This window comes from Lupinus angustifolius, chromosome LG06, assembly GCF_001865875.1.
Source record: "Lupinus angustifolius cultivar Tanjil chromosome LG06, LupAngTanjil_v1.0, whole genome shotgun sequence".
Taxonomy (NCBI): Eukaryota; Viridiplantae; Streptophyta; class Magnoliopsida; order Fabales; family Fabaceae; genus Lupinus; species Lupinus angustifolius.
Window position 1 is genome coordinate 6,247,225 of NC_032014.1, and position 116,851 is coordinate 6,364,075.

Genomic DNA, 116,851 nt, shown 5'->3' on the forward strand with positions numbered 1-116,851 from the left:
TACTATAAAGCAGCAATAATGCTCAACGCTAGTTAATCAGGATGGGGATCTTCTGTCCCCAACCATGTCTCCAACCACATACCTGACCAATCACAATGAAGCAAAACTGATAAAATTATGAATATTTAATTTTTTTTTAACTGACGTGGCATAATATGATTGGTTTGTGACAGAATTTGAAACAGAGTTGGGACAGCAGATCCTTGTCCAGTTAATCGGGGCACATCCATTTGTGTTTGAATTTTAATAAAGTCGTATAGATATTTTGTTGAAAAGAAAACCGGTCATACACAATAGTCAAGTATCAGATCCTTCTGCTCAACAACGAGTAAACATTTTCATACCTGTAATTTTAATAAAAAGAAGAAAAAAAAGAAATTGTATGCTTTAAATACAATAAATACGACAAAGTGGTGATCTAAGGTATGCTAGATATCCATGATGATGATTAAAAGGTTAATCATTTGATTCTTGTGAGTGGTATTTGTTAAGAGCAATAATTACAAACTTTGAAATTAAATAGTTTCTTATCTAAAAGGGTGAGCGAAATGCTTGGTAATACCAAAAAAATTACAAATGTACAATTTTAGTAGTTTTATTCTTAATTTTAAAGTAACTTTTATAGTATTTTTTTAATCTATGGGTGAAAGATTAATTATTTTGTGGGAAAAATTAATTTTTAATAATATGATTAAGTTAAGTGCCTTAGTCTTATATATAAGTAATAGTTTAAAATGAGCAGAAAAAAGATTAAAAATTTGTGTGGTCTTCTCCTACGTACTTAGTGAGGTCATAGAATTTGAGCAACAAATCACGGGTTGGAACTTGGAAAAATAAATATTATTGCTGATAGTTATTTGTCCTTGGATGAAGATAATAAAATGGCCACATAATAAAATTAAGGGACAAAGATCAAAAAAATAATTAAAAAATAAGAATATCATAATGATTTCAATTTCAGTAGATGCTGATGCTGGTCCTGGGTGCCGGCTATATTTAATGTAATCTTTTTAAATAGTACTATTTTTTTGGTTATTAAATAGTACAATTTGAAGAGATCAAGATAAGTTTGAGTCTTGCAAGTTGTAATATTAATTTAATTTTCGTTAACGACTGTTATTAACTTATTATAAAACCACCCTTGAAGAAGTTAAAATATTACTTATCATTTGAACACATTCACAAAAGCCATGATTTATATAATATATCAATCACCTTTCTTACATCAAAATCACGTGCACGATGAGTTCTAATGATGGAGAATCCCAACCCTTTTCTGTGTGGCTTTAAGGCCCTCTCAAGTCTCAACCACTACCATATTTACGTATAGATTTATCAATTTGTGTATTTAAAGAAGAATTGCAGTGCACTGAATCTCGTAATGGGATACAATGTATACTACAAACGTAATATTCAGACATTGGTTTAGTATTATTATAAGAAATAAAAGATATTTTGTTTTAATCATGTCGGAATGTCGGATTCTGTTGAGGGGAGAATAGATTAGGATAATAATATTAATAATGTTTTAATAAGAAGAGTGAGAGTTGTTAAACACTTAAACCTATTGTTAATCCTAATTATTGTCTTTTATTTTAAGACAACTTGTCGCATTCTTGCTTTTCAATCAGCCTAGTCAGGCACTAAATTTGAATGACCACATTTTGACACCTTCACATGACCATTCTCCTACCTTTAGAAAATGAGAAATTAGTCACAATTCTTGTTGCAATAAGTTAATGCATGTTGTTATTCATTCTCTCCATTTCAAGTTAATTAAAATAATCTAACTATTAATTACCCTCACATGAATACTGATGGAGTTCCCCCAGTTTTTATTGTTTATGGCTACCCATTTCTGAACAGTAATTGATGAAGATATATACACACATTGTTATTATAATATTAAAGATATTCTCTCACATTTTTTAGTAAAGAATTAATCTCTTTCAGGGTTCGTTGTTACCCCTCCTAACAAATACCGTTTCAGGAATTGAACTCTCAACCTTAAGAATCCATTAAAACTTTATACCACTAAATCAATGTCTTATTGATAGCTTTAATTGTTTGGTACATAAAATCATCAATTGATAAGAAGAAAATTGTATTATTTATAAATTGAGGATATAAATATTTATATATAATTAATATATAATTTACCATATATTTGTATTATGACTTTTTCTACTAGTTATAGGTAATAATAGTAACATGCAGATAAAACGATTATTCAATAATTGAAGGCAGGTGGGGATGAATTATATGACATGTCAGATTACACTGAAAATGTAAACCAAATAAATATAACACTCTTATTTTTGCTAGTCTTTTTTCGGTCCCATTTTTTTGCTACTTTTAAATAACGCTGAGAATTATACTGCTCATAATAAAAGACAAACTGTGGTTGTGGGGTTCTGGAATATTGCTGACTGTATGGTTCATTTTAAAATAAATCTCAAGTGTCTAAAAGTAGAAGGCAAAATTGGGGTTTTATTACCACCGTCCAAATTCCTAAAGCTAAAATGGAAAAACTTTACAAAGAAAAAAAATCTTTTACTATATCAGAAAATATAAAAATGCAACAAACACATTCAAAAATTTGCAACTTTCATAACACTATGCTTAAGGAAACCCTTAAAATCATTCTATTCTCATGATAACAAAACAAGTTTCCTTTAATTATAAATCTAATTAGCTAGTCTGTGGAACCTTAAGGCGACTATATATTCATCCAATGTTGCAGATCCAACTAAAAATATGAACTGAGTAGAAAGTAAATACAAATAGTAATTCATAGCAAAAGATTAGATTCAACTCATTACCAATGAAACAAGATCATTTACATAAGCACAGAAAAAGAAGGGGATTAATAAAAAATCCTATTTTGTACAAACTCAAAGTGATCAAAAACAAAAATCTTGGCCTCTATCTAGTTCTACTACGAGTGAAGATTGAAGCGACAGAGTTAGCCAGACCCAGCACTATTCCAACCTTGACTTGTCCCCTCTTTGGAATTGGACGCCCTAAACACCTCCTTCCCAAGCTTCTTCTTCCACCATTCATCATACCACTACTTCTTCCACCTCCCATCTCTTTCTTTCTATATATCTATTCACTCAAGAGATTGAACAAGTGATTATATCCTATGTATGTTGTGTTGCTTTGGTGAGTGTGGTTCAGCTTTGATCTTTGTTTATATAGGATTTCGGGTGACACAATGGCCCTTGTTTTTTGATAATGTTACAAAGGTTGCCACTAGTTTTAGACTATTTTGACGGTTTTGACCTTGTCTTTATCTGGTTTTTTCTTGTTGCCACGTTTATAAGACAAACAGTGTGTACTGTGTACGGAGCATATTCTCTTATTCTATACTCCAAAGTCTGCTTCATCTGTTATGGTTTGGATTCATGAACTTAATAATGAAGAAATTTTTAAATAAAAAAAAGAAGATAATTGCATGGCATCAAATCAATCGAAGCTTCATGTGGGTACAATTCCTTAAATCCTTCAAAATCCTGCTCTCCTTTTTTAAGTACTCACGAAAATGGCCACCCTTATATTCTATTTAAATTAGTTTTTTTGTGAGCTAGTGACATTAATTAATTTGCTACTTAATACTAATATATATCAATGAAGTGAGCTAGTTCTCCATCTTCCTGCTAAATTTAATTAACAGCTTCTTCTTTGGTTGATAAAAGAATTAAAAATTTCTTCTTTGACCCTTTCAATCAATCTCTCTACCTTTTTCTCTTATACATACTTCAAAATATGATTTAAATTAGAAAATACCCTAAATTAGAGTTATCAAAATCAATATATTTCAGTAGAATATAATTTTTTTTAGTATTGGACTTTTCAGTACTAGAATATGAAAAAGAAGATATTATTAATTTTTTTATTAAATTAAAAACTTAAAGTCATGGTTATTAACATGTTTTTTCGTCACGTATCACAATACTGGAGAGGATCCTCATCCATTTCAATAATGGAGGAACATAAGGCAGTGTTTGCGTGGTGATTTTCCAGTGACAAAAATAACACGGCTATGTGGGCTTGTGGTAGGGGGGTTGGTGTTAATGAAGCTGGTGCAGTGCTTAGCAACACCATAGTGAGAGGATGGGGAAAAAAATGTCAATGGGGAAAAGAAAAAGAGAAGTGAAAAAATTATCTTATAATGATTATTTAGATATTCTTATTTCTCACTATAATATATTGCAACAATTTATATGTTTGATTGATCCACTGAAGTTCGGCCTATATAAAGTTTATTCATTTCAAGTAGTGATATTTATCACTAACTAACTTTAAATTACATAGTAACTAGTTAGTCATATAATTAACTAATTCAAGTAGGGTCATGATTGGAGAGAAGGAGAATATGGAGAGAAAAAGACAAGAGTGTGAACTACAAGATTCAAAACACACCTTATGGTGGGAAGTGCATAGCCTACTCAATTAAACCAAATGTATAGCTTATTCCCATTGTTACATGCAATTCAACCAAGGATGGATCCATAGGGTGTGTGCAAGGATGTTTCCCCCTCTCATATATGTTTTGTACAATTCTTTTATATAGAGAGTATTATTTTAACAAAATTATATTTAAAGAAATATTTACTACTTAGTTTTTTTATACCTACCCTCTTGTAGTTTTTTGGATGGATCTTGAATTCAGCCATCACTTAACTCCTGTTTAAAAAATAAAAAAAGTTTATATATATTTACGGTTTGTGTTGATTGTAATTTATGTATGTGTTGTTTTTAAAGTATTTAGTCAATCTATTTTAAATGGGAGCTCATTTTGGTCATCCTTGTTAACATAGATGAAAAATGATAATGTAGAGGGAATACTTTTTTTGTACTATAAAGAATTAAAGAGTATTTGTTTATCATTTGGGTAAGAAATTAATTTATTTTGAAATGTATAACTGTAATTCTCAATAAGTGTCACTCATAGAAATTAAAAATCGAATCATTAACTTTTTGTTCATGAATCTAGAATATGAAATATAACTCTATTTGTATTTAATATCCATCTCTCTTCCAATTATCTAGTTTTACTTTTGAGGCTGGTCCATTTTTACCTTGACAAAAAAACCTATTACAAAATATTATGCAACATTAAATTAATCCAAACTATCCAACTCTAAATCAGCACAAATTTCAGATATGGTGTCACATTGCATGTCATAATTCACACATATCCTGCCCAATAAGGTATTACTTTAGGCCCCACATTTTCTTGCAATTTAAAACCATTGGTCCCATTGGCATTAAAGTGAATTCATTTCAAGGTATTGACTTAAAATGGTACATTGTCTATAGACATTTGCCATCGCCATCAGAGGAAATGATGAAATGAGTTGGTCCCATTTAAGGTGTTCTGCATAAAAAAGTTGAAACGTGAAGTTAAATATAGAAGCCATTAAAACAAGCATGGTTTTGACAAAAGGAACAATGACTCAGACCCTCACTTGTAACAGAGAAATCATTATAATTGAAACAAAAAATTCATTGCATCATGCGCAAAGTTTCTTAAAATTGCTTTGCTTCATGGGTTGGCTGTGTCTCTGTCTCTATTGGTTCGGTGAGCAGCAGCCCCATGACATGTCCTATACTAGGATCATGATTTTTCTATAGTTAATTAATGAAAAAATGTTGAATATACGAGTTTGATACAATATCATTATATCAACCACCATTCATATTTAATGATTATTGACTCTTACAAAAATAATTCAATTGAATAGTAGATAATATAATGAATGTGTATAAATATTTACACTTACAATACAAAATATTACATTCTTAATTAATTATTTTTATCATAATCAAAACTTTGACAAGCTAGTTAATTGGTAACCTCAATCCTTAAGATGGTTAGAAGAACTAACCGGAAGATATGCACATCACAATTAAATAGAACACACGAATTAGTCAAAATAAACTAAATTTGACAAGTATCATGGGGAAATATTTGCTTACTTTTAACAGAAATCACCATATTGTTTATCATGGTTATTATGATCTACATAAATAAATCAAGAGATTATTAAATAAGGATAAATTAAAAAGATAATTAACTCTCTCTTCAACTTTTAAATGGGACAAATTAATAGGGACAAATATTTAGCCCTAATAGATGTATCTTTATTTCTTTCACTCTAATCTCCACAAAAGTTGGCATAGCCATATCCAGTAGGTTATTATTAATTGTCATGATTATATACAACTATTGTGGCTGTAGTAATATCCAATTAATATGCGATGTAATCTATGAGATCACACTTCCATATGCTTCACGTCATGAAGAAATAAAAACACTTATCCTAAGAAGTAAGAAGTGTTTTCGATAAGCACTCCATTATCTTCAAGGTACCCCAAGTGTGTTTTTAGAATAGAGTAATATAGTTGTAATATCTGAGTAAAGATTTGTACACAATTATTATATTATCCACCACTCATTTTGATTACTTTTTTTTAAAGAGTTAAAAATGATTAAATATGAATGATAAATAATACATTAACAATATATAAAGTTATAAATTCATATATCAGTGAATACATGTCTTTTTCTTTTATTTCCATGGCAACATCAAATGAGTTTTCTTAGCTTTTGGTGACAAATGTGCTTTGTATTTTCTTAGATGATAATATTTCACCTCTCATAGTAAAAAAGTCAATGATGATTAAATATGAATAGTGAATAATATATTAATAATGTATAAAATCTATAAATTATTAATGTATACATATATTTCTCTTTTGAGTTTTCTTAGCTTTTGGTGACAAATGTGCTTTGTATTTTCTTCCTTAATGATATTTCTACATCTTTTTTTGATTTATTCTCCTCACATATCATTCCATTCACATAATTCTTATACCATTTTTTGGGTTTATGAAATTAAAACACACACGCATCCTAACACATTCTATCTATATCTTTCTCAAAGAAGAAATATGTTAAAATGATGTATGTAATGTGATGATATATTAAGGTTTGATCTCAAAACTAATTGGTAATGAAATGAGTGCCCCAAGCAGGCGAAGGCCTTTGACTCATAACTAATGGCATCTTTAGGCTCTATCTCTAATACCATCTTAAGGTTTCATCTCAAAATTAATGAGCAATAATAAGAATAATGCAACATGTATTTAAATCATTCCTGAGAAAATAAGGTAGACGGTGTGTAGTTCCAATATGATACACGATTAAAACAAGTTTATTTTCTTTCTTGGACTCACACACACGCAATAGCAGTGTGTTAAATCAAGTTATAGTGTTGATCAACAAATTGTGATGATAGATAGAGATTCAAATCATAAAAGATGAAAATATATCACAACTAAGCACCAATCAGGTATCTTCATTCGTCAATTATGAACAAAACAAAACTTGTACACATGGTTATGTCACTCATAATAGTGACACATAAGATAAAAATCTTGCTTTTACTTAATGTCTTCATAAATATTCTATCTGCCACCCTGCTTCACTATAGTTGTGGTTATTTTCAATTTGTCATCAGCCATAGATTGTTGACCCAAATGGCTAATTGATTAGCTACATTTCCAATTGCGGCTAAGATAGAGTGATCATTAAGATGAAGTTATGATTAATTTTATGAGTGAAAAAAAATAGTTTGAGGATATATCTCTTGCTGAGATCATTATGACTCAAATCTTACACAAGATATATAATGTTATACATAGTAAGACACCCTTTTCCCCCTAATCCAAATAGTAGGACAAGAATAGTTTGGTACTGAATTAACATGAACAATCTGCTTACTCCATTATTGGAATGTACATGGGTCAAAACCAAACTTAAATTGCAATATATCACTTATACTATAAGAGGAGGGATCCATCTACTTCAAGAGTAAGTTTTTTAAACTTACTCATCATCCTAGCTATCAATTCTAAGGAAATTCAATGATTTGAATTAATAATTAGATCTAAACCATTAAATATACATATAATTGATGGCTATGATGATGAACTCTTGGAGTAAGTGGATTTCACTCATAGGACAATACAACATACATTAAAGTTGTTGTCTCATAATTTTTAATGAATGTCTTTTAACAAGTATTAGTTTTAGCAGTTTTCAACTAAATATTAGACAATAAAATTAGAATTTTATAATAAAATGTCCTTTTTAATTATAATGTGTAATATTCAGACAAATGTTTATAATACTTGTACTTGATAATGGGAGTAGATTTAAAAATATTGATCACATTATAACTTTCTCTATTTCACACCTATATCTATGTAGATAACTAGATATGAGTAAGACAAATGTTGTTCTTATCTAAATGTCATGTTCCAAATAATAGAACTGAATGAAAAGGATTTAAAGTGAAAATGCTTTCTGGTAGTAAACTTCAGTCCTATAAATAATGCTACTCAGAACTCAGAAAATGTATTAACATTTCCATAGGCTGATCAATGTTACACTTACACCCCACTTGCTATTCTCTCATTCCCACGTCACAAAATCAATATCTCCACACAAATATTAGCCACTAACTAGTAACCACGTAAGGGAAAACTTGTGTGCTTCACATGACTTTATATTGTTACACCTTGGGTACTAACATTAACATAATGAAACATGGGAGTATAAGTGACAGCTTCAAACTCAAGCATGTAGAAGCAGCAGGTTCATGCTTCTTGCCACTAAATAAATCCCAACAAAACCTCACAAGCCATATTAGTTTTGTGTCAAATTTCAACAAAAAATATTCTTCTCCTATGATGGAGGAGGACAAGAAAATGTTATCAGAATCAGAGGACTATTCCAAAGAGTTGGATGTTGCTGTCAGAGCAATGCAGATGGCATGCTTACTCTATCAGAAAGTGCAAGACACGTTGGTTTCGAAGTCTCGGTGCAATGATAAGGTTCTATTCAAGGATGAGAATTCTCTACTTACAATTGCAGGTGAATGTTCCTAAGCACTAAAATTTGTTGAACCTTTTGTTCATGATATTATTTTTTCTTTAAAATCAATTGAGAAGTGGCCAATTAAATAAATCTACAAGGCTATGATACATATTATGAACATTATATATTGTCTCACTATATGGATTTCTGAGTTGGAATTAGATCTTATAACAACTTTGGAGTAGAGGTGTCTGTAGCATAAAATTGCAGGGACTTAAGAAAACATATCCTACTTGTGCATAATTTGCAAAGTATCCAATCAAATTATAACAATTGGCCTCTTCTTTGGTGCTTAGAAGTGAGTCAATTGACAAGAAAGTAATCCTAAACTTTTCTGAAAACTAGGACATACTGATAAAAAAAATTATAAAGTGCTTTTGAGTTTAGAGTCAATGAAAAATTACTTGCAAGAAAAGTAAGTTCTAATTTTGGGGGCTTCACTGGTTTTAAAAAATATGTGTTTCTAAAAATGGAAATAATAGGTTGGTAAAAGTAATATGGCTTTCAAATTCTTTTTTTCTCCGGACTCTATATTCTACAGTAGTAACTTTACTTGTATGCTACCAGACTCTACTAGAGAAAACCTTAGTATATTCTTTATTTGATGAACTGTTTCTCACAAGAAAACAAGTGCATGAAATAAGTGTAAGAAGTATTATAAGGTTTTCATGGATAAGTGTCTTTAGAATTTCAGAAGCAACCCTTTAAGCTCTATAAACTAGAAAAGATAAAAAATTATACATAATAATTGACATCATTATTCTCTGCTAAAACGGTTTAGATAATTTTAATTCATTGCTTATTCTCTACTTACCCAACTTTAGGTGCTGCTATGAGCATTGAATTGAAATTGGTTGCAGTCCAAATTGGAAATACATTAATTATTCATGATCTTCATAACAGATGCACATATCAAGCCATATCTTCTTTGTAAACTATATATGTATGCATAAACGTAGATTTACTCTGACTTAAGTAAAGATCTATGATCAAATTTATGCTGTCACAGTCACTATATTTCCTTACAACTTTGTTCATATGATGCTTAAGATATATTAGTCTTGAATTTATGAAGAAACCATTTTCGGGCACGATTTATCAATCTATTCCTGGATGTTAATGAATTTATATTCATGCTTCCAATAATCACTGATTTGTGCATTTCATTATGCTATTTAAATAGAGTGGAGTGTCCAAGCAATTGTCATCTGGATACTGTCCCAAAGTTTAGGGAGTGAAAATATCTCAATTCTAGCTAAAGGAGATGTTCAAACACTCTCAAAGACTAATGCATCTGAACTGTTAGAAGCTGTGGTTAAAACTGTGAATGAATGTATAGCTGAAGCACCTAGATTTGGAGTTCAAGAGTATAAATCAGCTCTTGGAACTTTAGAGGTTCTTGAACTCCTTAGTCACTGCAACTCAGTTGAAGCTCCTTCTGCAAGATTTTGGGTACTTGGTCCTATTGATGAAACTTCGGGATTTGTAAATGGAGATCAATATGCTGTATCTCTATCACTCATAGAGGCTGGAGAAGTTGTTCTTGGAGTTCTTGGTTGTCCTAACTACCCAATGAGAAAGGAATGGTTAAGTTATCATCACAGTTATCATAGGATTATATCAATGTTGACTCCAACAACCTCTGAGACTTGGAACAAAGGTTGTGTAATTTATGCTAAGAAGGGTAGTGGCAAGGCTTGGATGCAACCAGTGCTCCATGTTAATAAAAAGTTTGTGTGGCCTAACCATGCAAAACAAGTTTCTATTTCTTCCATTGATAATCCAGCATTGGCTACTTTCTGTGAAACAGTTGAGAAAGCAAATTCAAGCCACTCTTTTACTGAAGGACTGGCTCTCAGTGTTGGTCTCAGGTGCAATTTCATTTCATTCTATTCAATATTAGTCACCCTCTCTCTTTTTATTGGCTTTTCACCTTTGTTATTGTTAGTGTCTAAACATTCTAACACTGGATTTATCCCTATGCTTTTATTTTTCCTTTTAACATCTACTTGCAATTAGTATCTTACACTTATATATATATATATATATATATATATATATATATATGTATGTATATATATATATATATATATATATATATATATATATATATATATATATATATATATATATATATATATATATATATATATATATATATATATATATATATATATATATATATATATATATATATATATATATATATGTATGTATATTGGTTGAGAAAGGTCCAATCATTGTTGGAATACTATAGATATTAAAAGGTTTTCCGCATATGAAGGGAAGCTAAAAATTTGTGATGTGTAGCTTCACATTCCTTGCTTAATCATCAGTTTCCTTCCTATAAAACCCAATGAAAAAGATGAAATATTTAAAATATCACTTTGAAAAAAGCCAGCACAGACAGCATAAACCTACTAGTATATTTCTTGCTTTGTATGATAGCTCTTATTCACCATTTGTGTGCAGTAAACAGCCATTAAGAGCACGCAGCGCGATGAAATATGTAGCACTAGCTTGTGGGAATGCTGAGGTTTTCATGAAGTTTGGAAGAGCTAGTTACAAGGAGAAAATATGGGATCATGCTGCTGGTGTTATCATCATACAAGAAGCTGGTGGCATTGTAACTGATGTTAGGGGTGATCCCCTAGACTTCTCAAAAGGTTTATATTTGGAAGGCCTTGATCGTGGTATAGTTGCTTGTGCTGGAGCCACATTACATGAAAAGATCATTGATGCTGTTGATGCTAGTTGGAGCTCTTCTTGCCTTTAAGACTATTATTCTGTTTATCTGAATGTTTATACATATATTGTGTTTGAGTGTGACTTGCTTCTATTTTGTACAATATCTTTGAAATCCCTCTTCTGTTATTGGTGATGTGTAGTAGGAACCAGCTTGTTTGCCTGAAATTACTATGATTTGGCATTATATGGATGAAAAGCTGTGATTATCACTTAGTGTTCTGAATCAATGGCTCTTCAAGATTGACATAACTAGTTTTTGAAAAAGATAGAATTAACCAAAACTGTGTAGAGGATCAACTCAAATAAATTATATAGCATGTCTCTACCAGCCACTCTTATGTCTAAAGCACTATGCTTACAATATACATTAACAGGTAGCATAATAAACATGAGGAGAAAAAACACAGCTGCAAACAAGAATCATGTTCAGTAGAATATTTCTGTAAATCATTTCTGTGGCTAGTAATTTACAACATCGATCCACACGCAAAGCACCCACAGTATCACCCTTCTACACCAGGTGATTTATCATACTGCAGCTCTCAGTGCACCCCGCGCAACTTCCCGTTTCATCTCAGCAGCCTTACCGCTGCCACGGAAGTACATGTATACTTGCTGTATGGCAACCCAAAAAAAAGTGAGCAATGCGAAGTGGCAGGGAAAATCATGTTACAATGTTTTTAAAACCTCAAACTGTAATCAAACCTGAATAACCCAAAGGCTGATCAATGTTTCAAGGCAGAATAATCCAAAACCAATGAAGTAGAAGATCTACAATAAAAACAAAGAAAGCAAAATATATGACCAAGCATTCAGAAGCAGACACTATTTTCATTAAGATCATGCATGCATCAAGGGTTGAGCAACAAATTCTTATATTAGCCTAGAATGTCTAAAATTGCTTAAACAAATTAAAATTTTACGATGTTCGACAGTTAAATAGCGTGTGTGAATAAGAACTAATGCAAGACAGGAATTCTTACTCCAATCAAAGCATGGTCGCCCACAACATCTATGGCAGATAGAATGCCTCTGTATCAAAGAGTAAACAGTGCCAACCATTAGATTAAAAAAGAAGTAAGAATAACTCAAGCCTCTAAAGGATATGGACCAGACATTAAATCCCTCTTTTATCACTCTCACAAACATGCCGATACGCTTGATATTCTTAGTCATTCTAGGTCATCGTAGATTTCAAACAAGGTAATTCATGCGGAGAGTGATGATGTAGTAGATGCCCTAAGTTCAATATTATTTTTGTACTTTACATCATTCACTTCTATTTTAGAAAAGGGTTAAAAAGAAGAAAAAGAAACCTATCTTCTGCAAGAAAAATAGAGTTACATGCTCAGTCTCCTTGTTACACAAAATAAAGCCAGAAAAGCAACATTGGCATATTAAATAGTGTATATATGGGAAGTCGACATACGTCAGGGATTTTCCTTTGAAAACTATAGGAGGAGCAACTGCAGCTAAGATGCAGAATCCTATATGAAGCTGTAAGCAGAAGAAAAAATTATCATTAGACTTCTTCCAATTTTTTAAGCATAGTTTATGTGCGTAAAGAAAATTATAACTAATTTACCAGGTAAAACATGAAAAACCATCCAAATTTCAAAGCACTTTCATTCCTGCAAAAATAATAATGGAGCAAATTCAAAATCAAGAGCATAACCAAAAAATAAAATAAAAGTAGGAAACAAAAGCAGAAATATCTATCAGTACTGGAAACCTCATTAAAATCCCTTGACACCAACAAGTTCAAATATGCAATGGCTTAGAGCGCTAGAGTTTGTTGAATGACCCATTATGCAATTCAAGAGAGGAGAAAAAGAAAAAAGTGATACTAATAAAGCCTTGACCCTTGAGATTGCATCATGATAAAAATTGACCTCTGTCATAAAGCCTTGAGGTTGTATCATTAAAGTCGCCCCCAATTTCTCAAGAACAACTTTCAGTCCCACACAAGTGAAGTTATATTAAAGAAATGCTTGGAATGCATAATGCTTTACAAAATCAAACAGCGGAAAACATGTAAGGAATGAAAATAAGATTACCTAAACGCACGATATAAGGGACGATACCACAGAAAATATCCTCCAGGAACCCCTGCTATGAAGTAGATAATAGCAAGAAACCATATTTTTACACCTAAAACAAACAAGGCCAAGTTCCACATGCATGGAAGTTAGAATGTCAGATTTGTAATTCAAGCTATTCAATAACCAAGAAAGATTCTTGTTCTTCATATCCAAACTAACCTTCACCCTTAATCCAAGCGGCAGTGACAGCTATAACATTCCAGAAAAGGCACAATGTTAATCCTGCATAATATCACTCTCATCAATGACCATGTACCACACTCTATGCTGGCATAAATTTTGGGCATAAAATAACATGACTTACAGAATAAATATGAGACATACATTCTATTCTGGCCATACTTAAATACAAAATCATTGTCATGCTAAGAACAAATAGATAGAGAATGCATTTATTAACTTTCATTAGAAATTTTGAGGGGTGAAAGGAATAATCATTTATTGTCTTTTCATATAAAAAGTACAAATCAAAAGCCACTGAAGTCATCATCCTTGGAGACATAACTTTTTACTGAAATAGAGAATGTTGTCAATAAATTTTTTAACATAAATGTGCTTCGACCAGCCTCAAGAACTGTTGGCTAATAAAATGTCATAATTGTAGCAGAACGCCCACCTCCACCATCCAAAAAAAGAAGAGGATAGCGTACCTAAAAATGTAGTAAATGCAACATATTGCAGTCTTTGAAGATGAACTGGAATTTCATTAGCAATATCATGATGAATAATTGGGAAAAATGGAGGCCAGTTCTTCTCCTCGATAACAATTCCAGCTGCAAAAGAAAATGTAATTACCAACTAGAAAATTTAAGCAACACTAAATCAGTTCAAGGAGACTTGTTAGGATTCGCAAATGGCTGGACAGTTCTGAAATTCTCAGTAACTACTGTGGACTGACACATGCAACAGAATAGAAAAGGTATAAAATTCACGGTAGTATTGTTCTTACACTAATCAATTGAATGCCAACACAAACAAAAAAAGCCAAACTTAACAACTCTTAACAACTTCAACAGATTAGAAGGGTTTCAAAAGCTATTTGAATAAGCTCATACATATAGGACTAGGGAGCTTTTGAAAGAGCTTAAAGAGAGCTTTCTTGGGCTAATGAGATTTTTAGCATATTTCAAAAAAAAACTTATTGAATAGGCGCTTATTACAGTAGATAAGCTCATAAGCCGTTGACCACTTTACCCAAACACACAAATGCTTGATAAGCACACTTATTGCATTAGATAAGTCCAAACAAGCTAAAAATAAGCCCTTCCAAATTGAGCCAAACATGAAACGTAAAACTACCTCTTGCAGCAGCTTCTTCTTTCCGTCTCACATCCTACATTTTGATAAATCAAAAGAAGTTAAATTCCGGCCATTATTAGTTCATAGGGAAATCAGTAGAAATTTTAACTGAATAAATATCAGTATGCACAATCTAGGTCTGAGCATACAATGATGATACATGATTTGATGCAGAGATCTTATTTAAGAAGATACATATTTTCAGAGATCAGCCAATTTGCTGATCATAACAGATACTCTCTTTGTCCAAAGTTCAGAGAATATTACAGTAACGTACAGATTCTTTTCAAATTCTTGGTGAGAAAAAAGAAATAACTAACCAAGTGGGTGGTTAATTTAGACAATATATTGCTTATCCACTAACCACTCTAGTATATTATTCACAAACTAGAAATGCTTTTTCAAGGTATTTCTTGATTAACTCTCCCAGAATATCTACATACATGTATACACACACACGCATTCTGTTGTCGATACTTTTGTTTTCAAAGGGGATGCAAGATAATCAAGAATATATCATGGAAGTTGGAATTTGAAGAACAAGAGCGGAGAAATGAGAAAGGAAAACAGAAGACCGTCAACTTCAAATGGGAATGTGTTCTAATCTTCGTACATATCAGCTAAGGGAACTCTCACCCTAAAGTGAAAAGAAAGACACCAATAAATCCCATTGCGTACCTGTTCTCGTTTTTTCAATTCAGCCTCCTTGGATTGGAGTTCTTTCTCCTTCTTTTTCAAATCCTAATGTTGAAATATATCATAATTAGATAAATCACAATCAATTCTTGCAACAAAACATGAAACACTTTTACAAATGAAATAAAAAGGACAGAGAATTTCAGCAACCATAATTTCATACATACCGATGAAGTATCAAGAGGTATATCAACAGTTTCCCCAAAGCCATAATTATAATCAGCACGTTCTGGCCTAAGAGGTGAAAGCCTTGAATTTTTGGCAGGGGCAACACTTCCAAGATTCTGAACAGATACAAATAGAAATAAAAAACAATACACAATATACAAATAGAAGTAAAAATAAAAAACACTAAATCAAACATGATGAAGCAAAGACAGCAAAAATTAGAACTTCCTTAAAACAATATACAAATAGAAACCCCCCAAAACTGGTTTCCTCAATCAATCAATTATAGTATCAAACAAGTCAACCAACAATCAATAAAAAAATAAAAAATCACAAACAACAGTTTATCAAACATTTAAGGTTCATACACCACTAAAATGGATCCAATTCAGTTCAACAAAAAATTGCATACCCAAGTTGAAAAATCTCAACTTTAAGAAAGAAGGACTTACAGAGAAGGGGTTAACTTCTTCTTCCTCAAAGGGGTTATCGTATCGACTAGCCATGACAGAGATCTGGAAAAGACTTTGCAAAGAGTAAAGTCAAATGGGTTGCAAAAAAGAAATGGTTTTTGGAATCTTGTTTGAAAATTGTGTTTTGCAAATTGAAGAGAAGGGAAAATGGAAAGAATGATTGAAAATAAAAGAAGGGAAATTCTAGCTATAGAGAAAAAGGAATTGTCTTTGGTCAGCTTAGTACAACAAAGAACGAGAAAAACAAAGAGATAAGAAGTACAAGAAAGTTTTCATTATTAATAACTAAATATGTTGTAGTATAATTTACTCATAATGCAAATAAAAGTTTTTCCGTTTTAGCTTAAAAACATGATTTCTTTTAAAGATTCTTTTCACCTGCATTCTTCATGTGTAAGAGGTTAAAATAAGTAGAGCTTTATAGTAAAACTAAATATTTACTATTTTAAGAGATGATGGATTTATTTGAGTTAGTCAACTATATATTTTATATTTTAGAGTAAATTATATTAATAACTTTGAGTTTTAGTAAAATTACACAAATTATTCTTCACTTTTTTATATCTAATCACTTCTGCATAAAAAATAAGTGCATTCTTTTAAACAAAAAAATAAATATTATAAATATAATTAAGTTAAACAAAATATGATATATTATGAATATAAGTTTAAATAATATACAATTCAGTATCTTTATCATTTTTTATTATAAAATGTATCTGAAAATATTATTTAAATCACTTTTATATTATATCGTTAATGAACTAAAAATAATAATGATGTATTGAATTATATACTATTTGGATTTGTCCCTACAATATGTCATGTTTTGTTTAACTAAATTACATTCATCATAATTTTTATTTAAAATATTATACCTATTTTTTCGTGCAGTTGGGCTAACTCTCCCAACGAACATTTTTTCCATCCACAAGACTCAAACCCGAGTTCTTGCTTAAAGGGAATCAAACATGTACCACTTAAACCAATTTCCATTGGTAATATATGAAGACTTGAGATCACTTCATTCAATTAATAAACTTATATCAAAATTTGATATAAATTTATATACAAAAGAAATTTTGAGAGTTCCAGAGAAAATCGCGTTCAGATGAATCCATTAAGAAAATGACATATTTTATGGTTAACTCTCACAAAAATAGACATAGATTACTGATCATAAAATTCTCACATCCTCTTGGAGCTATTATTATTAGCAATTTAGCATATTTGTGTATTAGTTATTGATAAACCTAAACATTGAACTGCCTTTAATGAAAAATAGAAAAGCATAGTCAATTTTTTTTCTGTAAAAAGGATGTCATATTTAATTTTCAATTTGCCATATTTTTCAAAGTCTAACTTCTTTTAGTAATAAGGGTTGCTTTGGCTTAAGGTAAAAATATTATTAACTTTTTGTAATATGTTCATTTCTTTTGCTACAGCAACATGTTCATTCACATTTGAAAACTAGTTAGTTGTTTTTTTGGTTTACTCATACCCTCGTACTGGAGATAATCTTGTCTGAATTGAGAATATTAATTAGCATGTGGTGGACTATCTCTTTCATCAGATATTTTTTCAATCCACGATACTCGAACTCAAAACTTTACTTAAGGCAATTAAACATGTACCACTTGAATTAACCTCATTATTAAACAACAACTTAGAAACGTGAGAATATTAATAAATCATCATGTTTAACGTCAGTAATATGAAGGACCATCTATATGTCGTTAAAAGAAAAGGTAATTCTTTTTAAAAAATAAGTCAATATCTGCATTTATGATAATAAATTTTTGAGTGCCATCAATTCTATCTTAAAAATAAAAATTCAAACCGCTAATCAAATATTGTTAATGCAAATTAAAATAGTCTATATTTCATAAAGTACTATAAGAAGTAATTTAGTACATCTATGATATTTTTATACCATTTTTAGTTTCCCATAACCGAATTTGGTACAAGAAATTTTTCTGAGGAGGTCTTTACTCAAAATAAAAAGGTAATTAATTTGTTTTGCACAACTGTATAATTCTCCAGTTGCTGCTGTTAGAGACACGTTTCAAATTTGGATTCCTTAAGATCTTCCAGAATTTTTTTTAAGGTGACTTCATATGCGTGGGACCATAATGTTGCTTGCTGTAACTTGCAACCCTGATAAATAATATAAAGTGCTTATACATTTAAATGTAAGTTTTTAATTTTTTTGCAAATCCTCGCTTGTCAAATTACTACTTTTACATTCTTAAAACTAATTCATTTTCTCCTTAAACCGACATCTTATTTGTGTTACATATACTACTGTATGTTTTATCTTAAAGGATGTTTTTTATCCTCCAAAAAATTCACGGTTTTCTTATGTTTTTCTCGTCTATTTCAATAACAATATTAAGGATAATATATTCCAAAAGCAATATGGTAACAATAATGATGTGGGTGATGTTGAGAGTAAACACAATACATAGTAGAGTTAATGATCATGGTAGTGTCAATGGTATAAACCATCACAATGAGAATCATGATAATAGTGGTGAGGGAATAAAGAGAAAAGGTCACTTTTTTATTTCATTTTAGTATGATAAACAAAACATTGTTCCAAAATTAGTCGGGGGAGTGAGACTTTTGTGTTGTGAATCCATAGTTTTTATCCTTTACTATTATATGGCATCCATTGTCTTAATCAAATAAAAGGTATTGTTACATTGTGATCCCACTTTAGTTAATGATTATAAGTTTTTTAACAGCAACAACCACTCAGAGTAGTCATATATATGTATTCATATGGTATGGATGCAATATAGTTTTTATATTAAATTGTGTGATTAGGTAACTAAATCTGTGACAAGTATTTCAGCTAATCCACCCTTTTAATTTGGTTAGGCACAACAATTCATATTGTGGCCAATAGAGTATGATAATACTTGTAACATGGTCATTGGTATTTTATTTTCCAAATTCTTATTTGCCTTCACTTGCCCATCTTATTATCACAACAATTTCTATGAAACATAGTACCTGTAGCTAGATTTTGTTCCTGTGCATTTCACAGATTAATGCACTTTGTTGTAAGCAAATGCAAACAATTCAAAAATATGAGGTCAAATAATACCCCATGTGATAAACAAGTTAATCACCGGAGTTAATATGCTAATATACCCATTGGTGTCAATTTAACTTAGTATACTTCCTACTAAGTTAATAATTACATTGTACAATTTATTTAGATACTGATAAAAGGAGAAGTACCTACTACTATATTTTTTGGAAACTTATCTAGTTTAGCTACTATAATTTATAAATATTTCATGTTTGAACTTTGATGCCCTAGTTCCCTTCTAGTTGCATGAAGGCTCATCAAACAAAAAAAGACTAATAAAGATGGGTAATCTTTGTACAAAGATACCCTTAAAGACCTAATGGATAAGCTTGAGTTGGAACCAAATCCTCAGCATTATCATCTTTTGTTTTCACTGTTCTCCTTCTCTTCATTGGTGTTGCGGGTCTCTGACTTCCTGTAGTTTCACGTCCGACCTTTTTCGATCGACCGAAAGATTTCTTGATGGGCAAGGATTCCTCTGAAAGGGGGAGATTCACTTTGCTGGGTACCTTAGCTCCCTGTGAGATCTCAGAAGCAGACTTGCTGCCACCACCGGCTTCCTTTGCGACAACCTTCCGGTTACCAGGGCATACACTTCTGAGTTTCAGGGGAGGCTCGTCGACAGGTAATGTGATAGAGACATCAGCATTGGTGACATTGCTTCTAAAATCTTTGATGCATTCTTTTAATGTTTCATTGACGATGTCTTTAAGCAATTGAGCATTTTTATACTGGCGAGTGCTCTTGGAGTAGAAGACTAGAGCATTGTTGATGAGTAGATATAAGTCTCTGAAAAGTTCCATGACCGACTTAATCGTTCGGTTGCTAATTCTTAACCTTATAGTGTCAAGGTCCATGTGCTGCCGAATCATGCTCCTGTACCTGCCTCTTTTCTGTTACCAAAAAGGTAGTGCATAAGGGATCATATTACTTCATAATCCTTGGCTTAAATCTCTACTTGTCACTAAACAATTTCAAAAGGAATAACATGAAAAGGGATGAACTCAAAACTCAAGCATTAACTAACTAGAGACTGATAGGACGGAATTTCTTGTTCACGCATACCTGGCTATCATGTTTGCGATGGAAAGAAGAAGCACCCTTAGATTGCAAAATATAATCCAGAATCTCCATGATATCCTTCATTCCATCCTTTCTCAAGTTATAATTCTTTTTATCTTTGCTACAAAATTTTGCAATCTCATCACTGTTGCTAGTTGAACTTTCTTTATATCCGGACACATCTACTGAATGTAACACATCACTTTCTCGAACACTTCTTTTATTAATATTACTGTCAGAATCCTTCCTCCTCCTCTTCCCTCTTAGCTTTTTTAAGCCCCCGACCTGTCCTTCACCTATAGGATCTTCCAACTTAATAACATTCAAAACTTTCTCGTGTTCAGCAGACCGGGTACCTTCAGGAGACCAGTTTGTCCCGGTTTCATGCGTGAAACTCCCAGCAGATAGCCCATCCTTTGAAGTCTCTTTATTGGATGATTCCACTCTCTCCAAATTCTGTGAAGGAACGTGTAATTCTGGTCCAGCCGGGACATTGTCAACATGACAATCACTTTTTGTCTCATTCTTCTCGGTCTTAAGGAATTCAAGCTTCAATTTAAGAGACCTGAAACAAATAGATTGAGTAAACTACATCTAAAATGTGAACTTGATTTCATGATTTCTAGACTAGCACTTGTGATTTCAAGAGGCAACAAGATGTAATGTTTGCAAGTTGCAACCTATAAGATTTGGTGGAGATTTCATTAATAGCATTGTTGAGTGATTTTTAGGGTCTATCTTTTATGTAATTGTAGGGTTTTAGTTTGGGCTTTGCTCTCCTTGTAACCAAAACAAAAGGGAAAAAAACCTAGAAGAAAGTGAGACTTCATTTCAGAATATTACTTTGTTATCACACAAAACCTCAGCTTAAAGAGAAAGATAGCCATGTGCAACTAACCCAATTGATTTTTCAGATTGCTCCAAAGCTCTCTTAAGCTCTGCCATCCCTTCCTTTTTCAGCTCCTCAAACCAAGCCCTACCATGTTAACATAACACAATGAGATATCGCATACAACTTCAATACAGTCTTCGGAGGGCATATCATTAAATCTAAAACAATAAGATATACTAACAAATTAGGAAATTTTAAATAAACAAAACTACAGAAAAGAATAATCTCTGTTTACTTGCTCCCGGAATATCGCTTTAGCAACTCTTGATATTTGGCTTTACAGACCTGCAAAATTACTATCTCTGTTAAAATGAAAGTTCGTCACATTAATTTCTTTTACTTCATGCATCAAAGCATGATGAATGGTAGGAATATTGCAAGCCTCATTTAACAAAGCAGACATGCCTAATATGCATTAGTTGAAAAGGCATATTTGTCCCTAAACCAATAAATATATACACCCAACAAGAAGGCTTTGGCCTAAGTCCCATCAACCAACTAAAGCTTAGGTTGAAGTAAAGAAGGTTTTAAGAGTTGGGGGTACAAGATTTGCAGAAAAGGCTCCTTTAAAATGAGTTTCATTCTTCAGTGACTAAGAAAGGATGTAGGAGCTCTTAATTTGATAAAGTACATGTTCTCTTTATTATGGCTCATCCATTTTATCTTCCCATTATACACTAATTATTGAGGATGTTTTGTAACAAAATCAATTACTGTATATAGGAATTAGAAAATGATCCTATAAAAAGGATATAAATCAATCTCGCAAAAAAGGTCATGTAAAAAGGACAGGAGGTAGTATATATTTATAGCAAGTTTTGCAAGACGCGTAAAAGCGGTGCTAAAACACAGATGCTAGTCGAATAGATCAATAGAAAGTCTTTCGACTTCCCATCTGAAAATTAATGAAAAATTATAATCACTTGCCTAAATGACAGGTTCTCAGATCAGTAATAGTGTAATACTCAAGTTCATTGAGTCAATGCAAGACAAGAAAACACAAATCAATGGCTCAATTCATTATTATTGAACTATTATCATTCAACCATAATTTTTGAACCCTCTATTACATTCTACACAACATGGGCTTGCCTTCCATAATGTCTCTGAGCCATGTGCTGAAGCTGGTTAGCAAAGTCACAAAGGACAGGTTTGGAGATTATGAATTACATGACAGAACATATTGAACAAAAGAGTTTATGCCACCTCAATGACCATGTGCAAGTGATGATGTAAAGAGCATAACAACAAATTGGAATAATGGTGCACATTAGGGAACAATAAGACACAAGAATCATGAATGCCACTAGAGAAAGACTTGCATAGGCACATGTCTATTAGGCACGTGTCTTCATTAATCACATCATAGAATGGGATCCAATACTATAAATTCACTGTATTGGAAAGGTATCAACCATTGGCTATACTTTAGTGACCCAAAATTTATGTAAATTCGCTTTAAATGAATGATGAATATTTGGAATGCATTTATTGTGTAAATAAATTTTACTTAATGAATGTTTTAGAAATGACAAATTTTTAAGTTAATTATCTCATGTTATTCCAAATATTTAGATGTTTTAGAAATCAAATACATGCTTATATTTTACTTTCAAATTATATTCTTATGTATTATTCCTCCTTTTCGCCATCTTTTCTCCATTTCTTTTTAATTCAGTTTTTAATGAGATTAAATAACATTATGTTAGTCGAATTGTATCCAACATTTACATTATTTATTGATTTCTTAAAATGTATGCATAACCTTAAACATCAAAAGTTTTGGAACGGAGAGAGTATTCATTCTAGAAGAAGTATACAATTACACAAACCTTTTATGTACAATTTATTTTTTACACCACCACTATGTTATTTATCGTTAAATATTTATTTAATCATCATTAATCTTAAATATAAGTCCTACAAATGAATTATGAATAATATATGTATTGATTATATAAAAATCTTAACATTGATATATATATTACACTCTTTAATTCTTTTGATTGTATTAACTCTTTTTTGTTTATTAAGTATTCATTATTAAGTTTACTTATTGCAAAAGCTTTTATTTGATTATTATTAAATTAATTTAAATATTTTGCTAATGTGGAAAAAAACTGTTTTAAAATATAAAAAGCAGCTTCTTTTTACTAAATATTTTCCTTTTCCTATTTTTTTAAGATCAACTAGTGCCCCTAGTAAAACTTCAATTTGATCCCTAACTTTATGCATATTTAATCATGTGGGGCCCTAGAATCCCAAAAGCCAAATTAACCAATCGGAACCATCTAATCTAATTGGATTAACCTCAAACTAAGCAATGGAATTTCGTTAGCAGAACGAGTCAAATGAGAAATGACGACTCATGAAAAGTGACTCAAAATAAAATTAACATCTTAATTTGATATAATAGAATATTAAAACAGAAAAAGATTTATGCAGATGTACACTTTCATTACATCATCTATCATTCATACTTGTTTATTTTTTTTAAAAAGTAATTCAAATGAATGTACATGTATAAAACTTTACAATGTTAGTGCATATTTTATATTCATATTAAAAAGTTATCGAAGTTTTTTTTAAATGTACCTCGGGAGTGAAAGTGTCCGGAGAAACGGTTCGGGTTCGGAGCTCCGCCGCGATGATGGGCCAGTCTTGGGTCCCGTGCCTCACTACAGCTCCACCTAGGAGTAGCTCCGACCAGCTGCTCCATCTCACCATTACCATACACGTGTACGATCAAGATTGAAACGTACAACACTATCCCTTTTTCCACTTCCTAAGCCTACGCACCCGGCTCACGTTAGCAACGTCCGCCCTCGTCAAAAAAATTACCACTACCAAAATAATCGAAAGGAAGAAATATACAAAAGAGAGCTACGGGAATTGACTAAATAGCTTTTTGGGTATCGGAAAAATCAAATTTTAGGATGTGGGTATGGCTGGAAAAGGTGATACGAGGTGGCTCAGGTGGTTTTCCGACAAGAATTTAGGAGACGTGACAATTTTTTCGATTATGGGTGTTTTCAGGTTTTGGGTTTTTTTGTTGAGTAAAAATGTAAATTTTTTAAGATTATGCATGTAAGAGAGAGGAGGGAAGGAATTCCATTTTATCAAATGATAAACACAGATACTTGAAGTTTCAAGTAAGAGAGAGAGAGAGAGAAAGAAATTGGGAACAGAGGAAAATATCAGGGAACAACGAAATTCATGGACGAAGAACGGAATATACAGTGTTTCCCATTTGATTATAGGGTGATGAGTGCATACTTTATTTTTTTTCATTATATATATAAGTATAAATGAGAAAATATATATATAACTCCATATGTACTAATTCTATATAAATATATAATATTATTGTATCATTTATCAACTATATTTAATAATTATTATTTTAAAATAAAAAATATTTAAATGAATGATAGATAATATAATAATTATATATTTATATTGATAGTGTATAAATACTATATACATTATATATTTGTTGCAATTTAATGTGAAATGAATGTTCTTCAATGTTTCTTTTATTTTTCTCATTTTTAATAATTGGTTTGCTGTTGCCTTTGGACATTGCGCGGGTTTTGCTTAGTGGGAAGGGTGACAGCTTAAAATTTGAATCTCAATCATATTTTCAGTGAAGATTTGTCTCTACAAATTTTGTTGGTAGCAATTTGGTCTCAAATGAAAAATCTTACATTGGCTGTAATTTTTTTAAGAACAGTGTTAATTCCTCTAAAGTTTAAGCTTAAACATCATAATACTAGTAGAAAGCAAGTATTTAGTAAACAACATTTTTCAAATTTTAAATGTTGGTCAAAATAATTTTGAAGACATTTTACCTACATCAACATTTATTTTGAGTTACATTTAAAAAAACTTGAATAGCAATTTGATATTTTTCATTTTCAAGTAACGAATTGATTAAGCATATTTTTTATAGTAAATTATATGTAAATTAAAATATAAGTAACACTGGTTTTAAATGGCAAGAATCTATATGTAGTTTACAATGATGAAATTTCTGAAGTGATCATTAGTTATGTAATGTATAACTTGAAGAGAATTTAAAACCATCTCTAGTAATTGTTTGGCAACCATAATCTGCACCTGATTCAAACTGAAGCTTTATGTACAGTGAACATGATAATACATGAAACCTGTTAGCATTGAGCAACATATTAATCAGTTCCTATAACAAATGAAGATTGATAAAAAAATGAAGCTCCATTTAATTGCCATCAGACATATACAAAGAAATATGCACACCTACTAAGTTAATTTAGCTACAGACAAATACAATTGCTAAAAGGCATTAAGTTGTTGCGAAGGTGCACGGCATGGAAAAGGATTTGATGTTCCAAATTATGTTCTAAACTAATGTAAACATGTCATATCAATTAAAAAAATTTAAATATTCATTATTTTTTCTGTTTTTGCTTCAATATCATTAGTCTGTAACATGGTTTAAGATATAGTTTAGGACAACGGATCTTTGACCATACCACATAGAAACAATAGCCAACATTGGCAAATTGATGTTAGGAAACAAGGCTTGAAACTGTTGAATACTAAGATCATTGGAGTAAGATGAATGCTTCCACCTCCAAGCATCCAAATACAGTGTAAAACAAAAGAAAGGTGATGGTGATGATGATAGCCAACAATTCAAGTCATAAAGTCAAAATAAAATAACCCAACATGAAGGCTTCTTGTTTTGTCTTGGATTAAATTTAGTTATTGGGCATACTTGGCCAATAAGCCACCCCTCCTGCAACAAAAATCATCAAAGAATATATAGAAGGAGTGACATGATTGATGTATCTAGATGTCAATTATAATTAGATGGTATTAAAAGAATTATTGAGCATCATTTTCCTCAATTCAGTCTGAGGCCATAAAAGAGGTTTTTGAAAAAATGGCATTCATCATTTTGTAGCATTAAATGCAAAATACTACTGCCCCACATGCCCTTTAAAAGAAACAAGAAAATCAGAAGAAAAGAGGCTACAAAAATAACAGACAACTTTTGTTGACTGTAAAAAATAGAGGTTAGGAGTTAAAAATATCAACTGACTTCAAATAACAAAACAGTAAGGGATTTACCATTCTATAATAAATAGGAACAAGAACAATCTGCTAAAAAGGAATGCAAATTGTTTACCATTAGAATATATACACTACTTGCCTTCTCTCAAAATGAGACTAATAATTTTCGAAGTCATTCAATTCTTGCCACAATGGGCATGTACAAAATTCTGAAATAGAAACTGCCAAGAACTTTGTTTTCTATTTAAAAATCACCATATCTGCAACATTTATTTCAATGTACATATATGTTTGCAACACGAAAGACTACATTATTACCATATTAGTATTGGAAGAATCATTTGGATCTTTTGCAGCTACATAAAGCACTGATTGCAGCCTTGTTGCCTCTTCTCAATATTTCATATAAGCTAGGTTTAATTAACATATAAACGTCATGACACAATGAAAGCCAAATCAGGTGAAGATGTAGACCACCTTTGCTCATCAAGTAAATCAACCCCAACAGAGGGAGGTGCTGAAACAATTAAACATGCTGGTGGACCAAACACTGCAAAGGCCACCATCATTAGAAACATGCATAAGACAAGCACCTGTTATGAGATCACAATCCACAAACCAAAAACCACATACCACTCTAGATGAGGCCAAATATGAGTTCCACATGCTTCAATTCTTAGCATGAATTTTACTGTCACAATAAGAATAAAGAGTTACCTTTCTATCTAGCTATACAACAAATATCTGAGAACAGGAAGTATGCAAGAAAATAAATCTAAGTCAAGAACCTCCATCTTCGGCAATGTGGTAGTTTCTGTTCTAGATTTGTCCTTTCCATCAGGATTGTCCCGAGGTACAATGTTTACAACAACCAAAGCTTTATCTCACTGGGTGGGGCAGCTACGTGGATTGAACGAAGCTATAATGCTATCTCGCGTGTAAAAAACTTGTGTGCCATAGTCCGCCTCAGCATTTCCTTAGATTCCTCTGGATGACCTACTTTTGGAAAATTATGAGACCTTTATCTCTGTAAAGCAATAGGACTCCCTCTGGTAGCTATACATGCAAGGGGAAAAGTTTTCTAGATCATAATTGGGAAAGTAGTCAGAATGATAAGTAAACAGACATAGGAAGAGATACATAATCTTAATCTGCATTCATCATGCCAAGAGCTTCAGTACATGTTTGCTTGTAAAATTAAACCTTCCAGGTTGAGTCACTTGAACTAAATTTTCAGTAGACTATCCTTTACCAAAACAATTCACTGGTGCAATTTCGTAATCCTATCTATTAATCAGCTTTTACTACATATGCAGCACAAACTTTACTTCAGAAGCTGGATTCTTTCAGAATTTTAATAAAACCAAATGTAATAATAAGGGAAGATAAAGGACCCACAACCTATAGTTGCTTATATATTCTTTATCTCTTTTGATTCATTTTCAGGAGATATGGTAGCGCAATCCAGAAGTTGGTCAAGTTTCTACTCAGTAATTTCATGTTTCTTGATTTCACCTAAAAGAATGACCAACCCCTCTCTCACTTCTAACAGATGGCTACTAGTATTTCTATTTTATAATTTCTAATTTGTCATTATTTATCCTTTATACTATCACAATTTCATTCATAGGAGTTACTCTAACTTATCTAGAGGTGTTGAGTTTGAGTCCCTATAAATCTTGCTGCATTAAATACTTGGTAAGAAGAACTTTGCTGCACATATTGGTCATACCCAGTTCGAACAAAATTATCATCATAGAAGATAGGCATGGTTCAAACAAACAAAAAATTGATCGAAAGATCCTACATGTAACTGAGATTTTGTTTTAATGCCCGACTTAATGCACTCAGTTGTAAACAAATGCAAACAAGCAATTGCGAAGATGAAATGAAATAATGCCCCCTATGTGATAAACAAGTTAATCGCCTGAGTTAATATGCTAATCTACCTCTAGCTGTCAATTTAAACAATAGACTTCCCTTGGGCTACAAACCAAATTCATAATAACAATGTATACAAGATTTAGATTCTGATAAAAGTAGAAGTACCTACTATATTTAGAAACATATCTAGTTTAGCTAATATAATTTAAAACTATTTCATGTTTGAACTGTGATGTCCTAATTGCTTCTGGCTGCATGAAGGTTCATCAAACAAAAAAAAAGACTATTAAAAATGGGAAATCTTTGTACAAAGATACCCTTTAAGACCTATTGGCTGAAGTTTAGTTGGAACCAAATCCTCAGCATTATCACTTTTTGTTCTCACTCTTCTCTTTCTCTTCATTGGCGTTAAAGGTCTCTGACCTCCTGTAGTTTCACGGCCGACCTTTTTAGATCGACCAATACATTTCTTGATGGGTAGGGATTCCTCTGAAAGTGGAGAATTACCTTTGAGGGGTTTCTTAGCTTCATGTGAGACCTCAAAAGCAGAGGTGCTTCCACCATCAGCTGCTTTTTCAACAATCTTGCTGTTACCGGGGCGTACATGTTTCAGAGGATGATCATTGACAGGTAATGTGACAGAGACATTATTAGCATTGGTGACACTGCTACTGAAACCTTGGGTGAATTCCTTAAATATTTCTTCCAAATTGTCTCTAAGCAGTTAAGCAGTTTTATACTGGTGAGTGCTGTTGGAGTAGAAGAGTAGAGCATTGTTGATAAGTAGACGCAAGTCTCTGAAAAGTTCGATTGAAAACTCAATTTTTCGGTTTCTGATTCTTGACATTATGGTGTCAAAGTCCATGTGCATTCGGATCTCGGTCTCGTAACTGCCTGTCTTCTGTTACATGAAAAAGCAGTGCATAAGGAATCATATGACTTCTATTCCTTGACTTAAATCTCTACCGGTCACAAAACAATTTCAAAACGAGTAACTTGGAAAGAGACAAACTCTGCAGAGGTCGGATTAATGTGTGCTCATTGCTCTGTATAAGAGGTGAAAATGGAATGATGAAAATTTTCATTTAGGTTCTTAGGTAAAAATTTGAAAAATAAATAATAATTGAAATTTATATTTGTCCCTCTTGCCTACCATTTGTGAAACTAGAGAATGAACTGTATTATCCTCATTGTTATATTAATCTTATTTTGTGAAACGTGTATGCAAAATTGCTAACCCTAAAATCCATGCGTGTAAAAGTGGAGCATCTGCATCAAAGGACTAGTTTCACACCCTAAATTCCATTTATCAATGAGTAGATTTTGAGATCTGCATCTAAGTATCTAGTGAACACATCATCAAAATTCAAAAGCACTATAATGGTGAGAAAACCAAAACTAACTAGCTTATTCTCACATACCTGGCAATCATGTCTACGACAGAAAGTAGAAGCACCTTTAACTTTCAAAAAGGAATCCAAAATGATGATGTTATCTTTTATTCTTATCTTTTCCAGAAGATTTACCAACTAACCCAATCGAATTTTCATATTGCTCCAAAACTCTCTTAAGCTTTTCTACTCCTTCCTTCTTAAGCTCCTCAAACCAATCCCTACACTATATAACTAACTTGAATACAGTCATTAGAGGGTTTGTCATTTCATCAAATCTAAAGCTAAATAAGATATACTATCAAATTAGGAAAATTTAAACAGACAAAAAATATAGTAAAGAATAAATTCTCTTTACTTGCTCCCAGAACCAGAATATCGCTTTAGTAACTCTTCATATTTAGATTTACAAAACTGCATAAGTAATATCTCTATCAAAATGGGTTTGATTACAAAAATACTTAATAATTAAATTTTAACTTATATATATTTTTTCCAATTACAAGCTTGACATATGGAGTAGTACAAATTGTGAGACATCAAATATGTACCTAATATGCATAGCTGAGAAAGCAAACAAGACCATAAAGGAAAAGAATCATCTCGGAGTGGCAAATGATCACTTTTACGTATATAGAGGAGAAAATATCATCTTATTATATCTTAAGATAAAAATATTATATTATTATATCTGAAAATAAAAATATCAAATCATATTACTTTTTCTTTCTTATTTTAAATATATTTGTCTCTCCATTACTAGAGATAAAAAAGTTTGGCCTAAGTCTCATCGACCAATGGAAAAGGGTAGAATGGTGGAGACACACTTATTTGTTCACTTTAGAGACAGTCAAACTTTAGAATGTGCATACTATATTAGATTACTTGGAGTTTCAATTAAGGTAAGTTCGTACTATATCATTTATACTGAAATAGTCCAACCATGACATTCACCAGTTAAACCAGTTAAATAAATATAAATGTATATATGCTAACTAACTTAACAGGACTATTAACTTTTTGGGACTTGAAAGTTATGAATCTTACACCTAAAGTATAATAACAATTCTTAAAACTAATCAGCATAAAATGGTATGTATTAATAGTAAATTTTGCAACATGTAAAAAAGGTATTCACCATTGACTCTACATTAGTGACATAAAATTTATGTATGCCATAACTTTGTTTTAAGTGAATTAAATATATCAGGAATTTGTTAAAAAAATAATGTAATGAAAGGAAGAGAGGAGTTTGTCACTGTGTATTTGACCAAATAGGATCTTTCAGTTCCTATAGAACCTATCACGGAAATATCCCTAGGGGTAGGGCTAATAGGAGCAAATTGATAGTGTATATGAGTTTTTTTACATTATTACTGTATTATTCATCATTTACTTCTAATTATCATTGACTATTAAATAAAACTAATACAAATTAATAATAAATAACACATTGATTGTGCATAAATATTTATACTTTCTGCTAGATATTGCACTCATCTAACATATGGTAATCAACAGATATTAAATGGTTTAATGGTTACCATTGACACTGAAATTAATAAATCATGCCTACCTTACATTTGATATAAATTAACTTGAAAGTTGAAACCTACAATCTTTTTTGTACCAAAAAATAGATTGTACATCATTTCTAAATAAACATCAGACAATATTTAATTCTGGACCATTATATTGTTTCTTCTTGACTGGCTATCATATGAAAAGTTAAAAGATAGAAATAAAAAAGAATGAAAAGGTGAGTAAAAAAGGACAATAATAATAATAAGCCAGAGTTTTATTGGAGATGCTTCATTGGTCAAATAATAATTTGAGAGTGCTAAAGGGACAAACAGAACGATTTGATGTATAAAAGAAACATATAATAATAATTTTAATATTAGATGAAGGTATCTTGCAATTGAAGAAGTCTTTAAAAAACTAAGTTTTTGAATGTGATGTTTTTGCATGGGGCAAAAGGCACACTTGCATGGTGTTTAAATCGAAGTGCTCATATTTTATGTCCATTACTTAACCAAATGAGATGAATCATGGGAACATCTTAAAAAAAACTATTTAGTTTTTGCAAACCAAACCTTTTAATTATAAAGTGTCCACATAATGAAGAGGAATACGGCTAAAACTCTAACATTTGTTTATGCTATGATCCTTTTCTTTTCAATAATTCTACTCGTGAAGAAATGTGAGTATGACATTTTCTCCTCGTTTTTAGTTTTTATTCTTTAACCTTTGTTTCCGAGTTTGATTTTAAAGAGAAAATAAAGGGGGGGAAAATTTATGGCTATGAAATACATTTGTGAGATGATTCTCAAATCTTCTTTATTTATTCATTCCTCTCTAAAATTCAACTCACAAACAAAACTTTACAAAATAATAATTTATATTTGAATTATATGATATATAGCGCTCAGGCTCATCCCCTGCCAGCATGACAGAGACTGTCAACGATGGATTTTGGGTGCGGTTTGCATCAATGGTTGGTGTCATCCCCCGGTGTAGAACTCAAGTCAGATAATAATAATCTTACGAGTTCTGTCTTAGTAGAATAATTATTTTATGTATCAGTTTCTAAAGCAATATCACTTGTTCTGCTTTTGGATTTTGTTTAAGAATAATGTTAGGAAAAACTTAAGAAATGTTAATATGTATTTTTAGGAGCCTTTGGAAGCATAGCTAATAAATGAAAATGAATTTGAGATGTTAATGTCATTTTTTCTGTCTTAAATCAATCATATATTGACACATGGATAAAAAAAATTAAAAAACAAAAAGTAATAAAAAGTAACTAGCTTGTGACATGAAGTGAAATATTGTTTAAGACAAATGATTTCTATCTCATTTACTTTAATCCCACGTATGAAGATCATAGGACTTTATTTATTTATAATGTGTCTTAATATTTGGAGTTTGGTTATTTTAAAAAATTGAGAGGCTATACATTAACAATTATGGATTTTTTTTAGTTCCCTGCCAAAGTATTCCTCTCTTCTATACATGGGACTAATACCTTTTCCAGTAGTAAATGGATTTTTGATTTCGAGTTCAAAATTGGATAATATTAATTCATTAACCACTAGACTAATCTCTTATTTATATGAAGTTATGACCATGGTGTCCATTTTTTACCACTCAAAAATGAATCACAAGGTGGGCTAAATTGGGCTGTTTATTTCGAATTAGCATTTTGATCAAATTAACAAAGAGCATATTAGCTTGTCAACTCTTCTATTTTTTAAAAGAGTAAAGTTAATCTAAAAGTTTGAAATTAATAGACAATAAAATACTTATGTTTTTTATAACAAATAAACTACATAATATATTTACTTAAAGCTTCAATAAATAATAATAAAAACAATTGAGTGTATTGAAAATAGTGTATTCAATAAATTAAAAGACTAAAAAATGGGATTTCCAATGCAAACTTGCAAAGCTGCCATTCTTTAACTGACGCCCTAACATGACCCTATGAACTAAATAAACTTTTAACAAAAATCTCAGGTGAATAAAAGCAAAGATGTATATATTTAGGCCCAAATCATTGGAATCAAGTACTACAAAGAGAGATCTCATTCTAAAATTAAATCCTATGTACATGTCATAAACTATAAAGAAAGCTGCTCTTGGTAAAAAAAAGATGGAATGCAAACCCCCAGAACAGTGTATTCTTCACAGAAAATACACCAACCTATTGATTCAACATGCAACATTGTAACATTGTAACATGCAACATGCTATAATATTCAGTACTCTCCAACTTAATTGGTATTATGCAAAGTATTGGAAGTGGAATAAGGTAATGTGTTATGGTGATGAGAAGGCCATGAAATCTGTTCTGGGCAGCAAGGTGCAGGAGCAGGATGGGCAATGAATGTTGGAATCTCATCTCCGGGCATTAGAACTGAAACTCCACTTGAATATACACTCATCTGCACAAATTATTATACAACAATAATTAATCTCACATCACCTCATGAGATGAACAACATATGCTTCTATGTTATATATTTTTACTCATTGTCTTAAGTACTTCAAGTCAAATAATCAAATCTCTTATTGATTCAGGGCTAAGCTACGTAAGCGCAACCGCTCCATTAGTATTGTTAGTTTGATTTTCAAAACACTAAGTAAATTCATGAAGAGAACATAGTCCACAAAATGGAACACAAGAAAGGAGAAGAAAGCTGCTTATATCATTATGACAGCCCTGTGATGGAAAGGAAGGAATGTTCTTAGTTATTAAGAACATTTCATAGAATGTTCCGTGCGGGTATGGTTCTAAATTGCAAGAACATGGGGAAAGTGAATTGAAGTGTCATCCACACTAAAAAAAAGGTGTAGCTAAAACACCAATGATCCTTCCAAAATGACTATCATTAAAAAGAACAATTGTTGAACAGAATTGAATTGTTTTTTCTTTTAGTGAGTGAACTGTGAAGTTTGAATCTGATGCTAAAATTATAAAGCAAGATCTAGCTATTCATCGATTATTAAAGTATCAAATCTCACTGTACAAGATTCACAAGCTCATAATGTTCCAACTGCATTATAGTGATACATATGCAAACTTACACATATCACATCCTCACATCTATAATTTTTACCATTTGATTACAGCAGGTTCAATTCATTTTCTACAAGCTTACACTTCGATTCAGTCACTTGACAAATGTGAAATGTGAGTGATACAAATACAATGATGTGAAATAAGCATTTTCCTTATACAATTTCTCTTTTCTTTCAGCATGAACAAGTTGAGTAAAGCAACAACACATATATTGGACTTTAATATATTATACACGACATAAATGTAACCACCTAGATAATAAATAAACAGACAAGACATATGGATCCAGTGACAATATGTTCACACTGTCTTTTTCTATTTCTCTTTTCCTTTAGTCTGAACATGTTAGATAAGGCCCCAACATTTATTATTTTGTTTTGACTTTTATACATCATATACAAAACAATAAACACATAGATAAAAACATAGAGTCAAACAACTAGAAAATTTTCATTGAGACCAAGAAAAACAAGAGTTCATTAAGAGGGGGCAAGTCACATAAATTTTATTTTAAAAACATTACATCTGAATAGTTGACTTTTAATAATTTAGAGATAATAGCTACTCATAAAGAACTATGGATCCACAGAAATTGCCTTCAGAGCAATAATGCCAATGTTTTATGTTTCAACATATAGAACATGTTGAGAGATTTTACAATTTGTAGCTATAATTGAAAGGTTTGTTTTACCTCTAAAATATTTCAGCAATAAAGTTGGCAAGCTTGAAGCCACAACCAATTGAAGCTATTAATAAAGGCAAATAGTCCTCATATCAGGAAGGTTCCTGATCTCTTGTTACTAAGGTTACTGAATTTGTAAGTCAAGAATCACATGCTATATTTCTACCCTTCTGTGTGATTATTCATTTTTCTGTAAAGTCTAAACCAAATTCCTAATGACCATGATTTGTAAGAGAAATACCAAGTTTATATATCACATAATTTTGATAACAATGAAAAAACATTTCAAACATGGTTTCTGAGTAATATCATTACCAAAACAATAAAAAGAATCCCTGTCATGAGCCTAAGTGCTCTAACCATGTTCTCTAACCCCATATTCTGTATTCCATTAAGATCATAATTGTGATGCAAGTGTCAAACAAGATTTAATTAAGTTCTAGATTAGTTGAATACAGAGCTTTTGCCACCAAAACCTCATCAGCTAATACTAGAGAATCACAAATAATTTTGTTAGAGATGGAAGAAACAATTCCATAGGGATTATCCCAATAAAGTTGTTCCTTCCTATGCAACAAAGGTAGCATAAGTAGTGTGGGCCCATTTTGTTCCACAAAAAGAATGACACAATGTAGACAACACAATTGTTACATGTTACTGCCTCATCATCATAGGATTCTATGTTATAAACTAAAATATAAAAATTGTATAAGCCAAGAAGATATATGCAGGATACTAAAATTACAGTATTCAAAGGGTTACTTTATCTTTAAGCAGATAGGTCTAGCCTTAAAAGGTTGTCCATCTGGACCACAAACAAGAGCAGTGCATAGTATCATTAAAGATTGGAGATGCCGGAGTGAATGAAGATCAATGTTAATAAAGGATTTTAAACTCTAGACATAAAAAATGTGGGTTTGAGAGATGATAAACTTCAGATTTGACAAGTTTTCTTTGTACCCTTTATTCAAAAGGTAAGTTGAGGATTTATTACCATAGTAAACTATTACTCTATCAGTACATATATCCCTTTAGTAAAGTGAAAGCAAAATAAGCATTTGAATCTTTGGACAATTGAAGAAGACTGGATGGACATGATTTTACTGTTAAGCCACAAGGAAAGCCTCTAATGGAAGACCCTTTTAGTGTTTGAGGAGAATATTAGAGCCAATGTAACAGGAAAATGTAATACAGAAAATCTCCAAAGGAAATCAAGATATATTGCTGTTAATGGAGATAAATAAGGGGATAAGGCAGAGCAAAAATATTATGAACTGGAGATTACTGATTTTAAAATTTTCCCCAAGATCCATAATAGAAAGGGGAGAAAAAAGCAAATTATGAGAATGATATAGGAAAGTGGAGAGTAAACCTGGAAACAACAAAATTAGGTAACAAAACCTTCTTTTTTTGTTTGGTCAGAGAAATAATTATCACACTTGTCCAGAATTCAAAAATAACTACCCCAAATGAAGGAAAAAAAAGAGCATTCTTCAACCAACATTTCATTGTTAAATGTGAAAGCAAAAATTGAAAAAGAAAAAGGAGAAAACTCAACGAAAACAAAACAAAAAATCAATCATTTCTAGCATGAATGGTTAAACACTTTCACATTGTAACAATATGAAACCATTTCAATGATAAATGTAGAACAACAATCTGAAACCAAAAAAAGGATAAAACCCATTACACACTCAACAAGGAAACCACTTATATCATGAAAAAGATAAAGACTTTACTCACTTTTGGTGAAGGGTGACTAATCTTGCCATTGAAACCCATCTGAGACTCAACATCAGAAATATTCCGGCGACCGGAAGATGGCAACGCCGGCTGCGAAGAGTGTCCAAATAATCTCTCAAAGATACCCATGACTAAGAACATGAAAATGAGAATAGCAGTGGCTACAAAACCAAATGAAACTGCATTAACTGAACTGTCAAAGTTGTTCCAATGGTGTTGCTGTTCTTTTATGTTCAATGGAGACCCTGTTGGCGACCATACACCATTGTTATAGTTATTATTTTCCACCACCATTGTTGTTGATAAAAAACTAAGCTTTGTCCTTTTTTTCTGTGCTATGCTTTTGATGCCATTGTTTATGGGTAAGTGGTTTAAGTATAGGATTGAGAAGAAGATAGAAAGAGAGGAATAGTACAAATATGAATGAAGTGCTTGGAAGTGAGTGAGAGGAAGATGAAAAAACAGAGCACGTGAGGACAAATCTCATCATAAATCACACTCTTGTGGGCCAAATCTTTCTTAGTCAGAAATTTATTTATTACACCATTTTTTCACAAGAGATTTTTCAAATTCTAGTTTTTTGTTATTTTTGTAGTATTATTTTCACAGTGATAAGTGTTAATCATATTAATTATTTTTATTCACAAAATATTCTTAACTAATTAATTAAAAAGATAGATCATTAAGTAATCGGGCAGAAAGAGGAAATAAACAAGTTTATTAATGAATACAATCATCTAATTATTGACATATTTAATAATACTAATAATATTAAGATAAAGAGATATATGCACTTATACATTATTATTACATCATCTTTCACCCATTTTTACTCATAATTGATTATTTAAAAAAGTAATATAAATAAATAATATACTTATTATATATAAATCTTGACATTATTATAAATATTACACTTTAACATTAAATTCCCTCGAAGGTATTCACGTTTTATAAAAAAGGGACAAGAGATATAAGAAATGTTTTGATAAGTTTGTTAAACTGATTTTCCATTACAGTCTTTAAGCTTATAAGTTTCTGTATCATTTTATCTTCTCCATCCGATTCATCAATTATCTATGCCAAACTTTCTTCTATTTTTATTTCTTATTTTCATTTTCAAAAACCAAATTTCATTTTTATATTTTCATTTTCTCAATACATATTTGATTATTATTTTCAAAACATTGCATCTAAACTTCACAAAGCAATATGATTATCTTCCAAATAATTCAAAACTAAAAAGAATTGAAAAGGCATTTCCACTATAAAATAAGATTGTTTTGAGAAACTTAAAAGTAAATAGGTCCTTGGTTTTATAACATAAATGTCAAGGTAAAAGAAAACTATTATTTTAGAGAATTTAAACACAGTAAGAACAAGCATTAAGAATTTCACATTTTTTTTCACGACGTGTTAACACGTGAAAACACAAAAATGTTCACATTAACACAACCAAACACATTTAAAAAAACACTTAAAGTTGATTAAATCTAAACAATACAATGAAATAAGGAAAACTATATCATTTTAACTTGCATTAAAAATGTTTTCCTCTCTTTTCTAACAATTCTATATGGAAATAAGGAAATATATTAACCATTCCAACTTACAGTATCTTCTTTAAATTAAAAAGGAAAGGAAAAATACATTTTTATTATATTAACCAATCGTCATTTAAATTGCAAGCTTCTAAAGCAAGTACTCTTGCAATTATATATACACGAAGTCATTCTTTTCGTAAGAAAAAATAAAATAGGTGATGATGCTTTTTACTTTTGATCATCATTAGTGTAAAAATAATATTTTTCATGTCTAATCCCTTTATGTATGATTGAAGTTTGCATGCAAGAGATGGATGAATTTTTACATTATAATTTATTAATTTGAAAGTTTCAATTATTCAAACTTTGTGTCTAATCAGAATTCGACAAAGTTCATTACAACTTTGTGGCTAATTTCTTGATCATATCCAACACAAAATACCATTTGCATCTTTCACTATCTATGTGCTAAAATAATAAAGGACAGAAATAGTTCCCAACGACAGAACCATGCATCATGCCCCACTCATCAACATAAAACAATTACACATATTAAGTTAAAGATTAATTCCTTCTAATTAATAGAAATTATGGAAGTGGATTTTGACTTTACCAATAAAGTGATTCTAAATTTCTAACTAAGCATAAGACTGTAATGCTTAGTATTTTTTTATTTTTGGAGAAAATGATACATAGAACAAAAATGTTGATTAAATCATAAGTATGATCCATGATAGCACACGACAATAGCCAAGGTTGGAAGGAACCTATGAGAACAATATGAACCCAATCACAGTCCCTCATGTCATTGTGCCCCCTCTTCTCTTACACTTTATTTAGAAATATCATAAATGTTCATCAAAAATTGTAAAAACAGACCACATGCACTCTCACATGATAAACTTATTCATAGACTTAACTCTATAGGAAGTCGATAATTCAATTTCTGGAGGCGACACTTAATAAGAGAGATATGCAAGAACCCCAAAATTAGTTTATTATCAAAAAAAAGTGAAAATATAATATTGATAATACCAAAAAATCTATACCCAAAATTAAGTTCAGCACTTAAGTGTTTTCGTGCTATTCTCGGTTCCTTCATTAAATCTCTTTCCACGTGCCAATTATCACATCAGCTTATTACGTGTCGGGCTTTTCAGGCCCAAAACCAAGCATGTGGTCCTCCTCGAAATTGTTTCATATATCAACGGCACTGATCAATTACAAAACGAATCTTAGCCGTTGATAACGTACCCTATGGTTAAAGTCATGACTCATAAGGGTCAACAATTCTTGTCCAGTGATGTGATGGGTTCACGCCACGGCTACATGCAGCATGCCACACCTCGCACCAAGTGTAGCGGGATGGTCAGTGTGTGGGCCCACCCGAACCAGAGTGGCTCAGGTCAGGTCATGGTCACTGGTCAGTGTCTGTGACTTGGGTTCTTGTTAGCTAGGGGACTGAGCCCATGGCTCACGTGAACAATGGTCACTTTTGTTATCATCAACTTTCTCATCTTTTCATGGTTGTAAAAGCAAGTTGATACTTGAATAGGAGTACTTTTATAAGAAAGGAAAGGAAAGGAAAGCCTTCAATAAGGGGTTGGGTTTTTATGCTCTTTGCGGGTTTAATGTATAAGTTTAGATTACAACCTAAAATTATTATCTTCAAACACACGAAGTATTATTTGTACCTTATTATTCATGTGTCTTTTAAAAAACAGACTTATAGACAATGTCACCTACATGTTTTTTCGGGCATTCTTAACCTTGTCTCTGTGTTTTTTTTGGTTGTAAAATATATATATTTTTAAGGTTTCATTTCAAATGAATTGATAATAAAATAAATAATCTAACAAATATTTAAATCATTTTTCATATAATGTGAAGTTTACTTTACAACATTCACAATCTTAGTTAACTTCACAAGATTACAAACGTGTTAAAAATATTTGGGTTGAAAATTATTTTTTTCTCCACATTTACACTCCCTTCAACTCTGATTGAAGCCAAAGAGGGCCTCCATGCCTTGATTCAAATGATTCAGTTATTTATGTAAGACAACCTCATTAGATCTCCAAATATCAAATTATGTTAAATGTTCGATTTTTATGAATGATATTTATTGAGAACCTAAAGTGAATTAATTAATTACTCATATGGTGAATAATTATTCTTAGTTATAAAAAAGAAAAAATTGTTTTCAACACTTGTGGAGCCCACGAGTTTTGTATTGAGCCCACAAGACAGATGGATCAGCTTATGGGCTTGTCGTTGAAGACATGTTCACGGTTGAGATGTTTGACAAAAGCTTTAATACATATCAATTGGAGTCTCTCCACTTATGGTAATGTTTGTGATTTTGGGGACAATGACACAATTGATCATTAAGAAACAAGTTCATTCACTTTTACCAGGACTTAAACTCTGCTTAAAGTGTTAACACTCTAATAAAGCAAACAAAAGTTTGATCTTAATTGGAAAACTAGTGAAGTCACTATCTAGAAAGGTAATTTTTGTGATGTGTGATTTGGGAGATTACGAGAAGTGCTCAAACTTTTATATTTAACTAAGAGAGAGATCCACTTACTCCAAGAGTAAGTTTTTTAAACTTACTCCCTATCCTAGCCATCAATTCTAAGAAAATCCAATGGTTTGAATCAGTGATAGATCTAAACTATTAGATGTATATAAAATTAATGGCTAGGATACGAAATAAGTTTAAAAAATTTATACTCTTTGCCTAAAATTGCAACATTGAGCTTTGGATAAGTGGTAGCTTTAGCCCCAAGTAAAGGTGTGAAACACATGTGCCCAAAAATTAAAAGTGGGAAGCACATGAAGGCTTCAACTCAATTCCTTTACTTTCATTAATTTGTTTACGATATAAAGTGTTTTTTGTTTTTGAAAGTGTACATAAAAGCATACTTAACCTCACCCACTTTCTCAAATCATACACATTGGTCCTTTATTTATAAGTGATATGAAATATGAAATGAAATTATTCTATCGATACAACTCATTCTATTAATATCTAATTTAATCACGTATATTGATTTGAATGATAACACCGTAGCTATAGTTAAAAAACCAACAGGTTAATTTTAGAATATAAAAAAATAATCTAAATTCAGCTATAAAAAGAGTGCAGTCATATTCTTACTCTGTATTGGAATTGAAAGACATATTGAATCAAGATAAAAGAGTTATTATTGAATGAATGAATAGAAGGCAAATCACACCTCTATATATACAACATACAAGACATTACTTCTAGCTCAAGTAATCAACTTCTTAACAAATAAAACTAACCTATCCTACTTAACAGATTTAACAAACTTCTAATTTAATCACATGTCTAAAAGAATGCTCTACTACAATTCTATTCTTCTAGAAGAAAACATGGAAAATCAAAGATAGCAAAACTGGTCCACGTTGATACAGCAAGCCTTGGTCTGATGCCTTATTCTGGTGCATCATGTCTCCAAGCTGGCTTGGTCTAAATGCAGTGTGTTGGTATTTACTGATGCATCAGAATTGACTTGTGTGTAACAGGCTAATACTAGGCTGCAATAATGACAAAATATTAATAACTTCATTACTCTGAGCCTAATCCTTGATTAGGTGGCGTGTGCAGTTGCTACATCCACTGATCCACGCCACAAGCTTGGTAAAGTTAGGTTATTAAGCTAGTGCACAGACATGCTTTTTCCTAGTCATCTCTTTCTACGAACCCTACAAGTGTGTACAATTTTTCTTGCATGTGTTACACGGACATATTTATGTCTCAAAACACCAATGTTGGTCAGTAACATAACCTTTTTAACATTTTCTTCACCACATTTTTTATTATTGTTTCAAGTTTACGTTTGATCCATTAAAAGGAGAGTGGACATAAGTGATTTACCTAGTTCAAAAGTGCTACTGAAATTGTGCAATATAGGCCAAGAGCTTATTGATATAACATTGGTCGTGCCACTGTCCAATCCCTTTATGAAGGAACAAGAAGATTACGTTTTGTCTTTGCTTTTCCATTTCAGTGTTTCTTCTTTTCCAACCCAAACACCAAGAAGTTTGAACATTATTTCCAAGCAATCCTGTATCAAATTCTCCACAATAATTGAGTAAATGAAATTCTGTTGTTTCTGCATATCATACATAGCCTCAGGAAAGTAGATAGCCACTACTGCATTTTCAATATAAAAATTCATATTGGAAATGGTTTCATGTTTTTTTCTTTTTCTTTGCTGCTGAAAAGAGTTCCCTTTATAGGTCAACTTGCATACTAAATGAAAATGGTTTTGCAGAGGAAGGTTTGAATGAGTAAGTGCTCACTCTAAGATGCATTGCAATTTGCAAGTGTCTGTTTTGGAGAATGCAGGCTGCAAGGTTTGAAGCATGTATAAACCTAAAAGTTATGCATTCAACTTTGATAGTAGGTACTTTTAAGCTCAACTAGGAGTAGTCAAGATCCAAAGTGACTTCAAAATACTGAAGGTTTCTTAGAAAAAAAGGTCTGAGAAAGATTCATGATAACTTACTTTTATAATGAGAAATATTAAGAGAATTGATAAATGTATTCAGAATCTTTTTGTACAACGGTATAACTCCACTGAAACAGCTATCTTGGAGATGATAGACACCAATTTTAAGAAACATCAGGATCGACCATGTCTAGATTGATGTACATACATCATTTTTCATACTAATGACCACAATATCTTGGTCTAAAACCTCTAAATGCAATTGCAAATCATGTCGTAAGGAGTATGGATTCTCTCCATTACTGAAAAGGTTGGCTTTCAAGATTTTGACATGTGGTAAGGCAATAAATCAATGGTTATAATTTTACAATAAAAATAAATTAAATTTCAATTAAAAAATCAAAATCCCTAAATCATTTCCTCATTTACTTCGCTTCTTGGAAAATCCTTTGCAAGTATGAAGTAGAAGAATAGTCACTCTTGAGCATTGAATGCATTGCTATTTTAATTTAGTTAGAACTTGAAACAGATAAAAATGAGATTTTAAAGAGTGATTGGTTTGTTATGATAAATCGAAGAAAAAAAGAGAGAGGGTAGAAGAACCATCACTTGTTGGAGATAAATTGAAAAATAGTAAGTTAAAGAACATTTATCATATCTCACATAATCACCGCTCACAATCAATGTAAAAGAGCATGAATAGGTAAAAAGAGAATTTTTTTCTCTCAACCATAACTATTACTATGACGTTCCAACCAATTTTATTGAAACAGTGTTGTTCTTCTCTGTATTTTATCATTTTCCAACCCCTAAGTCGCACCATTTTCAAACTTAGAGTTTCTTCTCTCAATTTGACACTCAATCACTTAAATTAAACCCTTTTTCTTCTCATTTTTGGAAGAAGAAAGTAAGGAGAGGGGAGAGAAATGAGTTGTAGAAGGAATTTAGGAATTTTTATCTTATTTTTTAATTAAAATTTGAATTATTTTTATTATAAGATCATAGCTATTGATTTATTGTCTTGCCACGTGTCAAAATCTTGAAAGTCATTGGCCTCTCTAGTAATTGAGAGGATCCAGACTATCGTAAGCATTCAAATAGCAGGGTCTTCTGACCAATTAATAATAAACAATTGCTATGTAATAAACATTATATCTTAATCATAAAAATCGGTTATAGGCATTTATTCATATCTTTTGTTATTATATAACAATATATGGATACTTATTTTTCTTATCTATTATCATATTATCATTATTTTTTTTGTTGGAACTAGCTTTTAAAGTTGGATTATAGTAAGATACTTTCACAACATCTCATATCAATAGGTCAAACACATCTAGTGCATTTATAATGATTGTTAGTTGAAATATTTGAATATTATAATGATTTATTTACATGTTTGCAATTCATAAATATATAAACAACAAAGTGATATTTGAATATTTCGAATGTTGATATACCATGAAAAAATTGTAGGGTAGCGATCCGAATGGGACAAAATTGCTCATTAGAGTATCCACAATTGTTGTTCTTAAGGCTGTTTTTAACAAAATAAGAACATTCTTATTCTATTTTCCACTGTCTTGTTCTTATTCCTTGTGTTTTATTCTTAAATAAGAACAAAATGACTAAATAAAAACACTCATTGTTAGGAGAGAAGGACAATAAAAATACATAATATATGAATAAATACAATAACAAGCATATCCAAAAACATAAGAAACATGTAGAATCATTACAAAAAATTAAATTTTACAGAAATGAAAAATAAATAAAAAAATCAAAGAACCCCAATTTGTCTTCCTTGAACGAAAATTTCACTGATTGCATGTATGTCAACAACAAAATTATAATTTTTTATTTATAATTGATTTCTAATATTTATAACAAATTATAACAATTTTTTATTTATTAATAAATAAGTAATTATTCTTAATATTTTGCTATATTTATTGTAAAATATAAAAAAATTAGGGTAGGTTGTGGGACCCAAATAAGAATAAGAATAATGTTTGTCATTGTGATAAAAATATATGTTGTTCTTATTTTATGGGGAGTTGTAATAAATTATAAAATAATATATGAGACTTAAATAAGAATGAAAATATTGTTCTATTGTAAATGCTCTTAATATTCATATTACTCACGTATTTATGGGTATACCAATATAAATATTTATACAATTTATAATAATCAATATATAAAAATATTTATTACATAATTAAAAAAAAAATTAATATATAATATATATCCTTAATATTTTTTATTTCTAAAAAAACATAAAATACTAGGTAATTATTGTTAACCTATTAACCATACCTCTCACCTTAAAATAAATATTATAATGAAGACTAAAAATTATAATATCTATATATACTTCTATACTTACTATTAATAATGTCAAAACAAGTAATAACCACCATGTATAGTATAATTTTTAAATTCCATTTTTATCATTTTTAAATTATAATATCTATATATACTATATATACTTCTATACTTCCTGTTTTGCCCTTAACATTATTTAATGTTTATAAAAAAACTATATAATCCTAAGCAATCAACACAAACACATTAATTAACCACATATCTCACCTTAAATACATTCTAATTCTAAAAAAATGAAATATATAAAAATTGAATATGTAATATCATGCAATATTCAACGGCAAACACGAAGTGCCTTTGCACACTAGTTATAATAAATACAAAAATTATAACATGAAGTACATTCAATAAAAAAATTATAATTATGTAAAATAAAAAAATACAAATTTAATAATTAATATCATAAAATAAGAATGCGGGTCGGCAGACACGAAATGTCCGTCTACACAATGATAAACTATAAACAACGTACACAAATATATAGTATTCTAATTTAACAAAATAAAATATATAAATATTGAATAGTAACCTAAAATAAAAATGTTAAATGACACATACAAAATGTCTATGAATACATAATGATAATAATTGTTAAAGTTGACGTGTGTCTAATAAGACTCTTTCTGATATAATAATAAACTAGATTATATATAATTTTAAATAATAAAAATATTTATTAAAAATAATTTTATATGTACAAGATGATGTCATAATATTAATCTCCAACAATAATTATCTTGTTATATAGGGATTCAAGGAGTCAAAATAATAACTTTTTAGGTGTATTTAGTTCATTTTTAGTGGAAAGTAAAAATTAATTCATTTAAGAAACAATAATAACTAAAATTAGTTTGACCTATATCAATAATATATTTTATATAGAAAAATTTAACATCTAAATCAACATTATATAAAATTAAGTATCTTTTATTGTTAATGTATTTTGACTTTTCTTTTTATGTTATAAATAAATTTGTTGATATTTTTGAAATAAATTTTAATTATATATATTATTTTCAACTATACCATTATTTATTATAACATCTTCTTCATTTAATATTTTTCACCATTCTTTAATTATGAGAATTAAATACGTACTTTAATTAAAATATACCTGATTTTTATATTTTTAAATAATTAATTATAATAAATTTAATCATTAAAATATACACAATAAGAAGAAGATACTACTTTTCATTAAAGAAATATATTAAAAAATACATAAATTTTGAAGAAAATTTTGTCTTTATATGCATCCTATTACACACTAAAAAATCCTATAAGAATGAGAGAGAACCTGCGTTCAAGTGTTCAACCCCCTCTTCTTAATACCATAATAACCCAAACCCTATTTTACTTGATTCATCAACTTCAATTCTTCTCACAATCTCTCGTTTCTGCATCTCAATTTTCCTGCTTTTGCTTTTGTATTCTGAATTTTTGAATTGTGCTTTTGCTCCTGGTGATGATGGTGGAGAATGACAACTTTGACTTTTCGGAACTGTTCCCTGTTCTTGATGACGACGGTGATGATGGTGAGACTTGTATTGATTTTCAGATGATTATGAAGCTTATCGATGAGGATTCTGGCCCTGCGGAGGAGGTAGGGTTTCTATAAGAATTTCGAATGATGTTATAATGATTTTTGTTACTTTGAAATTGGATCGTGTTGTGTATTTAATCAAATTCTGAAGTCATATTTCAAATAATTATAGTTAGGTTTTGTTGCTTCTTTAAATTGGTACTTTAGATTGATTGGTACCCAATTGGGGCTGTGTCCATAAAATATTTAATCTTGTTTTGCCTTTTGCATATTGAAGTTTTGTTCGGAGTAAAAGCTGTAATGTCCATACAACTGAAAGCCAATTTCTTTAATTGTTATATTATCATTATTAAACGATTTTCCTTCAATAAATTAGACGACAAAAATGAGAAAACAGTGAGCACTTTGTTCCAAGCAAGTAATTCCTACAAGTTTAATGACATTACCAATATTGACTTGATCAGTAGGATTGAGCACCTAATGGGATTAATTGAACTTGCGGATTGACAAAAAGGGTCTTGACTCAATTTTCGCTGGTTGGTCATATGTTACTCATGAAGTTTGGTGACATGGTTGATCTTGGAATGTGAAAATGTCCCCTTTAAAATTTTGTTATAAAAAAGCAATCAGGATTGTTCATTCATGCCAAGGAGTGCATGTACATAGCATTGGAATTTGTAGTTTAGTTATTTTACTTTCTTTTGAATTTTACTTACTGAAGAGGGAAAATATCAGTGATGTGTCAGCCTAGTGTTAGCTATTTCCATTAGAAGTATGAAAGTCCTGAGTTTAGATCCCCCATCCCTAACACCAGAGTGCGACCAGAAATTGTTGGACCAGAGTGCGACCGGGAAACCTCCAACCACTGGGGAGTTCCATTGTTACCGGGGTATGGGAAGAGTGAAGAGCCACAAGTGAGACATCATGTCTTAAACGAAAACCTTAAGGAATTAGTTCCATAGGTCTTTTCTATTTATAAAGTCTTTCACTCATCCCCGCATATCCAAGGTGGGACTTCAAACTTGAATAAACCCAATAATCTCCCCCTCAAGTGTGGGTACCACACACTTTCGGGTCCGCTTCCCCTTAAGTCCACCATGTCCCAGCTGAACCATTGGCTCTAATACCATTTGTTGGATCAAACTGCGACCAAGGAGCCTCCAACTATCGGGGAGTTCCATTATTACCGGGGTATGAGAAGAGTGAAGAGCCACAAGTGAGACACCATGCCTTGAACCAAAACCTTAAGGCATTAGTTCCATGGGCTTTTTCTACTTATAAAGTCTTTCATTCCTCCTCGCATATCCAATGTGAGACTTCACACTTGAATAAACCCAACAAAAATAGATTAAAAAATGGTTTTGTAATTACCATTGCATGTGACACTGAGTTATAAATATCTTAGGCTTTTGGGGCATGTCTGAGTTACTCTGTAGGGTGTGGCTTGTCTATAGTGCAACTAGTACTATAGTTGTTGAAGTGCTCTAATCTAGACCATTAAATATGATGAATGGTTTAGATCATCACAACTCAATTAATGGATCTACATCAGAATTTAGTCTATTGTAGCACACTTTAGCCTCTGAAGTACAAGGTGCACTTTAGACAGTCTCACCCCAGTTTGTTTGCCTTCGTTTTTGTATTGTTAAGATAAGAAAATTTGCTTTGGTTCTTCCACACCTTTCAATTTCTAAATTGCTTATTACAACATTGAAGTATATTGGCTTTTGTATCTGATAACTTTATTTTGTTTCAATATTGGTGGGTGCTTTAATTCTAACACAGTAACCGGCTAGGCGTTTTGCTTGTAGTTTGACAAGTCATAACTTCTGTCACTTTACATTATTAATACAAAATATGATTTGGCTTTTTCGCTCTTTCTAATTTTTTTTTTATTTGAACACAATATACCCAATCCTTTGTTTAGTTCTTTGGCATCAGTTTCTTTTCTTTACTGTCAAGATTTCATATGCTTAATATTACCTTTATACTAATTTTCTTAATATCATAGCAGTGTAGTCCCATGGCTTCTTCATTAAAAAGTATTTTGCCAGGTGAATCTAGCATCAACGATATGTTTCAGCTTCAAACTGGTATGTTAACTTTTTTGGGTTTTCCCTATAATGCTTCTTGTATTGGTTGAATTGGTCTTGTCACCATTAAGAAACAGAGTCCTTTTTGAATTAATTCTGAATCATTGATGTAATGTCTAATTGCTAATATCTTACACTGATTGCTTCTTTTGCATAATCATTAAGGTCTTAAGTTCTAGAAGAACTACATTTCTGGGTTTGATTATGTGGATTCAGACATGGGCAGTTCTCCATTATTCTCAGATGTGTCTGATTTTGGGGCCACAGATTCAGTTGGCTTATCTGACTCTGCAGAAACTTGTATGGCTTACTATGAACATGAAAACCAGGAACCTCCATGTCAGGATTCCTCTTCCCCAAGTGTTTTCCTTGGTAGTTACAGGGATTCATTACCTATGGGGTGGAAGCGATGTTATTTGCTACACTTAGAGGATAGGAATTTCTAAATGTGAGATACTGCTTACAGTGTTGAAACAAGTTTCCCTGAGGCATACTCAAACAATATATTAGTTTGTGACTTTGTGGAGGTACTTTGAATCAGAGCATGTGGAAGGGTGAAAACCAGAGGCAATTCAAGCACATGGGAGAAGATGTTGCATCTGAAAGTTTGTGCAATTTTCAGAGTTTTCTTTAGGTGTTGACAGTTGTCAGCTGTCATGCTAGTAAGATCCGGGATTGCATACCAGTTTGTTAGGTGATGAGATGGGATTTGCTATTCCATCCCTTATCTGTATCCTGGTTATCCTAGCTCCAACTATCGGGATACCATCCCAGTTTCTCTGTGGGGTCTCACTGGGAAAGGGATGAGAGGGTTAAAACACCACTTTGCTCCCATTTCTAAAACGTTGTCCTTTTTGGAGACCTTTTGTTCTTTTCAACAAATCCCTAAATCTAATTCGAACAAGAGAGCCTGGGTGAGTAGTTCTCAACCCTAAACCCTTGTCCTTCCAGCAACTTGGTTGTCTGCCTCTTCTCTTTTGCTGGTTCTACAACTTCTCCCTCTTCAATCCCGTGACATCCTTTTCTTCTTCTTCAACCCTGCAACTTCTTCAGCCCTTGCAACCTTGTGAGTCATCAGCCATGGCATCATCTCAACCAGCTCCGTCTGGCTTTTGAATGCATAGAATAGACTGCTAGTTTAAGTCTAGTATTAAGTACTTTTAAGCTTTAGAGAGAGGCTTAATTCCTTAAAACTTATTTGATTTTATTGAACTATTGAGCTACTCAGTATTTTTATTAGATTTGAGTTATGTCCTTGATTTTGAGCTTATGTTTTTAAGTTTGTGTTTTTCTATTTTTTAGCATTTACATATGGAGTATAAATTGCTTAGTTTGCTTCCCTAAAATTGGCTACATACTTGATACTTATGTCATGCTAAAGTTTATGTTACATCATTATAAATCTGCAACATAGGCAGCAATCTTACTCTATTTCCTACTTGCAGATGCTTCACATAGTTCTATCATTGACAATGATGATGTAAGTTTTGAAGATTTTATCAAAGCCGACCTTGGAGGAGTTTCTGGACATCAGGTAAATGACTCGTCTACATCTTTTGAAATACCAGTCATCGATGCTGATAAATCTTTGCATGTTGCAACTTCTACTGATTCTGCTATTTGTCAAGGCTCCCATGATCCCAATGATGTTAGTGACTACTATCTATCTTCGAATTGTTACCAGGGAACAGGTGGGAGTCCTTTTGTTGCCGACTCATCTCTTACTTTTTCTCCTGGTGGTATTTATTCTCAACCATGGACAAATGAAGAAATGATGAGAAACATGAAGGCTGAAAACAAGGAATTCTATGGTGATGTGTCATGTGTGAGTAATAGCATCTACTCAAGCACTACCGGGGAGGCGTCTTTTCAGTATAGTCAATTTATGTTAACAGATAATGGGTTTCCATCAATTTTTTCTGATAATGTTATCTTCGAAGACAAGGCATCTGAGCCACTTTCAACTTGTGCTTCACACATGTCATATGGAGGCCAATCACTTTGTGTAAAGGGTGAAAGAGATGAAGTGATTACACCTTACCAAAATAATTTTCACAATAATGATGCCAAGTTCAATGTAGGTCAAGACATGAAACAGTTATGTGGTGCTTTTCCTTCTAAGGAGCATCAGAGTTATGAATGTTTTAAGCCTAAGGACAATTTCACAGTTGCCACATCTTCTATAGCGAGTCAAAAGCAAGATATGGACATATCTTCGCCATGTGCCCAAGCATCAATTGCCAGTGAGAAACAGTTTGGTTGTGTTAAGAGAGAAGGAGGGGGCAAAATGATTCAACATAAACATATTGATTCTCATCTTTCAAAAGGTAGTGCTGAAAATATCCATGTTGAGGATGACTCTGGTGTTTGCATTATTGAAGACATTAGTCACCCTCCGCCTACTCAGAAATCTGTAGACACTGGGAATTCCCTCGGTATATCCCATTCTTCTAGATATGTTGATTCCCGACCATGCATAGTTCGAAGCACAAGGCTGAAGGCATGTGATGAGCGAAATGTATTACGAGTTGCACTCCAGGTTGGCACTTTTATGGTTTTTATCATCAGTAGCTCTTGGAAGTTGTAGGAATATTCTTTTCCATTGCGCATAAGTCATAACCCTTCTGTGGTTCATTGTAGGATCTATCTCAGCCAAAGTCCGAAGTTAGCCCACCAGATGGATTGCTGGCAGTTCCTCTTTTAAGACACCAGGTTACTTTTCACATCCAATCTTTTTATTTCTTTGATCAGGTATCCCCTTCAAAATATCATCTGTATTTAGGGTCTTAAAATCTGGATCCAGAGTTTGGCACTCATCTAGGAAAAAAAATGAAAATAAAACTTTTTACTATTTTTTAATAAATGAATGAATCATATCAACAATTATGCCATGCAAAACTGTTCTATAGGCTTAGACTTCTGTGAGCTTAAGCACATCGTTCTTGTATAAGATGCGGAAGTTCAAAGGTGCCATTGGCATCATGTACATTGGCATGCATTTTGACTCTATTTCTTTATAGATTGTTTCATTAATTCTTCTAGCTTACTGACAGGAAAAGAAATGCTATTTCCATTTTTTGAGGAAAGCAAAGCATCAAATATATGGTTTGTTAAATTTTTTACCTTGTTGAATGATTAGACAACTTCAATTTACTGGTTTGGTGGGTCTAATCTTGTCTCTTGACCTGGTCCTTTATAAATTCAACCTTGTTCTTCCTGTGATGTGCTGTTAACTTGTTTACTCTGTATATTTGGGTCATCCAGCAGTCCAACTAATTGTAGTTGTTTTCTCAGAGAATTGCTTTATCATGGATGATTCAGAAAGAAACATCAAGCATATATTGCTCAGGAGGAATTCTTGCAGATGATCAGGTTAGTTCCCTGCAATTTTAGAATGGAGTGATAATTGATTGGATATTCGATTTCTTCATGTCTTAGGTAATTTAAAAAAGTCCTCTTGTAGGGACTCGGAAAAACTCTGTCCACTATTTCCTTAATATTAACAGAAAAACCACCAACGCTTAGTGTGTGCCCCAATGCTCCAAAAGGTGAATTTGAAACTTTGAATCTGGATGCGGATGATGACGTACTTCCTCTGAATGGAGTGAATAAAGAATGTAAATATCCAGTCAAGAGTACGAATATGTTGATGCAGGCAAAAGGAAGGCCATCTGCTGGAACCCTTGTTGTTTGTCCCACCAGTGTCCTGCGCCAATGGGCAGAGGAGTTGCGTAATAAGGTAACCAGGCAAGCAAATCTCTCTGTGCTTGTGTACCATGGAAGCAATCGAACAAAAGATCCTTATGAGGTGGCCAAGTATGATGTTGTTTTGACAACTTACTCAATTGTCGGCATAGAAGTCCCAAAGCAGCCTCTAGTTGACAAAGATGAAGAAAAGGGAGATTTTGAAGATCACACTGCTTCGGGTAGGAAACGGAAAGTGCCTTCTAATTCTAATAGAAATGGCAAAAAGGGAAGGAGCAACACAGTGCTTGAGGCTGTTGCACTCCCTCTTGCAAAGGTGGCATGGTTTAGGGTTGTCCTGGATGAGGCGCAGAGTATAAAGAATTATAGAACTCAAGTTGCAAGGGCCTGTTGGGGCCTTCGTGCTAAGCGTAGATGGTGCTTGTCAGGGACTCCCATCCAGAATGCAATTGATGATCTATACAGCTATTTTAGATTTCTTAGATATGACCCTTATGCAGTCCATTCATCATTCTGTTTTATGATTAAGAACCCAATTAACAGGAATCCAAAAAAAGGATATAGAAAGCTACAAGCCGTCCTGAAGACAATAATGTTACGTCGGACCAAAGGTTAGATTTGCTTGCTTGAATTTCACTTCATCAATTTAGTAGGCTTTATTTACTCGTTTTAACCTTTGTCCTTTGACTCTGAGTATAACCATTTGGTTTTCCACTTTGTTTACCACTTTGTTAGTGATGCATTGTGTGTGAGCTCATTCAACTAAGCTATCATTTGTTGTTTTAGTTTTATATTTTCCTGTAACAATGTGATGGATCATTTTCTGTAGGCACACTTCTTGATGGGAAACCTATTATTTCCTTGCCTCCTAAGCATGTAAAGCTGAAAAAGGTTGATTTTTCACGGGAGGAACGTGATTTCTATTCCAGACTAGAGGCTGATTCACGTGCACAGTTTCAGGTATGGCCTGTCTATAGAAAGTAATCTCGTGTGACTTGGATAAATCTGTAATGTTTTGTATGTGATTGTTCTCTTTATTTCATCATAAATAAAGTGGATCCTTTGGTCATGGTTGTATACATGAGTATTTTAATTTGAATTGTAAGCCATATTCAAATCCACTGCTTACAAGCACGCAATATGATGTGTTAGGAATATGCTAATGCTGGAACTGTCAAACAAAATTACGTCAATATTTTGCTTATGCTTCTGCGCCTCAGACAAGCTTGTGATCACCCTCTGCTTGTCAAGCATTACAATTCCGACTCTCTATGGAGATCTTCGGCTGAGTTGGCGAAGAAGATTCCTCAGGAAAAACAAATATCACTTCTGAAATGCTTAGAGGCTTCGTTGGCCCTCTGTGGCATCTGTAATGTAAGTATTGACCGTCCTTTAATTTTTTAAATGTGGATTTGTGTGGCTGCATGTGTTTGTGCATGGTTATTTGTTTGCTTTTGCGTAAATTGGTTATTTGTAATTACATCTTTGTTCTAAGGGTGTGCTCAGAGGGGTAGAGGGTTATAGTAAAAATGGAGAGGTTTTTATTGGCTTGTTGTTCCTTGCCAGGAAAGGATGATTGATATAGTTTATTATAAAACAATGACGATTGAGAACTATTTTTATCCCTCCTGCTTAGTTGGGACTAGGTAGTAATGAACTTATGTTCTATAATTTCCATATCATCATCATTGACCATATTTGCAATCAAGTATATTTTACCTCCCTGACCCCTCTGCTCCACTTTTCCTACGCTTGGTTTCTGGACAGGATCCTCCTGAAGATGCTGTTGTTTCTGTCTGTGGCCATGTTTTCTGCAACCAGTGCATTTGTGAACATTTTAACGGTGATGACAATCAGTGCCCCACTACAAATTGCAAAACTGGACTAAATACGTCTAATGTGTTTTCAAAAGATACATTGAAAAGTTGTCTTTCTGAGCAGGGTTGTGATAATTTGCCTGGTTTCTTTGGTTCTGAAGTTGAGGAATCTGAGCCATGGTTTCAGAGTCAGCCATATGATTCTTCGAAGATTAAGGCTGCACTTGAGGTGTTGCAGTCATTGTGTAAGCCACAAAGCTATACATCAAAAAGTGTTCCGGTACATAGCACTGTCGGGGAAAATAGTGACTGCTCTTCTGATTCTAACAAAGGGAAATCCTTCAAGAACTTTCCTGAGAATCACAATTTGTCTGGTAATAGAAGCTCTAATGATTCAGTTACCGCTTTAGGGGAGAAGGCATTAGTGTTTTCTCAGTGGTCGAGGATGCTAGATTTGCTTGAAGAACATCTTAAGAAATCTTCAATTCAGTATAGAAGGCTTGACGGAACAATGTCAGTTGCTGCAAGAGATAAGGCTGTTAAAGACTTTAACACTCTCCCTGAGGTTTGTATTGTTGTAGATTCCCTTGTCATTGTGAATGAATTTCTAAATTTCCCATGTCATCGTATTGGGAGGTACATTAAATGATCCCCACGATGTTTGACATGTCTTGCAGGTATCAGTTATGATTATGTCATTGAAAGCTGCCAGTCTTGGTCTAAATATGGTTGCAGCATGCCATGTTCTTATGCTAGATTTATGGTGGAATCCTACAACTGAAGATCAAGCAATAGATAGAGCACATCGAATTGGGCAGACTCGTCCTGTGACTGTTTTGCGGTTAACTGTGAGAGATACAATTGAAGATCGTATTTTAGCTCTACAGGTATATTTTCTGTTCCAGATAAAGTTACTTGTTATATTGTCATGGATGTGATTTATATTTTAAGAGTTAGTGGTGTAATGTTGTCTGAACTTATAAGTATGGTCCTGATATTTGAGAATGTTTCTATGATTTATTGACTTATAGAGGTTAGAGTACTTCAGAACAGTCCATTATCTGCATTAAAATGCTTAGATCACTATCAGTTCATCCATAATGACTTTTGGGTTATAAAGTTGTTGAAATATATTATCCTTTTTAGTCTTTTCTAGACCCTTCACTTATTATGCGCTGAATAACCTGTGTGATTGTATGCAAAACTAGTTGTAACATGGGAAATTCCATGGTACCCTGATGGGCATGGTACTCTTGGGTTTTAAAATTTCATAACGGTAAAAAAAAAAACCAAATGTCAATATAATGCTCGATGAGTATCATTTCCAAAGAAAAAATGATGGGTACAATAGAATTGCCTTCACATGTTCTGTTTTGAAAGTGTTATGTATCTACCAGCCTTGAAATTTGAAAAGCTTGTTCACTCCTTAGTGTTTCCACTAAATTTTATTGTGAAAAATCCAGAATGTGTTATTGTGAAAATTTGTTATATACAATTTTGCAGCAAAGGAAGCGAAAGATGGTTGCTTCTGCATTTGGGGAGAATGGAAATGGTAGTACTAAGAGTCGCCTTACAGTGGATGATTTAAAATACTTATTCATGATGTGATCAGACATACTTACAGATATAATTTGTTGGGATTGGTGATTTTTTTCCCTGGAAGCTGTTGTCATCAAAGATTTGCTTTCTGGTGGCAGCAGAAAACACATAAAACAAGGTTTGAAAGTAGTTGCAATACCTTAATTATTGACGTTTGACATGAAGATTTACATCATGTGAAATGTCCGTATAGTTAGAAAGATTCATTTTTTAACCTGGAAATTCTGGTTTAATCTCTCACTTTTGTATAGGATTTAGAGAGCAGTAGCATAGATAGCAGCATAGATTTTGCTGATTGTTCTTATTGTAAATGATATGGAGGTTTTCCCTAACCAATTTTATCTGTTGTTTCTCTTCCGTAGTTGCTGCATGGTTCTGTAACTTGTTCCAAAGTTATTCATCACAAAGTAGACGATAATGTGATGTAGTATATTTATGTATCTACCGTTCATTTATATTATTTATATTTAAAAATATCTTACACCGTCATGCATATATATTTTTCTCGAGATTTAAACAATGTTCAAAAAATTTAATTTCTAACATATTGAATTCACATGATTTCATTAGTAAAGTTGTATATTTACTCTTCCCGATAATAAGGACAGTTACTTTTGTAACTCAAACCATATATTAATTATTAACATGTGTTGCCATAGATTGTCTTGCTTGTCATCCTATTTTTATATCATTTATAATGTGTAGTTTATATGTCATAAATGTCAAATATAATATTGTGTTAAATATTTGTAATCTACAGTTGAATTTTTTAAATTGAACATTTATATTCTATATTAAAAAACTGATAGTTATAATGAAAAAAAGAAGAAATAGTTAACCAATTAATATGGAACATATATTGGACGAAAAGAAAAGAAACATTGTGATATATATGGTTTTTTTTGGTAAAAGTTAGAAAGTAGTGAGGGTAAAATAGAGAGAACTACAATTATATTATAGTCGGTGGTTATTTTGTATAGATATAAAACTCTCTACTAATCATTTGACTTGTCTTTAGTGAAACCATGAGAGACAAGACAGGTCAAATGAAAGGAGTGTATGAAATCTTCTCATTGTAGTTATTAAATAACAATGATACTTTTGGGTGATTTAATATACCTAACATAATAATAATAATAATCAAATGATAGTGTTCCCTTGATTTGCATATGGTCACCCAACCCCATTGAAACATTCACCAATTGGGTTTCTATGAGTAATGAAACCAGGTAGCAAAAAAACAAAAAAACCAGGCAGTAAAAAAACAAAGAGTGTAACCCCAACATATATATAATATTACTTTGGAAATCAAAAAGAGCTACTCCCAATTATTTTATTTTTGCACCCATATTTTTGTTAAATATTTTTTTGCTATACAATTCTTATTCTCACTGTCACAACTGTGCATATTTACCTTATGGAATTTACGAGTTTAATAGAAGAAAAATAAAATTTTGAACTGGATCCCCTTGTGAAATCAAACAGAACTGTCTCTATAAATAGTTGCAGGTTTGCAATACAATTATGAATACAAAAATTGAACAAATTGCATTACTATTCTTGGTTGACTCTGGAGTTGATAAAAGGATGCCCGACATGTTTTGCTCTGATTGAAGCTTGTATTCAATTGTGTAATAATTACATGTTCAAGATGTAGATAGGTAAGATTGATAGTGTGAAAGTGAGGGTTATCTGATTTTCCACTATCTGGTTGTCAATGTAGATCCTCTCCTACAGTTTGTCCCCCACATGTGTATATGTGCAACAATTCTCTCATGTTCATACATTTATACTTACTAGATTTAATACTTTTAGTTTTATTAATAAGATATATATTAACTATATCCAACTTTTATTCACATTAAATTCCAAGCAAAGTATTAATCCTATAACAAGAATTTTAAATTGCAGACTATATCACATAATTACTACCATAATTTAAAACCAGCTTAGTATGCAAATAACCTTTTCTATCAAACATGTGATTGGTCATACATCCACTCAAAAAGAGACATCATGATATTAATCTTCTAATGTGGATTCATAATAGTGGTTAAGTAGCGTTGGAATAGTATGGTAAGGTTCCGCAGATCCTAGGATGACCAAAAAGTCAAGCTGATTCTTGAGAGAGACACTTGTTGGGATGAGTAACCATAAACCCTGAAAGAGATTAATTCCTTACAAAAATGTAAATGGATAACCTTGGTAGTACAAAAAAAAGTAATAGTGGTTAAGTACTAATTGTTGATTGTGATGTATTTGCATAATGCACCCTTTGCTACTTATTCTGAATAGTTACTGAATACATTTTTCATTGACTTAGTCGCATCCTGGTTTTGAAAAATCAGTCCTAATTTATTAATGTGTATCCTCACGTGCTTAATGAGATTTGCTTTTGAGTAATGAAGACGAAAGAGAGAAAAACGAATGTGTGTAAATTTTATGGAACTATAATCTTATCTTATCTCCTGAAAGATCATGAGTTTCTTTTTATGAAGTAGCCGCGAAAACTAACATATTGTGGGGTTAATGGGTTGAAAAGGAGAAAGGCTTCAACAATTATGCATGTTAGTGCACCTACATTTTCCTCGTGTCTGGAAATTAATTAATAATACTGATACCTTAAAAAAAACATTATAGAAGATTGAAAATCTGAATGAGTGTTTCTTATTGAATTGTTACTTTAACTTTGGATGCACCAGTTTCTGACTTAAACCAATGAATAGGTTTCTCCTGTCCGTGCCACTGATAAACACTATGGGTCACTAGAAAAGAAGGGTGGGTTTGGGTCCACGTTGGTCCTGCTTAGAATTTTATACCAGAGAAAGGTATCCTTCAACAGGCATATAAATAAATAAAAAGTATAATATCAATGAAGTCGGAGTTTTATACACGTTCAATATTATAAATAATATAAGATATATTATACTAGAATAAACTCTTATACTGTGCGCAGGTAAATACTAAATCCCTAAAAACACTTGAGGTTATTAATAAATCCTGAAATGCACACCTTTAATTCTGTCAAATATGTGTATGGAACTACGTATTAATGTATATGAAATTTAGGCCAAGTTTCACGTATGGAGTAACAAGCACTAGGAGAGGTATAAGGGCTAATTTTATAATTTTTTTTTACTTTTCTGATGGAAAATGATTGGGTTGTTGGGAAATTAGTACAGTAAATCCTAGTTGAGGTAGAATTTTGTTAAGAAATAAAAATGAGAGTTATGAGGTGGTCTAACGGTGAAGAGGGAGAACTTAATGTAAAGAATGAAGTGCAAAAAGTTTTGGGAACAAATCCCAGCATTAACAAGAAATGAGAGTTATAAGGTGGTTTGATGGTTATGATGAATGAAGTTGAAAGTAAAGTCTCACTCACACAAATGAAGGTTAGAGCTTACATGACTTAATATCACATTATTAAGTAATTCTCATTTTGACTGATCATATGATATTGATCCTAAAAATAGTTATGCTTTCGAATATAGTTCTTGTTTTGTTCATGTTAATCATATATGGATATAGATGTTGCTCTTCACTTTCTTCATACTCACATGCATGATGACCGTTAGAACTTCTGATTGATTTGACAATGATTTGATTCTACCTTCCAGTGTATAGTTGACCAGATTTCAATCATTTCACTGGCTAGGAAAAGTGCATTTCTCTATTAGGTAATTACAGTAATTTTAGTTGAACAGTATCCTAGAAGCATTCACATCATTAGTTAATTTGTAACAATTTTGATTTTCAGCACTGTTTGTGCTGGTTTTATAAATTAATGTTATTAAAAAAATAAATATGTATAACATTCTAGAGATGATATAATAGTAGGAGTTAAAAAGAGTTCTGTGTATATATGTAAAATAATATGTTAAGTATTGCAACAAGGGTATTTATTCTTTAAGGAAAAAATAATTTAAAATGTGTATTGAAAATTGGTTCAATACATATAAAAATGTGATAAATTTTGTTTTTAATGATCTTTTTTATTTGTAATAATAATAGTAAAAGGAAGGACAACAATATACATAGCCTTCTCCTTCAAGCGAAAAGTCTGTATATTTGCTTTTGTATCAATGAATGTGTTACTTAACAAAAAAAATATTTGTAAAAGAAAAATGATATACACTGTTATAAAATCATATACAAATTCTTCTACGTCACAATTACTTGAGTAAAGATGGTGAGCCTCTATCACCAAACCTAGCTAAATGTACACTATTAGCAAAGCAACAACAATGTTTTGGCCTACATAATAGGAATATAAGAAAAACTTGTATAAAAACATACATATATATTATATATATAAATAATTAATAAAATTATAACAATACATTAAATATTTAATTTTAATTAAAATTTACTTATTAATAATAGCACAAAAAATATAAATATATTTGTAATAGTTGTATGTTTTCTATACAAGTTATTCTTACATGACAAAGACAAGTTTTTCTCTTGGAATATGAATACGTGTCTCCTTGAGGATAGAGTTAAATGGACATACAACAATTTATGCACACAAGAGCAGGAAATCTGCTGTTAGGGATGACAATAAAAACCGAACCTGTGAGTACTCGTCCGAATTGAACCCAAATTTAATAGGGAAAACCTGATGTGATTGGGTTCGAGTTTTACCCGAGTTTAAATTTCGGGTTCGGATTTGGTATAGCAAAGACCCTAACCCGAACCCACCCCGAAGTAAGGTAATTCAATTTAAAATTGAAATTTCTATCATTTGCCAATTGTTTTAATTTCTAATTTTATTTTACATACTATTGGATCTTCAAACATAAAAGAAATGAAATAATACAAGAGAAAATAGAAATGTTAGAGAAAAATTACACGAAATTATATCATATTTTCCTCAATACTTTATCATTTTAAGGTTTTTTTCGGGTTCGGGAAGATATTTTTATTTTCAATCCCGTTGAATTTGAGTTTGAGTTCGGGTTTTGAATTTCAAGTTTGGGTATGTGCAAAACCGACCCCGACCCGTTGCCATTCCTATATGCTATGAGCTATGTATAGTCATGTTGCATTTTTGTTGAAATGTTAAAATAAGGGAAACTATAAGCCCATTGAACATACATCAAAATGCTTTGAACTTTAAGCTTAGTGGTCCTGAATGGATCAAAGTATAAATAATATAGCAAATTGAATTACTGTTGGAATAGGTAGATATCTATTGGCCAATAAATGCTCAGTTGAGGTGTGGCAATTGCACTTTGATGAGGGACAGGAATGGGGACAGGTGATCCCTATCCTTTGACAAGGATAGAGATTGCTTGGTATTAATGGCATGTTTTTTTTGCGGATTACATTTTAATAAGTAATATAAAAATTAAATTATTTATGTTATGTTTTTATATGATAATATTAGATTAATCCGATATATTAATAAGACATTATTAAAAATATGTGATCTATATGCCATTGTCGAAGGGCCTTTAATTTTCTAGTAGGTTTATTTTGATGGCCTAAAAAAGTTATTTACCTGCCCACTCACCTCAACAAAGAGGGAAGGATCAATAGTTCAATACCATCATGGGTAAGAATCATTCGTTTCATGGTTTATCCCACGTGAGAGCATGCTCTCACTCTATAACTATTTTTTTAAGTAAATTATAATTACACCAATAAGATTAATATTAATTATATCTGCCACTTTTTATGGAAAGTATTAAATGTACCTTGAGGTTGAGTGTAGTTATACTTATGTCTCACATGAGGAGATTTCCAATTACATATTTACATTAAGTTAAATTACTTTTTATAAAATATGAATTGCATAGATAGAAATATTAACTATATGTCATCCATATCATATGTCTCAATATAATCAAATAACTTCAATTTTTATATATTTCAAAGAAATATATTCAATTAATCTTGATATATATAAATGAATTACTAAGTAATATTTAATTTTTGGGAGATTTGATATATGAAATCTATATGATAGAACTTTTAATCCAATGGTTGATTTGAATAAATTTATTTTCTTATAAAAAGATATTAGTGGTGTAAGGGACTAAGGGTTGACGAAATTTAACTTGATATGAATATATCCATCTTATATATATCTATAATAATTTGTGTAGACGTAAAAATAGAAGAATATTATGTGTAATTTCACAAAATTTCCAACAATGCGACAATAACTTACTCTCTTATTTTTTATCAAATTGGTTTTGCTTTTAAAAAGATTATTGTAAATGTCTAAGTTAAATTAAACTTTTGAAACTTGAATTGATATATTTTTATGATTTTTTATTGGTTATTGCCGATAAACATTTGAGCAATAATAAAGTTGTTTGATTTGTGATATGAAAATCAATATCTTAAATCATAGAAACAACTTCTTTTCTTATGAGAATAAGATCAATATATTTATTAATAGCCCATCTTATTATTAATTAAATTTGATAAAATTGGAATCCAAGTCATTATTCAATAAACCCATGATACTTATATTTCTTAATACTTTCCCTAGTTCAAGAGTCATAACGCACAAGGTTCGCCACAAAATCCTTGCTTTCTAGTTTGTGATGATGAGATTCTTGAAAGCGCCCAATTGCTTTTGATTTATTTATATATATGTGTGTGATGGAAACGACCATTTCAGAATATATACCATTATACATTTTTTCCTTTATGATATGATCATCAACCAACAAGAATCACACATCAATATATGTTTAAAGAAAGATATATATATTGTGTGCACTATGACCTTTTTCGATAATACACTGAACATAATGACATAATAAAGACTTGGCAACACTACTTTTTCGTTAAAATTAATATTAAATGATGTTCTTTATGGCTGGTATATGGATATAGTTGATACTTGATAGTTTGATGTTATATGCTTTCCTGAGATAGTATCATTAAACTAAAAATAGAGGCCATGATTTTGATGGTAGAAATCAAATTCATGGTTAATTTATAAAAATATATATTGGTTTTTTCACTCCCAAAATAAAGTAAATCTTTTCATGCAGCCTATGAAATATACGTAATTGCACCTCTCCTAATATTTTTTTTAAAAAAAAATGGTACCCATTTCAGCTTATGATGAAAAGCAGAAAATATGGTTTATTTTAATCTTATCCAAATAAGTAATTTTGATATAAGCTGATGAATACAGACAAATGCACTCTAATAGTAACACCATCAATTCTTAGACATGGATAGGTACGTACACTAGGTCAAATTTCCAACCAATAGATTCTCCTTCGCTCACTTCAACAAGGTTTGTCCATCATAAAATTATGCTGTTTTTCCATCATGGGAATCATTTGGCTTATAAAAAAGTGAATAAAATTTTAAAAACATTGAATTGATGACAGAATAAAATAAAACTAAAGAAACAAAGGTGGATATATTACCACTTATTAGAGTCCTATATCATCTACATATTATTCTTATATTCCAACATATTTCTTTATATTTCTCTTTCTCATATTGTCACATTACAAAGCAAAATGGGGTATACAATATGATGTCTCGAACATGTACATCCAAAAGATGGACAAATAAAGTTTTCTGATCACTTAAACTATCATTATCGATCATAGGATATATACTAATACAAAATTAATGTGTGTAATTTTGAAATTGGATAATTGGCGACACCTTTAGTTCTAAACCTGTTAATTCAAATCAACCCTTTGTAATTCATGAGACATTATTGTAATTTATAATTCCAATATATGATATACCTATCCATCGAATCTATTTGAAAAGATAAGGACAACCAATCATCTGATTTAAAAGTAAGTCTTCTAATATTAAATCTTACAAGAATATGAATGTAATGTAATATGGAAACAACTACTTGCACAAGACACTTCGATACAAAGATCACTATAAAATTATAAATTTAAAAGGCACAGCCACCCTTTTCATAACAAAAGGGATTGAGCAAAAAGTTGAATGGTAATGGATGTGTGTTGATTTTTTCAGGTAAGATTTGGTGTGAACATGAATATATGGTTATCATACCAAAATAACTATAAAACGTTAATTTCTCAATTTCATCTTATATTTATTCATGTGAATACATGTTATTCAAGTTCAACCACCCATGTTATGGCAAATGGAGGTTCCACTCACTCAATTCTCCCATGCATGGATATATTATTACATTATCCAGAACCAATTGTCTCAACCACATATCCACCATTAATTTAGAGTAAACTCATTTAATTTTAAATCATTAATGCATCATCAATAGTGAGAATTTTGTCGGAACCAATTCCGGACTATGTAGTAATATTTTCTCCGTGCATGGATGCTCCCTGCCTAAAATCCATGACATACGTCATACAGCATCTTCAGCAAAAAGGGAAGGAGATAGATGTTGCCAGATAGGGCTTTCTCATCCTATCTACTTTTCTGAAATTTCTACCCATCATGAAGCATAGTGTAACCAAGTACCCTTCATCACTCATTATAAATAGCCATGCATTTCTCATTGCTTCTCACCCATTTTCCAATCACAATTTTGCTTATTGTGAGTGTGTGAGCTTCCACAAATGGATAATAATATTGTACTAAAGCTAACAAGTTTATTATGCACCTTAGCTTTTTTACTTTTTATATCTTTTAAGCCTGCTATTTCTTCTAGACATAGGCAATTGAGTGGTGGGAGGAAATTGAACTCTGGTGATAATGGTGATCTTGTTACTAATTTGCCTAACCAACCCCATGTAAATTTTCAGCACTATGCTGGCTATGTCATGGTAAATGAAACCAATGGTAGAGCACTATTTTACTGGTTTTATGAAGCTATGACCAGTCCAGAAGAGAAACCATTAGTGCTATGGCTCAATGGAGGTAAAAACATATATTCTAATTTTGGCCTCTATTTTTACTGACAAAAATGCATATATAAGAATATTTTTTGGACTATAGAGATAGGAAATTTTTTGTGTATAGTATGTACCGGTATCTGCATTATAAACTTAAAAAGTGTCACTTATTATGAGCAAGTATATAATAGTTTTGTGAATATAATTTGAGTAAAAGTATTGGAACATGATTACGATCAAATATATATCAGTAGGTACTATAATAAACTACTTATTATATCTTCTATTTGTGTGATGTGTGTAGAAATGTTCCAAATTACTAATTTACTATGTTAAAAGAGAAATTATATCCATCAACAGTTAAAATAAGCTCTATTAATACTGTGGGTTTAGCAGTGTTTATAGTTCAAGAAGGTAGAAAATAAGGCCAACAATTTTATGAGGGAATTGAAATGTTTTTAACTTATTATCATCATTTCTTTGGATTCACTTTCATTTTCTTTTAACTTTTATTTAGTGGAGGAAGAGTGTTAGGTGGCAGACAGTTAGATAACAAGAAACTGAAAATTTCATTGGCTATTAGTGCTTATAATATATGTTCTTTACTAAGGTGACACATTGGTTTTTTGTTCCAGGTCCTGGGTGCTCTTCTGTGGGATATGGTGCAACACAAGAGATTGGTCCATTTTTAGTTGATGGTGATGGCCAAGGCCTTACATTTAATAACTTCTCATGGAACAAAGGTATAAGCACCACAACCATTCATATTCATATTTTCTGACTCCATGTCACTGCTTTATATGCTAACCTATAAAACTATGATGATAATTTAATATGTAATATAATGAGAAAAAAACACAAACTAGTGCTCCATTATTTGTCCCTATAGAACTTTATTTATTGGTGCTAATAATTCTTGTTTTTTGTGATGCTGCAGAAGCCAACATGTTATTCTTGGAATCTCCTGTTGGAGTTGGATTTTCCTACTCAAATACAACCAGTGACTATGAACAATTGGGAGATGACCTCACAGGTCATTACATAATTTATTTATCTCTGTTGCATAACGAGTAGCAACCATTTTTGTCTTTTCTACTGTTTGAAAAATTAAACTGTACTTTCAATTATTTGTAACAGCTAATGATGCTTACTCATTTTTACACAATTGGTTCCTCAAGTTTCCATCATATAGAACAAGGACATTTTACATAGCAGGGGAGAGTTATGCAGGTATTTAAATTGAAAGATTATTATTAGCACAAGTCATTTTTAATCAATTCTATTAAATTAATCATTAATACATATTTAAATTATGTACTTGTTATCATTATAATGTAAAGTTTCCTTTGTGGTGCATATTTTCAGGAAAGTATGTACCAGAGCTAGCTGAACTCATCCTTGATAGGAACAATGATCCATCCCTTCAAATTGATCTCAAGGGAATTTTGGTAAGGTCCTACATAGCTTAATAATCAAACTAAGTGCTCAATAAAAATCATAGCATAAAGGATCTTTCTTTAATTAAAATACTTCCTTTTTATTTCAGCATTTCTATATTTAAATTCCAAACTTGGATTTAAAAAATACAGATAGATTAAGTAATATTACCCACATCATCATGTTCCACTATCCATATCTGAGTACATTTGTAAAGCAAATTCTATAGTTATTATTATAACATGAAAGGCACAAAACTATGCTAATTTATTTTATTCTTTTGCAGCTAGGTAACCCTGAAACATCTGATGTTGAGGACTGGATAGGTCTAGTTGATTATGCTTGGAGCCATGCTGTGATATCTGATGAAACTCATAAAACAATCCGAAGAAGTTGTGACTTTAACAGCAGTGATCCATGGATTAATGAAGATTGTAGTCAAGGTGTGGGTGAAGTACTCAAACAGTATAGGGAAATTGATATCTACAGCCTCTATACTTCTGTCTGTTTTGCCAGTACCGCGAGTTCGAATGATCAACCGATGCAAAGGCGCGCATTAAAAATGGTGTGTTACAAGGTTCCTAATAGTTTGATTCTGAAATGATGAGAACAAAACTTTATGGCTAATTAATTTGTTGTGAATTGTGTATATAAATTGTTCTCACACTTTGTTCTTGATTTGGTTGACTAGATGCCTAGAATAATGGGTGGTTATGACCCTTGTTTGGATGGTTATGCTAAAGCTTTTTATAATAGACCAGATGTTCAAAAAGCCTTACATGCTAGTGATGGTGACAATCTCAAGAACTGGACTATTTGCAAGTAACATTCTATATATCCATTTTTCACATTTTTTTGGCTATGTTAAAAGTCTTAGGATTTGAACATATTATTTGTTTATGATAAGGAAAGTACTTGAATATGAAGTTGTCTTTTGCTAAAAAACTTTGTTTTAACTATCAAATTAAATGCAGCAACAAGATATTTGATGAATGGGCAGATTCTAAGTCAACTGTTATCCCAATTTACAAGAAGCTTATTTCAGAAAAACTTAGGATTTGGGTTTACAGGTAAATACTATTTATTGAGTATTGAATATCAACCTTCATAATATTCATGGGTTGCTGCCACATTTTGTTATTCTTATGTTTATATTTTACTTGTTGATGGTTCAGTGGAGACACAGATGGTAGAGTACCAGTGTTGTCAACAAGGTACAGCTTAAATACTCTAGCTTTGCCTGTTACTAAGCCATGGAGTCCTTGGTACCATGAAAATGAGGTAAGGAATCATTGAGGCATTCTGGTATAACCCTTTTACAGAAAAATCTAGTCCCTGTGTGTATTTAATCTATATAATATAACCAGAAGGGGTGATATAATATTATAAGGCCTAATTGACTCCTAATTCAATAAAAGCTAAAAGGTTTGATGTCTGAGAATAATACTTGTTGAGAGAGGTAATATGTATCTCGAAAATAATTAATTCCTTACATGTAGTGTAAGAGATACTATTAGTTATAGAAAAAAAATGTATATAATATACAAATGTATTATTAACATTTATTTATAAAATTCAAATACTACTTTTTGAAGGTACTAAATAATTACTTAAGGATATCTTAAGAGTGGTTAATGAGGTAATCACAACATGTTATTAATCCATGATAGTTCAACCCTTTAATTAACCACTTGAATAATTGGTTATTAATCCATGATAGTTTTAAACTTTTATATGAGAAAATTAATTTTTGTATTTTTCTTCATGTGCCTTAAGGAATTAAAGATGATTGTTTCCTTTGAGTTATGATATGGTTACATTGAAGGGGCATACAAAAATACAGTGAATGTGAATCCCCATATTAATATTAAAATAAACACACATTCCATGACTTGAAGGGTTCCACTTAGGCAATATTAAATCATTCAAAGACATTTTAATGGAACTATTTTGTATATCTGAATTTGACTCGTGGAAGATCTATAAGGTTAACATTATTGTATATAATATGTAAAGTTGGAATGGATGAACAACATTATCCAAATAATATGATTGATTTTACAATATAAGAAGATAAAGAACATAATCATCATCACATATAGATCAAACTTTGCTATCTATTTATACACATTTTAGTGATTTGATATACTTGGAACAGGTTAGTGGGTGGTATGAAGAATATGAAGGGCTTACATTTGCAACATTTAGAGGAGCTGGCCATGCAGTTCCATGTTTTAAACCAAGCAACTCACTTGCATTCTTCTCCTCTTTTCTACGTGGAGAATCACCACCTTCTACAAAATAATTAACAACCACTACTTATTTTGTGTGCTATATATAATTGTGACGCAAATATGAAGATTTTGCTCTTACATAAAAATAGCTAATATTCCTTCTCATCAAAATGAGAAGCAACTAAATACTAATATAATGAATAAAAGAGTTTTGCTTCCGAGTTACCTACACGCAATATATCTCGTTTTTATCTTTGAGCTAGTGAGATAGATGGAGAGTTTAGCCTTTTATATCTTATATATCAATATATATCAATACAAGTTCCATGTACCTTCAATATAATAACACAAATGTTTATATATATGAATGTATTTCGTAGGAAAGAAAGTTATCAACAATCTCTGTCATTAATCGTAGGTTTATTTTTTATTTTGATTTATAAAAAAAGAAGGAAACATAAACCTTAAATCTTTTTCGTAGCTGGGCCTAGTAATTTCACATGCCTCTAAATTCTATTCACTAGTAACTTTTGTAACGTGTTAATATTTTCTTTCCAAACATGATATATGAAACTCTCTATTGAAATAACTTGCCACCTTTTTTCTTACTCACAAACGAGAAACCATTACCACACAAAAGCAATGTAATGTATATAAATAATAAATACTTATACAACAAACTAGAATAGTGAAGTTCCAAGTTTAGCTTCATAGTTTCCGCAATTAATTCTGAGAACTCTCAAACATGACTATCTCCTACCAAGATACAAAAAAATAATAATATATAACTCAAACCCACAAATGATCACTTTAACATACAAAGGGTCTTGATTCTGAAATTTTTAAGGGTCTCGTGATGATGGGTATGCTGAAACCTCATCCTGCCATTTTTTTACTCCACTTATGTATATAATATTATGTATAGTATATATACCAAGTATATAAATCATGGATGGTTCGGATCACTTTGTATTTCTTGAGCTAGTTCTCTAGTTAGATTGTCAGCACGATCATCATGTCCACCAGAAAATGTGTACACCCTGAATGCAAATTGGAATGCCCTCCATAGCAATTTAGCACATTCCTTTTTTGGTCCATCACTCTTCTTTGCTGCATCATCGCGCTTCTCCTGCATTATGTTCAACCAAATCAAGATACAGTTCGATTACAATTTGAATTTAATGGATATAAAGTCACGCTATAACATTACATTATTCATCATTTATATGTTCTATGTTTTCGACTTTTAAATAAAAGTTATACACTATACTCTTGTGAATCTGTCTCAAATTGAAGAAAAATTTAAGATAATTGAAATGTAGTGGTTTACTTTGTTCTAAATTGGATTAGTTACCTTTATTGCTAACTCCATGCAACCGGAGGATACATCCACCATTGCTTCCTTGATCTTTATAAGAATGTGGAAGTCGAATTCGATATTGTGACCCTTAAATTTCTTGGTCTCTTCATCCTTGGTTCGTTCCAAAGCATCTAATTCTGTTTTGATCTGTAAAAATTGCTCTTTTGGGTTAGAAATGAAGTCAAAACCATAATGAAGGAGGTTAATAAAACTGATAATTTTGGCTTACCTTGTTGAAATAACGTTCAACCTTGTCAAGAAGCTGACCAACTGGAGTCACTACTTTCCAATTTTGAAGCTCAGTGAATATTGAATTCAACTTATTGTATAGTGCAGCAGCCATTCTTATAGCTTCCAACTTTTTTGTAGGGAAACCTTCAAACCGTGATAGCACCTACACAGAAATCGAATGGCATACCGTGGTAAACGAAAGAGCTAATAGTACTGAATAGCAGCATAACAAAGTGGACTGAACTTTCTAAACTCACCTGTGATTCATCTGTAAGATTCTCAAGAACAGACTCAACATCTTTGTGGAACTTGCTCAATTCTGCCATGTCCTTTGTCTTGAAATTAGTAATAGCAGTTCTAAGCTCTATGATTTGTTTTGTGTACTTTTGAACATCTTCTTCTATTTGTAGGAAGTAAGAAGATCTAATGAAAAGTGTAAAGAAAAAAGAAAAGGAAAAACAGTTCAAAGTGAGACATATGCTTTCATGAATAATATCACAGTAACAATAATCAAACTTTTTTTCTCACTAGGTAAGATCAGCTACGTGGATTAAGTTACGCTATGACAATAACCAACTTTTTTCTCATTAGGTAGAATGGACTACGGGATTGAACGATATCATAATGTAGTATAGATCACGGAAGAAATTGCTATTGTGATTGTTTTAAAAGGCATACCTTTTTGTCATCTCAGCTAGAGCATCAGCCATTCCTTTTCCTCCGGTGTTTGCTCCTCCAACTGCACCTTTTCTCCCAGCAGCAGATGATTTTCCTTTCAAGTTAGATCCTTCCAGTTTTCCCTTTAGAGTTCTATACAGATTGCCTAATTGTGTTGACCTTTTCAGTTTAGTAGTTGCCTTGGGGCGCAAGGATCTCCCTGCTCCAGGTGGAGGTGGTGGTGGCCCTGCACCTCCTATCCCACGCGGTACCGGTGGTGGAGGTGCTGGAATAGATCCACCTTTCAAGGGTCCTGGTGGTGGTGGCGGTGGTGGAGCTGCAACTGCTGCACCTGAGCGTATAGGCATTGATGAAGGCGGTGGTGGTGGTGGTGGAGTTGCAACAGCTGATGAACCTGGACCCATAGGCATTGGTGGTGGTGGTGGTGGTGGTGGAGTTGCAACAGCTGATGAACCTGGACCCATAGACATTGGTGGTGGTGGTGGTGGTGGTGGCGTTCTAACTGCTATTGCACTTTTCTGCAAGTTCAGTGCTGATGGTGGAGGTGGTAGTGATACTGCCAAATTTGGCTGCGAAAAAGGTGTTATTGGTTGTGGTTTAGGAGGGGGTGGGGGTGGCTGAGGAACTGTCTTTGTCAGTATCATAATGGATAATTTGGGAGGGGGTGGTGGTGGTTGTGGCACAGTGTTTGTTTGAATCATAGGTGGTGGATCAGGCACTGATTCTTCTTGCATGGGAGAAGGTTTTTGTGCAAGTTTGGGAGATTGTGGTTGAAGTGGTCTAGGAGATAGTGGTGGTATCTCCACTTCCCCAATTCCTTGAAGTTTAGGTGTTTTCTTAACATCATCATGAGTAATTGTGCAATCTGATTCTTCCATTGTATCCAAATAAAAAACAAGATCTTCTGATGTATCCCTTGCAGGAGTATTTCTAACCATATTGTCATCATCTATTTCCATTTGTCTTGTTGGTTCCTCTTCTATCTTGCTATTCTGGTGTCCTATATGAGTTGGTGACATATGGAACGACAAGCGCTTTACGTCGATTGGATTCAATTTTTCTACTGCTTGAACTCTGAGAGAATAAAGAAGTGATGAGCCAGAAGAACTTCTTGGACTGTCTGAGTATTTCATCAATTCCGGAAGGACGGATTTCGGTGTGTTAGGAGAAGAGCCGAAAGAGTAGTTGCTATCTGTAAAGGAAGAGGTTCTCATTATGAATTTTCCAAATGAACTAGCTTTTGGACTGAAATCTTTCTTTAGGTCATCTTCTTCCATGCTATCAAACCTCTCACTTGTCAACTTAATCAAACAATCAAGTGTCACCAACATTGTTTCACCTGCATAACAATAGATCAGTCATTGTGTCAAAAATTATGACTCTTGGTTTGATATAAAATCATTGATCAGTTAAAAGACAAGGACACATGCTTAGGCTACGCATATTGCTTTTATCTTTGCATGATGGAAACACAATGTTGAGCTTCTCCATCCAATCATTATTCATTGTCCATGATTCTCCAAGAGATTTCAAAGCCTCGCAGAAGTAGGCCATAGCCTGGTATAAAATTGTAGCATTAGTATTATGAGAGGCTAAAATTTTGATATTTAATAAAGCACTATGCTCTATAATAGGCATAGTTAACTACATATTTATGCATGGTTAATTAAGCATGTAAAAATGGTGTTCAAATATCATTTTCTAGATAATAGTTAGAATAATTTCAAGTACAATTAAATGCTGAAACCTGATCTATAGACTTGTCTTTCATCTTGGACACTTCATCTTTTGGTACAATCTCAGGGTCAAGTCTATGCAGATCTTCAAGGGTTTTCAACACCACCTGTAATATAACACATTAAAGATGAACTTATGAAGGAGGAAAAATGAAAGAAAGAATGCTATTTGTCTCAAAATAGAAAGAAATCATATATAATGCACCTCACGCAAGGAAGCAGAGCTGTTGCATGGAGCCAGGTCCATGATGTCCCTGAAAGCAAAGATCTTCTTATGGATCTCAACCATTAAAATCAATTGGTCTGCACCTACAAATGACAACTCCATTGATTCTCCACTTTCTTTGTTCTGAGACTTTGAAGATTTCTTGGACGAGGGGGATCTTTTCAATACCTTCAATTGATTATACAGTTATTATAATTAATTACTTATACATTATGAAGAGTGTCTGTACCATATAGATAGCTACTGAAATTCACAGGTTACCAATGTAACATGCCTTTAAATTCTTTTAAAAACTTCATTCTAGAGAGATTCTCTAAATGTCTCCATTGATTGAAATGTTTTGAAGCAAAAGTTAGATGAATGTTAAGGTATAATGATAATACAACAACTGCAATACCAATCTATATGAAATGTCATCAGATTTACTGAGATGACAGCTCTTAACTTTCCCTCAGTCACTTGCTCTTTGTTTTTCATATAAAAATGTCAATCCATGGTCGTGGTCCCATACACGGCCTAACATGTAACACTGCCTACCAACAAATGTCTAGCCCACATGGTTGTGCGTATGGTCATGTGTCACACCACACCCAAGGTACACGGTCGTGGATGACCCACAATCCGACTATGGTTTCCCGTGTAACTCGGTCACTAACGGTGCATTGAGACCACGGTTGTGTGTCTCAACACGACTTGGCCGTGTTCCACTAGAATATAAGTCATGTGCACATTATAACATACACAACCCAACTAGATTCAGTTAAGTTATTCAAATTTACATGTTTTCTTTTAACAGATTGAAGGTTAGGGAGCTAGAAAATGAAATATGCTGGATGAGATTAAGATATCATTACAAGTGGAGAAAGTGTGAAATGACAATAACTTCATTACTCATGACTTGAATCTTCAATTCTTAGTTATTTGTTGTAGGTTCATAGTTGGCTGCTTTATATTTTATCCGTAAATAATTAATATCTCTGCTGAAAAGAAGCAACGATGATCCAGATTATTAATATTAGCCCAAAAAAAGTCTCCTTTCATCCATAAAGATAGTAGAAAACAATGACAATTTGCTTTTTCAAAATCTCAATATCCAGATTTTGAGTTTTCTGTTGAGGGGTTTAGATTATTTTTATTTGAACAGATATTGAAGATAATTGATACCCAAATACTTCTAATAGATAAATATCAAAACAAAAAAGGTTAGAATGTTACCTCAATAGAACTAGTAGCATTCATCTTGCGACGAAAGAGCATTGGCTTCAAACCGCAGAACCCCACGGAAGCCATGCCCTATTGCTTATATTGACCCAAACAAAATAGAAGCAATGGTAATGCCCACCACCACATTACGAAAAACGTGTATAATAATCCTGATCAAAATGTTGGGTTTGAAAATGTATTAAAAATTACAAGAGAAATGTTCAACAGCACAGAAAGAAAAGAAATGTTCAAACTTTTCCTATGCAGGAATATGAATAAATAATCAACACATTGGGTTGACAATAGAAAAACTCTTAGACATGCATGCACGCAATTAAGGAGATTGATTAATTAATTAATTAATTAATCTCCTAAGGGTGATGGTGAAAATTAAGCAATATAATATGTAATGGGACTTTCTTATAAGAGAGAGAGAGATAATGAGGTAATATATAACAACCTCGTTAGATGAGAGCATACACTGCTACAGAAAATGGTTGAAATGGTTTAGTGTTTGTTTATGGTTTGTGTCTTCATTAACAACAACAACTGATAACTGATGCAGAAAATGGTTGAAATGGTGATTGGCTTACATCACCTTCTAAAAATAAGACAGCGTTAATTAAACAACTTTTCTTGAATTCTCCATGCGGGTATCAACTTCAATGTTTAACCATCTTTTTTTCTTTTTTTAATGCTAATAAACTCATAAGTATGAGTATTAGTCGTGTGTGTTTAATTAAATATTAATTGATTGATAATTCCCATCATGTAACTCCCAAACTATGTGTTATATATTCTAGATCTTTCAATTTGAGGAATGGGAAGAGAAAATGTATGTGTGGCGTACTTATCTCATAAAAGTAAAATCAGCTTCTAAAGTAAAAAAATGGAGGCAATTGGAGGGTGTGAATTTCTGAAGTGGGTGAAAGTTGGGCATACATGTCAACAGGAGTCTCTACAAATATACATTAATATATATATATATATAGGTTTGCTAACATAACTAACATTGTTTTATAGTTAGATACAATGTCAATATTGTGTACCATAAAAATTGGGCAATATATACCCTTAAAAATTGGGCAATATATATCCTTAATGTTATGTTGAAATGAGTAGTGTGACAATAATATTTTGATAAGTTGTTAATCTGAAAATAAAAATTAAAAGTTTATTCTCTTCTCACTCTCTCATCTCAATCATTCAAAAGTACATCTAACATCACCTAAGAACCTTAATCCCTAATTTTTACAATTTTAATTTTCAATATATTAATCACATACCAAAACCAACAAAACAATATTATTAAGTAACGCTATAAATTGGAGTAAACATTACCCTCATTATTTTATCTTCAATTACAGTTAAAAAAATGTTTTTTTCTTCGTAACTTGGTGAAAAAAGGATTGAATTGGCACAAGAGGAAAAAACGTAGAATAAAAAGAACCACGTAAACTTAGAATAAAAAGAACTCAGTAAACTTAGAATAAAAAGAACCCAGTTTCTGAAGATTGGGAAATAGGGTTTATGAGATTTCCTATGTCTGAATTGGGTGTGTATAATAATTTTGGGGAAAATGACATAATGCATTTGTTTCACTTTTGAAGGTTTGAGATGGGGAGTGAGAGGGGAGAAAAAAGAAAAAAAAAGAAGTTATTGTTTCATTGTCTTGGGTCTGTAATGCATTAAAGATTGGAAAAAGAAAAATTGTGTTTCATTATGTTGCTGCACCTTTGAAGGATTGAGATAGGAGAGTGAGATAAGAAAGAAGATAATAAATTCTTGTTTTTAATTTTCAGATTAACAGCTTACCAAAATATCCTTGTCATCATTACCCATTTCAACATAATATTAAGGGTATATGATGTCAACTTTTATGGCACACAATCCTAACATGGACATAACTGAAAAAGAAAGTTACATGTTAGCCAACCCATTAGGATAAGATTTATATAAGTGTATTATTCATCCTTCATTTGTATTATTATTATTATTTGAATAATTAATAATAACTAAACATGTATATAAACTTTATTTAGTGACAGTATATAAAACTTATATACTATAGTAAATATATTTCTCTCATAAATATAAACTTCATATTTGTATTTTCTTCATATTTCAAAAATATCATGTCCTCATCTTTTTAATTAATCATATTTTACCAAAATATAAAAATGTTACTTTTTATTTTTAAAATTTTTATTTATATTTAATTGACAATTTTTAATTAATTGGGATTGCAGACTGAGATAGGGTATGGTGATGGGAAATTTGTGATGTAATGCATTCCACTTTAAAGTGGGAAAATGAATGGGATAACTTATCACATTTTGTGTCTCATTCTATAGCAATTCCATAAAAAGTTGCAATATATTTAAAAGGAAAAATAAAAAAACATGGACATAAAGTTTTGGAATAGAGAATATAAAACATTCACGTTAAAATTATTCTATATTTTGCTTCTTTCATCCTAATAGTAGTAGACAATGAGGTCCTCCCCCATGCCTTGTAGAAATTTCATCATTCTAACTTAGATAGAACAGTTAATCGCAATTATATTACTTTGTTTTTGCATGATTTTTTTCTTGGTCATATATTATAAGTTTCACTTTGATTTTTTCTCATACTCTTTAGGCCAACCCCAACAACCAGCAACAGTTCATAACGAATCCAAATCCTCATTCAATTATATGTTGAAGATGTTAAATTAAATCTTCTAAAAATATTAAATTGTTAAAGTAATGCCTTATCCAACTCTGCTTCCCTTTGTTTGGACCAAATTCCATTACTTCGAAATACATAGATTCCAAAATTAATACTTAAATTTACCAATCCTTTCTTTCTAATGTTCCTTTCCAATGTGTTATGTAGATTGAGTATAAGGAACCCATACTTGTTTTTCTACATTGTGCAAATGTTATGGTATTATGTAACCACTCAAAGCACCATTACCATGTATCCTCTTGTCTTCAATGTGGTACACGAATTTAGAACTGTTCTATCACAACAGGAACCAAGTTAACTATGACACTAGGAATATTAACTAAATCCTTATACTTGTCTACCCACTTAAAACTAGGTTATCAACCAGTAGAGATCCTCTTCATTAATAGAGAGACAAGTATTACAAAAAACAAAGAAAACAATAACGTGGTAAGACCTTTTTATCCTTTTATATACAATGAAATAATACTTTACTATTAAAAATACATATAAAATCAAGTATTTATCTCAGGATACTTATTCGCTATCAACCCAACTACACTCCTTTTTGGGAAGGTAGCTCAGCCTATAATGGCTGCCCCTCTGTTGAGACTTGAGAGTATTATAGCCTATGGCTCATTCAACTGTGCCTCTAGTCATAAACATTTTAGGTAACGGGATATGTGTAATATCTTAAATTGCAAAATTAATGTAAGGTGCAAGTTCATGTGGCCTCACATAAGGAACAACATGGACTTGCATTTATTAAAAAGCTAAAATAGCTTCTATGAAGATTCAACAGATATTCCACCACCCTAAAATGCCTAACTCCAGCTACATTCTTCCATGTAGCTCTTTGCATTATCACATGGTTTAACATGCATCCTTTGTTCAGTTACATAAAATAACGAGGAAGGTAATGTGAGATTTATTTAATAATGACGATGAAAATGACATAATTTGAATGTGATAATATGAGAGGAGTTAAGTTACTGTTTTGAGCCCATGTTAAAGTTGACGTGAGTTGTCTAACTATTTAAACCAAGCCCGGGAGAATGAAATACAAACTCAATTTTAATTGGATTGGTTCAATTCCATTTATGAAATTCATCAATTTAGTCCAGACTAATTAACAATTGGGTTTGAATGATCAAATTTGTTTTTAAGTTGGTAAATTTTGAATGAGATTGGATCAAATCATTTTGTGGTTTCGGATTGTGTTGCAGTCTTGCAGAGGATGATATGTGAAAGTGACATGGACTTAACCTTAGTATTGAAGTTTCTAAATTGAGCTTATATCTCCGTTATTAGAGAGTCTAGACCATACTATTGCCACAATTTGAAACTATTCAACATAAATTTGATCTTTTACGTTTAGAAACTCTAAGAATATCATGTGTGAAACTGTTCATTCAAAAATGTTTTTTTATACAACTGGGTAGAAAACATGCATTAAGCATAGACATTATATCCTACCGTGAGCATGAATGTTTGGTATTGATGGATAAATCATAGATGTGAGAGAAATGTTAATTGAGGTGCCAAATTTATTGGGAAAAAACAATGAATGTTTATTAAGTGTTCTACCATTGGTCAATAGCTGAGCAATAATAGAAGAAACGACAAGCAGAAACAAATCTTGAAAATATAGTGGCCCAAGATCCCACACATTCTTGTATTAAATTGGATTTAACATGAAAGCAACATGTGAACTATTTTACAGTCAGAGTTCTCAGTGTCAGGATCAAAAATGATTCTCAACAAGTGGTGTTGATGATGAAATATTATCAATAAAATTCAGGCAATAATATCATTGCAACATAATAAACATATACACACCACAAGAATATTCCATCACATTCTGTAAGTTCAGCAGTTCTGAATCAGACCCTGTATCTATCCATAGTCATTCCTCATCACAAAGCACTCAGAAACCTTTTAAAAAAATAAAAACAAAATCATATGCTGATGAATAATGCTACAGTAGAATACTTGCATACATATGAAGCTGAAACTAAAACATTACAGCTCCAAATATTACTGTTTGTAAGAATTACAAAACCAACACGGAATATACCCCATCTAATATACTAATCTATATGAAACACAGACCAAAAACCCCAATTAAATTAAATATAACTAACCTATTAACATTACCAAATTTTGCATATTTCTGTTGTCTCAACTCAAGGTTTGATATCAGAATCATCCCAAGGATCCTTTAGATCAGTTGAGACCAATGAATCAATATCCTCCCAGCTCCAATAGTTAGACATTCCCATGCCACCACTAGTAGCTGTTATCTCCCATGCATGTGTGTTAATAGAACCAGTGCTTGGTATTGCACTGTTCATAGTTGAGTCCTCCACATAGTTATAAACATTGGATGATGATCTTAAAGGGTTTGTGTAAAAAGAGCTTGAGGTTGAGAAAGGGAAGTGGAGGCTTTGGTTTTGAGCCAGAGGCAAAGATGAAGAACTCAGAGTCATACCAAAGTCCTTACTCTCCAAGTCTCTCATGTTCATCAGATTCTGTTGTTGTAGTAGCAAAGGTGGTGGACCAATCAGTGCTTGATAGAGAGAAGAAGACATGTTTTTTTGATCAAGAGGAATTTGAATAGTGTTCATGTTATTAGTGGTACAAGTAGAATTAGTGGTTGTGGTGGTGGAAGAGGTTGTTGTTGTTGTTGTTGGTGTGGTTGGTTTTTTGACCCTTTTATTCTTCCTGATACCACCAACAGGAACATTTCTAAGAGTTCCACCTTTAGTCCAGTGCCTCTTGCAAGCTCTGCAGAAATGGCGAGGCTGAGACTTGTTGTAGTTATTGTAGTAACAAAATTTTGTATTTGTTGAGTCACATCTTGGACACTTCAAAGTCTCTGATGATTCCTCACTTTGTTGTTGTTTCTTCATTTGATGAGGCTTTGGAAGAAGCTCTAACTTTTGAGGTTCCAATAAGCCATTGTTCCAATCAAGTCCACTGCTAGAAACTTGCTTAGAACTCAAACCCATGTCTTAAATTGTTCACACCTTGCAAATCAAACACTAATAACTAGAAAAGCAATAAGATGAAGAAGAAAAAAAGCAGCAAATTTTAGCCCTTTGATGAGTTGTAGTGGTTGAATGGAAGGATATAGTACTTGTAGTAGTGAGCATGTATTTTCTTTTATCTAATGTCTATATCATATGCCTATTTATGATGTTATCTATCTGTAAAAGAAGCAATAATTATAAACAAGAAGATAAGCAAAAAATATTTGAATGATGAAGGTTTTGATTACTACTAGAGGGGAGGGGGTGTAGTAGTAGAGGGGGCAACCCTATAAAATTTATGCAGAATTTGGTAACAACCTATGACTTCAATTTTCTTTCTACTCACACTCAAGTATTATAGAAGGGGAAAGGAGAGCAATACTTCACCCCTAATGTGAAAGTGGGTGGTTGACACGTGGAAGTTTTTAGGCCATTGATAGTGCTCTTATGTGAAATGAATATATATATATATATATATATATATATATATATATATATATATATATATATATATATATATACATACATACATAGCAGCAGGCCAGCAACGACTTAAGTAAGAATGGTTTGTAGAACAATAAATTTGGATCTTACGACTAATCATGGATAATTAAGGTTAAAAAACTTGGCAGGTACACTAGGTCCATGGGCTAATTTGTATTTTGTTTGTAAATGGATATTGATGAAGGGAAAGAGGGGGTGGTAATAGTGGGGCCTAAGATTCTTAGTGAGGTTAAAAACAGTTGGCAGAGGCATGGTTTGTAGTGGGACACAAAGGAAAGAATAGAGGTGGTGGTGATTTATGGTCCAATATATGTCATATTATTATTACATGTACCAAGGTGGGGTTATATCTATGTGATCCATAATGCACGTGTTAACTTTCATCACTATGGTTAATCTATTACAATTTTCATCATCCCATTATGTCATGGTATTGTGATTATCCAAAAAACAATTGTTATTTTTTAAATTACATTTATTCTATTTCAACTATTCTCAACACTTATGTACATGGATTGACATATAAAGTGTAAGACAACATATTTGGTATCATATATAGGTTAGCTATAATATATTGAAGTTTATAGCTAGTAACCACCCTCAGTCAAATAATTTGAAAGTCAGAACCCTTCATAACAGGGGAAGTTTTGTGGAATGCTTGAACTCTTTATTCTATAATGCATATTTTTTACTATATTCAGTAATAAACAATCCTCTAAATTTTCATTAGAGAGAGAAGGAAGATATATTTGGTGTAAAATATTGAGTAAATAGTGAAATTATTATTATAGACATTTTAAATGAGTAGGAGTTATCAAATTTGAATGTCCAATGTCTGAACACAAATTCAGGTACAATGGATGAGTAGCAGCTAGCAGTTTCGGTCAAAGATTGCCAATAATGTGAATTTCAAGTTACTCTATGGTACAAAAAGAAGTTAAAGAATTATAATGAAAAGTTTAGATCAAGTTACTTTCATAAAATTGTATCAACAAAATCATCTTTCCTTTCATAAGAAACTGTTTCAGGAAAAATAAACATAAATTGAACAATATTGAGTTAATCTAAGAGAAATAATGGCACCATAATTTTTCCAACTTGGCCGCCACAAGATTAAGATTTCAGGACCACAAAATGCACATGCATGTTTATTATTAAGCCACGGTTAGGGTATGATATCACACAATTAAAAACAAATGATAAATTTGATATCTTTGAAGGATAGATCTGAACTCTATAGATAGAATGTGCATGGAAATCAATCTTGGTCGGTTGGTTAGGTAGAGGGTCTAGGCTGGTCGACTGCATCAAATTGAAAACGACAAAACATAGAATGTTTGGACCATATTCAAATGTAAAATCTCTCCTTTAGTATCAAGAATGGGTGAAAATGTTTACAAATTTGTAAGGTTCAAATGTAAAATCTCTCCTTTGATATCAAGAATGGGTGAAAAAATTTACAAATTTGTAAGGTTTTGATTTAAAATGTGATTTTATGGGTAGTTTTCACTTTTTCCGTGACTCGGTAACAATAGGACTTTGGTTGAGAATGACACTCAATTAAATAAATCCAAGTTGAACCTTGAGAAAGGCATGAGTCTATTATGTCGAAGATGCCACTTATGTCCATCAAACTACTTTACATTAATAACTCACGCTCACTAATTACATCTTTAAAAAATTGATTAAGAATCCAAAGAACAGATTCGCATGATCATGCTTTGGTGACTCTTGCTGTTGTTGGTGGAGCCAATCAACCACATGGTTTTGGTTTCACAATTAAACATTTCATTTTTCTAGCATGTCTCGAATAATTTATATTAATTTATCAAAAGAATATATTTATATTGAAAATTAATGAACACACATTTATTAATCAACATGAATTTTTATAATTCTTAATAAGAACTTACCTTCCTTTTTGTTAAACTAAAATGTGTTCTTAATCACACTTAAAAAAATCTTAACATCGCATGAATCAATTGTTTCTTAGTCAATTGGCATTGCTTAGGGTAAGATGGAATAATTTGGTCACAATCACGAATAAGCATGTCACAACAAAACATGAATGGCGTTAATTAGGCCACCTGAGAGGGACCACTTTGGCAATTGATGCTTCCAGGTTGGGACGTAGATTGCAATCTTTTTTTTATTTTTTTTTATACTGTAATCTCTCACTTTTTTTAGATAACGAATTAACTCTTTTCGAGGTTCGCGATTATCCTTTCTAATAAGTATCATTATTAATGGTTTTGTTTATCTTATTTGTTATGTACTATGTGAACAAGGATCCTACAAGGGATTGTTTTGCTAACATTTTTTATGGCAAAAAAGTAATTTTATGATACACAAAAGGGTAAATTTGTTATCACATGTTGCATATTGTGTATTAGCGTATGTCACTTGCCTCTCCATTAATGGAGAGGAGCCTTACTCGCCCTATGTTATTATGTTATTATATTGACATTCTCTACTACCTACTTTTCTTTTGTAACTCAATGAAGATGTTGCTTAATGCTTAGGTAGTCATTCTCCTACATACATTTATTTAATGTGTGTGATGAAATGCTTTTAAGGAAAGTGTTCAATATTTCCTAGCCAGGTTTGCTGCCACGTGTTAAATGTTTTTATTATTTCCATGAAAACTATTTTTAATTTAATTTTGAATAAAATATATTCTCTATAATTGATTTTTCTTGACAAAGTGAAATATGGAAACAAAGTTATTCCCCCAGGTGGAGAAGCATATGTGATTTTTATTCTAACGTGTCTTACATGCTATGTGTCTTATATTTCTTTGAGATTTTTGTAACATTGGTGACATAACAAAGGATGAAAAGTATATTGAAAATGGTATCGAGTATGTGAATATGTCCTTCACAAGCAAGAACCAAAATGAAATTCTGAATAATTGGGAGGAGAATTATTATCATTTTATTAAATAATAATTGTTCAGAAAGTCAAACAATATGCATTGCAATTGCCTTAGTTTTTTAACTAGTTGTAATTCAAATACTATTCAATGGACATTGTTAAGTTGAAATTGAAAAATAGTGATTGTATTTTTTATTTAAGTTTTTTGGTGGATATAAATTTAGGAGAAAGAAAATTTGCCCCATTCAAAAAGTTGATGGCATGTCTTAAGAAATGTTTATATCCTACAAGTATATTTAGTTTGTTAATGCAAATGATGCATTACACCACTAGACCAACGTCTTGTTGGTTCAATGGATTACATTGAATGTACACTACTATTTTGAGGAAATCTAAGGTCAATGATCTCTTGACTACAAATTCAAAATTCATATGTTAAGTTGTGTAAAGTTAAATTATTTATAAATTTATTGGAAGAATTACATCAAAAACATTTTTCCATATATCTATGCAAACATTAAATAATATGAGACTTAAGCAATGAACCTGCATCTTTTAACAAGCTAGCATTTTTGTGAAGAGAATTGATGGAACGTTTTCCTCTTGGATTCATTGGCTTCATTTTCTGAAATTCCGCATTTCCAATTTTACCAACATTAGAATGGAATAACTAAAGAAATCTTTATTTTAATTTTTAGAAAGAAGTTGTAGGTATCAATATTAATGTCATTTTCAGTCTAGTCCCCTTAATCTATTATTTGTTAAAATAGCTGACTTTGAAAAGACCATCCACCAAATTGTGTTGCACTGAGATGAAGAGATGAGGTTGCATGTTGATAATAGAGCTTTGTGAAAGATACAAGTAGTGGCAAAATCTTCCATTTGATATGTACCATACATGGTGGGGGGAAAGCCATCAAATACGTGGGTCTACATCTAGAAATTTTGGACACCAAGCCATGACGATGGATTCCTATTTTTGACCGATGGATTGAACATTTTGTTGCCAAGTGAAAAAGGAATAGTCGTCTTCCAAATGAGCACAAATCTAACTACATTCAACATGCATCCAATTGAATTCTCAAAAACCAAAACCAATGAGAACCCTCTATTTTGAAATTTTCATAAGGGTTGGTGGTGGTGGGACAAGATTATGTCCATACAATACGTACTTATATTCAACAGGCAGAGAATAAGGAAAAGAAGCAACACAGATTTGATTGAACGTGGAACCAACTTCTGTTGCCACGTTAATAACGACATGCATGTGCCACTAGGATTCCTCAACAGCCATAAACAATTTTGGTGGAACAAATTTCGTTTGTCGAATTCATCATAATGCTTATGCTCTTTGATTAGTTGTAAAAGACATCACTGTTTACTTACTCTCGGTGGGAATGATTAGTAATGACAAAACATTATTTTACTATAGCAAGGGTAATCACACAGTTCTTGTAATTTATGTAAACAGGAAAAACTGTATAGATGACAAATTGACAATGAAAGGCATCATGCCACACATTGTCAAATTTAACAGTCTGTAAAATATATTAAATTGGTGTATGCATGCAAAGTCGACCTCAAAAGTGGAACCATTGGTTTTCTGAAGTTATTTTAACGAAAGTATCAGTTCTCTAAAACTTGTTGTGCTGGAAAGTGTTTATAAATCAAACGGAACGCGAAGATGTTATCTTAAAATTTAACTATTACAGGGGGGATTGGAAGCAAAGTAAGTTCCGAAGTTTAGAGCATACTTCAACAGAACCACGAGACACTGTTTGCACCAACAAAAATCCATTGACCAGCTCATAATACAAAATGCATGCACCTACTATCTACCTTATGAACGGATTCTGAATACGAACAACCTTAACAAGGATTCATTGTGTTGAATGTCCCAAGTCCCAACTTACCTTATTCTCTATAAGGTATTCGTTGTATTACTTAGTATATTCCTATCCGAAGCAATGAAACACAGTTAATAAACAAAAGTGAGAATTGAGAGGGGGGCCATTTTCTGACAGCAGAAATTTCATACAAATTAAAAAGAAACGGAGACCATCTTAAAACTTGAAGCTCTTCTTCTTGGACTTGCCCTCCTTTTCTTGCATCTTTCTCTTCCGCTTGTTCTCATTCTGCACCAGATGGTGACATAATTAAACAAATTAGGACGTATTTTTTTAAAGAAATAATGTGAATCTAATGAAGATTTGCATGAAGCAGACCTCTGCAACCATGTCACTGAAATCCTCACGCTGACTCCGTAACTTTTCTTCTTCCCTTGCTTCTTCATACCTGTAATAGTTCCAGCAAAGGTAAGAAATAACAGACTTGTGATGCTCACGTCAATAACAGGCAACTAGATTGTAAAACAGATTATAATTCATACTTTGCAGGTAAAACATTTTCCAAGGCATCCAAATCTTCTGGCTGTAAAGTGACATCCACTTTATCTGACTTTTGACCTTTAAGCAAATCAACCTGAAAAGCCAGAAACAGAAGTTATCCCTAAAGACAAGATCATCATAACTACTTCCCTTTGTTCCTAAAAAATAGAGAAAAATCTTACCCTTTTAGTCGATGCAGACTTGTCCTGCGTGCCAGTGCCTACCACGTAACTGTGGAAAGAAAGGAACATAAGAGCTTGTTAATAAGCAAACAAATGTGTGGAAAAAAAGAAAGCCAGTCAAGTACTATAAAAAATGGTGCAGATTTTGCATACGTGTGTGTGGTTCCAAGCAAAGTTCCTGGAGCAATTTTTTCCTCCTTCTCTTCAAGTACCTTCATGGAAAATAACACAATTAATACACACAACTAAGTAATCAAAACAGAAAGTAAAGTTGAAGGAGAGCAACAGTAGAAGGACTCACTTGATAAAGAGGTCTTTCAGGTTCCTTCCTCTGTTGCTTACGAAGGTCAATAACATCAGGTGTCTCTACTCCAGTGGGAGTGCTGATGAAAATACAAAGAAAAATAGAAAAGAATCAAGTTGAGAAACACGAAAATACAACAAACTCCTAATCATATGCCCCAGCCACTGTACACACACCAAAAATATATTTCTAAAATAAAAAATTTAAATGTAGGTTCCACTCTTGGCTGGTCATTTACTATGCTGAGCACAAGGCAGAATATAAAGAGAGAAAAATATCTATAAAGAAACTAACATCAACACAAACAACCAAGCCTTGTCTGACTAGGTGGGATAGGTGGGAACGGATATCAAGCAAACAACTAAAAAGGCAAAATGACAATACCTGGACAGACTATCAACAGACTGAATACCAGCTTCAAGATCCTCCTCCTCCATTTCTTCTTCCTCTTCCTCCTCTTCCTCCTCTTCTTCCTCTTCCTCCTCCTCCAAGTCACCCCAGTGTTTGGTCTTATCGACTGGCTCTTCCTGCATTGTGAGAATATTCAAGTAAAATACAACTAGAAATACCACAACCAGAAAAACCATATTTTAGTTGATAACAGCACCAGATTTCGTAAAATAAAGTACTTTTTTCTAGCCCACCTCAAGACTGCCTTTTAGGGGTGAAAAGAAAAATGTGAGGAAGGAAAGGAAAGGAAAGATAATAAGTAGTGTATTTAGATGTGCAGGATGACATGATACGAAGCTAATTTCACTCCTACCCTTCAACGCCTCTCATTTTCATCTCTATCATCTTTGCATAGCATAGGCTTAATCACAAATGATAAAGAAACCATAAAAAAAAATATACAAGACACACATGCAAACCCACTGAGGGATGTATGTGTGTGTGTGTGCGAGAGGGAGACAGAGAGAGGAATGCCATAAGCTTCAAACATTGAACTTAGGCATTGAACATAGGGCAAGTTTGAAAATTATATTGTAGAGAAGTTATCACCTCTAATTACATAGTAGAACTTCTATGTAAACCAACCTCTTAAATCAGCAACCAAGAAAAGATGGTTTGATCTTGTTCCCCCTAGCAATAATAACCAGGATGATTCACACGATTGTGTAATCTATCAAAATCAGTAAGAAATTGGGAAGGAAAAGCAGAATTCTGAAGAATTATGGTTGGTCTATTAGCTCTTAAAACAGATAGCATAAACTGACTCCATGTGAGGGAGTTTTTTTCACTTAATTTGGTGGTTGGTAGTGGAAGAGGCAGAAGGAGAAAGAGCTTGGATAGGAGCAGAAGCATGATGTGTTTGTGGTGGAGGAGAAGGAGGTTGATCAGGATCACAAGCATTGGCCATGAAGGCGAGTGATACCATGTAAAAAACTTAAAGGAGAATAGGAAAAAATTTGATCTTATTCTATTGTATGAATTACAATTATTTGATGAAACTCCCTTTATATAGGAGATAAGAAAGCTTTGATATGAGGTAACTTGCAAAGCATGTTACCTCAATCAACTAACAGTGGCAGTTGCACGTAACTGCCTAACAGTGACAGTTGTCACTTAACTGCTACATGCAGTTACTAAGACAGTTGTCACGAGTAACTAACCCTAGCTAATCACTATTGTTCTTATTCTCTAATAGCTTTTGGGATAAAAGTAAACCAACCTCATAATTAGGCTGATCTTCTTGATGAACACCAAAAACATCTCCATAGAGTGGACGCCCATACTGTTCAGGTGCAAACAAATAAATTGATCAATGAGATGAAAAGGGAGGGGCAGTGTCAAGCTCATTAATGGCAGAAAATTCAGCCAACTCATAATGATACAAAAATCAAATTAAAAAGTGTGAATATAAAACGTACTTCATCAACAGGGGGCTTGCCCCAGCCACCAGGATGATAACCAAAACTGGCTCCGTGGGGAATGGGAGCATTCAGACCAGGGATCTTCAGATGAGGGTATGATGGTGGGGGACCATATCTCTGAAAAAACACTATTATGTAGTGAAAGGGGCCAAGAACAGAATGGTAAAATAGCACACAACAAAACACAATATTACCTGCATATTAATAAGCCATGGAGGAGGAGCACCCTCCGGCATACCAAGAGCTTCTTTTAATTCGTGTGATAACATGCCAGGTTTCATCTCCCTCAACTTTACCTGCACAGTGCACAACATACAATACAATGTCATTATATAAATTAAGAACCAGGTTATAAACTTATATTTTGTATTGTGCCAATAATATTGACACTTAATCAGTTTGATGGACATGTTTCATCAAAAGGAGGACCAATAATGCAATCTATAGACCAATCATTTGAAGAAAAATGGTTTTTGCTTGAGAAAACTAAAGGCCTGGAAAAGAGCATTCATCTATTTTCTACTAATCAATAAGGCGATGAAAGGGAAGAAAAGCTCTTCAGTATTAGAAAATCCAACAGGCAAGCCAAAAGTCAAGTAAAAGATACATCCTGAATTATCGGAAGATACACTGTATGTCAGTGATAGCGAGTTAATGGCATCTCAACCAAAATTACTAGAAATGAGTGCATTACCTATCTGGTAAAAGTAAAAAAAATAATGATCTGGTGAACAAAATACAGCATCTGAGCAATACATTTCCGCATTAATACAATAATTTCCAATATGAAAACCAAATAACCAATTAATAAATTTAGTGAGCTTCCGGTAACAGATAGTTTCTACTCCTTTATCAATAGTAATACATAGACACCCTATCCGGTAATGAACTTGTTGGGTTCCCAAGTTATAATCTAGAACAGACGTAATAAAATCAAAATATTTGTACAGAAAAAATAAGCACATTCAGAAGGCATGGGTATCAAGTATTTTATATTTCAAATTTTTAGCATAAATAATACCTCAAATTCTTTTCCTTCATGATACAATTCCCCAAGAGAGGACAGCTTTGGCTTTGTCTGATATTTAAAGAAAGCATCATGAAGAACCTGGTAAAAAGAAACAAAGCCCGTCAGAAAGGATGCAAATAATTCTGTCTACTGAACACAGCATAAAAATAAGCATGGACGGCAAAATGGTTAAACCCCAAATAAAAACACAGAAAAGAAACCTGATAATCAATATCCATTTTCCCCATTTTTGGTTGCATGCGTTCCCTTTGCTTTTGTTTCAACTTTTTACTGTCCTCTTTCTCAATATAAGCCTGCATGAGAAAATATAAGATAACCTGGTAGATAAGTAGATACCACAAAAATGTAATGAAATCACTTAAAAAGACACATACATGTATATTGCAAACATAAAACACCAGCAGTTGAAAGTAACAGCAAAATCAACAAGGGATGCAACACGACAACTATATAAAGCAATAGCAATCTAAACACAAATAACACATTAGCATTCGGAATATAAACCAAAAATTAAGTGTAGGTCATTACTACAAATTATCACAATATTTAATTGAATAAACTGAGAAAGGCCGCCAACACTTGAACAGATTGCAGATACATCAATTTTTTTTAAATCAACACTTAATCATAAATCATGTTCATTCACAAAGCATTGATTTCTACATCTTTCCTAATCATAATGCCTATGGTTTTTCTTGGCCTTTCTGCCTCTAGAATAGGACTAACAAATTATCTACTCTCCTTACTATCACCTCTAATGGTCTGCTCCGCACATGCCCAAATTACCTAAGGCACAATATTAACATCTTTACTACCATATGAGCTACCTCAACTTTCTCTCTAATGCATTCATTCTTAATCCTATTTTGTTTGGTGTGTCCATACATCCAATACAATATTCTTATCTCTGCTACATTGAGTTTATCTACTTGTTAAGAGTTTATCAGCCAACATTTAGTACCATACAACATTGTGGGTCTTATACATGAGCACTAAAACTTTCCATTAAGCTTTAGTGACACTTTTCTATCACATATGACACCTGAAACAATTTGTCATTTCATCCACCCAATTGAATACCTATTGTTTACATCTCCCTCAATTACCTCATCGTGTAGTATGATTGACCCAAGATGCTTAAATCTAGTGACTTGTGGTATGATCCCCAATTTTTAACTCTATGTTATAGTCTTTTCACCTCTTACTAAACTTATACTCCGTCTTACTTCAACTTATATGAACGACGTGTACTTCTAGAGCTTGTCACCACATTTCTAACTTCTCATTTAATTCATTTCTCGAGTCTCCAAATTTGTGGTACGGTTAACTAAAATCTTGATAAATGAGTCAGAATTTCACTATAATCTGTCTATCACATCAAGATTTTCAATTAGCAGTAACATCCAAACACTGAATTAACAATGCCAATGACCATAGATGCATAGAAGCTATTTAAACAAAATAATTTTCAAATAAACAAATAGATTATCACTTTTGTAAGTATATCACGAAAACAATATTTACTTCAAATACTACTTTATTTTTGTAGGTGGATCACTCAGACAGAGTCATTATATGCAAACAGATAATATTGCATTACCTGTCTGATCTTCTCGATTCCTGTTGCAGCAATAAAATCGGGAAGCTGAAAGGGTTGTTTCTCGATACCTCTTTTCCCCTGCAAAAAAATAACAATTTTCGATGAGATATAAGTAGTTTATGCATACATGGGCAATGATAAATGTAGCACAATCAAATAAGAACTATGAAACAATGAACACGAGGAATTCAGCCCGGGCAATTAAGCACAATGAAAGGTATCTGAAAATCAAAGCAGAGCTATTAGCATCTTAGCTATAGACAAATGCCTAATAATATTACTCAAAAACGGCCATATTATCAAAAACCCTCATAATATAACATCCTTATTACATGCAATCTAACAAAGACAATAAAGGAGAAATGACTCAAGGATGCCCATTGTCAAAGACCTACTAGTCCAGGATTGGTGATTGCCACAGCCGCTCCCCTGCAAGCATCATATGCATATATATAAGAGAAACCTTATCGACATTATCTTCCTCACTCTATCCCTACATCCCTTGCACCACAACCATCATACTGCTTGTTTCTTTAACCCATAATTACATATTTGCAGACTAACCTGCAAAAATTTTCTCTTCTGAGACCAATGCCTCGGTACAGGTACAGTATTCCGATAAGATTTCAGGAAGACCAGCAACTTTGGATCTGCTGCAGTAGCATCCCACACCTTCAAATGAAAAAATAAACTGTTTACACAACATTTTCATGGTGGCTATTGACCATGGGATCAAACTAAAAAGTTACGTGGGAAGGCCAAATGGTTAAAAACAGGTATATACACAAAATATTCCTACCTCAACGACATCAGGCCTTGAGCAAATCTGTTTCAGTTCAGCAATCTTCATCCGCCGTTGAAGCTGAGCAAAAAAAGTTTTAGCATAATTAACGAAAGAAACACAATGGTAAAACTAAATAAACAACATAATTATGTAAAATGGCTATACCTTTTTCTTCTTGTTTGAGACACCACCTTTCTCTTTTTTCTCATTATCATTTTCTTCTTCTTCAGAATCAGAGTCTGCCTTCTTACTAGCAGTTACATTTTCTGCAGACTCGTCCAACTTATCATTATCCTGGTTGCATCCAAGTACAAAATTCATCAAACAAACGATGAAGATGCAATGAGAAATAGATTAATTGACACACTCATTACCTCTGGACCAGTAACGTCACTGAAACTAAATTTCTCAAATATCTTTCTAAATTCTGCATCCAAACCTTCATCTAACTCTGCCTTCTCCGGGACATATTCGATTTCAACTTGCTCAAAAACCTAAATTTAAAAAAAAAAAACATTAATACAAGTCTGTCAGCTTCAGTTTGTAAATCAGTGACAACATTGTGTTTTGAAATGTAAGTTGGGATATCATCACAAATTTATTATAGAAAATACAGAGATGCACCAAGATCTAATAAAACCACGACCACCTACATAATTTCCAAAAATACTCGAAGCTGACTTTCAATGGAATAGTTACAATAATAGACCAAGTTCCATAATGACTTCCAGCTTTCATTTTCAATGGAAATATAAATAGATATGACATTATACAAACATCTAATGAAGAACCAAAGTATAGTTCCACTCTGAATATGTAGTTTGGATCATAGCCTAATACCTATAAACCTATAAATGTAAAAATTTGTTAAATAAAAGGGCAACCTAGAGATACAAAGCTCCCACTATGTTGGGGGTCTGGAAATGGGTCAGACCCACTATGTAGGTCTGTTTCACCTCACATTTGCAAGCTCTACTTTCCAAAATTAATAATCATACTTTTCCTTGCCCATAAACAAAGAAACATCTTCAAATCACTCAATATTAATTAACTAACTTGCACTTTGAAATCCCAATCCCAAAATCAGACTCATTGCACAACTAAAGAAAACTGTGAAAGTGAACCTATTTGAATTAAGCAAACCAAAGTTTAGTCCAAATACATTTTTACACAGATAATTTATTTTATTTCCATTCAAAATCCCCTTCATCAAAAGGAAGCTCTAGTTACATACAAAACATCTCTACCTCCGTCACCAAAAATATCAAGTAATGAGTATGTTCAAGTTCACAAACCCTAACTTCGCAGCATCATTTAACAAACCAAACAAAGATATCGAATTTCACAACTATAATTTCCTAGTTCATATCATTTCAGGTGATAATTCCATCATGCATTGAAAACCTAAAAAAATCAAAGCACCTCTAAAGCAAGAGTTCAAAGATGATAACCTGATGAGGATCGTTGTTCTCTTTCGTGTCATCACCGTCTTCAGCAGCGTTCGAGTCCGGTTCCTGAGAGGCCTGCTTGTTCTTCTTCTGCTTCCGACGGCGGCGACGGCGATCGCTCTCTCGCGATTTTTTGGCGGGGGCGGAGGTGTTGGAGTTGGTGCCGAGATCTCCGTTGGAACCGACGCCGTTCTGATACAGTAGCGATTCCGCTGCCATCGTTGGGTCTTGGTTCCAAATATCCAATGGACGAATCGAGGTGTGGTTCACAGAGTAAGGAGAGTTTCAGTAAAATAAAAAAAAAACCCACTTATATTCACATAGGGTTTGGCACGTGCCAAAATATTACTTTTTTGCGTCCAAAGAATTATTATACACTCAATGTAAATATTTAATATAAAAAAAAATGTGAGACACAATTTTTTTTGGTACAAAAAAATGTGAGACACAATTAAGAACATAAAAAGTGAGTAATACAGTAATATGTATAAAACTACATTCTCTAGTATATACATATTTTTTCTGTGTTGGATCACCAATTGCAGATACGCAAGCTCGACGAAGTTCAATATCGTCAGCACCTGATTTCTTATTGGTTTCTGATCACAAAGCTTATTTTTTTATGAATTGGGAGAGAAGAAATGTGTTTGATATAAAGAGAAATAAATAACAGTTCAACTAGTTGGACTTTTTTCATTTCTTTCCTTTTGCCTTCAGTGTGTTGTGTACTTGCGTCCATCTTCTTTTACTTTCCTATTACTTGTCTGCGACTCATTTTTATTTTCTGTTTTATTTTATTTTAATAAAAATATGACATTGATAGACCATTATATATGGAAAGAGGACTAATGTCAGTGTGAATAAATTTTTTTATTTAGAATAAGATTGTTTCCTATAATAATATAAATGGCTATACATAAATTTTTTTTGACTAAAAGGTTAATAATATTACTATACAATATGAATAGTTAATCATGGGTAATATGAATGATGAAGGATACGATAATAGTATTTAAAACTCATAACTACCATGACATGCACCTTTTTTAATACATTTCTTAAACCATGCCCTTCATGTTTGTTTTTAAGTAATATGATCAACCATAACAAAGTGTCAAGAGGATGAGAGATGTTGAAGCAAATTTAAGGAAGAAAACCTTACTTTTTCCTTGATGAATGCCAAAATTATGATAAACCATAGTGATGGAGACCATTGCTAGTCATTGTTTTAGGAACCACAGTAACTGCCGCAGTATTCTAATTTTAGCTTTTTCCTGTCCAAAAATAATAAGTTGTCAATTTTAAGAACCACAGTGAACAAAAAAAAAATCTAAAACACAGAAACCATTGGAAACAGCTCCAAAAAAAATATCTGACTTTCAATTAGCCTTTCAAATAAAGCTATGAATCTTTTCTTCTCAAATTGTTTCTCATTTTAAGAAGAAAATTGTTTGATATTCTCATAAGTGAATGCAAAGCATAACCGCACACTGGGATATATGAGAGGATGGAAAAATAATAGAATCCAAGATTTGGGCATAGGTAGCTATATCCAGTCTATAATATACTTTTTTATCATGTGAGAAAAGAAAATAATCCCACAAACAGAATTGTAAATACTGTACAAAATAACATCAAAAGAATATTTTTGGAGAAGAAGAGAGTTTTGGCGAATCCAACCATACAAAAACATTACAATAATGAACTGCATGGAGGCATCGGTTCAGTGTTAGGCATTGCAAATGTTTGGCACCGGTTTTCACAACATCGTAACAAGAACATATTGATTGATACATATCAATTTTGTGCAAGTAAAAGTTAGTTAGTTAGTGACCCAGGATGAGTTCACATATTGATTGATACATATATATCAATTTTGTGCTATTCTATCAACACCCTTATCAGATGGATACTCATTAAAGCCAAGCTTATAACTTGCCACCATATAGTCTGTCATCAAATTAATCTCTGAGAGAAAATATACCAATGAACTAACTTAGTTGCAAATTACCTTTTGTGGACTAACTACTTCATATATTAAAATAATTGGCCTTATTGGTATGGCAATTGTGGAATTTAATTCTAAAATTTGATCTGTTTGATAGCCACCAGCCAACTCCTCCAAATATCATAATGATAAATTTGTCACCAATTCGAAATTGAGAGAAATTTGTGGTATGGAAATGGTAAAGTTATTTTGATGAGTTTATAAAATCCTTATTTAACCATAACATAGAAACTAACTTCGTGATGCGATAATCTATGCATATCTTCCTTCTTTGACTTTTTGACAACTCAATATATAGAACTTTAATGATAAAGTGAGCGCTTATTAAGACTCTGGCATGAGGGGAAAAATGCAGATGAAAAATCTTCATAGAAAAATACCCTATAAAATAGGCAATAACATAACATGTACTTACATAGCAAATGGAAATACGGAAAATCTGAGAAAAGAAATTGATGGAATCGGGAAATGTTAATTATACACATTTTCAGGAGTAGCAATGACATGGGCGGAAGAAAACTAGGGGGGCCACCACTTCAAACCTTTGATAAGCAAGAGAAAGATCCAATAAAACACACCATTTATCAAATTGGTGACTTCTAAACTACATTAATAATAAATTCATATACAACTTAAATAACCTTGTTGAGCATAGCCTTGACATTCCAACTAGTTGATAACATGTGACATCAATGCACAAGTGGATGTGGCAATTTGGCAACCTTTGTTGATAACATATTTACACTGCACAGAACACATGCACCATCATATTTTCCCTGATATACACAAACCTAACTTGCAAGTTGCAAATGCTACTTCCACCACCCAGCATATCTTTCCCTGTACCACCCAAACATAGATCATGGAAGATGCAGATTCCAAAAAGAATTCTAATAAAGCAAAGCCAAGAATTTAGAATCAAAGTGGTCACCAAAATCATGAGTGGATTCAATATCTCCAGACATTATGTCAAATAATTTAGAAGTTCGATAATCTCCAAAAGAATAGCTTCCTCACAGACAAATATAAGTTACAACAAAGACCCAAGAGCCCAAAGTAAAAAGTTATAGAGATGGTCCCTGAGAGGTAGAAATTAAGGTGTCTTGAAACCCATAGGCTAACAAGCATAGCTATACAATATACATATGTCTAAGTGCATAGAGAAAACAGGAAGAAAATCACCTTCAGCTCACAATTATTGGCTACCTTCCCTGTAACACACCCAAGGAAAATCATAGGAAAGAACCTGAAATGACATGATAAAAGAAAACACAACTTCAAAAACGGGATTAAACTAGAGATCACCATGCTAGTCTAGTCTGGACTTCGAAGATGTGCATAATGTTCCATGAGATGATTTGCAGACATACCATCGAAAGATCAGTTTCAGAGTTCAATTCCAGGACATCATATCATATGCTCAAAGCTACACAGAAAAAGAGACCAACAAAGAAATCAAATCTGTAATCCTGAACCCTTGGAATATCTCATCAATAGGAAAACAGAGGAACATTTACAATAGTGTAAGATCAAACTTCCCACATGACAGGTGGTCACTTGCGCAGGCATCATAATATAACCTCAATTGTGAGGAACAGAGACTCCAATTACGGGATGAAAAATACATAAATCACATGAAAATTTGATCAGACCATAAAGCTTAGAATAAATCTCTAATTCAAGATGCAGGTCGTCACAACAACAAGCCAGGCCCCAACAAAGAAGGAGTTTCACCGTTGAGCTGGAAAAATAAATCAAATATGATTTCTGTGGCAGGACTCATACAGTTCCTATACAAAAATAGAAAGTTCCAGTACTAAAATGTATAGCGAAATCCGGAAAGGACATAATGAAGAATACAAAACATACCAAAGGGAAATATGTATCAAACACCCAACCACAACTTACACATCCAATTAAATCTGTCATGGTGAAGTGAATGAGAAAGTAAACGCTCATACCCAAAAATTCGCTAGACAGGTCCACGAATTCAGAATCCAGGTTAGTTATGACTTATGAGTACACATCTCGGAATGTTTCGAATAAACAATTGGAAACTCTCTGCACAAAAACTTGAAGCTAGAAAACAAGACTACACTACATACAAAGCACAAGTCTGTCATCAAGGCATCTCAAGTAAAAGCAACCAAGAATCCAAGACTCTAAAGAGATGGCAGAGAGTCTGGCCACTTAAAATTTGTTTTAGTTCCTGATACAGAAAAGATGACCTGATGCACCAGCATAAGAAAATCAAGGAGGAACACCAAAACTGAGAAGCAAATTCATTTGAAGAACAACAAAGCCTAAATTTGAAAACATTCCCAACCACTGCTTGGAACCTTCATACAAAGCACAACATGAGACACCATGTAACAAAGATCATCACGAAAATACTGCAAAAACAAAGATCAATATTTACATTGCATAATAAAAGCTTTTTCTATAATAAAAAGAGACCAAAAACTTAACAGTGAGCTATTCTGAAAGAATGTCTTAAGATAGATGTTCAATTGGGAAGACCAACAGAAAACACATTCTAAGCTCTGGATTTATACAATGGCTGTAAGAAAGATACATCGAAGAAGAAGGAAAAAGAGAAAGGAAGAATAACTGTTTCTATTCTGATTGATATTGATTGTAATTGATTGATGAGTACATTGAGCAATCTTCTATTTATAAAAGAGAAAACAAGTCATGTGGCAGTTACATAATTGTAACTGCCATCCTCTTAGAAGCAACTAGTCTAACTAACTAGGATTGCTTAGCTAAACAAATTTAAACAGAAAACTACTTCAGCTTTGATTAGCAAAGCTGATTACAAGAATCAAATAACATCAATTATTCTAATATTCCCCTCTGAAGCTGAGGGTGAGTTGATGATTTATCAACTACTTGAAGAAGCTTCCTGATTGAATGAAACTTTGAATTAGATAACAGCTTTGTAAGAGCATATGCTGTTTGAAATTCAGATGATATATGTTTGATTTGCAAGAGCTTTGATTGAACTCTATCTCTTACAAAGAAGAGATCCAACTCAATATGTTTGGTTCTGTGATGAAGAACAGAGTTGTGAGTTATAGCCACAGTGCTGAGATTGTCACATTGTCACACAGGACCACTGGTGTGTGATGAGTGAGTTTTAGTTCAGAGAGAAGAGACTCAATCCAAATGATCTCTTGAGGGGCTAGGGCTAGACTTCTGTATTCTACTTCTGTACTTGACCTGGAAATAGTTTGTTGTTTCTTACACCACCAAGTAACAATATTTGAACCAACAAAGATACAAGCTTCCGATATAGATTTTCTGTCATCTGGATCTGATGCCCAATTTGCATCACAGAAGGCAGTGATAGGTAGAGGAGTAGTAGAGCTAGCAGCCCTGAGTTGAATACCCAAAGTGAGAGATCCTTGTAGATAACTTAGTATCTTTTAACAGCAGCCCAGTGATCATTCAGAGGATTGGACATAAATTGGCATACTTTGTTGACACTAAAGGCAAGATCAGGTCTTGTGATTATTGCATATTAAAGTGCACCAACTATGGACCTATATAGTGTAGGATTTTCAAAACCAGAGGAACCTGTTTTGGTTAGTTTGCAGGAGGCAGACATAGGAGTAGGAGATGGTTTGGATAAATCCATGTTGGCCTTCTTGAGAAGATCTCTGATATACTTGGTTTGTGAGAGAAAAAGGGAGCCATTGGTCATGTGTTTAACTTCAATTCCCAGAAAATAGTCTAAGGAGCCTAGTCTTTTTAGTGCAAAAGTAGTACTAAGTTTTCAATAATCTGATTGATGTGAGGAGTAGATGATCCAGTGACAATTATGTCATCCATATATACTAGAACAAATAGTTTGTAAGTAGTGGATATGTGAATAAACAGGGAGTTATCACACTTACTGATGCCAAAGCCCATTTGAAGTAAAGTAGCCTTAAGCCTTTCAAACCATTGCCTAGGAGCCTGTTTGAGACCATAGAGAGCTTTGTGAAGTCTGCAAACCTTAGTTTTGTCACCATTAATGAAACCAACAGGTTGTAGCATATATACTTCTTCATTAAGTAAGTCATTGAGAAAAGCATTATTAATGTCCAACTGCTCTAGAGGCCATTTGAATGTTACTCCAAGGCGAGAAGATTCTTATAGTAATAGGCTTCACAACTGGAGAAAAAGTTTCATTATAGTCAACCCCTTGTTTTTGATGAAATCCTTTTGTTACAAGCCTTGCCTTGTATCTATTAATTGTTCCATCAGGATTCTCCTTCATCCAAAAGACCCATTTACACCCAATTGCTTGTTTTTCTGGGGTAAATCAACAATAGTCCAAGTTCCCAACTGAATGAGAGCATTGCATTCCTCTTGCATAGCTTGAAACCATAGAGGATCACCTAGAGCAGTCTTGACAGAAGTAGGTTCAGTTTGTGCTAATAAGGCTCTAGGAACTTGGGAATGAATGACTTGTCAATTCCAAATTTGGAGCGAGTTTGCATTGGGTGAATAGAAATGGGAATAACATTGGTTAGTTGTATAGGTGAAGATTCTAGTGTAATGGATGGTGAAAGTTGTAAGGGTTGGTCTGAGGATGAGGAGGATAATCTTTCAGTATTAGGCATTGGGGAATATTCAGTAGGAAGACTTGGAGATGGTGTAAGAATAAGGGAGGAGGGTGATGATGTACTGGTAACAGTGTCATTGATGTGGAAGGTGTTTTGAGGAGAAAGATGGGTTAGTGTAGTAGGAGATGGCTCAGGACAGGGCATAGAACTAGGATCTGGTATATAGAGTCTGCCATCTTTTGCCATACATTTATATCCCTTGTGTTGAGTTGAGTAACCAAGGAATGTGCATTTAGAAGATCTAAATTCTAGTTTGTGACTCCTGTAAGGTCTTAATAGTGGAAAGCAGGCACATCCAAACACTTTAAGATAAGAATAGTCAGGTAAAATTCCATATAAAAGAGTGTGAGGGGAAGACTAATGGAGTGTAAGTGATGGTAACCTGTTAATAAGATACACTGCAGATGTGAAGGCATACTCCCAGTAAGACAGAGGTAGAGAAGCATGAGATAGCAATGCTAGTCCAGTTTCAACTATGTGCCTATGCTTTCTTTCAACAGTCCCTTGTTGATGATGAGTGTGAGGAATTATGCCAGGATGTTGAGAAATTCTGTAAAGGGTCTAACTCTCCCCCAATCACTTTGAATAGCCTTGACATTTTGGTGAAATTAGTTTTGAATCAGTTTAAACAAATGCAGTGTTTCTGACTTTTTCTTTAGTAGATAGATCCAAGTGTGTTTAGTATAGGCATCAACAATTGACAAATGATACCTAAAACTTGTTGCTGAATGAATAGGTGCAGGCCCCATAGGTCTAAGTATAGAAGATCAAAAGGTTGAGTATAAATGGATGTAGATGTAGGGGAATGAAGTCTATGAGCCTTAGCACAACAACATGCTGAACAGAAATCAAGACTGGTTTTATTACAATGTGAGATATTACATTGTTGAAGGACACTTTTTACAGTAGCCTCATGGGCATGTCCTAATCCATAGTGCCAAAGTAAGTATGAAATCAAACTCTTAGAACTAGAAGAAACAGTGGTATGGCATATAAAGGCAGCCTTGAGATGGCATTACAATGTAAAGAAGTAGGTGATATAAGACTTGAGAAAGCATAGAGCCCCTCTGCAGTGAGAGAACCCTGTAGGAGCACCTGCTTAGTAGCCTAGATTTGACAAAACAATGGTTAGGGTAAAATTTAAAGAAACACTGATTATCTTTAGCAAACTGAGACAGACTCATAAGATTTTTTATAATTGTAGGGACAAGGAGTAGGTTATGTAATGACAAAGACACTTTAGAATTAAAGGGAGACTGAAAATAAGCATGTCCACAACTTGTAATAGTAGCTTTGTTGCCATTATCCATATAGATGTGATATGAAGCAAACTGTTCAGTTGCTTCAACTAAGAAAGATGGATCTGCAGTCAAATGGTTTGTTGCACCTGAATCAGGATACATAAGGATGGTTTGCTGGAATCTTGGTCAATATGTGTGATATTCATAGCATAGGGAGATGGATGAGTATATTGTGAATCAGGTCTTGTAGTTCTTCTAGGTGGATTCTGATGATGACCAGGCCTTGAATGAGTGTAGGAAGAAAAAGGAACTCTTGGTCTTGTGTAAGGAGAAGATAGATGATGACTAGTTGTAGGAGAGATTGGATAGTTCATGTGAGGATTGTGAGGAGTTGCATGTCAATATCTATCAACGTAGTTATGACCATATGTGTGAGACATGGTTAGGCAGTGTCATATGGTGCATAGTAGCACCAAGCCACATCATGTTCATATTTGTTGCAGTAATCAAAGAAGTAATTTGAGACTTTGCTTAAGGATCTTCCACCACGAGTTCCAGGTTTATTGAAACGACCTCCTCCACGAGAACCATTATAAAACTGTCCAGAATAATCATTCATATGGTGTGCAGAGGGAAAGCTTAGACGATAAGGTGGATGAGAAGGTGCCAGTGGTGCAGAGTGTGTAACAGAAACTGATGAAGGTGGCTCAGTAGCAACCACATTTGCAGATAATGCATCAGAAACAGTTTTATATTTATTTTTGATCAGTCTAGACTCATATGTAAGCAAAAATTGTTCTAGTTCATTGATTGAAGGAGGATGAACTTGACTTTCAATAGTTGTAATAAGTTGTGATATTCTTCATTCATTCCATCTAATACACAATCAACATGTTCTTCTAATGAAATTGGAGTTCCAATTGAAGCTAAGGAATCAGTAAGCCTTTTTATTTTAGAAAAGTATTCAGAAATGGTATTGGATCCTTGAGAAATTCCACATAGTTGTGCCCTAAGTTGTCTACTTCGTGCTTTAGTATGTGCATTGCAAAAAGAATGTAATTCGTGCCATAACTGAAAAGCAGAAGTACAACCTATAACACTTGGTTGCAGAAATTCTGAGATCGAGTTGAGAATCCAAGAGAACATAGTTTGATCTTGTTCTTCCCCAGCTCAAGAACCCTGCATTTGTGCGATTATTAGTGCATCTGCTTCATGAGAAATTGCGGTGGAAAATCTGGATTTAGTAACCTAAGAACACGATTTGATTTTAGAACAACTATCATGAATTGACTCCATGTGAGGTAATTCTTCTTTGTGAGTTTTGTAGTAGGAACTGGTTGCAGTAGTGAAAGAATTTGGTGAAAAATCCATGGAAGGAGGAGGATCAGAGGCGGCATTGGCCATAAAAACTCTGATACCATGTAAGAAAGATAAATCGAAGAATAATTGTTTCTATTATAATTGATATTGATTGATGAGTACATTGAGCAATCTTCTATTTATAGAAGAGAAAACAAGTCATGTGACATTTACATAATTGTAACCGCCATCCTCTTAGAAGCAACTAGTCTAACTAACTAGGATTGCTTAGCTAAACAAATTTAAACAGAAAACTACTTCAGCTTTGATTAGCAAAGCTAATTACAAGAATTAAATAACATCAATTATTCTAATAATAGCTGAAAACAAAACACCAAAAACTCAATGTTACAAAAAAGAAATAATTTGTATAGATTCCGGAAGATTATTTTAGATTCAGACCTTATGGGTTACCTACAGGTGGAAATTTATTTGCCGGACCAAAAATGCTGCACACAAATAAAAAAGATCAACAATTTGCATGCTCAATGGAAAAACAATATTTGAAGAATTTATTAAAAGGAAGAATCACGAAATTTAGTCAATTTATTGATGGATTTCCAGCCACAACGAAAATTCACACCCAACTCTTGCAAATCTACAATACACGATATGGACAACCACCAGAGAATAACAAAAAAATATATTTAAAGGAAAAACATTCTCAGGATCATTTAATATTTTTTAAGGTACTGAACTTTTAACTATGACCTAGAAAATTATAATAAGGAGAGGAAAAACTTGTACATAAGAAGAAAGCAGCAATATAGTGTACAAGAATTCTGCAAGCCAAACACAGATTACTTGCGTCTTTGATAATATGTAGGATCGGACAGGAGGCACTAACTTCAAAAAGAACAGCTTCGCAAATCATTCTATAGCCCAGCCCAAAAAAAAGAATTAACACATAAAAACTCATTACCTAAATTAAATTACTGCTCCCTAAACTTTAGGCACTCTAATTCTTGATCAAAAAATCGCATGACATTCCCCGATCTCTAATGTCCAAACTCCAGGTGCTACTAAAGAAGAAACACAAGCAGATCAACTCCTATATCTTCATGATCAGATGAAACGCAATACTACTTTTTTACACAAATAGAAGAGTCCGCAAAACTACAAATCTCTTGCAGTCTTCAATTTTGCAAAATCATATCCATCAAAAAACTACGGTAAACATCATATCAAAGTTGGTTTAGAAAAACTTCCCCAACTAAGCTCTTATACCTCCCTTAATATCGCGAAATAAATCCAGTCCAACCAAGCCACAGATGAAAGCCATACAATTCATGATTCAAGAACAGAAAAAACTACAATACTGCTAATTGCACAGGACTAATTCAGAACATAAATATGTTCTCCAAGACCCAAAAGAGAACAACATTTGAAGGATTTACATAGAAAAGTGCAGGCTCGTGCAACCTAATTAAATAAATAACTCTAAATCCTTCGAGGGTTTATTCTGGTTATGCATTTGCAATCTCATTGGTTACACTTACACTTGGAGGCTATTTTCCGGACCGAAAATCATCAACTCTGCAAACGAATAGACACAATAAGTTCAACAATCAAATCTTCATAAGATGTGCAGAACAATATCAAAAAACAGATGAAAAATAAAAATAAGAACAATTCATTGAATCCTTCGAGCAAAACCAATTCGACTGCAATCCATTTACAACTAGATGAAACAAGAATAACAAGTACAGTCCCAAAATACATAAAATACCAAGTTTCTTTAGAATAAAATATTTTGGAGGGCCATTCACAATAGGGAAGCTTTTTAGACATGATCATGTTCCACATAAAGAACCAACAACTTGATAAAAAACAGAACCTAATTATTTAATGTGAACACTCAACATTGCACCCTTACAAATTATATGACAAACTGTGTAGAAGTTGACTACTCATTCTCATTTGGTTCAATTGCTGCTGTAAGGGTGCAAGAATCATACAAAAAGTCAAGAAAATAGCAGAATCTTCTAAACCACAGATCATAACAACAAAGGCCTATCCACAAGAGGCAGAAACTCCTTAAAACTCAAAGGCTTCTAATACACAAACAGAGAGGAACGTGCATAGCCATAAACATAGCCAAATCCAAAACAAGAAAGAAACGCTGTATTATGTAAGTAACAAAACCTAGGTCAGAACAGAATGTCTATCAGTGAGTAATCCCAATCACCGCATCCATGGAGTCATTATCTTCCCTGTAAAACCCAAGCAGAAATCATGGTAATGTAGAGAATTTGAATAGATAAAAATGAAATCTCAAACTTTTAAAGAGTTAAGAATCCATGGTAGAAGTCACCAAATTATGAAGTGGTCTTTAGATAAGATGCAGGACGTTAGGTAAAATAATTAGGAAGCACTAACTGCAAAAAGACAGTTTCACAATTCAATGAGTCATCAAAGCCATAAAAGAATTAAACAGAGATTTCATCAATGAATAAATTACTGGTCCTGGACCCTTGACCATTCAAATTATTGATCAAAAATTGAACCACATTCCCCAATCTCCACGACTCCAGCATTCTAATAACTAAGAAAAACTTCAGCACTGCTAATTGCACACTGTCCACATAAACAAATTCCAATCATGCAACATAACACTAAGTCTGAACCACTTCACTAATCTAGTCTGGTTAAAGCAATTGCAATAACTAGATACACCTAAAATTAGAAGCAGCACAAACAATATTCAAAGAATAATTAAAAAGAAGAAACACAGTTTTATCAACTTACTGACGGGGATTTTCAGCCACATGACAAATGCATATCAACTCCATTGCAAATAAACAGAACTAAAAATATGGACAACCACTATAAATTATAGAATCAAAAGTCATCAGTTTTTTTATAGTAAAAAAACAATCATGATAGTACAAAAATAATTTCAAAGTGAAAAATGATTTAAAAAAATTAAACCTGATAAGGACATAAACCTGTACAGTAAATAATATAATGCAAACTCTTAAAAATAGAAGTATGATATGACAAAATGTGCATACGATGCTGGTGCAAGCTTGGTAACACAAAAATTTCATTCCGCCTACAAGATTAGGAGCTCAATAACATGAGGTCTTGTCACTGCAAACCTGTGACGAAGAACATTATGATAGAAAGGAAAAACATCAGATAAGAAGAAAACAACATTATATTTCTTGTATGTCTATAGATTTTTCCTGCCCTAAGTAACAAGTTGTCAATCCTTATTTTAAGAACTGTATTGAAACAAAGCAATCTAAAATTATGGAAACCACATCTCCAAAGCAAAATATCTAACTATTCCCACTATGTCAAACTGCAATGCCTTGTTGCATATTATATTTCTACTTGTAGCCTTTTCCAATTTAAATGTAACAAGTTACCAGTACTTGTTTTAGGAACTTTAGCTTTTTCCTATCCAAAAGTAACAAGTTGCCAGTACCTGTTTTAAGAACCGTAGTGAAAGAAAGCAATCTAAAATTATGGAAATCACAACTCCAAAGCACCACTATTCCCACTATGCCAAAATGTAACTACTTTTACCTTTTTCCTATCCAAAAGTAACATAACAATATTTGTTTTAAGAACCGTAGCAAAACAAAGCAATATAAAATTATGGAAACATAGTTTCAAAGCAAAACATCTCACTATTTCTACCATGCCACACTGCAATGTTGTGTCGTAGGTTGTATTTCTAGTTTTAGTTTTTTCTTGTCCAAAGTGACAAGTTCCCGATACTTATTTTAAGAACCGCAGTGAAATAGGGCAACTTAAAATTATGGAAACCATAGTTCCAAAGCAAAACATCCCACCATTCCCACTATGCCAAAATTGCATATTATATTCTTAGCTTTAGCTTTTTCCTGTCCAAAAATAACAAATTGCCAGTACCTGTTTTAAGAACCATAATGAACAAAGCATGTCAAAATTATGAAAACCATTGGAAATAGCTCCAAAACAAAATATCCAACTTTCAATTAGCCTTTCAATTCTTCCCAAATTGTTTCTTTTTAGAAGGAATATGTTTGATATTCTCATTAGTGAATGCAAAGCATAACCGGGGATAAGAGAGGCTGGAAAAACAATAGAAATAGAAGAAACCAGAGAGTTTTAGCGTATCCAACCAGAGAAAAACAATACATAAAATAATGATTTGCATTTTAAATTAACTGGACTTGCAAATGTTTTGCATCAGGTTTTTTAGATGTGGTACGCTTTTCATAACATCCTTTAGGGTAGTAACAAGAACACATTGAAGATTGTGAATGCTTTCATCGGTTCCACCTCCTTGTGAAGTATGTCACACTTCTGAAAGATTAGTTAGTGAAACATGCTTCACATGGTCAATTTCATTAAGCCAATCAAACTAATCCCAAGCTTATAATTTGCCACCATATAATCACAGTCATCATATTAAAGAAAATTTACCAATGAACTAACTTAGTTGCAAATAACCTTTTGTGGACTAACTACTTCATATATCAAAAGAATTGGCCTTAGTATGGCGATTCTGGAATTTAATTCCACATTTAATCTGTTTGATAGCCACCAAAGATCATAATGATAAATTTGTCGACAAAATTTGTGATATGGAAATGGAAACCTTAGTTAATGAGTTTAAAATCCTTATTTAAACATAATAAATAAACTAACTTGGTGATAATCTATGCATACCTTCCTTCTTTGAATTTTTTTGATAGCTCTATATATAGAACTCCATTGATATGGCAACTATACAGCACTAAAGTGCCAAGAGAGTGCTACTTCAAGTGTAAGTATTTGGCCTGAGGAAAACATTTCGTAGAAAATACCTCCATAAAAAATAGGAGAATAACATAACATGCACATTTCGTTTCTATGGGCAATATATATGAAAACCTCAGAAAAGAAATGGATAGGATCAGGAACGGTTAATTATGCACCTTTTCAGCTTTTCAGGAGTAGTAATGACATGGGTGAAGAAAATTAGGAGGGACCACCACTTCAAACACCATTTATCAAATTGGTGACCTCTAAACTACATTAATAATAAATTCATATACAACTTCAATAACCTTGTTGAGTGAAGCCTTGACGTTCCAACTAGTTGATAACATGTGACGCCAATGCACAAGTGGATGTCACAATTTCATAATACAAAACCTAACTTCCAAGTTGCAAGTACTACTTCCACGGCCCAGCATATCTTGCCCGTAGCACCCCAACATAGATCATGGAAGACGCAGATTCCAAAAAGCAAACCCAAGAGTTAAAAATCAGACTGGTCACCAAAATCATGAGTGGATTCAATATCTTTAGACATTATTAAATAATTTAGAAGTTCGCTAATCTGCAAAAGAACAGCTTCCTCACAAACAAATATAAGTTCCAACAAAAACCCAAGAGCCCAAAGTAAAAAGTTATAGAGATCGTCCAGGAGAAATAGAAATTAAGGTGCCTTGAAACCCATAGGCTAACAAGCATAGCTATACAGTGTACATATGTCTAAATCCAGGACGAGCAAATGCATATAGAGAAAACAAGAAGAAAATCTCCTCCAGCTCACAATTATTGGATACCTTCCCTGTACACACACCCAAGGAAAATCATGGGAAAGAACCAAATCTGAATGACATGACAAGAAAAACACAACTTCAAAAACGGGACCAAAGCAGAGATCACCATGCTAGTCTGGTCTGGACTTTGAAGATGTGTGTAACTTTCCATGAGATGATTTGCAGATATACCACCAAAATATCATTTTCATAGTGAAATTCCAAGACATCATATCATGCTCAAAGCAAGACAGAAAAAGAGACAAACAAAGAAATCAAATCTGTAATCCTGAACACTTGGAATATCTCATCAACAGGAAAACAGTGTATCAAACTTCCCACATGACGGGTGGTCGCTTGGGCAGGCACAATAATACAACCTCAATTGTGAGGAACAGAGACTCCAATTAGGGGATGAAAAACAAATAGATCACATAAAAATTTGATCAGACCATAAGCTCAGAATAAACCTCTAATTCAAGATGCAGGTCATCACAACAACAAGCAAGGGGCCCAACAAAGAGTTCCACCGTTGAGCTGGAAAAAATAAATCAATCATGATTTCTGTGGCAGAACTCATACAGTTCTTAAACAAAAACAGAAAGTTGCAGTACTAAAATGTATAGTGAGGGACATAATGAAGAATAAAAAACATACCGAACGCAAATGTACCGAAGGTTAATGTGTATTAAACTCCCAACCACAGCTTACAAAGCCAATTAATCTGTAATGCTGACGCAGAAATCAAATGAACGAGAAAGTAAACGCTCGCTGCACAAAATTTTGAAGCTAGAAAACAAGGCTACACTACATACAAAGCACAAGTCTGCCATCAAGTTATCTCAAGTAAAAGCAACCAAGAGTCCAAGACTCTGAAGAGATATCAGAGAGTCTGGCCACTAAAAATATGTTTTAGTTCCTGACACAGAAAAGATGACCTGATGTGCCACGTTACCGTACACTCTCTAAAAAAGCCAAATTTAGAACCCAACATAAGACATCTAAGTCGAGGAGGAACAGAAAAACTGAGAAGCAAATTCATATGAAGAGCAACAAAGCCTAGATTTGAAAACATTCCCAACCACTGCTTGCACATACTAGAATTATCTTCCCTGACAAGACTCAGGTGTAATTCATAAAGAAAATTCATCAATCAAAATTCAAGCTTCAGAGGTGACCAAATTGTGGACTACCCGAATGCTTGGAACCTTCACACAATAACAAAGATCATTACTAAGAATACTGCAGAAACAAATATCAATATTTACATTGCATAATGATAGCTTTTTTAATAATAAAAAAAGAACAACAACTTAACAATGAGCTATTCTGAAAGAATGTTTTAAGATAGATCTTCAATTTGGGAAGACCAACAAAAAACACATTCCAAGCTCTAGATTTATACAATGGCTGAAAACAAAACAAGAAAAACTCAATGTTACAAAAAAGAAATAATCTGAATAGATTCCTGAATATTATTTTAGATTCAAACCTCCTGGGTTACCTACAGGTGGAAATTTATTTCTGGGACCGAAAATGCTGCACACAAATAAAGATCATCAATTTTCATGTTGAATGGCAAAACAATATTTGAAGAATTTATAAAAAGGAAAAATCACAAAATCTAGTCAATTTATTGATGGATTTCCAGACACAAGGAAAATTAATAACCAACTCTTGCAAATCTACAAGACACGATATGGACAACCACCAGAGAATAAAAAAATTGTATTTAAAGGAAAAACATTCTCAGGATCATTTAATATTTTTAAAAGTACTGAATTGTAACTTTGACCTAGAAAATAATAATAAGGAGAGGAAACACTTCTAGATAAGAAGAAAGCAGAGCATTATAGTGCAGAAGAATTCTGCAAGCCAAACATGGATCATCAAGCCGAAGTCCCAAGGGCCCAAAAACATAGATCATCAATCACAGCCCTTTCCTTTATGTTTCGCGATACACAAACAGTGGAACAAACATAACCATGGACATACCAAATCCTGAACAAGCACTTATAAGGGACATAATGAGAATAAAAATTGTATGACGATAAGAAAACCTAAATTGGTGTCAATCAATAGCCCAACCACTGCTTTTGCGCTGAAAACGCAAACTTTATCCGTGTAACAGCCAAGATGAACCAGTAGGTCATTAGGATGCACCAACTGCGAAGAAGACCTCCACACTTCAATTCAAGTCATTAAAAATTGATAAAGTTTGCTTAAGAGCCAATCGTCAACCTCTCCACAAAGTAAGGTGGTCTCAACCTTCCTATAGATGCACACTCCTATTCCATAGGGCGGGAGGTAGTCACGTGAAGAAGCAGGATGAGGGACCTCAACCTCTCACAAACTGTGAGGAACAGAGAATATTATTAGAGGAGGGGAAAATAAACATCTTACAAAAGTTTTAGCAACATTAGAAGAACTGTCCAAACCAAAACACAAGCATCCAAAAAAGAACCAAAAGCCCAACCAGCTCGACAAAAGCCCAACCAGCTCGACAAAAGCCATACAATTCTGGAACTGCTATTTGCATCCAAATAGAACAGTCCCCGAAATAAATCTGTTGTCCAGATCAAATGGAGAACAACATCCAAACAATTGAGAAGTAAGACTAAAGTCAAACAAGAAAGAACAAACAATTCAAAAAAATTAAATAAAATAAAATAATTCTAAACCCAATCTGGTTAAATCATGCTTCACCGCTCTAGTCTAGTTATGCATGTGCAATCATTGATTACACCAACAAAGAAAATCAATTCCGGGATCCAAAATGTTGCAATTCTGCACACAAATTCAACACATATATATTCATAGGAGAACAATGTCGAAAACATGACAAAAAAAGGAAGAATCAATAAAGACTGTCATTTTGTTGAGTAAAACCAATTCTGTTGCACATCCATTTAAAATTCAATGAAACAAGACCAACAACTGTGGTAAAATAATCATAAAAACCAAGCTTCTTTACAATAGAAAATACTTAAAGGACCGCAAAAGAGGGAAGCTTTTTAAACACGAAAATATTCCTCATGAAGAACCAACAACTTGTTAAAAAAGAGAACCTGATAATTTAATGTGAACTCTGAATACAATTATACATTAAAAACCATGAAGAAGCTGTGCTAATTCATGTTTGGTAGAACCCATGAGAGGTAGAAATTCCTGCACCTATAAAAAACTCAAATGCTTATGAAACACGCACAGAAACACGCATAGCCATAAACATGGTTAAATACAAAACAAAGAAGAAAAGTTGTATTACAAGTAACAAAACCTAGGTCAGAATAGATCGTTCATCAATAACCACTGCTTCCATAGAGGTCAAATGCAATCACTGGTTATCTTCCCTGTAAAACCCAAGCAGAAATCATGGAAAACAGAGAATCTGAATAAATGCAGCAGAAAATAAAACCCCAATAGTTTTTGAAGAGTTTAGAACCCAAGGTAGAAATCAACAAATTATGCAGTCATCTTAGATAATATCTAGGATAGAACAGGAGGCACTAACTGCAAAAAGAACTGCTTCACAGTTTATTCTGTAGCACAGCCAAAAACAAGAATAAACACATAAAAACTCACTTAAATTAAATTACTGGTCCCTAAACCTTGGGCGCTCTAATTCTTGATCAAAAATTGCATGACATTCACCAATCTCTAATGTCCAAACTCCAGGTGTTACTAAAGAAGAAACACAAGCAGATCAACTCCTGTATCTTCATGATCAAATGAAAAGCAGTACTACTTTTTTACGCAAATAGAATAGTCCACAAAACTATAAATCTCTTGCAGTCTGCAATTTAGCAGAATCATATCGATCAGCAAATCTATGGTAAACATCATATCGAAGTTGGTTTAGAAGAACTTCCCCAACCAATCTCTTATACCTCCCTCTATATCACGAAGTAAATCTAAAAGTCCAACCAAGCCAGATGAAAGCCATACAATTCCTGATTCAAGAACGGAAAAACTACAGCACCGTTAATTGCACAGAACTAATTCAGAACATAAATATGTTCTCCAAGACCCAAAGGAGAACAATATTTGAAGCATTTACATAGAAAAGAACAGCTCATGCAACCTAATTAAATAAATAACTCTAAATCCTTCACCGGTTTATTCTGGTTATGCATTTGCAATCTGCTTGGTTACACTTACGATTAGAGGCTATTTTCCGGACCCAAAATCATCAACTCTGCAAACGAATAGACACAATAAGTTCAACAATCGAATCTTCATAAGATGGGCAGAACAATATAAAAATAAGAATAATTTGTTGAATCCTTCCAGCAAAACCAATTCGGCTACAATTCATTTACAACTAGAAGAAACAAGAATAACAACTACAGTCTCAAAATTCATAAAATACCAATTTTCTTTAAAATAAAATATTTTACATGGCCCTCCAAATCCATTCAAAATAGGGAAGCTTTTTAGACATGATCATGTTCCACATAAAGAACCAACAACTTGATAAAAAACAGAACCTAATTATTTAATGTGAACACTCAACATTGCACCCTTACAAATTATATAACAAACCGTGCAGAAGGTGACTGCTTATTCTTATTTGGTTCAGTTGCTGCTGTAAGGGTGCGAGAATCCACTGAGGAAAAAAACTTCTAAGTCATACAAAAAGTTGTCAAGAAAACAGCAGAATCTTCTAAACCACATATCATAACAACAAAGGCCTATCCACAAGAGGCAGAAACTCCTTAAAACTCAAACACTTATAATACATAAACACAGAGGAACAAGCATAGCCATAAACATAGCCAAATCCAAAAGGAGAAAGAAACTATGTATTGTGTAAGTAACAAAACCTAGGTCAGAACAGAATGTCTATTAGTAATCCCAGTCACCACACATCCATGGAGTTGCACACAATCATTGATTATCTTCCCTGTAAAACCCAAACAGAAATCAAGGGAACATAGAGAATTTGAATAGATAAAAATGAAATCTCAAGCTTTTGAAGAGTTAAGAATCTCCATGGTAGAGGTCACCAAATTATGCAGTGGTCTTAGATAATATGCAGGCAGCACTAATTGTTAAAAGACAGTTTCGCGATTCAAAATGAGTCATCAAAGCCATATAAAAGAATTAAACAGAGATTTCGAAAATTAAATTACTTGTCCTGAACCCTTGACTTCTAAATCAAAAATTGAACCGCTTTCCCCACAGTCCGAACTCCAGCATGCTAGTTGCACACTATCCAAATAAACAAATTCCACTCATGCAACATAATAATTCTGAACCCCTTCACTGGTCTAGTCTGGTTAAAAGCAATTGCAATCACTAGATACACCTAAAATTAGAAGCAGTGCGAAATATATTCAAAGAATAATTAAAAAGAAGAAACAGAGTTTTATGAACTTACAATTGGAGATTTTCAGCCACATGACAAATGCATATCAACTCTATTGCAAATAAACAGAACTAAAGATATGGACAACCACTGTAAATTATAGAATGAAAATTCAGGAGCCTTTTTATAGTATCGGAAACAGCTCCAAAGCAAAACATCCCACTATGCCAAACTGACAATGCACATGTTCCATATTATATTTCTAGTTTTAACTTTTTCCTGTCCATAAAATAACAAGTTGCCAATACTTGTTTTAATAACCATAGTGAACAAAGCAATCTCAACTTATGAAAATCATCGGAAACATCTCCAAAGCAAAATATGCCACTATTCCCACTATGCCAAACTGAAAATGCACATGTTGCATATTGTATTTCTAGTTTTAACCTTTTTCTGTCCATAAAATAACAAGTTGCCAGTACTTGTTTTAAGAACCACAGTGAACAACACAATCTCAAATTATGGAAACCATTGGAAACAACTCCAAAGCAAAACATCCTACTATGCCAAACTGACAAAGCGCATGTTGCATATTGGATTTCTAGTTTTGACTTTTTTCTATTCATAAAAAAACAAGTTGCTAGTACTTGTTTTAAGAACCATAGTGAACAAAACAATCTCAAATTATGGAAACCATTGGAAACAACTCCAAAGCAAAACATCCTACTATCCCCACTATGCCAAAATGACAATGCACATGTTGCATAATGCATTTCTAGTTTTAATTATTTTTTCCTGTTCATAAAATAACAAGTTGCCAATACTTGGTTTAAGAACCATAGTGAACAAAACAATCTCAATTTATGGAAACCATTGGAAATGGCTCCAAAGCAAAACATCCGACTTTCAATTGGCCTTTCAATAAAGCTAGATCTTTTTATCTCAAATTGTTTCTTTTAAGAAGAAATTTGTTTGATATTCTCATAAGTAAATGAGAAGCCACACAGTGGGGGTGTAAGAGAGACTCGTAAAATAATAGAAGGGGAAGAAACTCGAGAGTTTTAGATTCCACTACACCCAAAAACAATACAAAAACTCATTTACAATAATGAAGTGCACACATGCATCGGTTCAAATGTTACTATGAAAATGTTTGGCATCGGGTTTTTTACCCTCATATACATGTGGCCCACTTTTCACAACATCCTTGAGGGTAATATTATCAAAGAATTCCTGGAATTTTAGGAGGAAAGGGAATTGTAATTACTTCTACAAATTGAAGTTTGTGAATACTTTCATAGGTACTACCTCCTTGTTTAGTACGTCACACTTCTGGCTTTCAGCCTCCACAAGACTCGCACATCCCTGCTTCACATGGTCAATTTCATTAAGCGAATCAAACTAATCCCAAGCTTATAATTTGCCCCCATATAGTCAAAAGAAAATTTACCAGGTTGCAAATTAGCTTTTGTGGACTAACTACTTCATATATCAAAAGAATTGGCCTTATTGGTTTGGCAATTGTGGAATTTAATTCTACCATTTGATCTCTTTGATAGCCAACAAAGATCATAATGATAAATTTGTCACCAATTTGAACAATTGTGAGAAATTTGTGATATGGAAAAGGAAACCTTAATTAATGAGTTTAAAATCCTTATATAAACATAACATAGAACCTAACTTGGTGATAATCTAGCGTACCTTCCTTCTTTGACTTTTTTTTACCGCTCAATATATAGAACTCCATTGACATGGCAACTATATAGCACTTGAGTGCCAAGTCAATAGAGACGATTAGAGGAAGAAATTTTGGAGGAAAAATCTTCACAGAAAATGCCCTATAAAATAGGAGAATAACATAACATACACTTACATAGCAAATGGAAATAAGGAAAATCTGAGAAAAGTAATGGAAGGATCGGGGACTATTCTTCTTTTAACTTTGTGGCTGTCATTCTTTAGCAACCAGAATCTTCAGATTTCAATAAATCTTATGCACATTTTCAGGAGTAGCAAGACATAGGCTAAGAAAATTAGGGGGACCACCTCTTCAAAACCTTTGATAAACAAGAGAAAGATCCATTAAAACACACTTATTAAATTGGTTACTTCTAAACTACATTAATAATAAATTCGTATACAACTTAAATAACTTCGTTGAGTGAAAGCCTTAACATTCCTACTAGTTGATAACATGTGATACCAATGCACAAGCGGATGTCGCAACCTTGTATGTATAATTACACCGCAGAACACATGTGCACCATCATATTTTTCCAATATACACACAACTACAAGATGGCATAATAATACTACCATAATATGAGAAGAAAATCAAATATAACATAACCAAACTTTCAAGTTGCAAATGTTACTTCCACAACCCAAAATATCTTCCCTTTATCACCCAAACAGATCATGGAAGATGCAGATTTCAAAAAGAATTCTAATAAAGCAAAGCCAAGAGTTTAGAATCAGAGTGGTCACCGAAATCATGAGTAGATTCAATTCTCCAGACATGTCAAATAATTTAGAAGTAGAAATTAAGGTGTCTTAAAATACAAGAAGATCATCCATTCCATATGCAATTCTATATCTACCAACTTACACAAGTTTCAAGTATTATGACTCATATAACACAACTTTATGTCTAGCAATTTATATATGTGACTATATCTAGCGACTACAATGATAAAATTAAGCTTTATAAATTGCCAAACACATCCCTATATCAAGTACTTTATGTCATCTAATTCGAAAGTTTTTCATTTTTACAAGAATCTTATTTAAAAATCATATAAACATAAACACACAATAAAACAATTATGCATAAAACAATGTCTGACATTAAACAAAAAGGATGAATTACATACATTAGAATATTAAACCAGAATTTCTTCACTAATTAATTTCCTAAAACATACTTAGCAATTCGTCCTTCACATAGTAAGCATTAAACAATGCAATAATAATTCATGAAAATCAAAAATTCAATTTATTCATAACCAAATTTAATAAATAATATAATCAATTCCAACAACAAATAACATAGCTAGACATTTTCATATATAACAAATAAAAAGTAACTCATAAAATTATAAGTCAAGAAGAAATTTCAGCTTCTCCATAAACATACAACCTCATACATAAAAGCTAAGGAATATAGACACAAAATTTAACAGTTCATGACATGACAGGGTTAACACATGTAGAAGACACCACATATAATTAATTATCTTCCTTAAAATGAGTTCTACAGCCAAACAATTGAAGATCCAACAAATATCTCACAAGAATGCCAAAACCAGTTCAATAATAATAGTAAAGATAGCGCATCTTTGCCATCAAAACGTGGAAAATCCAACTTGGTGTTCCTTACTTGAAATGGTTGTGCAGAATGTCCTGAGTTCGGACCACCATTGGCGATAATTGGACTGATGGTACCCATCTTAGCGTCAATCTGGTCGAGTCGCTGAGCATGTTGTTCATCCATTTTCACCATTAGTTCCATCATTATTTAACATCGACAGAAAGCTTTCAAGCAAGTGTTATCAGCCATGGAAGTCAATGAAAATACCAAATGTAAGGAACAATAATACAGCATAAACAAGAAAAGATAACACTGTAAATACTATCAAGTAATGATTGTTTGATTTACTGTATAAAATTTCTTACAATGAAAGGAAGATAAACATATGGCAGAAAAGAAGAAATTAGAAGAACTTCTAGAACAGAGAAAGCAGAAGTTAGAGAGAGGAGAATAATTCCACAAATTTCACAATATCTCACATACACTTAATTGGGAATTAGTTATCTTTGTCATATTGCTTCTCCTCAATTTCTAAGTGCCAATGTCATGTGCCATGCCTAATTTGTCCCTCTCTTTAATTCCTGTTGGCCTCATTACAAAGGCTTCCAAATCCAAAAGGAGGTTAACTTCTTGTTCACACAAGAAAGAAAGGAATAATACATTATTAACTTTGTATTCAAAACAGCATCTAATCAAAATTTTGCAAGAACGTGAAATTTGAAGATTCTTTTATTTATTTTTAATAGCTAGTATATAATAATCCAATATATATATATATATATATAACTTACATATATATATATATATATATAACTTA

General features: G+C 32.6%; 9 protein-coding genes and 3 long non-coding RNA genes across 21 annotated transcripts in view; 4 read left to right on the forward strand and 8 right to left on the reverse strand.

The window, feature by feature from the left end:
- LOC109349326 (PAP-specific phosphatase HAL2-like) lies at window positions 8,423-11,925 on the forward strand. Its single transcript, XM_019590085.1, has 3 exons — window positions 8,423-8,947; window positions 10,134-10,821; window positions 11,423-11,925. The coding sequence occupies exons 1-3, from the start codon at window positions 8,572-8,574 to the stop codon at window positions 11,724-11,726; spliced, it is 1,368 nt and encodes a 455-aa protein (XP_019445630.1). The 5' UTR covers window positions 8,423-8,571; the 3' UTR covers window positions 11,727-11,925.
- On the reverse strand, window positions 11,983-16,643 carry LOC109349327 (secretory carrier-associated membrane protein-like). The gene is made up of 12 exons (XM_019590086.1): window positions 16,416-16,643; window positions 15,963-16,079; window positions 15,778-15,840; window positions 15,100-15,133; window positions 14,451-14,573; window positions 13,960-14,022; window positions 13,756-13,849; window positions 13,284-13,329; window positions 13,128-13,195; window positions 12,682-12,730; window positions 12,404-12,469; window positions 11,983-12,313 (listed from the first exon to the last, which is right to left on the reverse strand). Exons 1-12 carry the CDS (start codon window positions 16,467-16,469, stop codon window positions 12,227-12,229), a joined length of 864 nt encoding a protein of 287 aa, XP_019445631.1. The 5' UTR covers window positions 16,470-16,643; the 3' UTR covers window positions 11,983-12,226.
- On the reverse strand, window positions 19,560-24,762 carry LOC109349325. The gene is made up of 5 exons (XM_019590083.1): window positions 24,086-24,762; window positions 21,726-21,775; window positions 21,497-21,574; window positions 20,602-21,163; window positions 19,560-20,429 (listed from the first exon to the last, which is right to left on the reverse strand). The coding sequence occupies exons 1-5, from the start codon at window positions 24,221-24,223 to the stop codon at window positions 19,845-19,847; spliced, it is 1,413 nt and encodes a 470-aa protein (XP_019445628.1). The 5' UTR covers window positions 24,224-24,762; the 3' UTR covers window positions 19,560-19,844.
- On the reverse strand, window positions 27,232-37,348 carry LOC109349328. 3 transcript variants are annotated; one of them, XR_002107948.1, is made up of 3 exons: window positions 36,834-37,348; window positions 28,940-29,333; window positions 27,232-27,604 (listed from the first exon to the last, which is right to left on the reverse strand). XR_002107948.1 is itself a non-coding variant. In XM_019590087.1 (2 exons), the coding sequence occupies exons 1-2, from the start codon at window positions 37,125-37,127 to the stop codon at window positions 29,157-29,159; spliced, it is 471 nt and encodes a 156-aa protein (XP_019445632.1). In that variant the 5' UTR covers window positions 37,128-37,348; the 3' UTR covers window positions 28,506-29,156. The 3 variants fall into 3 exon arrangements, 2 of the variants coding, with proteins under 2 accessions (XP_019445632.1, XP_019445633.1); XM_019590087.1 differs by lacking the exon at window positions 27,232-27,604 and having other exon boundaries at window positions 28,506-29,333; XM_019590088.1 differs by lacking the exons at window positions 27,232-27,604; window positions 28,940-29,333 and adding an exon at window positions 33,344-33,770 and having other exon boundaries at window positions 36,834-37,293.
- LOC109349329 (helicase-like transcription factor CHR28) lies at window positions 46,578-56,352 on the forward strand. 6 transcript variants are annotated; one of them, XM_019590090.1, is made up of 13 exons: window positions 46,579-46,855; window positions 48,807-48,888; window positions 50,334-50,422; window positions 50,573-51,427; window positions 51,529-51,600; window positions 52,183-52,260; window positions 52,352-53,204; window positions 53,423-53,553; window positions 53,746-53,967; window positions 54,361-54,975; window positions 55,088-55,297; window positions 55,914-56,027; window positions 56,106-56,352. In XM_019590090.1, exons 1-12 carry the CDS (start codon window positions 46,718-46,720, stop codon window positions 56,016-56,018), a joined length of 3,450 nt encoding a protein of 1,149 aa, XP_019445635.1. In that variant the 5' UTR covers window positions 46,579-46,717; the 3' UTR covers window positions 56,019-56,027; window positions 56,106-56,352. The 6 variants fall into 6 exon arrangements, with proteins under 6 accessions (XP_019445636.1, XP_019445635.1, XP_019445634.1 ...); XM_019590091.1 differs by having other exon boundaries at window positions 46,578-46,855; window positions 55,088-55,290; window positions 55,907-56,352; XM_019590089.1 differs by having other exon boundaries at window positions 55,914-56,352.
- Window positions 57,354-68,722, forward strand: LOC109349331 (serine carboxypeptidase-like 31). Of its 2 annotated transcripts, XM_019590096.1 has the most exons (12): window positions 57,354-57,450; window positions 57,483-57,670; window positions 64,651-64,859; window positions 65,470-65,577; window positions 65,772-65,867; window positions 65,972-66,064; window positions 66,200-66,282; window positions 66,558-66,836; window positions 66,963-67,093; window positions 67,246-67,341; window positions 67,447-67,552; window positions 68,430-68,722. In XM_019590096.1, the coding sequence occupies exons 3-12, from the start codon at window positions 64,763-64,765 to the stop codon at window positions 68,574-68,576; spliced, it is 1,236 nt and encodes a 411-aa protein (XP_019445641.1). In that variant the 5' UTR covers window positions 57,354-57,450; window positions 57,483-57,670; window positions 64,651-64,762; the 3' UTR covers window positions 68,577-68,722. The 2 variants fall into 2 exon arrangements, with proteins under 2 accessions (XP_019445641.1, XP_019445640.1); XM_019590095.1 differs by lacking the exons at window positions 57,354-57,450; window positions 57,483-57,670 and having other exon boundaries at window positions 64,468-64,859.
- On the reverse strand, window positions 69,114-74,268 carry LOC109349332 (uncharacterized protein At4g04980-like). The gene is made up of 9 exons (XM_019590098.1): window positions 73,952-74,268; window positions 72,716-72,904; window positions 72,522-72,617; window positions 72,205-72,331; window positions 70,775-72,113; window positions 70,354-70,519; window positions 70,095-70,259; window positions 69,860-70,012; window positions 69,114-69,634 (listed from the first exon to the last, which is right to left on the reverse strand). The coding sequence occupies exons 1-9, from the start codon at window positions 74,024-74,026 to the stop codon at window positions 69,452-69,454; spliced, it is 2,493 nt and encodes an 830-aa protein (XP_019445643.1). The 5' UTR covers window positions 74,027-74,268; the 3' UTR covers window positions 69,114-69,451.
- Window positions 78,834-80,115, reverse strand: LOC109349333 (dof zinc finger protein DOF1.4-like). Of its 2 annotated transcripts, none has more exons than XM_019590100.1 (2): window positions 79,932-80,115; window positions 78,834-79,677 (listed from the first exon to the last, which is right to left on the reverse strand). In XM_019590100.1, exon 2 carries the CDS (start codon window positions 79,657-79,659, stop codon window positions 78,835-78,837), a length of 825 nt encoding a protein of 274 aa, XP_019445645.1. In that variant the 5' UTR covers window positions 79,660-79,677; window positions 79,932-80,115; the 3' UTR covers window position 78,834. The 2 variants fall into 2 exon arrangements, with proteins under 2 accessions (XP_019445645.1, XP_019445644.1); XM_019590099.1 differs by having other exon boundaries at window positions 78,834-79,699; window positions 79,838-80,115.
- LOC109349335 (splicing factor 3B subunit 2-like) lies at window positions 84,728-92,964 on the reverse strand. The gene is made up of 18 exons (XM_019590102.1): window positions 92,668-92,964; window positions 91,591-91,710; window positions 91,382-91,510; window positions 91,232-91,294; window positions 90,997-91,104; window positions 90,433-90,510; window positions 89,033-89,125; window positions 88,824-88,910; window positions 87,997-88,098; window positions 87,800-87,919; window positions 87,601-87,663; window positions 86,316-86,458; window positions 85,929-86,010; window positions 85,781-85,839; window positions 85,628-85,676; window positions 85,448-85,539; window positions 85,284-85,353; window positions 84,728-85,193 (listed from the first exon to the last, which is right to left on the reverse strand). The coding sequence occupies exons 1-18, from the start codon at window positions 92,881-92,883 to the stop codon at window positions 85,122-85,124; spliced, it is 1,746 nt and encodes a 581-aa protein (XP_019445647.1). The 5' UTR covers window positions 92,884-92,964; the 3' UTR covers window positions 84,728-85,121.
- On the forward strand, window positions 99,219-109,889 carry LOC109349338. The gene is made up of 3 exons (XR_002107951.1): window positions 99,219-99,233; window positions 100,221-100,227; window positions 109,825-109,889. It is a non-coding gene; the product is annotated as an uncharacterized LOC109349338 (long non-coding RNA).
- LOC109349340 lies at window positions 107,788-110,821 on the reverse strand. The gene is made up of 2 exons (XR_002107952.1): window positions 108,068-110,821; window positions 107,788-107,947 (listed from the first exon to the last, which is right to left on the reverse strand). It is a non-coding gene; the product is annotated as an uncharacterized LOC109349340 (long non-coding RNA).
- The window catches only part of LOC109349336, a 37,986-nt gene continuing 32,529 nt past the window's right edge, over window positions 111,395-116,851 (reverse strand). The window contains exon 4 of the long non-coding RNA XR_002107949.1: window positions 111,395-112,316. This is a non-coding gene — a long non-coding RNA (uncharacterized LOC109349336). The remainder of the gene's footprint in view (window positions 112,317-116,851) is intronic.

What these genes read in the sequence shown, in the direction of transcription:
- LOC109349331 (XM_019590095.1), top strand. Translation starts at nt 64,559, where the DNA reads ATGGATAATAATATTGTACTAAAGCTAACAAGTTTATTATGCACCTTA. An exon ending in AGTGCTATGGCTCAATGGAG is followed by an intron (nt 64,860 to 65,469) that starts GTAAAAACATAT and finishes TTTTTGTTCCAG; the next exon opens with GTCCTGGGTGCTCTTCTGTG. An exon ending in CTTAGGATTTGGGTTTACAG is followed by an intron (nt 67,342 to 67,446) that starts GTAAATACTATT and finishes TTGATGGTTCAG; the next exon opens with TGGAGACACAGATGGTAGAG.
- LOC109349329 (XM_019590091.1), top strand. Translation starts at nt 46,718, where the DNA reads ATGATGGTGGAGAATGACAACTTTGACTTTTCGGAACTGTTCCCTGTT. An exon ending in GAGGAGTTTCTGGACATCAG is followed by an intron (nt 50,423 to 50,572) that starts GTAAATGACTCG and finishes AATTGTTACCAG; the next exon opens with GGAACAGGTGGGAGTCCTTT. An exon ending in ACTTTAACACTCTCCCTGAG is followed by an intron (nt 54,976 to 55,087) that starts GTTTGTATTGTT and finishes CATGTCTTGCAG; the next exon opens with GTATCAGTTATGATTATGTC.
- LOC109349328 (XM_019590087.1), bottom strand. Translation starts at nt 37,127, where the DNA reads ATGGTGGTGGAAAATAATAACTATAACAATGGTGTATGGTCGCCAACA. An exon ending in TTAGTCACCCTTCACCAAAA is followed by an intron (nt 29,334 to 36,833) that starts GTGAGTAAAGTC and finishes TTCATGTAACAG; the next exon opens with AAGACAGGCAGTTACGAGAC.
- LOC109349325 (XM_019590083.1), bottom strand. Translation starts at nt 24,223, where the DNA reads ATGGTAATGGTGAGATGGAGCAGCTGGTCGGAGCTACTCCTAGGTGGA. An exon ending in CAATCTGAAAAATCAATTGG is followed by an intron (nt 21,164 to 21,496) that starts GTTAGTTGCACA and finishes TATTTGTTTCAG; the next exon opens with GTCTCTTAAATTGAAGCTTG. An exon ending in ATCGCAAACATGATAGCCAG is followed by an intron (nt 20,430 to 20,601) that starts GTATGCGTGAAC and finishes TTTTGGTAACAG; the next exon opens with AAAAGAGGCAGGTACAGGAG.
- LOC109349332 (XM_019590098.1), bottom strand. Translation starts at nt 74,026, where the DNA reads ATGGCTTCCGTGGGGTTCTGCGGTTTGAAGCCAATGCTCTTTCGTCGC. An exon ending in GCTCTGCTTCCTTGCGTGAG is followed by an intron (nt 72,618 to 72,715) that starts GTGCATTATATA and finishes GTTATATTACAG; the next exon opens with GTGGTGTTGAAAACCCTTGA. An exon ending in CTAGCTGAGATGACAAAAAG is followed by an intron (nt 70,520 to 70,774) that starts GTATGCCTTTTA and finishes ACTTTTCATTAG; the next exon opens with ATCTTCTTACTTCCTACAAA.
- LOC109349333 (XM_019590100.1), bottom strand. Translation starts at nt 79,659, where the DNA reads ATGGGTTTGAGTTCTAAGCAAGTTTCTAGCAGTGGACTTGATTGGAAC.
- LOC109349335 (XM_019590102.1), bottom strand. Translation starts at nt 92,883, where the DNA reads ATGGCAGCGGAATCGCTACTGTATCAGAACGGCGTCGGTTCCAACGGA. An exon ending in AGAACAACGATCCTCATCAG is followed by an intron (nt 91,711 to 92,667) that starts GTTATCATCTTT and finishes TTTTAAATTTAG; the next exon opens with GTTTTTGAGCAAGTTGAAAT. An exon ending in ATGAAGGAAAAGAATTTGAG is followed by an intron (nt 88,099 to 88,823) that starts GTATTATTTATG and finishes TGCACTGTGCAG; the next exon opens with GTAAAGTTGAGGGAGATGAA.
- LOC109349326 (XM_019590085.1), top strand. Translation starts at nt 8,572, where the DNA reads ATGACTTTATATTGTTACACCTTGGGTACTAACATTAACATAATGAAA. An exon ending in TTCTCTACTTACAATTGCAG is followed by an intron (nt 8,948 to 10,133) that starts GTGAATGTTCCT and finishes CTATTTAAATAG; the next exon opens with AGTGGAGTGTCCAAGCAATT. An exon ending in GCTCTCAGTGTTGGTCTCAG is followed by an intron (nt 10,822 to 11,422) that starts GTGCAATTTCAT and finishes ATTTGTGTGCAG; the next exon opens with TAAACAGCCATTAAGAGCAC.
- LOC109349327 (XM_019590086.1), bottom strand. Translation starts at nt 16,469, where the DNA reads ATGGCTAGTCGATACGATAACCCCTTTGAGGAAGAAGAAGTTAACCCC. An exon ending in TACCTCTTGATACTTCATCG is followed by an intron (nt 15,841 to 15,962) that starts GTATGTATGAAA and finishes TTTCAACATTAG; the next exon opens with GATTTGAAAAAGAAGGAGAA. An exon ending in AATTGAAAAAACGAGAACAG is followed by an intron (nt 15,134 to 15,777) that starts GTACGCAATGGG and finishes ATCAAAATGTAG; the next exon opens with GATGTGAGACGGAAAGAAGA.